This window comes from Microcaecilia unicolor, chromosome 9, assembly GCF_901765095.1.
Source record: "Microcaecilia unicolor chromosome 9, aMicUni1.1, whole genome shotgun sequence".
Classification (NCBI taxonomy): domain Eukaryota; kingdom Metazoa; phylum Chordata; class Amphibia; order Gymnophiona; family Siphonopidae; genus Microcaecilia; species Microcaecilia unicolor.
Window position 1 is genome coordinate 131,978,150 of NC_044039.1, and position 144,179 is coordinate 132,122,328.

At 43.7% G+C, this 144,179-nt stretch overlaps 1 protein-coding gene across 4 annotated transcripts; it reads left to right on the forward strand.

The window, feature by feature from the left end:
- The first annotated feature begins 9,152 nt into the window (after positions 1–9,152).
- LOC115477628 (cytochrome c oxidase assembly protein COX16 homolog, mitochondrial) lies at positions 9,153–118,759 on the forward strand. Of its 4 annotated transcripts, none has more exons than XM_030214635.1 (6): positions 9,153–9,211; positions 12,670–12,732; positions 16,282–16,371; positions 38,646–38,723; positions 74,142–74,204; positions 118,396–118,759. In XM_030214635.1, the coding sequence occupies exons 3-6, from the start codon at positions 16,306–16,308 to the stop codon at positions 118,486–118,488; spliced, it is 300 nt and encodes a 99-aa protein (XP_030070495.1). In that variant the 5' UTR covers positions 9,153–9,211; positions 12,670–12,732; positions 16,282–16,305; the 3' UTR covers positions 118,489–118,759. The 4 variants fall into 4 exon arrangements, with proteins under 4 accessions (XP_030070495.1, XP_030070494.1, XP_030070492.1 ...); XM_030214634.1 differs by having other exon boundaries at positions 9,154–9,211; positions 16,276–16,371; XM_030214632.1 differs by having other exon boundaries at positions 9,160–9,235; positions 16,276–16,371.
- The last annotated feature ends 25,420 nt before the right edge of the window (positions 118,760–144,179 follow it).

Consider the following 144,179-nt stretch of genomic DNA (forward strand, 5'->3'; position numbering starts at 1 on the left):
AGCCCTGCACATATAAAGCTCTCCGCTCCATGTCTATGATCAATCAAAGCACCAATCACAACACCAAGCTAGAAAGAGAAAGAAAACAGAAGGTGCTTTTCTAGAAGTAATGGATTTCCACAGACTAGGCATAAACAACAGACATTTTGCAAAAAGAAAACCAGCAGAGTTCTCCACAGAGAAGCCACCATGATGTTACAACTGCTCCTGACCTCCTGTAAAAATTTCCTCATTTCAGGTACGGGCTGCATTATATACATCACTCGTAAACAGTTGTGCATCAATCAGAATGCACATTTAAATACTAATTAGTTCATTTGAATATATATGCATGCGATTCCCGTTGTCTGCTACCATGAATGGTAAAAAGCTCACAGAGCCCCTCTGTGCATTTCTTGCTGAATACCGGCTCACTAAACTGGCTGAAACCAGTCCAAATTGCACGTTGCTAGCTCAGAAAGTTTTGTGCACCAGGCCTCAGTGGTGACATCGAGTGGTGAGATCATGTCAGCTGCAATGGCTGGGTGAAATTGGAAAGAGGATATAAAAACAGAAGATATGTCAAGGTAGTTGGAAATGAAGACGCGGTGGTTCTGTAGTCCAGTCAATGCTGGTTCAGAGCAAACTGAAAGCCCAGAGAAGCAGGAGGAGACTGCTGTGGCACATGAAAACTGAGACTGCCAAATGTTTACTTACAAAACACTTTGACTAGTAGTCTCCATTACTAGAAATGCAGCCTCTTACATAGTCACTTTCATGTATTCCCTTTATTTCATTGTCCTATTGTTTTAGTAAGGATTGTCTTATTCCTTTTCCTAGGTTTAGTTTACTCTGAAACACCCCTAGCTTTAGTTTCTGTGTGTAATCTGCCACTTTTAAACATTCAGTAGAGCCTGTTTAAAGGAGCACATGTTAAAATAATAGACATATTTAAAATATGTATTTCTCAGGCAAAATATTGTAAAGATAACCATCTAAAGAGGGAACTCACAAAAATATTTTTGAATACCTGTTTGCTGGTTTAGTCAAACATATCACAGTCTTGAAAGAGTCCAGAGCACTAATTGGCACTGATTAGAATTTAGGTGCATAACTTGCTAAGCATATTCTGTAACGAACTGCGCCGAATTTCTAACACGTAGAGGCAAAAAAGGGTGTGGTTATAGGCATTTCATGGGCGTTCCAAAATTTAGGCGCCTAGTTATAGAATATGGACCGTTGTGCCTAAATCTACGTGCTGAGATTTACACTATGTTTTCGTTGGTGTAAATGGATGCACACAGATATCGGCGCTGAAATATCAACTAAGCATATTCTATCATCTTTATAGAATACGCTTAGTCGGCACTGATTTCAGCGCCGATTTTTACCGATTTTTTTAAGCGCCATATATAGAATCTCATCCTAGATGTCCTAATGAAATATTTTTCACAGAAAGGGTGGTGAAAGTATGGAGCAACCTCCCAGGGAGAGTGGTGGCAACTCAAACAATAACAAAGTTTACAAGGTGGAGTAAGCACAGAGAGCAAAAATCAGGACTTAGTTGCTGAAACATATGCAGTATATTTTGAAGTTGCCAGAACACGTGGCAAAGAGTTTTCTCTTTTTTTTTTTTTATTTAGAAATTTCAAATGCATCAAATAAAAGACTTTGAGAAGGATTATGAAACACACAACTCACTAATAACATTGTTAACCCAAGAATTAGCCCAAATTCCATTGAATAGAGTCTACAATAAAGAAAACCCAGAAACCAAACAACAGAGGAAGCTAATTGATCAGGATAAAATAAACAGACGACCAAGACACGGTTTGTTATTAAGTGCCCAGATAGTATCATTAGGACCCATCACCAACAGTTTCTTTATTTAAAAAAAAAGATTTGAAGAAGGCTCATAAAAAAATACAGCAATGATTATCCAAGATAATTAAACATTTATAGGGATATGTCAATGGAAATTTAGCACCAATATTCAAGACTTGCCATCTTGATACATTTTGAAATACAATTTTCCTCTAAAAAAGCCATAGGGACCCTTTTTACTAAGCTGCCGTAAGCACTATTGCATTCGTACTGCAGGTTAAAAAGCACTACCGAGGGGTTACTCTCAGGCGTCCTGCAGTAGTTTTTGCATGGGCCACTGTTGGAAGCAGGATACTGGGCTTGATGGACCATTCATTGGTCTGACCCAGTATGGCTATTCTTATGTGTTGTTGCTAAATTAATACATCTGGGGAGTAATTTTACAACAGAGGACTAATTAAAAACACAAGTCAACGCACACATCTATTTTACAAGGACAAATTACATGCTTAACTACCTTTATTCAAAAAGCTCCTACAATAAACCCCAGGAATGCACAAATGCTCTCATATAAAGTTACACTTGAGTCAAGGAAAGTGCAACTAAGTACATGAACTCTAATACAGGTACATACCTTTTTTAAAAATAAAATACAATACACAGTTAATAGCTCCACCGAAATGCAGGCCTCAGGAACACACACATGCTAACTTCTTAAAGCTATATGTATACCCTAGAAGAAAGGAGAAACGGGGGTAATATGATGCAGACGTTCAAATATTTGAAAGGTATTAATCCGCAAACAAATCGTTTCTGGAGATGGCAAGGCGTTAGAACTAGAGGACATAAAATGAGGTTGAAGGGGGGCAGACTCAAGAAAAATGTCAGGAAGTATTTTTTCATGGAGAGAGTGGTAGATACTTAGAATGCCCTCCCACAGGAGGTGGTAGTGGAGATGAAAATGGTAACAGAATTCAAAAATGCATGGGATAAACGTAAAGGAACCCTGTTCAGAAGGAATGGATCCTCAGAAGCTTAGCGGAGATTGGGTGGCAGCACCAGTGGTTGGGAGGCGGGGCAAGTACTGGGCAGATGTCTACGGTCTATGCCCCGAAAATGGCAAGGGTAACTCAAGGTCAGGTATACATATAAAGTAGCACATATGAGTTTATCTTATTGGGCAGACTGGATGGACCGTACAGGTCTTTATCTGCCATCATCTACTATGTTACTATCAGGCATAGGCGTAGTTTGACTGTTTCATTTGAGGGGGCAAAGGAAGGGGCGGGGCATATTAGCATATTCATTTGCATATATGTATATGCAAATTATGCTAATATGGAGGAGGGAAGGAAGGGAGCAAGAGCTGGCTTTTTTGGGGGGAATAACCATAATGAATATGTATGAGATATCTCATACATATAGATTATGGTTATTCCCAAAAAAGCCAGCTCTTTCTCCCTTCCTTCCTTCTTTCCTCCTTACCCAGCACTCCCTCTTCCTCTCCAATAGTATTTCCCCACCCCCTTTCCCATACCACAGATGCACATTTCCAAAAGCTGACATATTCCAATTAATAAATTCTGAATAAAATACTTTTTTTCTACCTTTTGTTGTCTGATCATTTCGTTTTTCACCACTTCCACCTCATCAGAGGTCACACGGGAGTTGCTGTCACCAGTACTGGAGATGCAGGTCGACGTGCCATCCAGGACGATGCTGGAGAAGGAAACGTGGGGATAGTCTGGACAAAGCAATGATTTCAGCACTCCTATGATGTAGTGGTACACCACATCACACAGCACCACCACATGGCATGCTGGTTCAGGGTATAGCTTCCGAAAGGCAGCCAGCCACACAACTCTTCACATCTACAGATTTGCGCCCAAAGACGTACATGATGGGTAGCCTGGTGCAGGGGCTGAGACACGCCGGTCCATAATGTACCACAGCATCAGCTCCTACGTGTTTTTCTGCGGCCACCTCATCTAAGCAGCAGCTGCTGTAGGAGGTGTCGCCAAGAATGTACACTTTGGTACCAGAAGCTTTTTCCAGTTTTGTTGCAACAGTGACTGAATCCACCAGCAGCTCATCAGGGAATTGGAGTGCCACCTTGCTACACTGATGCTGTGCAATGAATGTAGTTGTTCTCTCAATTTCATAAACCTCATCAAGCTCCTCAGGAACAGTCAGACTGTTGCCCATTGGTGTGGCAATCAGGGGCTGCTGGATTGCGTCTGCACCATCACTGCCGAATTGCATTGCCATGGATACCTCAGCACCACGTTTGTAGATTCTCCACTAATGAAGTGTGAAATCCGCCGTGTAGAAGCTGGAAACGAACAGCAGTGACTTAGTGCACACAGAAACCGCCGACTCCCTGTCTCCACTGACCGCCATCGCCTCACTCGGTACAAAAAAACTCTATTCCCGCTCCACCTCACACTCCCTCACCGACCGTCAACAACACCGCACGCGCGGGAGTCCCAGGACACAGCGGGCGACGCATAAAAGCAGCAAGCAAGTAGCCAGGCTCAACTCCATCCTTCGCTTCCTGAATCCTGCCCTCTCTGCATCCCGCCTTCCTCTGATGTTATTTCCTTTCAGGCGGGCAGGACGCTGAGAGGGCAGGATTCAGGAGGCGAAGGAGACAAGCCTGGCTGCTTGCTTGCTGCTTTTACGCGTCGCCCGCCCGTTCGCCGCTGCGGGAAAGTAGATTAAGTCATCTTTGTCGTCTTCGTCGTCTGGGGGGGGCACGGCCCCCCCTCGCCCCCCCCAGTCTAAGCCCATGCTATCAGGCTTATTTTCGAAAGAGAAGGGCGCCCATCCTTCGACACAAATCGGGAGATGGGCGTCCTTCTCCCAGGGTCACCCAAATCGGCATAATCAAAAGCCGATTTTGGGCGTCCTCAACTGCTTGCTGTCACAGGATGACCAAAGTTCATGGGGCCTGTCGGAAGCATAGCAAAGGCGGGACTGGGGCGTGCCTAACACATGGGCATCCTCGACCGATAATGGAAAAAAGAAGGGCGTCCCTGACGAGCACTTGGGCGACTTTACTTGGTCCATTTTTTTTACAACCGAACCTCAAAAAGGTGCCTGAACTGACCAGATGACCATCGAAGAGAATCAGGGATGACCTACCCTTACTCCCCCAGTGGTCACCAACCCCCTCCCACCCTAAAAACTTTAAAAATATTTTTTCTAGCCTCTATGCCAACCTCAAATGTCATACCCAGCTCCATGACAGCAGTATGCAGGTCCTTAGAACAGTTTTAGTGGGTGCAGTGCATTTCAGGCAGGCGGACCCAGGCCAATCCCCCCCACCTGTTAAACTTGTGGTGGTTAATGTGAGCTCTTCAAAACCCACCAGAAACGCACTGTACCCACATCTAGGTGCCCCCTTCACCCCTTAGGGCTATGGTAGTTGTGTACAGTTGTGGGGAGTGGGTTTGGGGGCTCGGGGGGCTCAGCACACAAGGTAAGAGAGCTATGCACTTGGGAGCAATTTGTGAAGTCCACTGCAGTGCCCCCTAGGGTGCCCGGTTGGTGTCCTGGCATGTGAGGGGGACCAGTGCACTACGAATGCTGGCTCCTCCCATGATCAAATGGCTTGGATTTGGTCGTTTCTGAGCTGGGCATCCTTGGTTTCCATTATTGACGAAAATCGGGGACGACCATCTCTAAGGTCAACCTAAATTTCGCGATTTGGGTGTCTCCGATCATATTATCGAACGAAAGATGGACGCCCATCTTGTTTCGATAATATGGGTTTCTCCGCCCCTTCGCAGGGACATCATGCGAGGACGTCCTCAGGAAAACGTGGGCGCCCCTTTCGATTATGCCCCTCCACATATACATGCTCCTGTTGGCACTTGTACTTACACACACATATACATCCACATGTTTTTAAAATTGGTTAAAAGGAAAAATCATTTTTCAAAATTGTAATAACAGTAAATAAAAGTACAGAGAATAGAAAGGTCTTGTAATTACATATTCCAAAGCAGTCAGTGTGCAAATCCATGCATAAGCGCTTTGCAGGCTCCTAATGCCTTTTACTGGATACACGGAAGGTCTATGATAAACCACAAGACAGGATGGTAACTCCCTCCTTAGAGATTTCCAAGAATGGGTCCTGTGCCCTTGCTCCAGATAGCTCCCGAACAACGCCAACACATGAGGTCGAAGACAGGTCAAGTTAACAACGTCTCGCAGTAAGAAGCAAACCGGAAGAAGCAGATACTCAACAGCTCACACACAACTTCATCCCCATTTGGTATCTCTACCTTTTTATCAAACTCAAGGCCCTGGTCCAACGACTTAGAGGTCGCTCCCCTCTCTGATGTAATTTCCTGTTTCCCAGTACGGCGGAACAAGGAGGTTAAATTGAGAACAGGAGATGGTATGAGTCTATTTAGCCCATTATGGGGGAGATTCTATCTATGGTGCCTGGAAAATCTGCATGGAAATCATTTTTGCCTAAGTGTATTCTATAAGATTTAGGTGCAGTATATAGAATACGCTTAGTTGATATCCTAGTGCCGAAAACTTCGTGCATCCCTGTACACCAACAAAAATGTGGCATAAATCCTTGTGCATAGATTTACGTGCACTGGGCCATATTCTATAACAATGTGCCTAATTTTGGGAATGCCCATGAAATGCCCATTTCCCTGCCCATAGTCATACCCCTTTTGAAATGCGTGGTTTAGAATTTAGGTGCAGTTCATTACAACATTAGTGTGTTATGTGTGTAAACTCTAATTATTGCCAATTAGTGCTCATTATTGCTTATGTGCTGTTAACAGCACTGGTTGGCTTGTTAAGCCAGTTAAATTATGCACATTGTTATGGAATACACTTAGATTTAGGCACAGAACTCTAGGGGCCAGATGCACTAAACTTAACGAGCCAGCAATGTGGTTTTAAACTAGTTCTAGCCAGTTTAGTGCACAAGTAGTAAACCGGGACATGCACAAAAAGGTTCTCCTGTCAGGGTAGCAGCTAACAAAAACAGAATGCAAAGTTATTATAATGAACTAATTACTATTATAATGTGAATGCGATGCAATGCACTACCGTTTCCGACCCCATGCACAAAAGCAGTCCCTACCTTTACCGTGGAAATTTTAACGGGAGGGCTGGACCTGCCGGTTCTTCATTATCGCAAGTAGGAGAGGGGGAGAAACAAGAGGCAGGGAAGATGAAGCACAAAAAAAGTATACCAGCTTATACGCAGCTTCTTTGCGTGTACAAAAGCCGTGCCATATATTTCTTTTTCAAATGACATTTTACTGGCAAGAAATTGGGGGGGGGGGGCATTACTTTTAAAGCAAAAAAGTAATGGTGACTTACCAAAAATGCAAGGAGAAACAGCCTGTGGGAAACGGGCTTAGTTCCACCCCCAGCTGTTCCTTCTATTGGCCGGCTGATATCCTAGAACGCCCATCTCCTTGAAGATGGACTCTCATTGGTTGGCTGCTGTCCCAACTCCTCCTCCCTGCAAGGCTTCCCTGATGACATCACTTTAGAGCTGTGAACTGATTGGATCCGAACTTCCTGTTGTCCCCCTCCACAGAGAAGGGCTAAACCAATTGGACAGCATCAGCCTGGGATGCCCCGCCCACTCAGTACTGGAAGGGGACACCAGGAAGTTCGGATACAATCAGTTCACAGCTGTAAAGTGATGTCATTAGGGAAGCCCTGCATACACTGCAAAAGTAAACAACAACTTCTATGGAGTACATCCAAAACATAATTTTTATTTTCTTATTTCCATCTTCCAAAATTCTAGACAGCAGATGTACAGATCAGTAGGATGCAAAGCAGTCCAAAACACGTAAAGTCAGAAACAACACAGTTTATACCTAATTGTTCAACCACTGTTAGGATTCAACTTTGGGCTTAAAAAGTAAAACCATGTGCATGTAAGGATTGGATAAATGAATTAAAACAAAAAAAAAGTTTAAAGCAAATGCCCTTAATATATAATACTTGGTAGCAGTAATGAAACAGTGATGGAATATTCACATAGGAAGCAGCCTGAGCCAACAGATTTATTTTCTACTAAATATAATTAATTTTGTATGAACTTGGTGGCTAATAGTGTGCTGGGCAATATTGGCACATTTATTTATTTATTTGGATTTTGCTCACAGCTTTTTCAGTAGTAGCTCTGGACAGAACATCTGCATGAAGGAAGCCCTTCCCTCCTTATTCAACATCCCTCTGTGAAATAGTAGTAGTAAAAAAAAAAAAACGGCAAGTGCTAAAAAAAAAAAGGCAAGTGCATTTTTATAATATACCACTGCAATCCACAAAGGACGGAGCAAGTTCCCACATATCTTTTTCTTTTGATGTAGGCGCAGGAAAAAAGATGTTAAATGCTCCCAGGTTTCAACCAGTTTTTTTTAAATTGTACTTATGCATATTACTAAGCACCTGATTCTCATAACAAGATGTATGTTTTGGTGGCCCTTTACTAGATGAAAACATCTCTGCACAAATACAGGAAGTCCTTATATAGCCAACCCCTCCAACTGACACAATGTGAACTAATTACTGCTGTTAACAGCAGGGGCGTATCTGGAATCCGGCGGTAGGGGGGGCCAGAGCCAGAGAGGGGGGGCACATTTTTGCCTCCCTCCCCCTCCCCCCGCCGCCGCCGCCTCTCTCCACCCCCCTCTCTCCATCCCCTCCCCGCCGTCAACCCTCCCCCGTTGCTTACTTCTGCTGGCGGGGGGCCCCAACCCCCGCCAGCCGAGGTCCGACCCGCAATCTCCATATTTCGTCTTCCTCCGTGGCCATGTGCTATTGTGCTTCAAGGAAGTAACGCTGCAGTGCTGATTCGTTGAATCCAGTTCGGCGTCTGACGTCGCAGCGACTGGATTCAACGAATCAGCACTGCAGCGTTACTTCCTTGAAGCACATGGCCACGGAGGAAGACGAAATATGGAGATTGCGGGTCGGACCTCGGCTGGCGGGGGTTGGGGCTCCCCGCCAGCAAAAGTAAGCAGCGGGGGAGGGTTGAAGGCGGGGAGGGGGGCCAGGGCGAAATCTGTGGGGGCCCAGGCCCCTGTGGCCCCACGCAGATACGCCCCTTAACAGATGAAACCGATACTTCCTCTGTGCTGCACAAAACGACATGTTTGAAAATATAACTGCAATGCAATCAAATAAGAATGCTACGAAGTTTCGCTTGCTTTGTTTTGGGTGAATCGGGATGACGACTGCGCAGAGGAGAGGGAAAGGGAGATTACACTACTTGGCGTCAGCGTTTTGCCATTGATGTCTACTGTGCTTTTAACCTCCTTGGGGACTGGGCGGAACGCGGCAGAGAGGAAGTGAAATCGCGTCCGCAGAGAGGGCGGGATGTTGAAGAAGGAAACTGGCGGCGATTTCTCTGGTGAGGAGTTTGACGAACTTGAAGGTAGGAAAGGAGAAGGAGTTTAAAGGGGAGGGGAGACATGCAGAACCAGGGAGAGTGAAAGCGAGGCTTGGTATCCCCACAATCACATTCTTTTATTTAAAACACACATACGTTTTTTTGTCTAATCCATACCTGCAAGGTAGTATTTCCCCCCCTTATTTTATCTAATTGCTTTGATATGTGCACCAGCAAAGGTGGTATACCAAATACAAATAAACTAAGTTAAAGTTGCCCAAATAAGTAAACTAAAAAAGAAAAAAAGAAAAAAGGCTTTTTTATAGAAATTAAAGGTAACAAACAGAGGAGCCCTTTTACAAAGGTGCATAAGGCTCCATGTGTGTCTAGTGTGCGAAAATCAGTATTATTGCCTGGCAAAAGGTAAAAGACGGATATAGCGGGATCCTCCTCGATTCCATTTTTAAAAACCTTTAAAAGTTCATTTTTTTCTTTGCTCAGTTGTTTAGATACGGACGTTTTACATATATATCCCCCCCCCCCCCCCAATTTTTTTTTAAAAGAAGACTGTTGATGTAATTACGGCTGAGGATTATTCTCCCGGACCCTCGTATTTGCGAGGCCCCGTTACGTCACAGGGGGCGTGACTTAGCGGGATCTAGTGTTCTCGAGGTTTAAATAAAAGTTTAATGACAGACGGAGCGCTTCTTTGTTTTGACAGCCGCCGCTGCTTACAGTATGCAGCGATCACCAGCCGTAACCCAGCACTGCGGCTCTCTATTCTCCTCTTCCCGTGGAGAAGGACGGGTTTAATAGAATGGGGTGGAAGTGAGCCTATCTAGTCCACTGTAAGCATGGAAGCCATTTGGTAAATCTCAGTTTCCACTCCACCGCGCAGCCGTCATTGCCGTTCACTCAAAACACAGCAAGCAAACCAACCTATTTTATTTATTTATTTATTGCATTTGTATCCCACATTTTCCCACCTCTTTGCAGGCTCAATGTGGCTTACAATACATCATGAATAGTGGAAGTAAGAAGAGAATAGATATTTGGTTTACAGAAGGATTTTGGGTTGCATAGTAATAGAATACATGATAGTAATATAACAGAAGGCATTATTAAACATTTCTGGATATATGTGGGAGCTTCATATGTGTTGATCTCTGTGGTATATCTTGTCAAAGAGATGGGTCTTCAGTTGTTTTCGGAAGTTGGTCAGTTCATAGATCGCTTTTAGGTTGCGTGACAACGCGTTCCAGAAATGTGTGTACATATCAGCTGCTGCATTCATGTTGCCTTTATTGTTGGTCCATCTGTAACAAGGCTAAAGCTGTTTTTGTTGGATAGGCAGTGCCTTACAAGGTGGAGGACAAAAGACATAACTGAATATCTCTAAAACAACTTCAAAAATGATTGTAGCTAGTAGAGACAACAATTATAAATTCTGTAGCTTGTGCTAATTTTTCTTCACTGTGCTTCTATACAATTCAGATGGCCAGATTTCAGTGAGAATATCTTGTTTCCTGATAGGTTCATCTTAACTGTTGTTGTAATCTGCTTTGGGAAGCCTGGTGTTTTATAAAGACAATGGAATTTTTTTGAAATTAAATGGAAGTAGAATTAAACTCTCCTTTCATTGGGGCACATGGACTTACACCTTTATCTGTTTTGTTTACATTTTAGATATACAAATGGATTATTCTGTTTTGGACATGTTTCAGGGGAAAGTGGTTTTATAAGGCCAAATAAAAATAAATATTTTGTTTTATGCAGATCTCTTTTGTTTAAACATAACTACATGGGCTATAAGCCCCTAATGCAGTCCATTGGTTTTCTTATGTTTTCTTCATGTGATGACTTACACTGTGCCAAAACTGAAAACAGAGATAAGAGTTGAGGTTAAATGAGGGGACATGGGATGAGCTTATCTGGTCCACAGGAGACGGTATGACTGTAAAGTTGAAGCCGGTCCCCATGCAGCAGCCATCTCCGTTTGTCAAAAACAATAGCAAAATAGATTTGCATTCTCTCTTGTTAGGGGAGGGGGAAGAAGATCTAAGAGGAGTTGTGGGGGCTGGTGGAATTTCAAGGTCAGTACTCCAGAAGCTGCTTTGTTATTTCCAGTGCTGTATTGTGGTTTTCATCGGAGCACTAGATGCCTGCTTTTTTCTTCATGATGACAAATATAGTTCTCTATAAAAATACTTGCAAAAGTTTTAATGCCTAGGTGTGAGATTTTTTTTTAATTTGACAGATATGTCATTTATTTTAAAGCTTCCCCTATGAACATATAACAAAGTTTTAAATAACCAAAACAGCATTAAAAATTATTGTATCTGCTAGACACAGCAGAAACTCTCTTTGCATATATCTAAAACTTTTTCTGGAAGGGCTGCTTACACCTAGATCCAGCTGTATTCATTGTCTGAGGGGCAGCATACACCTCAATTCAGCTCTGTTTCTCATCATGAGGGCTGCATACACCAGGATCCTGGTGTATTATCAATCAGAAGGGCCGCATACACCAGGGCTGTATTATCAATCAGAAGGGCCGCATGCACCAGGATCCTGGTGTATTTTTTATCAGAAGGGACGAATACACCAGGATCCTGGCTTAGTCATCCCTCAGGTTTGCTTGCTGTGTATTGAGTGAACGGCAATGACGGCTGCGCGGTGGAGTGGAAACAGAGATTAATCAAATGGCTTCCATGCTTACAGTGGACTAGATAGGTTCACTTCCACTCCACTCTATTAAACCTCCTTCAAGATTCGCCACAGAAAGAGGGGAACAGAGAACCGCAGCGCTGGGTTATGGCTGGTGATTGCTGCATACTGTAAGCAGCAGCGGCCATCAAAACAAAGACGCGCTCCAGTCTTAAGGTAGAACTTAGATCTGGAAGATCCCGGGGATCCCGCAGATCTGACTTTTATACTGTCCCTTACTGCTTGGCTACTGTGAGCCCTGGACGGTAATTCTGAATTTGGTGTGCGTCAAAAACACCCAGTGATAAACGGCAGAGTACGCGTGCGTAATGCCTACTGCTCGGGTAGTGCGTGAGACCTTACCGCTAAGTTAATGGGTGGCGGTAAGGTCTCAGGCCAAAAATGGACATGCACTGGTTTTCTGGCCCTTAAAAAAAGGCCCTTTTTCCAGGATGCCGCAAAAACTGGCCCGGCGCATGCTGAAGAGACGCGCTTGCACTGCCGCAGGCCACGTTTTGCTGCGGCTAAGTAAAAGGGCCCCAGAGTGAAGCAAGATGTCCCTCTAAGAACTGGAAGGGCCGTTTTCACAGGTTGGTATGTGTGTGTGTGTGGGGTGGTTTTGAAAAAATGCCAGTGTTTAGGGCATTCAACAACCTAAAAATAAACACGTTTTTTTACCTTGGATTATGGTGAACATGCTACTACACATTTTTGACTAAATGTAAGCATCCAACAGTCTGTATGCATTTCCTTTCTTCTGTTTTTGATTTCAGTGGGAAGAATTATAATGTCCTAAGAGACACAGAATTGGGCAAACCACCTTCAGCAACCTTAAGGTGAGAAATCACACTAGCCTCCTATAATTCCTGGAGAAGTAAATATAATTGTGATGCAGTTGTTCAGTGTGAGTATGCCTACTCTGGGACTGGGTAGTTATCAGGAGAGAGGACCATATTATGGCTTTCCCTAAGGCTTCACTATAAACAGAAGCTTAAGAACAAGCTCTTATTCACAGGAATACCTTAACACGCCAGCTGGCGTGTTAAGGTATTCCTGTGAATAAGAGCTTGTTCTTAAGCTTCTGTTTATAGTGAAGCCTTAGGGAAGGCCATAATATGGTCCTCTCTCCTGATAACTACCCAGTCCCAGAGTAGGCCGTGATATTCTTCTCTCCTATCCTTCCACCTGTCCACTATAAACACTTCCTTGTATTTGGGTGGGCTGACTAGCAGAAGACTGTTAAGCACTCTGCTTTGATGCAAACAAGGGTGCCACCTGATTCAAGTTGACCCAGAAAGGATAATCTTGCCCTGGTTTTCTCCCACTGTGTCTGTGGGTTCTTCTGATTTCTTTAGGAGAGACAGATCTACAGGTCTATAAATGTAATGGGAAAAACCCCAAACTGGTCTAGCTTGTCATGGATCAGGTGCCAAATCTATACAGAGGAGAAATGGAAGTTTTATCAGTGATTAGATAACTGACAATTATTCCAGTAGTTACTGCTTTTAAATTTAGTTATTGTATGTTAGTGTTATTGTATGTTAGGAGTCCAATGAAATTCTGGTTGGTTAGCTCAGGACCTCTCAACCCTCTCCTCGAGGCACACCTAGCCACTTGTGTTTTGAGGATTGTAACAATAAATATGCATGAAAGATATTTGCAAATATTGGACACCCATTGAATGCAAACTTCTCTGCTGCGTGTTCATTGTGGTGATCCTCAAAAGCTGACTGGCTAGGTGTGTATCCAGGAAAAGGCTGAGAAGCACTGGGTTAGCTAACAATCTCCAGGTTTTCAGAATCAGGATGAGCCAGCCCTGATCTTGCCTTGTTGTATATGTGAACTTCTACCTTTTGCTCTTCATAGAGAATTTAGCCCTATAGATTCACAAATTGAAGTTGTAAAACCAGGCATGGGACTTCTGGTCGTTGATGACATGGACCTTGTTGGTAGTTCTAAATTAGAATTGCCATCAGATCGAAGTAACCTTGAAAGACTGTCCCAGTTCTGGATTTGCCATATTCCATCTACATATGTGCAATACTGGCTTTCCTTGAAAAATTGGAACTGTGCATCCAAATGAGACAAAACCAGTAGTGGAGTAGCCTCTGGGAGTTGACCTGGATTAGGTGACAACCCCAGTTAAAAAGTTACATAACCTATTCATTGCCAAGTCAGAGCTGCAGAAGATAATACTGAACCTGGAATTACATTATATATTAAGGTGCAAACAAATATTCTTGTCTTTCCTAACTTTTGTAAACATGATGCCATTATACAGTCTATGGTCCGGTTAGTTTGGTATACACAGTGAAATGGGTGGAGAAAGTTGACTTTAAGGCAGATCTGAACAGGGGCCTTTTGGTTCGTACAGTGAGCTATGTATAAAGATTCCTGTGAGCTTGAAACTTGCAGTATTATTAATTCTCATGTGACTGTTGGGAAACTGTCATACAGACTGGATCAGACTTCATCCCAGTATTGATTACAAAGGACCTGCAATTTAAAAGCATGTATCTGAGTATCAGTACCTGCTACCCAGATAAACGCCACTGAAATGAACATACAGTGCCACTGAATATCTTTACAGACTGCCTAGGCACTGTCCAGATAGTGGTGGGGAGGAACTGGGATGGAGTTTTTATTTATTTTTAGTATTTATATACCGCCTAGACCTAAGCTCTTTCTAGTTTTTTTTTTCAGGTACTGATACTGTCCCTAATGGGCTCACAATCTAATATTATATTGTACCTGGGGCTGTGGAGGGCCAAGTGACTTGCCCGGGATCATGCTGGAGCTGCAGAGGGAATTGAACCTGGTTCCCTAGGATCTCAACCCACTGCTGACCGTTAAGCAGCAGTGGGACTCGAACCCAGTTCCCCAGGTTTCAAACCCACTGCACTAACCATTAGGCCACTCCTCCACTCCACTAGATAGCATTTCTATCTAGATGTTATGACAGCAAAATGCTATTCTAAGGGCTATCCGGATCAGAAAAATGAGCAGCTCTCCAAATTTTGTACCTTTTGGACAGGACTGTCCTGAGCCAGAAATGCACCCTGTGCAACACACCCTCCTAGTATTCTCGCCCTGTCCACTGCATCACAGCCAAGCAGGGGAAGCCATGGTAGAGCACAATTTTGGTGCCGCACTGCCCACACATAAGGGGATCTTTTACAAAGGTACAGTAGTGATTTTTAGCTCTCGTTAAAATTTAGAGATGCCCATAGGAATATATGGGCGTCTCTAGCGTTTAGCGCACATGCATTTTTAGCATGCGCTAAAAACGCTAGTTCGCCTTTGTAAAAGGTCCCCATAGTTTGCAATGGCCCTGCCTTTGGAATTATTGATTCAGAGAATATAGTCAGGCCCCCTTTTCTCCTTTAGATTGTTAACTTACAATTGTTACAACAACACTGTGGAAGTCCTCCGTTTGTAGAACTACTAGGCAGACTTATAAGTTATTACAGGGAGGCTATAGCAGTGCACCAATAACGTATGTCCGCTTATGAATGGAAGAGAAAAGGCTGACATTTATTATAGCTGTATTTCACAGCAGTTTGACAAAGTCTCTATTGATCTCTCTCCACTGGCTTCCTTTACAAGCTGGTATTCTTGTTAAACTTGGGTGTATCGTATTAAAGATGTTTGGGTCTTCTCTGGAATGTTTTTTTAGACTGCTGTCTTTTCCATCCACCTGCAGAACCTCAAGAGCTAGAGACCCTTGTCCAATATTTCCTTCTTTTATGGGTGTTGGGTAAAAGAGATTCTTGGAGGACTGTTTCTGTTATCAGGCTATGCGCTTCTGGCTCTCTTTACCCTTAGATTTGCCAGCATCTCCATCTTACTATTTGTTTTCGTAAAAATCTGAAAACTTACCCATTTAAAACACTTTTGGTCTAACTGTTGAACTGTGTTCTTTTTTTATTCTTTTGTTACCCACTTTGAACCACTGTTTTGTGACAGCAGGATACAAGAATCACAAATAAAAGCTACTCCGGGTATGGTGAACTACCAATGAATGGCAGGCCTGCAGAAGGATTATTACATTACACTTCTATCGTCCTTCTGCTTCCTTTTTTTTTTTTTCTGCTGCAGATCTATCATTCGTTAATAGCTCACTATACCCTGAGTAGCTTGTATTTGCCTTGCACTGTCTATGGTAAAAACTTTCTTTTGTTCAAATTATACATTTTTACTAGGCACTTCCTAGCTTTCAAGCTGAAGTATTTCTCAAAAAGTGTTTTGTTTAATTTGTGTGAATGTTATAGATTACGAATGTGTGTGGAAGGGGGAGGGTGCTTAGGATAATTCAGCTTTTATATGCTGCCTATTATTTTTTTCATCTTATAATTGTAATGTATTTTATTGTTTGTGAGGAAAAGAAGCAGAAGTGGTCAGAGTTGATAATGGCAGGAGGCATTTGGCGGTCTTTCCAGAAGAGTAAAACTTTGCGGTATGGTGTGCCCATGCTGGTGAGTGTCTCAATATAGGAAATGGGAGGTAGAACGTTACTGGTTTACTACATATGAGGGAGCTATTTTTGAAATTCCACACAAGGCCAGTCAAATAATTCATATTGAATTAGATCCCCCTGAGAGTGGATTTTATTTATATATGTAGGCAGTGTAATAGTTCTTTTTAGTTCAATCCATTAAAAACCTCCATATATAGCTGTTCAGTAGTCGGGTTACAGTTAGAATGTTGTCTGTGATGGTTTTTTTAATTTTCTGCTGAAAAATCTCAGCAGATATCTGAAAATTAATGTAGTAAAACACTGAATTTTCAGTGGTACTATCCATAAAATGCCACTGAAAATTCATATTGAATATGTTTGTTTTATTTAAAACGTGATATATCGCCTTTACATAATAATAGGTCAAAGTGGTTAACAATATATAAATAAAAATTAACATAAGAATTCATTTAAAAGAAGACAAAAACTTTTCCAAATAAAAAGCTAGAACACTATTTCCAGAGATACTCTAACCACAGCTTAATAATAATGAAACAAGTACTCACAGCCAGCAGTTGTGCAGAGGTGCAATCAAGCTTGGTATGCAGTCATGCTTATATGTGCTACAAAAAGGTTGGGCTAGCAGGTGAGGATCCCTGCGTGCCCTCGTTCAGTGTGGGAAAGATCGGTCACATTGATGATAGTAATCCAGAGGTAGATATTTTTTCAGAGTTTAGCCCAAGGAGGTTATATTGAGAACAGGAGGCAACTTGATGTCAAACAGCTGAAGCTGTCTCTGCCCCCTTCCCCCCTCCCCATCTCCCCTGTACAACTGCCATGCAAACATCAGCTGCTGCATCTACATTGTCATTCTTTATTGTTGGAAGCATTTTTATTTGATCTTGCATATTTCAAACATGCTGGCTTGGGAATCATATGAATGTACACTGAGGAAGTATCAGTTTCATTGGTTAGAGTAGTAATTAGTTCTAAATCGTTATCATTGTGTCATTTGGAGGGGCAGGTTATAGGGACTCCTGTATTCGTGTAGAGATGTTTTCACCTAGTAAAGGGCCACGGAAACAGATGAAATGTTAAGAATCAGGTGCTCAACCTTTGGAGTTTCTATTTATAAGTAAAAATATTTCTTCACTCTACGTGTAATTAAACTCTGGAATTCGTTGCCAGAGAATGTAGTAAAAGCAGTTAGCTTAATGTAAACTTCTAGAAATGAGATGAAGTGAAGATGTGATTCCATGTGCCCTAATGAAAGGAGAGTTTAATTTTACTTCCATTTAATTTCAATATAGTCCATCATTTATTACACCAGGAGGGGCGTAATCGAACGCGAACGCCCATGTGTAAAAACGTCCCATCTCCGGAGACGGCTCCGCGAAGAGGCGGAGCGAACCGTAAAATCGAAACGAGATGGCCGTCCATCTTCGGTTTCGATTATACGGTTCGGCCCGCTGAAATCCCATCATTTGTGTCGACTCTAGAGATAGACGACACAAATGGTGAGATCGCTGGACCTAGAGATGGCCGTCCGCGGTTTTCAGCAATAATCGAAACCGCTGCCGGCCATCTCATAAACGGACCTAATCCAAGCCATTCGTAGTGCACTGGTCCCACTGAGATGCCTCTATGCCAGCCTCAAATATCATACCTAGCTCCATGACAGCAATATGCAGGTCCCCGGAGCAATTTTAGTTTAGTTGGTGCTGCGCGGGACCCATGCAGAGAGCAAAAATCGGAAGAAAAAAAAAAACATGCAAGTGCAGTCAGGGACGTCCAACATTAAAACAATAGTAATAGGGGGATTTGAACTAGCCACCTTCTGATTACAAGACTTCTGCTCTAACCACTGCACCACTTATTCAGTTGCTTAGACATTCCTTCCCTTTCCATTAAGTCCCTCCATGTTTCTGTCAGCCAATCACAGCTCGTTTAGCTGACACCGATGTCAGGTAAATGAGCTGTGATTGGCTGACAGAAACTTGGAGGGACTTAATGGAAAGGGAAGGAATGTCTAAGCAACTGAATAAGTGGTGCAGTGGTTAGAGCAGAAGTCTTGTAATCAGAAGGTGGCTAGTTCAAATCCCCCTATTACTATTGTTTTAATGTTGGACGTCCCTGACTGCACTTGCATGTTTTTTTTTTCTTCCGATTTTTGCTCTCTGCATGGGTCCCGCGCAGCACCAACTAAACTAAAATTGCTCGGGAGACCTGCATACTGCTGTCATGGAGCTAGGTATGGTATTTGAGGCTGACATAGAGGCTGGAAAAAATATTTAAACAGTTTGTTTTTTAGGGTGGGAGGTTAGTGACCACTGGGGGAGACAGGGGAGATCATCCCCGATTCCCTCCGGTGGTCATCTGGTCAGTTTTGGCACTTTTTGGAAGCTTGGTCGTGAAAAAACAGGACCAACTTTGTGTGGACTAAATGCTCGTCGGGGACGTCTTGCTTCTTTCCATTATCAGGAGCGGAGGTCCATCTGTTAACCACGCCCAGGAACGCCCCTGTCCCGCCTTCGCTACCGTTCGGCCACGCCCCTGAGAATTTTGCCCGTCCCCGTGACGGAAAGTAGTTGGGGCCGTCCAAATTCAGCTTTCGATTATACCTGTTTTTGAGACGGACGTCCATCTCCTGATTTGTGTCGGAAGATGGGCGTCCGTCTCTTTCGAAAATAAGCTGGCAGGCTTCCCAAGGTAGATTACAACAACAGTTAAGATAAACCCATCAGGAAACAGGATATCCTCATTTAAATTTGGCCATGTATTACTATATTATATAGAACAATGTAGAAAAATTAGTACAAAATACAGAGTTTATTGCTTCTGTTTCTACCAGCTACAATAATTTTTTATACTGTTTTAGCTTCATGATATATATCTTGATATGTGAAGCAGTCAAATAAGTAGCAAACAAAAAAAAAAAAGAAATCCTTTATTCTCCAAATTTTAGGGCATTGTCTGTCCAACTGGAACAGCTTTAGACTTTTTACAGATGGACCATGCGTAGGCAGTCTGCTATTTCTAATAATCTTTTTTTTTTTTTAATAACATCAAACACTACTGTTGTTTTCAGTAGTGTTTGTTGTTATTTTGAGTGAACTAAAATGCCGGTAACTCTGCTTATTTGGTTCACCCCACATAATGGACCAGATAGGCTCATTCCATCTCCTCAATCTAACCTCCTTGGTTTAGTCCACTACAGTGCTCCATATTATCCCTTTCTAGTGCAGAGGCTGTGGTACGATCCACCCAATGGAAAGGTTTCTAGTCAGGAAGGAGGGACTGAGCTGCAAGGGCTATGGGGGATGCCAAAGAAGTTGAAGAAAACAGGAGACGGGATGACGTCAAAAAGTTGAAGCTAGTTAAGTCTGTATCCCCTTCCCCGTGCAACCATCCTCTTGTACACTGAGAACAAAGCAAGCGAATCAATGTGCTGCTGCATCCTCGTTGCAGTGATAGTCCCTGCTTGGCCTCGCTCAGTGTGGGAAAGATCGGTCACATTGATGATAGTAATCCAGAGGTAGGTATTTAGGTAGTTTAGCCCAAGGAGGTTATATTCAGAACAGGAGGCAGCTTGATGTCAAAAAAGCTGAACCTGTCTCTTCCCTCCCCCTGTCTCCCCCGCACAGCCGCTATATTAACACACCCAAAAGAAAGCAAACATCAACTGTGGCATCCTCTTTGTCGTTCTTTATTGTTGGTAGCATTTTTATTTAATCTCACTTATATTTTCAAACATGCTGGCTTGTGCAGCGTAAGGATGTATACAGAGGAAGTATTGGTTTCATCAGTTAGAGTACTAATTTATTCTATATTTTAAATCATTGTATCATTTGGAGGGGCTGGCTCTAGGGATTCTCTGTATTTAAGCACAGATGTTTTCACCTAGTAAAGGACCACAAAACAGATATCATATATGAGAATCAGGTACTTAACAATCAGACCTACTATTTATAAGTACAATTTAAAAAAAATGTAATTAGGTGGAAACTGGGAGCATTTAAGATCTTTTTTTTTTTTTTTTTTCCTGTGCCTACATCAAAAGAAAAAGATGGCATGTGGGAACTTGCTCCTTTTTGTTTTGTGGAATGCAGTGGTATATTATAAAAAGTGCACTTGCTTTTTTATTATTATTATTACTATTATTTCACAGATATGTATTGAATAATGTAGGGGCTTCCTTCATGCAGAAGTTCTGTCCAGAGGCAGTCTAAATGTGTCAACTTTGCTTGTCCAGTTCAGCACTCTATTAACCGCCAAGTTCATACAAAGTTAATTATGTTCAATGGAAAATAAATCTGTTGGTTCAGGCTGCTTGCTATGTAAATATTCTATCACTGTTTCATTATTGATACCAAGTATTACATATTAAGGGCATTTGCTGTAAACTTTGTTTTTAATTTACATAGTTTTGCGTTTTAAACCCCAAAGGTGAATCTACAATTAGGTATAAACTGTGATGGTGGTGTGTTTTTACTTTTACTTGGACTCTTTTGGGTCCTGCCGATCTGTACATCTGCTGTCTGGAATTTTGGAAGATGGAAATGAGAAATTTAAAATGTGGATTTACTCTATAGAAGTTGTTGTTTACTTTTGCAATGTGTGTATGGATGCCTGTTTGGTGTATGCATGTGATAATATTTGAAGAATTGTCTATACTTATGGCTATGATTTCTGAACATTTGACATCCATTAAAGGATAGACTTTTAAATTCCCAGTTGGGTATATATGCTAATCTCATCTTAAAAATTTCAGACATATCCATCTACTTGCTCCCGTGATATAACTGAATTCTATTATTCTGTCTCACTGTATTTTCAAATGTAAGCCACATTGAACTCAAGTTTGCTTGAGATAATGTGGGACCAGATATATTTTAAAAAATTCCTTTATCCTCCACCTTTTAAGACACTACCTATCCAGCTGGATGGTGATGGCACAATGAAAGCAAGTTTGGTCCAGTGAAGACTAACTCAAAATAACCTTAGCTGGGCCCTAGTATTACCATATTGAAAATGTGACCATACCATGCTTCTGTGGTTATGTTCCACTAATAAGTTAATCAATTAATTGGATTTCTTGAAAGGATTATATAACCTTTGGATGTATTAGTGACACAAACATTATTCAATATCACAATTCCTCATGTACAGCCAGAAAACAACCTTTTAGTGTGGATAGTGTTCACAATGAGCTCCTTTTATTATCGACCAGATAGAGGAGATAAGAGTTTTCAGTTTTGGCACAGTGTAAGTCATCACAAGAACAAAATATAAGAAAACCAGTGGACTGCATTAGGGGCTTTTAGCCCATTTAGTTATGTTTAAACAAAAGAAATCTGCATGAATCAAAATATTTATTTTTATTTTGACTTAGAAAACCACTTATCCCTGAAACATACCTAAAAACAGAATAATCCGTTTGTGTATTTAATGTAAACTTCTACAAAGGAGATGAAGATGTGATTCCATGTGCCCAAATGAAAAGAGTTTAATTTTACTTTCATTTAATTTCAATATATTCCATCATCTTTATTACACCAGGCTTTCCAAGGCAGATTATAACAGTTAAGATGAACCTATCGGGAAATAGGGTATTCTCACTGAAATCTGGCCATCTGTATTTTCCAGTGTGGAAAAATGAGCACAAAGTACAGAGTTTATAACAGATTTTGCTGCCAGCTACAATAATTTTTAAGCTGTTTTAGTGATATTCAATTTTTTCCATAATATTTATATCTAGATATGGGAAGCTTTCAAATAAATTAAAAAGCTGTCAAATAAGTTAAAAATCTTTTGTCCTCCATCTTTTAAGGCACTGCCTATCCAACTGGAACAGGTTTACACTTTTTACTAGGACTAGGGGGCATGCGATGAAACTACAGTGTAGTAAATTTAAAACAAATCGGAGAAAATTTTCTTCACCCAACGCGTAATTAAACTGTGGAATTCGTTGCCGGAGAACGTGGTGAAGGCGGTTAGCTTAGCAGAGTTTAGAAAGGGGTTAGACGGTTTCCTAAAGGACAAGTCCATAAACCACTACTAAATGGACTTGGGAAAAATCCACAATTCCAGGAATTTATTTATTTCTTTATTTATTGCATTTGTATCCCACCTCTTTGCAGGCTCAATGTGGCTTACAATATATAGTGGAAAGTGGAAATGAGAGGAGAGTTAATATTAGTGTAACAGAAGTATATTGGGTAATGGAAAGTATGATGAAGATATAATATGGGGCACTGTTAACAATGCTTGCTAGATATATGTGGGGTTTTCATATGTTTTAGTCATTGTGGTATGTCTTGTCGAAAAGATGGGTCTTCAGCAGTTTTCGGAAGTTGGTCAGTTCATAGGTCGCCTTTAGGTTACGTGGCAATGCGTTCCAGAATTGCGTACTCATATAGGAAAAGGTTGATGCGTGCATTAGTTTATATTTTAGGCCTTTGCAATTTGGCAAGTGTAGATTAAGGAATGTGCGAGATGATCTTTTGGCATTCCTGGGTGGTAGGTCAATCAGGTCAGACATGTAAGCTGGGGCTTCGCCTTGGATGATTTTATGTACTAGGGTACATACTTTAAACGTGATGCGTTCTTTGAGTGGTAACCAGTGTAGTTTTTCTCGTAGGGGTTTTGCACTTTCGTATTTTGGTTTTCCAAATATGAGTCTGGCTGCTGTGTTCTGGGCTGTTTGGAGTTTTTTGAGTATGTGCTCTTTGCAGCCAGCGTATAGTGAGTTGCAGTAGTCTAGGTGACTGAGTACTAATGATTGTACCAGGTTCCGGAAAATGGTTCTTGGGAAGAATGGTTTTACTCTTTTTAACTTCCACATTGAATGGAACATCTTTTTGGTCGTGATTTTCGCGTGATTCTCAAGTGTTAGGTGCCGGTCAATGGTGACTCCAAGAATTTTCAGGGTTTCCGAAATTGGTAGAGTTAGTTTTGGGGTATCGATGGTGGTGAATTTGCTCGTGTTGTGTTGGGAGGTGAGTATTAGGCATTGGGTTTTTTCTGCATTGAGTTTTAACTTAAAGGCATCTACCCAGGAGTGCATGATATGTAGACTTTGGCTGATTTCAGAGGAATAACATGTATAGAATGTTCGTACGTTTGGGAAGCTTGCCAGGTGCCCTTGGCCTGGATTGGCCGCTGTCGTGGACAGGATGCTGGGCTCGATGAACCCTTGATCTTTTCCCAGTGTGGCATTAGTTATGTACTTATGACCATGTATAGGCAGTCCCTTATTCCTAATAATTTTTGGCTATTTTCAGTATCGTTTGTTTTGGGTGAACTAAAATGGCATCAAGCTCCGCCTACTGCTTGGATGCTCCGTCTACTGGCTTCAGCTCATATAATGGACTAGATAAGTTCACTTTGAGGAGCATAATCGAAAGGGGCGCCCAAGTTTTCCTGAGGACGTCCTCGCAGGACGTCCCGGCGAAGGGGCGGGGAAACCCGTATTATCAAAACAAGATGGGCGTGCATCTTTCGTTTCGATAGTACGGTCGGGGACGCCCAAATCGTGAAATTTAGGTCGACCTTAGAGATGGTCGTCCCCGATTTTCGGAGATAATGGAAACCGAGGATGCCCATCTTAGAAATGACCAAATCCAAGCCATTTGGTCATGGGAGGAGCCAGCATTCTTAGTGCACTGGTCCCCCTGACATGCCAAGACACCAGCCGGACACCCTAGGGGGCACTGCAGTGGACTTCAGAAATTGCTCCCAGGTGCATAGCTACCTTACTTTGTGTTCTGAGCCCCCCCCCCCCCCCCCCAAAAAAAAAAAAAACCCAACTCCCCACAACTGTACACCACTACCATAGCCCTAAGGGGTGAAGGCACCTACATGTGGGTACAGTGGGTTTCAGGTGGGTTTTGAAGTGCTCACATTTATCACCACAAGTGTAATGTAGGGGGAGAGATGGGCTGGGTCCACTTGCCTGAAGTGCACTGTACCCACTAAAAACTGCTCCAGGGACCTGCATACTGCTGTGATGGAGCTGGGTATGATATTTGAGGTTGGCATAGATGCTGGGAAAATATTTTTTAAAAGTTTTTTTTGAGTGTGGGAGGGGGTTAGTGACCACTGGGGGAGTAAGGGGAAGTCATCCCCAATTCCCTCCGGTGGTCATCTGGTCATTTAGGGCACATTTTTGTAGCTTGGTCGTAAGAAAAAAAAGTACCAGGTAAAGTCAACCCAAGTGTTCATCATGGACGCCCTTCTTTTTTCCATTATCGGTTGAGGACGCCCATGTGTTAGGCCCGCCTTTTCTATGCCTCTGACACGTCCCCATGAACTTTGGTCGTCCCCGTGACGGAAAGCAGTTTAGGACGCCCAAAATTGGCTTTTGATTATGCTGATTTGGCCGACCCTGTGAGAAGGACGCCCATCTTGCGATTTGTGTCGAAAGATGGGCGTCCTTCTCTTTCGAAAATAAACCTGTTTGTCTCCTGTTTGTTCAATCTCTTTGGGGGAAGCTGAGCTTTGCACAGGTTCTTTGGAGAGAGTCAGTAGATCCTAATGAGTGTTGTGGGGGGGGGGGGGGGGGGAGATTGTTGAAAACTATTAGAACTGAAGAATGGGGTAAGTATGAAAGGGCTGCTGTTGGCTGAGGAAAAGAATAGGCAGCAAATGCCAGAATATTTTATGATGGTGGGCAGACCTGGTGGGGGCACTGCCTGAATGAGCACATAAGCAGCAGGAGGACCACACTGGAAAAGAGAGCTGGAGAGTTCATGCACTTGCGTATGTTTCTTTGTCCCTGGTGAGGACATTCTCATGTAAGTAAAGCTTTCCTTTGAAAATCTGGGCTGGCATGGAGAAGTTCACTGGTTTTAAATGTACCTGTGCACATACTAAGTGAAGAGAAGTTTTCAACCCAGAGACCCTGTTAACGATTAAATTACTTGGACAAATTCCTTTGAACACTGTCCTAATACTGCCTCCATTCTGCCTATATCCTTTCAGAAGCTTAAAAAAGCACTAAATATTTTATTTGTGACGCTTTTTTTCATACATAAAACTTTGTAAATTAATCTTGCATACATGATCCTTAAATCTCTCACTCTTTCAGGCAGTTTACCCTTGGAATCTCTAGTTTGTACCAGAGGCAATGGAGAGTAAAAATGACTTGCTCAGCTTCCCTGGTTCTTAGCTCACTGTTGCAGAGCTGCCAAATTACCCAGTTCCAGGAGGGAGACTTTTTTTTTTTGACCAGTCCTGTTTTTCAACTTGTATCCCAATTCAGTGTTCTATTTGTAGTTCCTAGTTCTACCAGTTGAAATCAGCAGTTCAGGTCCCATAATGCACCAAGATAGGGTAGCACAAATCCAGGACTGGCTCAGAATTTCCCTCCTGGAACAGGGTAGCTTTCCAGCTGTAACCATTAAGCCTCTTCATTCAAAGCATGTGCTTGCATGGTCCCCATGCTCACTCACAAGCTACTATGCTATCATACCTACAGCTAGGCTGTGCACTTTCCCTGCTACTTCTGGAGAGGTGAAATGATGGTAGAGGATCCACAAATATATGGTACCTAAAACTCAATGTAGTGTTAATCCAGCCCTGCCTGGTTAAGTTCTGCTGAATATCCTGGTTTGCCCTAGTTAGCATGATTTAATGGGTAGGAGCCTCTGCTGCCTGATTAAATTATTTTAAATATTGGGCCCTAAATGTTTAGTTCAGTCACTATTTCCTGTTCTCTTCATTCTACTGCTCTCTAATGTCCTCCATTTCTACTTCTTTCACATTTGTAAAGTCTGACCTAAGCGTAATTCTTTTTTTTTTTTAAATAATTTTATTTGCATTTCTGTGTTACTAGTAAAAAAGGCCCGTTTCTGGAACGAATGAAACGGGCGCTAGCAAGGTTTTCCTGGGAGTGTGTATGTTTGAGAGAGAGAGAGAGCCAGAGTGAATGTGCGGGTGTGTGACAGAGTGGGACTGTCTGTGTGACAGTGTGTGTGTGAGAATGAGAGTGTGTGACAGGGCCCCCTCCCCTGTTCCTAATGCCCCTCACCCCGTTCCCTCCCCTCCTTTTCCTCCTCCTTCCCACACTTTGGGTTCCTTAAGGCTTTCAAAAGTCTATGTACCCCCGTGGCCCTAACGCCCAGTATCCGGATACCCCACCGCTTTCCTCCTCACCCCTCCCCCAAGATGTAATACTTTCACGTCCTTCATTTTTTTAAAAAAAAGTGTCCTGTCCTACCCTGTGTACAAATGCCCGGCATTCAGATTGTGTTCCTCTCGTAAATTTTCATTTCTTTCATTCATTCAGAACTTGCCCCCCCACCACCCCCCCCGAACACTTTTGGTTCCTTCAGTCTTTTAAAACTCTCCTATGTACCCTGTGTGCTAATGGCCAGCATTGAGATTGTTTTCCTGTCCCAAATTTGCATGTCTTTCAGTCATTCACAACTCCCCCCCCCCCCCCCCCCACCCCCCCCCCCCCCCCCCCCCCCCCCCCCCCCCCCCACTTCTCCAGTTTAACACTTTCATTTCCTTCAGTCTTTTAAAACTCTCCTATCTACCCTGTGTCCTAATGGCCAGCATTCAGATTGTTTTCCTTTCCCAAATGTTCATGTCTTTCAGTCGTTCAGAACTCCCCCCTCCCCCCATTTAACACTTTCGGTTCCTTCAGTCTTTTAAAACTCTCCTATCAACCCTGTGTCCTAATGGCCAGCACTCAGATTGTTTTGCTTTGCCAAATTGTCTGTCACTGATGTCACTGAGGTCAGTGCGTGCCTGCCTAGCAGACCACTTCCGGCAGGCACGGTCCCAGGCACATCCTGTTGGAGGTGAGAATTATTATATAGGATAACTGCTGTGTTTTCAGTCAGAATTCCATACTAAAGGGAATACAACTACAATCAGCCAAGGTACAGTCTAGTGATTTCCAAACAGTGATACAAGAAATTTTAAGATGTCAAAACCAAGGACACCCCAGGGGGGGGAGGTGTTTCTTATATTGAAAGCTCATAATCCGCTGAGTGATTTTATATTTAATTCAACACACTCACACTTGCACACCCCATACATACCCCCTCCCCCATTCTTGGCTGGCGTGGTTCAGTTCACTCAACAAATATCCATAAACCCTGGTAGACAAGATACTCATCAAAGTGGAAGCATAGTTTGTTCCATAATGCTGGATAAGTCCTAACCCATGGCTTAGAATTATACTTATAATAAGTACACAGTTCAAAATAGCCATTTTTGCCCATCCATTGCACCCAGATTTGGAAATCTGGGGCTTTATCTGTTAACCAGTCATTTAGGATCTGTTTCTTGATCATAAGCAAAGCATAAAGAATAAACGTTTTTTTGAGATGTGGAAACAATCCTTTCAGTATAAGTTTCCTCATCTGTTTTTTAGTCCCCAACATGAGCAATGTATATGTAGTAGAGAGGGTGCTTACCCAAGTATAATACCTGGCACCAGAGACCTCCTAATATGGGACATTCCAGAAAGGAATGGAGTAATGTGCCCCAATTTATTTTACATTTTAAACATCTATCATCTTCCCCAAGTTTCATCTGGAACCCTTTATACCTTGTAATATATATTCTATGACAGGTCTTCAAAATAATTTCTTAGAGCGGAACTGAGGGAATTAGCTTATAACCTTCCTCTCAATATTTACATAAATTTTCTTTATTAACATCTATTCCTAAATCCTCTATCCATACTCTAGTTAAGACCTCTATATGAGGAGCCTTACAGGCAGCAAGAGTGTCTTTATACCACATTGATAAGGTATTAAACTTAACTGGTAAGGAGCGAAAGTCCTCATTGACCTTGTTCCATTGTATACTTTGTTCAGCTTTCTTTTTAAGCCCCTCCTGATGCATCCTTACCTGTGTGTTTTGCCTTTCATTGGTTTTCCTGTGGAGAGTTCACCTTCTGTGGGTGTTTGCATCCTTACCTGATGCATCTTCCCAGTCATTCATGCTGTCAGCAATTCATCTCCGAAACAAAATACACGTCCTTGCACCGTTTCCCCCACTTTAGAGATGCAGGGTCCAGCCATCTCGCTAACATCACTTACTGACCGGTAGATCTCCAGCCTTCCTAACCCTACCTCGCACCTCAATAAAAAAAAAAAAGCCATGGTGGCCCAGTGTACTGTGAACACAAGCCCCCACAAGCTGGTGGTCTAGCGGCCACCTTCCCAGCTCCCCCGTACCGAGTTGCGAAGGAGGGAGTAGTACACTCTGTTCTCTTCCAGCGCCGCCTTGAAAAAGTCAGTGTCCAGCCACGCCCAGTGCATCCTGGGATGCGCTGGGTGGGGCTTCACCACCATATAAGGGAAAACCCCACCTAGTACATCCCAGGATGCACTGGGCAGGGCTGGGTGTCGCCATTTTCAAGGTAGCACTGGAAGAGGGGGGAGTGTACTATTCCCTCCTCCGCCATTTAGGTACAGGGTGAAGGGGCAGCTAGACCCCCAGCTTGGGGGACTTGTTTTTGTGGGGGGGGGGGTTTTTTGGGGGGGGGGTTAGGGGGCCTGGAAATTCACCAGATCTCCAGCCCACCCCCCATGAACTTGTGTCCAGGGGAGGTCACTGGACCTCCAGTCCCTCCTGTTGCTTGTTTGGGGTGGGGGTGCAGGGGTTCGGGGTGGGCACTAGGCCACCAGGGCCTTGCATTGCTGGGGGGTCTGGAGCTCCCATGAACCTCCAGCCCCTGTGTTTGATAGGTTTGGGCTTTTGACAGCCCGGACCTGTCAAGTGCGGGAGGATTCAGGCACAATCCTCCTGCATTTTTACCCTATGATCAGAGTTAGTGTACATAAGTACATAAGTACATAAGTAGTGCCATACTGGGAAAGACCAAAGGTCCATCTAGCCCAGCATCCTGTCACCGACAGTGGCCAATCCAGGTCAAGGGCACCTGGCACGCTCCCCAAACGTAAAAACATTCCAGACAAGTTATACCTAAAAATGCGGAATTTTTCCAAGTCCATTTAATAGCGGTCTATGGACTTGTCCTTTAGGAATCTATCTAACCCCTTTTTAAACTCCGTCAAGCTAACCGCCCATACCACGTTCTCCGGCAACGAATTCCAGAGTCTAATTACCCGTTGGGTGAAGAAAAATTTTCTCCGATTCGTTTTAAATTTACCACACTGTAGCTTCAACTCATGCCCTCTAGTCCTAGTATTTTTGGATATTTGATATTTTGGATATTTTTGAACAGTCGCTTCACATCCACCCGATCCATTCCACTCATTATTTTATACACTTCTATCATATCTCCCCTCAGCCGTCTCTTCTCCAAGCTGAAAAGCCCTAGCCTTCTCAGCCTCTCTTCATAGGAAAGTCGTCCCATCCCCACTATCATTTTCGTCGCCCTTCGCTGTACCTTTTCCAATTCTACTATATCTTTTTTGAGATACGGAGACCAGTACTGAACACAATACTCCAGGTGCGGTCGCACCATGGAGCGATACAATGGCATTATAACATCCGCACACCTGGACTCCATACCCTTCCTAATAACACCCAACATTCTATTCGCTTTCCTAGCCGCAGCAGCACACTGAGCAGAAGGTTTCAGCGTATCATCGACGACGACACCCAGATCCCTTTCTTGATCCGTAACTCCTAACGCGGAACCTTGCAAGACGTAGCTATAATTCGGGTTCCTCTTACCCACACGCATCACTTTGCACTTGTCAACATTGAACTTCATCTGCCACTTGCACGCCCATTCTCCCAGTCTCGCAAGGTCCTCCTGTAATCGTTCACATTCCTCCTGCGACTTGACGACCCTGAATAATTTTGTGTCATCGGCGAATTTGATTACCTCACTAGTTATTCCCATCTCTAGGTCATTTATAAATACATTAAAAAGCAACGGACCCAGCACAGACCCCTGCGGGACCCCACTAACTACCCTCCTCCACTGAGAATACTGGCCACGCAATCCTACTCTCTGCTTCCTATCTTTCAACCAGTTCTTAATCCATAATAATACCCTACCTCCGATTCCATGGCTCTGCAATTTCTTCAGGAGTCTTTCGTGCGGCACTTTGTCAAACACCTTCTGAAAATCTAGATATACAATATCAACCGGCTCCCCATTGTCCACATGTTTGCTTACCCCCTCAAAAAAATGCATTAGATTGGTGAGGCAAGACTTCCTTTCACTAAATCCGTGCTGACTTTGTCTCATCAGTCCATGTTTTTGTATATGCTCTGCAATTTTATTCTTAATAATAGCCTCCACCATCTTGCCCGGCACCGACGTCAGACTCACCGGTCTATAATTTCCCGGATCTCCTCTGGAACCCTTCTTAAAAATCGGAGTAACATTGGCTACCCTCCAGTCTTCCGGTACTACACTCGATTTTAGGGACAGATTGCATATTTCTAACAGTAGCTCCGCAAGTTCATTTTTTAGTTCTATTAATACTCTGGGATGAATACCATCAGGTCCCGGTGATTTACTACTCTTCAGCTTGCTGAACTGACCCATTACATCCTCCAAGGTTACAGAGAATTTGTTTAGTTTCTCCGACTCCCCCGCTTCAAATATTCTTTCCGGCACCGGTGTCCCGCCCAAATCCTCCTCGGTGAAGACCGAAGCAAAGAATTCATTTAATTTCTCCGCTACGGCTTTGTCCTCCTTGATCGCCCCTTTAACACCATTTTCGTCCAGCGGCCCAACCGACTCTTTGGCCGGTTTCCTGCTTTTAATGTATCTAAAAAAATTTTTACTATGTATTTTTGCTTCTTAAATTTGCATGCTATTATCTCTGATCATAGGGGTAGTAAAGCCCCGTGCTACTCCAGCATTATTTTTAAAGCACTGTTTGGAAGCGTGGGGCTTTTGATCATCTTCACCTCAGTGTGTTAGAAATGTTCCCTTTCTTGTGGCAATGTAGTTCTGAATGACTTTTCTGGAAGAAAAAAAAAAACCTTTGGCTCAGAGAATTTGATATGTAGAATTAAAAGTTAAAAATAAGTTGTAAATGATAAACCTTTTCTATATACTCATTTAATACATTTGAGATTAGCTATACACAATCAGTTTCTAAAGAAGTTGTCTTGGAGAATTGAAAGCAACAGATGGCCTTTTGTGAGTCACTCAAAAAAAAAATCATTCCTCTATGAATCATTCCATTTTCTTTCCTTAATGTTAATCTTTGAGGTGTACAAAATTACAATTACATTTATAGTCTCCAATTACCAAAATAGTTCAATGCGGATTACAATAAGAGTAGCTAAAAGATCTGGGAATATAGAGAAATATCAATTCTAACAGTTTAAACAGTAAAGCTAACCAGCCAAAAGATCTGGGAATAAACAAAAATTAAAACCAGTTCTAATAGTGTGCGAGGGCATAATCGAACTGGGCGCCCATCTTTAAGGGCGTCCCGGCGAAGGGGTGGGCCATCCCGTATTATCGAAACAAGATGGGCATCCATCTTTCGTTTCAATAATATGGTCGGGAACGCCCAAATCTCAACATTTAGGTCAACCTTAGAGATGGGCGACCTCAGTTTTCGGCGATAATGGAAACCGAGGATGCCCATCTCAAAAATGACCAACTACAAGGCATTTGGTCATGGGAGGAGCCAGCATTCATAGTGCACTGGTCCCCCTCACATGTCAGGACACCAACCGGGCACTCTAGGGGGCACTGCAGTGGACATCACAAATTGTTTCCAGCTGCATAGCTCCCTTACCTTGTGTGCTGAGCCCCCCCAAAACCTACTACCCACAACTCTACACCACTACCATAGCCCTTAGGGATGAAGGGGGGGCACTTACATGTGCATACAGTGGGTTTCAGGTGGGTTTTGGAGGGCTCCCATTTACCACCACGTGTAACAGGTAGGGGGGATGGGCCTGGGTCCACCTGTCTGAAGTGCACTGTATCCACTAAAAAGTGCTCCAGGGACCTGCATACTGCTGTCATGGAGCTGGGTATGACATTTGAGGCTGGCATAGAGGCTGGCCAAAAATGTGTTGTAATTTGTTTTCTTTTTTTTTTGGGTGGGAGGGGGTTGGTGACCACTGGGGAAATAAGGGGCGGTCATCCCCGATTCTTTCCGGTGGTCATCTGGTCAGTTCGGGCACCTTTTCGAGTCTTGGTTGTGAAAAAAAAGGGACCAAGTAAAGTCGGCCAAATGCTCATCAGGGACGCCCTTCTTTTTTCCATTATCGGCCGAGGACGCCTATCTCTTAATCACACCCCTGACCCGCCTTCGGTACACTGCCGACACGCCCCCTTGAACTTTGGTCGTCCCTGCGACGGAAAGCAGTTGAGGACACCCAAAATTGGCTTTCGATTATGCCGATTTGGGCGAACTTAGGAGAAGGACACCCATCTCCCGATTTGTATCGGAAGATGGCCCCCTTCTCCTTCTAAAATAAGCAGGCTAGTCACCTAAATACTGTGCAAACAATTAGTACTACTACTACTACTACTTATCATTTCTATAGCGCTACTAGACGTACGCAGCGCTATACACTTGAACATGAAGAGACAGTCCCTGCTCGACAGAGCTTACAATTAGAAAATTATATTGTTATCCATGACACACATGCATAACCTTTCTCTCCTGTACATATTTATTCTCTTATGAGGGTAATTCTGTAAAGGCTTTTCAGTAGAAAAGGCCTTTTATAAAATAGTGCAGCAGTATACCCACGTTTAAGCATGTTTAATGACTAGATGGTGGTCACTTCTGTCTTGCCTCTGCAACAGAAGTAACCTTCTGAAAGAGTAAATCTTTACTTTCCCAGGCAGAATTCCAGGCAAGAAAACTCTGGCTACTAAATAAGTATTAGACATAATAAATGTTTATTTAAATTGTCAAAGAAGCCAATCAGTAATTATTGAAATATTAACAAATAAACTCCCAATACAGTATAATAAGTAGCAAATTAAAAACAGAGTTTTCCCTGGGAGCTGTTTAATATGTCCACCTGCTAGTGTAGGCACATTGAGGCTCGCCATCCTCAGTTCTGTTTCCTCTTAAATTACTACTTCTACTACTTATCATTTCTAAAGCGCTACTAGACGTACGCAGCGCTGTACACTTGAACATGAAGAGACAGTCCCTGCTCAACAGAGCTTACAATCTAATTAGGACAGACAAACAGGACAAACAAGAGATAAGGGAATATTAAGGTGAGGATGCTAAAATAAGGGTTCTGAACAAGTGAATAAGGGTTAGCAGTTAAAAGCAGCATCAAAAAGGTGGGCTTTTAGCTTAGATTTGAAGACGGCCAGAGATGGAGCTTGACATACCGGGTCAGGAAGTCTATTCCAAGCATATGGTGCAGCAAGATAAGAAGTCAATAAGATTTGTTTGGCAGGATTTTCCTTCAGTAAAGCCATGTTACCTTGGTTCCTGTAACCGATTAGCTTCTAGATAGTTAACTATCCTGTCTTTCAGCAGCGACTCCATTATTTTTTTCTTCCTTTCTTCATTATCTTAATTGTAATTACCCTTCCTACCTAATGAACATGCATCTTTCCAGAATATTCTGTTTCCTGTTATGAATCAAATTCTATCATTTATTCTCTTATTATATTGGCAGTTAGGGCCTCTCATGCATTTAAGCATAAGTTTTCATTAGATAATGGGTATGTTATCAAGTTACCACCCCCACCCTCGTGCTAGGGCTATAGTTTTGCTCACACCCACTTACTTCTTCTGATTGTTTATCTGAATAGTGAAGGTGTCCTTAGTCATAGGAGTCTCTGGCTCAGTTGCTGACCAGCAACTTATCACAAGTCAGCACAGGCCAAAATGTCAAACCACAAATTTCTACACCCTTAGAAAGGTATTTTTCAGAAAAAAGCACATTTATAATTCCCTTTCAACTCTTAAGTCTGCTCCCATCTCAAGGAGAGCAAAACAACTTATAATAAAAACTAGAAACATGTATGGTTGGCACCTTTTCATGGCCTTTATGATATACAGTGGCTGCTGTAAACGTTGGTAAACAAAAAAATTTTGCCATGGATTCCCATCCCTGTGTCATTCTCTACTGTAGAGTCATGAGTGGTGTAGAACGAGTAGAAGTGAATCGATGTTTTACTCTTTCAAAAAGTACAAAGACTAGGGGGACACTAAATGACGTTACATGGAAATACTTTTAAAACAAATGGGAGGAAATATTTTTTCACTCAACAAATAGTTAAGTTCTGGAACTTGTTGCTGGAGGATGTGGTAACAGTGGTTAGCATATCTAGGTTTAAAAAAAAGTTTGGACAAGTTCCTGGAGGAATAGTCCATAGTCTGTTATTGAAGCAGACATGGGGAGGCCACTGCTTGTCCTGGGATTGGTAGCATGTAATGTTGTTACTAATTGGGTTTCTGCCAGGTACTTATGACCTAGATTGGCCACTGTTAAACAGGATACTGGACTAGATGGACCAGTTTGGCTATTCTTATGTTCTTATTGCTGCGTCCCTGGATCCTCTGGCAACCGCATTGCCGCTGGATCTTGCTGCTGTGTCCTTGGATCCTTTGCTGCATTGGCCAGGCTCTGGGGCCCAGGAATCTTGGGATTTTTGGGGGGTAGGGTGTGCAGCAAAGAATACGGGGATGTGACCAGCAGCAGGATCTGGGGACTCGGCTGACTGAGTAGAGGCTGGATCCTTCGGATTGTCTAGATATTACTTATACCAAACACTCCTTGCTCTTTCACACCTACCCATAGCTTTCCATTTCTCTCCACCCAGCCCATCCATCCCTATCACTAATCTCTCCTTTCTCAGCCTTCAGTAAACCTACCCTTTTCTCTCCACCCCATATCCAGCATTTATGTCCTATATGCCTCTGTGTTCCTCCTCCATATCCCTCCCTGTCTCCTTATCCAGCATAGTTCCTCTCCCCCAGGCCCACCTCCTAGTCCCCAGAAGTCTCCCAGTTCCCCCTACCTTCCAGTCATAGTATAGGGCCACAATCTCTGAAGGGCTGGCTTGTTCTGGTGTCGTGTAGTGGGGGGGGGGGGGGGGGCAGGAAATGTACACACACACATTTACACCCCACGACTTGCAGATACTTTTGAGCTACGAAAATGTGTGCATGTTTAATCAGAAAAAAGTACGTGGGTAGTTCAAACCTCACCCCAATCCTGCTCGGGAATGTCTTGTGCTACAGTAGGTGAAAGCAGGTGCTAAACAGCACACTTAATATAGCATGAGCAATTTTGCAAAAGCCAGTTTCTGTGGGCAATCTACCATTTTATCTATGAAAATTGCTTTGAAAATTGTCCTCCATAATGAGTTTCCCAGTAAGTAGATATCTATATCAAGTTAAATAATGGCATCAACAAAAGGAGACTGATAATTAGAGCTTCTGGTTTTAGTTTTTAACGAATAAACAATGATTCAGATATCGCTGATGAAATATTTTAAAATAAGCGTTCATTGAATAACCATTGGAAAAATGCCACTCCCCTTAGTATTCTTTCAACCTCCCCTGGTTCATCTTGTACCCTACACTCAGTTTTTATTTATTTAAACATTTTTATATACCACACAATCCAAATGTTCTCAGCGGTTCACAAGATATACATACATAAACTCAAAATACATTTCTTCACACCACCGTAACATTAAAACTAAGTAAAATGTAAACACAAATCACAAGATATACATACATAAAATCAAAATACATTTCTTCAAACAACATGACATTAAAACTAACTAAAATATAATCACAAACAACATAAAATCTTAGCTTCAGTCTCATTACTCAACCTGATCTCTTCTAGCTTCTCAATCAGTCGACCTATATGCTTGTATAAAGAGAGATATCTTCAATTCTCTTTTGAACGGTTTAATCTCTTGTATTTTCCTAAGTCTTAATGGTAAACTGTTCCACAAAATAGGACCTGCACGGATGACTCCTAAGTGACACAAATGCACATATTTGATTCCACTAGGAAAAGTTCTAGTGGCGCAAAAACACCAATAAACGCCTATATTTTCAAAGAACCTCCTAATCAGCTTGAAAATAAAGGCCTAAATTGATAATTTATAAACACCTAAGAATAGAAGCTGTAACAGTACCATACAACTACATAGCAAGTTAAGGGGGCTGAAAACTTTTTTTTTATTTTATTGTATTTGATATACCACCAATTGCCAAATGGCAGCTAGGCAGTTAACAATAAAAGCTCAGAGGAGCAGGGGAGGAGAGAGAAAAAGTATAGATAGTATAGATGGCATGTCCAGAAGGAAAAGCTTGATTAAAAAGCCACGATTTGATACGTTTCTTAGAAACAAGATATGAGGGTTCGGATTTGATATGGGAAGGCAAGAGTTCTAGAGCTTCGGGCAAAAGGCAGTGGCTCGAGTACTATTGAGACGTATGACGGAGGGAGGGGGAAGGTACAAGAAGGGACTGCTGGGATGATCGCAAGGGTCTGGGAGCGGCGTATAGAATAAGCAACTTGGAGATGTAGTCAGGGCTGACTGTAGGAGACGTTTGTTTACCAACAGAAGCAGTTTTGTAAGTAGGAGACGGGTAATCAATGTTCTGTTTGAAAAGGGGTGTGACAGGGTCAAATTTACACGCATTATATAAAACTTTGACAGCTGTGGATTGTACCAGATGGGAAAAGTTTTGCTAACGTATAATCTGGTACCATTGTTTGAGTTTCCTGTTTATCACTGTTCTAGTAACTCTGATCTCTCTTCTCTTGACATCATTCTTCCTCCACATTCTCGTTTTTTATTATACGCACCCAGTTTCTCTTTCTTCTTCATCTTACATTCCTCCCTTGGCCAAATTTATGCATGTTAAGTAAATACCTGTATCCTGTCTCTATTATGTCCCTCTGCTTCCCTTGGCATCATCTTTTCTATATGATATTTCTGAATCTAGTGCCATTCATGATCTAATGCTCATTTCACTGATATCTGCTGGAGTGTGAGCACCACAGGAAGACTGAATTTCAGCACGTGCAACTAAGGATTCAAAAAGACATGTACACTGTTAGCAAAAAAGAATCTTTATAGCAAGTGAAACGGACCTTGCAATTCTGTGATGTCATGGCCTATCTTTTCTCTATTTAGAGCTTTCTTTTGGCATTTCTCCATCCTCCTCTTTCTGTCATTATTCTGTCTTCACCTACTTCCCTTTCCTTTTCCTTCTTCTTGCTTTGCACTGCTCCCTCCGTTGCTTTTGCTGCTGGCCATGCAGATAAGGGTGATAATTTTGTGCTACCTCCAGTTGTATAGCAAGAATAACTTGGGCGCTAGCCAGCAGCAAGTAGATGGAAAGATTTGCTGCATGAGTGTACATGCTCTAGTGTCTCCATGGAGACACTAATCATATTTCAAGCAGGTGACAGATTGTAGTCATCTTGCTATCCCATGGTCACACAAATTCTTTGTCTGTTTGCCATCCTCTTCTACAGCAGCAAACAATGAAATGACAGAGTTGTTGGAACTTGGGCATAAATGTTGTAATGCAGAAACCTTACAATCTGCTTTTCTAGTTTGAGATTAGAAAGTGGACAGAATTCCCTCTATGCTGTGCAAGAGACTTTGGCCCATGTTGCGCTATGGAAGCAGTTTTGTGGTTTCAGTTGTCTAGAGCAGGCCAGATCCCTTGGAGTTCCCGTACAATTGAAATCATGGGCTTGATTCCTGCATCACCCTTGACGGTAAGAATATGGACAGCGGACTCCCGAGCACCTTAGAGGGAATACAAAAACATAGAAAATGATAGCAGATGATAAGACCTATCCATTCTGCCCATCTGTACCACTTACTGATTTTTGCTATTTCTTCCTCTCCCTTAGAGAAGCAATGGGTTATGTGTTCTCTGTGATTCAAGTCAAAACATGGGAGACAGGAATTTCTACATGCTTGTTCACTCTGAAGATCTTAGTATGCATCTATTTCAGTCTCTGTCACTTGAAAATGCATAAAGAGAAGTATCGTGCTGGCCACATCTGATCAGCCAACATGTTCGCTACCACTTGATATGTGGGTGGACTGTCTTGTAAAATTGACAACATAAGCATAGATCTTTGAGGAAATGTTGCTAAATACCTGGATGTATTTCAATTTGTCCCTCTGAGTGGTATTGATCAGCATTACCTCAGAAAAGCATTTTTATGTCTGATAAGCTCATCAGGATTGGTAGAAGGTGATTATGAGGGCTCCCTGGGTTTATTTGCCTTCAAGTAGCTCCCTGGGTCCGGTGCATTTCAACTGAAAAGTGAAATATTTTTCTTTCCATTGCTACACAGACTTATAATTTTATTTTCTGAAGTGTTATTTTTCTAATGTTTGTTTAGTTGCTTATCATTGGTGGCTCTTTTGGGCTCCGTGAATTCGCCCAAATTCGATATGATGCCCAGAAGCTCCACAGAAAGGTAAGTGGTTTTGCCTTGAACTTTGATGTCCATTGTAAAATGCAGTGTTTAGGTCATTGGAGACAAAGGGGCCCTTTTACTAAGATGCGCTGAAAAATGGCCTGCGCTGGTGTAGGCGCTTATATTGGACATACGCAGGTCCATTTTTCAGAGTGCCTGCAATAAAGGCCATTTTGGGGGGGGGGGGGGGCAAAAATGGATGTATGGCAAAATAAAAATCAGCATGTGCCCGTTTTGTGCCCGAGACCTTACTGCCACCCATTGACTTAGCAGTAAGGTCTCATGTGTTAACCGGGCAGTAATCGTCGGGCGATTACCACCCAGTTAGCTCCACGCAATAGAAAATAGAAATTATTTTCTGCTGCGCGTTTTGGACGTGTGTCAAAATTTAGAATTACTGCCTGGGGCACGCAGTAGCCGGGTGGTAGTTCTAATTTGATGCACGTTGTATGCGCCTTAGTAAAAGGGCCCCTATGGATTTTGTTGTGTTAGATTTGCACATAATTACAGTTCTGGTAAGAATGCTTTCCTTGCTTGTAGCTCAAGAATTTGTTGACTCGTGCACACAGTAGACAACATAAAATTTTGCTGGGATGAAAACTTCTGTAGTTTGTAACCACGGGCCACTGAAGTGTACTCATGCCTTGAAACCCCAGGCCCAAAAGACTAGTTAGCTGACACTGATGCGTGATTTAGAGGAAGTGTAAATGCTGACAGGGTAATTCTTGAAATATATGTATATTCCCTTTGTAAAACGAAAAAGCATATTTATGTTTTAACATGTATGGCACACTGCACCCAGAGCATGCCCTGTTGAAATCTTTGAACCTGATTTTTTTTTGAAAGGATTTATGCTCCTAACTTTCAGAGTTATGCTCCATAATTGGCCTCTCTCAAAATTCACCAGGGCTGAGGGCATAACTTTAGATTTTCACTAAACTAAATTTAGGAGCATAAAAAGTGGGTGGTAACAGATGTATATTTAGGGCAGGAAAAAGTTAGAAATTTAGCACTTCAGCACTAGGGTCACAAATTAGGCTCATAAATCTTAGTAAGTGGATGGCAGGCCTAAATTTTGAAAGATAAATGATAAAGATAACAATATTGACCAGTCTTGATTAAAGTGCGTAATGCTCTTTGGTAAAGTATAATACTATTGAGTTGAATTGCTGAGGTCATACGAAAAACAGTTGAAAGAGTCTGAGACTTTTTTTGAAACTATAATATAGTAGAAAGCACAGGGGGGAGTAACTTGCACAGAGCCACAGTTAACAGTTGTAACTAACTTAGTAGACAGATTAGATGGGCCATACCAATCTTTTATCTACATTTGGATATTTGTGTGGTGCATGTGAACGTTTACACATTAGAGTGGCAGTTCCCAAACTGCGCTGCAGCACCCTGGTGCACTACAGTGAACTGTTAGGGGTGCCGCGGAAAATCCTGACCTCCTTCCCACAATCCAGCATTGCTCCCTACTTTCCCCTCCCGCAGGTCCGGAATCTGCCGCTTCCTCCTCCTTCCCCCCGCTGCTCCTGCAGCACTTTCAGCTTATGTATTCGTGCCGCCCACGATTCACACAGGCATCAGAGAGGCCTGGACACTGCAGCGGGAAGGCCCCGGAGTGCCTGTGTGAATCACGGATAGCCTGAAAAAAATGTAAGCTGGGAGCAATGCAGCGGCGGCAGGAGAAGGAAGCTGCAGCGATCCTGGACCTGTGGGATTGAAGGTAGCGAGTGATGCTGGATTTGGGGAAGGCAGAGGTGTGCTGGACTTATGGGAGGAAAGGGAGAGAGGTGCTGGATTATCTGGGAGGAGAGGGGCTGCAGGGAATGGTTTCCTGGACTTTCTGGGAAGAGGGAGCTTGCAGGTAATGGAGAGGTGTGCTGGACTTATGGGAGGAGAGAGGCTGCAGGGAACGGTGTGCTGGACTTTCTTGGAGGAGGGGGGTCTGCAGAGAATGGAGAGGTGTGCTGGGCTATCTGGGAGGAGAGGGGCTGCAGGGAAGGGAGAGGTGCACTGAACTTTTAGGGAGGAGATGTGTGCTGGAGTGAGAGGAGGGGGCTGCAGGGAAAGGGAGACCTATGTGGTGGGGGGGAGGGGTGGAGACCTATGTAGCCAAGATGGGAATGTGCCGTGAAAAATTGCTCAGAAACTAAGGGTGCCACTGCATTAAAGCATGTTTGCTTTATTTCATTTTATTAGAGTAAGGATCACCTGTGATGTGAAATGCCCTTCAGTCTTATGCTGTTCTAAATGGCTTGATGTTTTGGAGTCATGGTATCTATTATTATAACGATTGAGTGAAAACACTGATGGTCACCCTTACTTCACACATATTTTGTTTCATGACGTATCCTGAATTTTAGAATCGTTTGTATGAAGTTTTACCTTTTATTCCTCCAAGAATTTGGGTTTTTCCCCCCCAGAGGGTTTCTATCTACCATCATGTACTATCTATAACTGCTCTGTGAGGAAAAGTTTTAAAACATGGAGGGGGTGGGATCCTAAAAGGTTAATGGCTAAGAGGAAAAAAAAAAAAAGAAAACAACTGGGAATTAAACCAGCAGAGGGCAGAAGAGATCCACAAAATAGTCGAAATGTACTGAGGGATGTATGTAGTACTGTTTTACTCGAACACTGGATTGTCTCTGTGACCACTGTAATTTTAGACTTCTTAAGCCTAAAAGTGTAACTGTGGGTATAAGTAAGTGTGCATGCATGCTTTCTAAATAAATAATATGTGCTTCATCTTTCTCTGTGGCTTCTTTTGTTCCCACATTTACCATAGACTCTTAAGGGACCCTGATTGTACACAGGCATCACAAAATGTTTAATTCAGGGTTTTGAGGCAAGAGAAGACTAAACATGAGATTTTAACATTGTACATTGTCAGAAATAAGACATGTGGTTACATCAGAGACATACAGAGCTAACACTGGGGGACAACATAGTTACTGTATCAAAGTTAATCCAGAAAATTTAACACGTAGAGATGTCTCTCTACTGGTATTTAAATCTATAATATAGGGCTTTACATCAGCAGGAGTAAATATATTCAACATTTGATGTATGCCGCAGAAGCTGAGATTTAAGTGTAGTTCTAAACCCTCTGTGTAATTACTTTCAGTTAACCACAATGGCTGCTCAAATTAAAATAATAGAAATAAAATAAAACATAGAAAAGAAAATAAGATAACTTTTTTATTGGACTAACAATACATTTTTTGATTAGCTTTCAAAGATAACCCTTCTTCTTCAGATCAGTATTTTATGAAAGGCTTACTGAACAAGATGATTTTGTAATATACATATATAGAGAAATACATATATAGATTGTAGCACATCCATCAGGAACAGCCATTTTACAGAGGAACACATTCCAAAAAGAGGGGTGTTTCTCAGGGTTTCAATGTGCAGGTTCTGGATTTTATAAACTGGATGTCCAGGCTGAACCAAAATCTCTACTTTTTGGATTTTTGAGATGAACTTATTCCTCGGTCACTCTTGCAAACCCCAGGTCCAAATGAACAGCTGACACGGCTGCCTCAGAGCAGGTTTTAATGCATATAAACTATGGCCCTGCCTATACCATGCCTGCAACATCCCCCCTTTGAAACTGCATGTGTTGCAGATGTACTCGCATAAATAGCAGGTTTCTAAAATTGTTATCTCCACACAGTGGGCATTTACACATGTAATGCAATAAAAGCACTTCCTTATACTAACATAGTAAATGATTGCCGATAAAGACCTGTATGGTCCATCCAGTCTGCCCAACAAGACAGCCAGAGTTGTACATGCTTCTCTGTGCAGATTACATTCTTTTATACCCTGTTTGAAGTGTGATGGTCATTTAATTTTGCTTTGATTCAATGCTGTTTCTGTATAGGGATCTGTATTTATCCCACACACTTTTGAATTCAGTCACTGGTTTTTGTCTACCACAGAGGGTATTTCAGGCATCCACCACCCCAAAAAAGTACTGCTTGATGTTACTTAATTCATGCCTTCAAGTTCTACCACTTCCCCATCTCCGAAGACAGTTCTATTTTGTATAAATACCTTTCAAGTATTTAAATATCTGTACATTCAATCTCTTATGTCTTTTGGTGTAAATCTTGTACCACTTTTGCCACCTTCCTCTGAACTGCTTTGAGTGTTTGTATGTCCTTAGTGAGATACAGCTTCCAAATATGTATAGTATTTGGGAGCTAACACTTTCTTCCTCAGGTCATAACAGAATGAGCAAAAGATGACATTACTGGAAAATATAAGTGAATCATAAAAAATGTTCCATTGCTAAGTCTGAAGGGGAAAGATGGTGTGGTGGAGCTTGATAGGTTATTAGATGATGACAGGCAGTAAAGGTTTATAACTCACGAGTTTCTAAAAAAGCTCTGATCTTTCTTAACGCCTTTCTTGTAATTTCCAAAGCGTTTGATATTTAAGTTTCATAAATCTTTCAGCATTTTAAACTTTCATTAAATACACTGATCATAAGAGTAATTGATATAGTGGTCTGGCCAAGAAAAGTGCTCCCCCATGAAGGCATCATCTTGGTTTTCTGTGTCTGTGAAAGTTGATTCTTGTCATCAGCATTTAGCCTATCTCTCCAGAATAGCATCCTTGACATTTTCTGCAATGTATGTAGAGAAAGATCAGATATTAGACACAAGAATCACCTCGGACATAAAATCACATGCCACAGGGAAAACCAAGATCACATCTCCATGGGCTGGGGGGACGGGGACGTTTTTTAGGGTCAGATCAATGCATTAATGACTTTATTAGACACTTAAAGGAGATTTTAAAATAATCTAACAATATGGAAAGAGCAAGAAAGGACTCAACAAATTACTGGGTTTTAACATACACTCACTCACTCACACACTCTATTCTTTGCTCATTCTGTTCTGCCATGAAGAAGGAAGTGTAAACTCCTCAAAGCTAATGAAAATGTGTTAGTGCAATAAAAAGGCATCACCTTATATTCTGTGTTTGTTACTCTTATTTCTTTGCATTCAAGTGTGGGCTAACATGGCAGCCAAATTACTTTCTCTAATGAGTCATCATGTACCTAATCACAGCCTCTCCACTTCACACTACTTTAATGAGTCCCATTAACTTCTGCTTAATGAGTGATACCTAGATTGTGGACATGTAGCAGCAAGAGGAGACAAAGGGAGAAAATGTGTGTAGGAAACTGTCTATCTTTGATAGTGATGTGATCTCTAAGGGTCCGGTGCAGTAAAACGAGTGTGTCTTTAACGTATACTTTTGTGAGCACATAGATGCAGAAAAGAGGTTTTGTACAGAATCTAACCCTCTACAAAGCCTTGTGTTAGACACCAGTGCACAGCAAGTTAACATCAATGGTAATGAGGCTATTACTTATTCTGTGTAAGTGTATGGAAGTGCGCAGAAGACTTAAAAGATGAGCATAATGCTTAGATGCCAAGTCTTGTTCTTATGCAGTAGTATCTGTGAGGATTCAGTGCCTGTTTCTTCTTTTTGCTGTGAGCATAATAGTTCTTGCTGTATTTTAGTGGCCCCAATGAAGAGCATGGTAAAAGAGACTTGGGGAGGTATGTTAGGAATACTGGGCAGTTTAGAACACACACATTTTTATTTTTAATGCTAAGGTCAACTAGAGATGTTTACAAGTTTGAACAGAAAAAAGTCTAATGCTACACCACAGAAATATCAGCATTGCAAAAATGTTATGTGCAGAATTGCGTTCCACAGAGGTTTCCTTCCCCCAGCATTGCCCAAAAAACCCCGGTAGTTTAGTGGACCCCCCCCCCCCCCAACTACCACTCCCTAAATCTCCCCTAACACTCCAAAAATATCCTTAGTAGTCTAGTGGACCCGAACCCCCTTGACTCCACTAAACATATCCCTGATAATCTAGTGGACCCCACCCCCTGTGACACCCCCCCCAACCTTCCTGTTGCTGCGATAGTGTCAGCATAAAAAAAAAGCCACCCACTCAAGCATGCTGCAAGTCTGCTGTGTCACGCCTCCTCTGATGCACACTTCTTGTTGCCATTCAGTATTACACTGCATGCAGAGTGTGTATTCGTGGATTTTTGTTGAATTTTGTCTTCATATTTCCATTTTCACTTTTTGGTCACTTATTCTATATTCGGTGAGGGCCGTGTGATTGATGCCAAGTATTGTGCTTGCATGAATTTTGTGTGGTGAGCATGCACTTGGGAAGTATTAAAAACATGTGCCAACAAGTGTCCACAATTAGAAGGAAGGGATGCCGTGTTCCTTCCTTCTAGTTAGCAAGTGCATGCTCATTGGCAATTTTGTTTGGTCAGTGTATTCTGTGAACACTACTTGTGACCCCTGAGGCAGGTGTTTTGTCATTCCGAAACACGGACCATGTCGGGTCCTTTATTCAAGCAACCAGTAAAGCGCCTTTCAAGCACTATCTCCTGAGTTGGACTTAAGTCTTTTGGTCAGCCTCTATTCTTGTTGATTTGGTTTGGTCATCGTGGAGGTTCTTCCTGCTTGCTGTTCTTGAACAATGTGTAACATCATATTTATATGAACCGGTAGTTAATAGCTGTATTTTGGTTAATCTAGAGTTGATGCAACAATGTTTTGAGGTAACCCATTATAAAGTACATTACAATAAGAGGTCAAACACCAATATAAACAATGCTGATGTCTGAAGAAAGGGCCTAATAGACCTAAGTACTTGAAAACAGGACCTGGCTACAGATGAAATCTGAGCTTGAAAGGAAAATTGATTATCAAAAGTAAACCCAAGAATCCTAAGTGAAGTAACTAAAGGTACTGTGACCAAGAAACATAGAAGAGCAGGCCGACATTGAGGGTCTCCCCATAATCCACATTGCAAAGAGACTGATGTGGGGAGATAAGATTGAGGTCTACAAAATCCTGAGTGGTGTAGAACAAGTAGAAGTAAATCGATTTTTTTACCCATTCCAAAAGTGCAAAGACTAGGGGGACACTCAAGGAAGTTACTTGGAAATACTTTTAAAACAAATAGGAGGAAATATTTTTTCACTCAAATAATAGTTAAGCTCTGGAACTCTTTGCTGGAGGATGTGGTAACAGCGCCTATTGAATCTGGGTTTAAAAAAGGTTTGGACAAGTTCCTGGAAGAAAAGTACATAACAACTGCTTACCCTGGGATTTGTAGCATGGAATATTGCTACGATTTGAGTTTCTGCCAGCTACTTATGACCCGGCTTGGCCATTGTTGGAAACAGGATACTGGGCTAGATGGACCATTGATCTGACCCAGTATGCCTACTCTTATGTTCTTATGTAACCATGAGCCTCTTTCCAAGAGGAAACTTCAAGTGAACATTAAGTAATGAAAGATCAGGCTGAGCTAAGTCCATGAAAAATACCAACTGAATATCATCTGTGAAAAATAATTACTAATGCCCTTTGATTGCATCAGAAAGGTGAGAGGGCTTAAATACAAATTAAATAGAACAGGAGACTGATCGACTCCCCGGGGGGGGGGGGGGGGGGGGGGGGGGGGGGAGTCCACATGCCAAAGGACAGCATCCTGAGACTGAAGAATTGAAAGAAACAGTATATGCCCTGTTTGTCAAGAAAGAAGCAAACTATTGTAGGACAGTATATTCTAAACCACATTCTGACAGGCAGGAAAGTGATTGAGACGGTTGATAAGATTGAAACAATCAGTACAGCCTTACCCCTCCATATAACTATGGACTTTACTACTAGACTTGTTTCAGAATGGTGTGACTCATGAACCCCTGATTGGCATGGATGAAGTAGATTCCTTTTCTTACCAAAAAGTTTCAGTTGTTGAAAGACTCTTTTCTATCTATTTAGCCAAAAATAGAATATTAGAAACTGTCTATAATTAAATAACAATGTATCTAATACATCTTTTTTCAGGATTGGTTTAATTACAATTTTTTTCAAACCCCAGTGAAGGCAAGTATTGATTATAAATAAAATGAAAGGAATAAAGAAAATGAAGCGAAGTCTTGCACAGAAATGACAGTATAGGATCATCAACCCGGGACAAACAGAAAATATTTTAGACAAAGCAACCGTAGTTACAGAGTTGAAACTTTTCCAAGAGACAGAATGAATCATTGTGGAAGTAATAGAACTTACGGAATCTACCGTATTTTTCGGACTATAAGACGCACCGGACCATAAGACGCACCTAGGTTTTAGAGGAGGGAAATAGGAAAAAAAAATTTTCCTTTTTCCCTCCTCTAAAACCTAGGTGCTCCGGTGCGTCTTGTCCGAGTTCGGGATCGCCCTCCCCTACCCACGTCACACGATGTTCTCTGGTGGTCTAGTGACGTCGGGACCTTCAGGCAGCATACAGGAGGACGGAGAGCAGCGCGCTGGGCAGGAAAGAGGGGGCTCTTTCCTGCCCCGACGTCACTAGACCACCAGGGAACATCGCGTGACGTGAGTAGGGGAGGGCGATCCCGAACTCGGGGGGAGGGCGATCCCGAAATCGGACCTCGCTACCTTCGGACTATAAGACGCACCCCCCATTTTCCTCCCAAATTTGGGGGGAAAAAAGTGCGTCTTATAGTCCGAAAAATACGGTAACTGAAAAAAGTCCAGTACAAGAACAGAAAGGTTGTTTTCATGGAGGTCCACAGTTCAGGGGGCCAAGATAAGCTAGAAATCTCACGTTGAATGGACAAAATTTGTGTAGTAGAATCAGATTTAAAGGCTGGCATAAAGTAACAATTTTCTCAGTAAAGATCTCTGCCAATGAAGTTGCAGAGGGCAGGGACTCTGAGTCCAATTTAGGACACCTTTCCTTCCCTACCAACTTTTGAACCACATGGGACTAGGGAAGAGGGTGGAGTTGCTTGGTTATTTGATCATTCTCTCTCTGTGAAAGAGCAACCTGGAATCCACCTATGAGGAGGCTCTTTTATATCAGTTTGTTTGCCACCATTTATTTTACTGTTTAATTGTCTGAATAGGAGGGAAGAGATTAGTAAGCTCGACTCAGGAGAGAGACTTTGGGGTGTTGGTGTCGGAGGATATGAAGGTGAAGAAACAATGTGACAAGGCGGCAGCCGTGGCCAGAAGGATGCTAGGCTGCATAGAGAGGGTTATAACCAGCAGAAGAAAGAGGTGTTGATGCCCCTCTACAAGTCATTGGTGAGGCCCCACTTGGAGTATTGTGTTCAGTTTTGTAGGCCGTATCTTGCTAAAGATGTAAAAAGACTGGAAGCGGTGCAAAGAAAAGCTACAAAAATGGTATGGGATTTGCGTTGCAAACCGTACGAGGAGAGACTTCCCGACCTGAACATGTATACCTTGGAGGAAAGGAGAAACAGGGGTGACATGATACAGACGTTCAAATATTTGAAAGGTGTTATTCCGCAAACGAACCTTTTCCGGAGACAGGAAAGTGGTAGAACTAGAGGACGTGAATTGAGGTTGAAGGGGGCCAGACTCAGGAGTAATGTCAGGAAGTATTTTTTTCACGGAGAGGGTGGTAGATATGTGGAATGTCCTCCCGTGGGAGGTGGTGGAGATGAAAACGGTAATGGAATTCAAATATGCGTGGGATAAACACAAAGGAATCCTGTTTAGAAGGAATAGATCTATGGCATCATAGTGGAGATTGGTTGGCGACGCCGGTATTTGGAGAATAAAACCGGTGCAGGGTGGACTTCTGCGGTCTGTGCCCTGATCGTGACTGGTTGGATGTGGAGGGGATAGAGTGGGGCTTTTGAGGGGCTTCGACGTTGGCTTCAGGGCTTTTGGTGCAGGAACAGTGCTGGGCAGACTTTTGCTGTCTGTGCCCTGAGAGGGGCAGGGATGGATCAAGTTCGGGTATGCATGTAGAGTATTACATACCATGTAGAATGAGTTTATCTTGTTGGGCAGACTGGATGGACTGTTCAGGAAACAGAATGCTGGGCTTGATGGACCTTTGGTCTTTCCCAGTATGGCAAAACTTACGTACTTATGTCTTTATCTGCCGTCATTTACTATGTTACTATCCAGCTTATTTTCGAAGGAGAAGGGCGGCCATCTTCCGACACAAATCGAGAGATGGGCGGCCTTCTCCTAAGGGTGCCCAAATCGGCATAATCAAAAGCCGATTTTGGGCGGCTTCAACTGCTTTCCGTTGCGGGGACGGCCAGAGTTCAAGGGGGCGTGTTGGCAGTGTACCGAAGGTGGGACGGGGGCGTGGTTAAGAGATGGCTGTCCTTGGCTGATAATGGAAAAAAGAAGGGTGGCTCTGACGAGCATTTGGCTGACTTTACTTGGTCCCTTTTTGTTCACGACTAAGCCTTGAAAAGGTGCCCGAACTGACCAGATGACAACCGGAGGGAATCGGGGATCACCTCCCCTTACTCCACCAGTGGTCACCAACCCCCTCCCACCCAAAAAAACAAAAAACATTTTTTTGCCAGCCTCAAATGTCATACCCAGCTCCATCACAGCACTATGCAGGTCCCTGGAGCAGTTTTTAGTGGGTACTGCAGTGCACTTCAGGCAGGCAGAACCAGGCCCATCCCCCCTCCCACCTGTTACATTTGTGGAGGAAACAGCGAGCCCTCCAAAACCCACCTGAAACCCACTGTACCCACATCTAGGTGCCCCTCGTTACCCTTTAAGGGCTATGGTAGTGTTGTACAGTTGTGGGGCGTGGGTTTTAGGGGGCTCAGCACACAAGGTAAGGGAGCTATGCACCTGGGAGCAATTTGTGAAGTCCACTGCAGTGCCCCCTAGGGTGCCCGGTTGGTGTCCTGGCATGTGAGGGGGGACCAGTGCACTACAAATGCTGGCTCCTCCCACGCCCATATGGCTTGCATTTGGCTGGTTTTGAGATGGCCGCCCTTAGTTTCCATTATTGGCGAAAACCAATGTCGCCCATCTCTAAGGGCGGTGATCTCTAAGGCCATCCCAAATGTTGAGATTTGGCCGTCCCCGACCTTATTATTGAAATGAAAGATGTCCGCCCATCTTGTTTGGATAATACTGTCGGGTACGCTTCTTTATGGGGCCACCCTTATAGATGGGCGCCCCCGTTCGATTGTGCCCCTCCACGTTGCTCGACAGCAGATATAAATATTAGTGTGTATTATGAACGTATTTTGTAAAATACATGTGTAAATTGTGACTCTGCTCATGCTCCACTATAGCTCTCCTTTGAGCCTGCCAACTGTAAAGTATGTGCTGTCTTGCACTGTGCATACTTTTAGGTGTAAGCTAATCTTTAAAAAGTTTATTTTTTATGTTACTACTAGTAAAACAGGCCCGTTTGTGACACAAATGAAATGGGCGCTAACAAGGTTTTTCTCGGAGTGTGTATGTTTGAGAGAGTGTGAGAGCGACTGTGTGTGAGAGAGAGAGAGAGTAAATGTGCGAGTGTGTGTGTGTGTGACAGAGAGTGAGACCGCTGGGTGCGAGTGTGTCTCCTCTGTCCCCTGCCCCCCCCTCTAGCCACCCAGCGAGTCTCCTCTGTCCCCTGCTCCCCCTCCAGCCACCCAGTGATTCTCCTGTCTCCCCTGCCCCCCCCTTCCAGGCACCCAGCGATTGTCCTCGTTCCCCTGTTTACCTCAGTCGAAGAGGCCGCGTCTTTGAAAGCCCTGCCCATCTGTAGCCTTCCCTTCGACTTTGTTCCCTCTGAGTCCCACCTGCTGACGTCATTTCCCCTTTCTGCGAGGGCAGGACTGTGAGGGAACGAACTCGAAGGGAAGGCTATAGATGTTGAGGTTGTGCCTCGTGCTGTTATCCTGTGGTTGGTCAGTGCTGTTTGTGACGAACCCGGAAGTACGTGACGTCAATTCAGGAGATGGATACAGCATTAGAGGCAGCACGAACCCTTCAAACTTTCACTGCCACGGAGTCAGCTTCAGAACGTTGGAGATGCTTTTTATTATATAGGATTGGGCTCATTTTCAACATAAATCGGAAGATGGACGTCCTCCCAGGGTCGTCCAGATCGAAAGCCGATTTTGGACGTCCCCAACTGCTTTCCATCGCAGGGACGGCCAAAGTTCAAAGGGGCATATCGGAGGCGTAGCAAAGGTGGGACTTGGGCGTGCCTAACACGTGGACGTCCTCGACCCATAATTGAAAGAAACAAGGACGTCCCTGATGAACACTTGGACGACTTTACCTGGTCCTGTTTTTCTGATGACCAAGGCACAAAAAGGTGCCCAAACTGACCAGATGACCACCAGAGAGAATTGGGGATGACCTCCCCTTACTCCCCCAGTGGTCATTAACCTCCTCCAACCCTCAAAAAATATCTTTCAAAATATTGATTGCCAGCCTGTATGCCAGCCTCAGATGTCATACTCAGCTCCATCACAGCAGTATGCAGGTCCCTGGAGCAGTTTTAGTGGGTGCAGTGCACTTCAGACAGGCAGAACCAGCCCCCCCCCCCACCTGTTACGTTTGTGTAGGAAACAGTGAGCCCTCCAGAACCCACCAGAAACCCACTGTACCCACATCTAGGTGCCCCCTTCACCCTTAAGGGCTATGGTAGTGGTGTACAGTTGGGGGTAGTGGGTTGTGGGTTTTTTTTTTTTTTGGGGGGGGGGGCTCAGCACAGAAGGTAAAGGAGCTATGTACCTGGGAGCAATTTATGAAGTCCACTGCACTGCCCCCTAGGGTGCCCGGTTAGTGTCCTGGCATGTGAGGGGGAGCAGTGCACTACAAATGCTGGCTCCTCCCATGACCAAATGGCTTGCATTTGGTCGTTTCTGAGATGGACGTCCTTGGTTTCGATTATTGCCGAAAATCAGAAATGACCAAGTTTAGGGGGCGACCAAATTTCAGGATTTGGACGTCCCTGACCATATTATCGGAACGAAAGATGGACGTCCATCTTGTTTCAAAAATATGGGTTTCCCCGCCCCTGGATCAGGATGTTTTGCGAGGATGTTCCCAACAAAACTTGGACGTCCCTTTCGAAAATGCCCCTCTATGTAATTTTGTAACTCTAAATTTTTTGAAAATATGCCTATATATGTAATTTTTTGTGCTTATCTCTGTTTTATTTTTGATTGCAAACTGTTTTGATATTTTTACTGATTGGGCAATATATAAAGTCCTATATAAGCATAAACTCTCGACTCCTCTTGTACTAGAATACAAGATTTCATCACAACAGAGTAGTTATCCACACACATCCTAAGTTCTTTTCCAAGGTCCTGTTGGAATTCCACATTAATCAGTCAACAGTTCTGTCAACATTCTTCCCAAAACCCCATGTCCATCCTAGTGAAAGCACACTGCACATCTTGGACTGACTGAGAACCTTACCTTTCTATTTGGAGCACACTTTAGCCCATAGACAATCCATGCAACTTTTTTTTTTCTTTTGACTCAAACAGGATGGGGGCAGCCATTGAGAAACACACTCTGTCCAGTTGGCTAGCAGATTGCATCTCCAAACTGGGTAGACTCTGATAATCTGCAAGGCTGCAGTGTGGTCTGTCCACACATTCAAATCTCAATACTATATTGAACAACATTCCTGATGCAACAGCTGGTTTGGTCGATCAGACCTTTGGAATTTGGGGTGTAGAATCCAGCTTCACCCTCCTTGGCCCATTTGTTTCTGGCTGTACCAACACCTCCCGCCCCCACGAAAGAAAGAGAGAGAGAAAAGGAAAGAAAAGAAAGCTACGGATTTCCACATGTGGAAAAATAGTATTCTGCTTGTCCTGAGAGAAAGTGAAGTTACTCAGCTCAGCTTCTAAAAGCTCCTATTATTACACCTGCTATGAGTGAGTAACTCCATTTTCATTTTGTACAGTGAGAATTAACATATACAGGAAGCATTTTATAGCAGTGTGGGGGTAATTTTATAAAGGTGTTTTTTTTTACATGCACATAAAAGGCCCTTTATAAAATTCTTCCACCCCTCCCCCCATGTACACTATGATAAGTCAGTGCATACTTGTCTGTGACCTGGGTGTAGGTGTGTTTGGTGGCATAGAGGGGCATTTTCGAAAGAAACATCCAAGTTGCGATTTGGACGTCTTCGCAAAACGTCGAAATCCAGGGGCGGGGTTTCGAAAAAAAATGGACGTCCATCTTTCGTTTCGAAAATAATGTCAAGAGACGTCCAAATCCTTAAATTTGGACGTCCTTGGATTTGGACGTTTCTGACTTTAGGTGATTTTTGAAACCAAAGACGTCCATGTCAAAAACGTCCAAATGCAAGCCATATGGGCGTGGGAGGAGCCAGCATTTGTAGTGCACTGGTCCCCCTGACATGCCAGGACACCAACCGGGCAACTTAGGGGGCACTGCAGTGGACTTCGTAAATTGCTCCCAGGAATATAGCTCCCTTACCTTGTGTGCTGTGCCCCCCAAACCTACTACCCCCAACTGTACACCACTACCATAGCCCTTATGGGTGAAGGGGGCACCTATATATGGGTACAGTGGGTTTGTGGTGTGGTGGGTTTTGGAGAGCTTGCTTTTTCTTCAACAAATGTAACAGGTAGGGTTGTTATGGGCCTGGGTCCGCCTGTCTGAAGTGCCTTGCAGTACCCACTAAAACTGCTCCAGGGACCTTCATTCGCTGTGATGGACCTGAGTATGACATCTGAGGCTGGCACAAAATATTTTTAAAGATGTTTTTTGACTATGGGAGGGGGTTAGTGACTACTGGGGGAGTAACGGGAGGTCATCCCCGATTCCCTCCAGTGGTCATCTGGTCATTTCGGGCACCTTTTTGTGCCTTATTCGTAAAAATAACAAGTCCGGGTGAAAACGTCCAAGTGTTCGTCAGGGACGTCCTTTTTTCGATTATGGGTCAAAGACGTCCAAGTGTTAGGCACGCCCAAGTCCCACCTTCGCTACGCTTCCGACACGCCCCCTTGAAATTTGGACATCCTTGCGACGGACTTCAGTTGGAGACATCCAAAATTGGGTTTCGATTATACCGATTTGGACGTCTCTGGGAGATGGACATCCATGTTCCGATTTATGTCAAAAGATGGACGTCCTCTTTTGAAAATGAGCCTGATAGTCTTTATGGAGTGCAGGTGGAATCACAAAGTATGTGTAGGTTATGAAATATACACTTGTGTGTACTCCAGCTGCTTAGATTAGACCTGCTCCCAAGCTGGTGTAAATATTCATGGCCAGAGTATAGCCACAATTTTACCCAATTTAGTGCTACACACAGGGTTCTGTATGTCCTCTTTTTCTTTTTTTAAATAGCCTCCTTACAATAGATGCTACTTGGCATTCAGAGCTAGGCAACCTATTATCTAATTATCCTCCATATGAGCGGAAATGCAACTAGAAGGAAAAATGTTTTAAAACAAGATGGTATGGAGATATTTCTTCAATGAAAGGATGATGTATGCATGGAAAAGCCTTCCAGCTAGAAACAAAAGCAGTGACTGAGTTCAAGAAAGCTTGGGGATAAGCACAGAGGATTCCTGGTAGTGAAAGTGGAGGAGAGAGCCAAAAAACCTGGGGTCTAAGACTGTACCAGGAATGGGCAGAGTAGATAGACCTTAATACCCTTATTTGTTGTCATATATTATATCCCCTGTGAGAATTTATTTTCCACTTCAGTGAGATCTTCTTAGAATTCAACAGTACTTCACTATCTATGCCAGTTTGTCCTTCAGGAGCACTTAAATAATTTAATTAGCATGTGCTTTTCTGCATATATATGTATGTTACCAAATTGCAGACTGGTGAATAGAATATGGATTGCTGATGTAATTGGTTTTCTCTTTGTCACTCATTTGGCCAGTGATGTCATAGCTTATTATCTATAGCAATACAGCCTTTCATAATTTACTATCAGACCAGTACAGACCAATGGGTTGTATCCATCTACCAGCAGATGGAAACATGAAAATAGTTTTCAAGTGATTTGCACTTTAAGGGTATTGTGCTGCATAGAATGTTCAGTATTTCTCTGTCTCTCATGGATGATGGGCTAACAGCCCTGCTCCTGACCTTGTTTCTAACTAGTTTCAGCTGAGATTTAATTGCCCTTTAGGGGTTTTGTGCTCCTGAGGCAGTTTTTTTTTTTTTTTTTTTGCTGAGTCTCAGTTGACTTGGAGTGCCTGTTTGGCTTGTTTCCTGAACCATCTTCTCAGTTGTATTTCAGTTGGGTAGGGGTGCCTATTTGGCTTGTTCTCCTAAACCAGCTTCTCAACTGTGCTTAAGTTGAGTTGGGGGTGCCCTCCTAGGCTTGTTCTCCTAACCTAGTTTAACATCTGGGTTTCAGTTGAGTGGAGGTGCCTTCTTTGGCATAAGCACCTGTTAAAAATAGGAAACTGTTCTATAGAGCTAAGGTATATATCACAGAGGTCTCTGAGATCCCTACTAACCCCCCTCCCCCCAGGCCATCAATGTCTCCTTTGAAAGTCAGCCTACATTTGGTGAGCCTGTTCTGATTTATTTCAGTGCACTAGAGTTGTCTCTGTTTCTATTCATTTTTAAACAGACACACACAGGTATCTGGATTTTTCATTCCTCACAGCAAGGACTTTTTCCTGTTCCACCTGTATGAGTTACTGACGGAAAGCCTTGTCTTCCGGTTTCTTTAAACAGTTACTATTTATCTGTGACTGTCTATGAGGAGGACTAGATTTTTGTTTACAGGTGCTGCTCTAAATTTTGTTAGTCTTTTCCTGCCAGAATTGTTTTCTAATTATGCTGCCTGATTATCCTAGCTGTATGACTCTCATTAGGCAAATCTGGACATTTATTAGCTCTTCTCTCCTTAGATTAAAGCAGCTCACATTAAATGCCTCTCCCTTTTATTCTTTCTTGGGTGTGGATCTTGAGCAGATAATTGCTAATCTTGAGAGTTGTATTTGTGAATATGCTGTAATATAACTGTTTGCTGTTTATTTGTATGTCGGTTTTCATTTCAGCTGTATGTTGTGCCTCGTGTAGTTTTATTCTTTGCAGCTTAAGATTTCCTGTCTATGTGTCTGTGCAGGAGATTAGACTTTATCTTGGCTGTATTTCCTGCAAGAATCTATTCTCTGTTTTCTAATGATCTGAAGTTATCTATAGGTTTACCCAGTGGCGATCCATGGTCGGCTGCCACCCGGGCGGATTGCCGCTGCGCACCCCCCCCCCCCCCACCACCAGGTGCAGCATGACCCCCCCCCCCACCCCCGGGTGCATTCTTACCTGCCCCAGCAGCCGCATGGATGTCAGTTCCGCTGGTTCCCTGCTCCCTCTTTCCCGGAACAGGAAGTAACCTGTTCCAGGCCAGAGGGAGCAGGAAACCAGCAGAGCCGACAGCCGTGCGGCTGCTTTCTGCACCCCTCCAGCAGCGTGCACCTGGGGCAGACCGCCCCCACCGTCCCACCCTCGGTACGCCACTGGGTTTACCCGAGAAAATAAGTTGTTTCAGCAAGGGAAAAGGGATCCCTTTTTTCCTTTATTTTCTGTTCTAGAAAATAAAAAAAATCTTCTGAACTGAGTTGTTTATCTAGACATAGATCTATTCCAGTTGGCTTTTTTTTTTTTTTTTTAAAGATAAAGGCATCTGTTTTCTCATTCTGTTTACATTTTCTATCTGGTCAAAGCTATACAATCCAGCTATTGATAGAGGAGAAAATCCGAAAGAAGTGCACACATTCTGTGATTTTTAGACCAAACTCCTTTGTCAAACGTGTGTAGCAGTATTCAGCGCACATCTTTATAGCGATAGAATTTAAAGAAACTGCATACATTTATAATATCTCATTCTCCGAGGACAAGCAGGCTGCTTGTTCTCACGACTGGGTGACGTCCGCGGCAGCCCCCACCAACCGGAAAGAAGCTTCGCGGGACGGTCGGCACGCAGGGCACGCCCACCGCGCATGCGCGGCCGTCTTCCCGCCCGTGCGCGACCGCTCCCGCCAGTTCCTTTTTTTCCGCGTCTGGAGAGAGTTGTGCTTTGCCGCTCTCTCTGTTTCAGCCGCCGGAATTTCGATCGCGTTTACGCGGATCGTCGCTTTTCTTTTTCTCTCTTGTTTTTGGGTTATCGCCGGTTTCCTTTACAAAAAAAAAAAAAAAAAAAAACCTGAGCGTGTGGAGCACGCGCTCCCCTTTTCCCTCGCTTCCAGCGGGGACGCCACGTTGCGGCCTAGTGGCCGCTCGGTCGTTTCTTTTTTCGAGGTGTGATTCCAGCCACCATTGACGACTTTGACTTCGCCGACGCGATTTTTCCGTCGATGTCCTCGAAGGTCCCGAGTGGATTTAAAAGTGTGGTCGCTGCGGCCGGCCGATCTCGCAGACCGACACCCACGCTTGGTGCCTCCAGTGCCTCGGGCCGGAGCACAATATCAAGTCGTGTTCCCTGTGTCTCGGTCTCCGGAAACGGACTCAGGTTGCGAGGCAAGTTCTGCGGGACCGTCTTTTTGGAACTTGCGCCGGCCCCTCGACGTCGACCTCGACGGCATCGGTACCGACGCCCGGTCCTTCGGTACCGGTATTGATGCCCGAGACATCGGCACCGATGACATCGACCCCAGGAGAACAGGTCCCGTCGGCCCGCCGGTCCTCCGGTGAGAGTGGAGGTGAGAGGCCGCGTGGGCAGTCGGCCCCAGTCACTCCCTCAGCTCGTGGGCCATAGGACCGAACCCTGTCTGACCCGGTACCTCGAGACCGAGGGGGATCGACCGCCTCCTCCTCCATGCCTTCCGGCGCCGGTGACGGGCATCGCAAGAAGGATAAGAAGCGTCGTCACCGGTCGCCCTCGGTGCATCCGGATATCGGAGAGGAGGCGACGCCGAAGCGTACTCGTCGAGAGGAGAGGTCCCCGTCGGTTGTGGAGGTACCGACGCGTCGGGGTTCCGGCACCTCGGTGCCGTCTCCTGGCCCCCATCAGCTTCTGACGCCGACACCCCTACCGGCCCCACCGCCTTTCCCGGCAGCGGGCCTGGACGAGTGCCTCAGAGCCATCCTTCCGGGGATCCTGGAAGGGCTGATGCGCCAGGCTGTGCCGGCGCCGGGGGTGCTTGCGCCCTCGGCGCCAATGTCTGTGGCGCCGGCGAGCTCTAGCCCGGCGCCGGGGCCGTCGACACCGCCGCCGACCGCCACGCAGGTGGAGTCCCCGTCGACGTCGATGGAGGGAGCTCCGTCCCTGCCGGCGCGGGAGTCCACCGCTCGACGACACCGAGACCCTGGTGCCTCGACGTCGAGCCGGGCCCGGTTCAGGACTCAGCTACATGAGCTTATGTCCGATACCGAGGATGAGGACTCGTGGGGGGAAGAGGAGGACCCTAGATATTTCTCCTCAGAGGAGTCTACGGGCCTTCCCTCGGACCCCACGCCTTCACCGGAGAGGAAGCTCTCACCTCCCGAGAGTCTCTCCTTTGCCTCCTTTGTGCGGGATATGTCTATTAGCATTCCCTTCCCCGTGGTCTCTGTGGAAGAGCCGAGGGCCGAGATGCTCGAGGTCCTCGACTATCCATCACCACCTAGAGAGTCCTCCACGGTGCCGCTGCACAATGTCCTCAAAGAGACACTGCTTCGGAACTGGGTGCGACCGTTAACTAACCCCACCATTCCCAAGAAAGCAGAGTCCCAATACAGGATCCACTCCGACCCAGAGTTAATGCGGCCCCAATTGCCCCATGACTCGGCGGTCGTGGATTCTGCTCTCAAGAGGGCACGGAGTTCGAGGGATACCGCCTCGGCGCCCCCGAGGTGGGAGTCTCGCACTCTGGACTCGTTTGGGAGGAAGGCCTACCAATCCTCCATGCTCGTGACCCGCATCCAGTCATACCTGCTCTATTTGAGCATTCACATGCGGACCTATGTGCAACAACTGGCGGACCTGGTCGAGAAGCTCCCGCCGGAGCAGTCCAGGCCTTATCAGGAGGTGGTCAGGCAGCTGAAGGCGTGCAGAAAGTTCCTGTCCAGGGGTATCTATGACACCTGTGACGTGGCATCTCGTGCTGCGGCCCAAGGTATAGTGATGCGCAGGCTCTCATGGCTGCGTGCCTCTGACCTGGACAACCGCACCCAGCAGAGACTGGCCGACGTCCCTTGCCGGGGGGATAACATTTTCGGTGAGAAGGTCGAGCAGATGGTGGACCAACTGCACCAGCGGGAAACCGCCCTCGACAAACTCTCCCACCGGGCGCCTTCAGCATCCACCTCCACAGGTGGACGTTTTTCCCGGGCCCGGCAGGCTGCACCCTATTCTTTTGCAAAGCGTAGGTACAACCAGCCGGCCCGAAGGCCTCGTCAGGCACAGGGACAGCCCCAGCGCGCTCGTTCCCGTCAACAGCGTGCGCCTAAGCAGCCCCCTGCGCCTCCACAGCAAAAGCCAGGGACGGGCTTTTGACTGGATCCACGGGAACATAGCCGCCCTCAAAGTGTCCGTACCGGACGATCTGCCGGTCGGGGGGGAGGTTAAAATTTTTTCACCAAAGGTGGCCTCTCATAACCTCCGACCAGTGGGTTCTCCAAATAGTGCGGTGCGGATACGCCCTGAATTTGGCCTCCATGCCTCCAAATTGTCCTCCGGGAGCTCAATCCTTCAGCTCCCATCACAAGCAGGTACTTGCAGAGGAACTCTCCGCCCTTCTCAGCGCCAATGCGGTCGAGCCCGTACCACCCGGGCAGGAAGGGCAGGGATTCTATTCCAGGTACTTCCTTGTGGAAAAGAAAACAGGGGGGATGCGTCCCATCCTAGACCTGAGAGGCCTGAACAAATTCCTGGTCAAAGAAAAGTTCAGGATGCTCTCCTTGGGCACCCTTCTGCCAATGATTCAGAAAAACGATTGGCTATGTTCCCTGGATTTAAAGGATGCATATACTCACATCCCGATACTGCCAGCTCACAGACAGTATCTCAGATTCCGCCTGGGCGCACGGCACTTTCAGTATTGTGTGCTGCCCTTTGGGCTCGCCTCCGCCCCACGAGTGTTTACAAAGTGCCTCGTGGTGGTGGCGGCGTACCTACGCAGGCTGGGAGTGCACGTGTTCCCATATCTCGACGATTGGCTGGTCAAGAACACCTCGGAGGCGGGAGCCCTCCGGTCCATGCAGTGCACTATTCAACTCCTGGAGCTGCTGGGGTTTGTGATAAATTACCCAAAGTCCCATCTCCAGCCAACCCAGTCTCTGGAATTCATAGGAGCTCTGCTGAATGCCCAGACAGCTCAGGCCTTCCTTCCCGAAGCGAGGGCCAACAACCTCCTGTCTCTCGCTTCGCAGGCCAGAGCGTCTCAGCAGGTCACAGCTCGGCAGATGTTGAGACTTCTGGGTCATATGGCCTCCACAGTTCATGTGACTCCCATGGCTCGTCTTCACATGAGATCTGCTCAATGGACCCTAGCTTCCCAGTGGTTCCAAGCCACCGGGAATCTAGAAGATGTCATCCGCCTCTCCACCAGTTGCCGCACTTCACTGCTCTGGTGGACCATCCGGACCAATTTGACTCTGGGACGTCCATTCCAAATTCCGCAGCCCACGAAGGTGCTGACGACGGATGCATCTCGCCTGGGTTGGGGAGCTCATGTCGATGGGCTTCACACTAGAGAGTTGCACGGGGACAGAAATCTTACCCATCCCCGCCCGTCCCTGCTGGAATCTTACCCGTCCCCACCCATCCCCACTGGAATCTTACCCATCCCCACCCATCCCCGCAAAAATTTAAACCATCCCAACCCGTCCCCACCCATCCCCGCAAGAATTTAACCCATCCCCACTCATCCCCGTAAGAATTTAATAGTACATAAAAGAAAGTTCCAGTCAGCTCCCTCAGTCTCTTTCTGGATTTGAGCCACAGCACTGTAGGCAAGGAAGGAACGGAAGTTGGAACTTGGAACCCTGGTGCGCACATGTAAGATTTGTCTCTGATTCACTGGCAGTGTGTGCTGAGAGGCCGCCACATGCACGCGCCAGTAGGTCAGGTGACATCTGATTCTCATGCCTGTGTCAGAGCTGAGGTCTGTGCACCAGCCTGGGAGCAAAGAGGATTAATAGTAACATAGTAAGTGACAGCAAATAGACCTGAACGGTCCATCCACTCTGCCCAATAGTCACACTCAGGATCAATTCATCATTAAATCAACGAGTGTGATATTATATACTTGATTATGGTTTTTCTTTCGTGTTTCTGGAACAAAGACCACAGAAGTCTATCTGGCCCCATCCTTATGTTCCAACTGCTGGAGTTGCCATCAAAGCCCACTCCAGCCTATTCATGTTCTCATTTGTGGGACACAGACCGTAAAAATCTGTCCAGCACTGTCCTCATGTTCCAGCCACTGAAGTTGCTGTCTAAGCCCTTTGCAGCCCATCCTACACCAGATTGCCATGTATGAGACACAGAACATACAAGTCTGCCAGGTATCAGCTCTAGTTCATCACAGCCAGAGTCGCCATCTAAGCATCACTTGACACATCCACACACATGCAGCCATTTAAGGTTAGCTTTTATATAACTTCCATTTTCTAATTAGAGATCCTCTGTGTTCATCCCACGCCTTTTTGAATTCCGTCATCATTTGTGACTCTACCACCTCCTTAATGAAAGACTTTCCACATTTATGCTGTTAAAGCAAGGAAGAAGAGGAGGAGGAGACAGCACTCAAATAAATTGGTATTCGGTAGATGAGAGGCTGGTGCAGGTGCAGCTTACACTTTCACGGGAAGCCCACAGAACTGGTTCCATCCCCGCGGGAACCCCGCAGGAACTGCCTCCGTCCCCGCGGGAACCCCGCAGAACTGGTTCCATCCCCGTGGGAACCCCGCAGGAACTGCCTCCGTCCCCGCGGGAATCCCGCGGGTTCCACGGGATTCCCGCGGGGACGGAAACCGTGCAGCTCTCTACTTCACACCCAGGGTCTGTGGTCCCTCCAGGAAAAGGATCTGCAGATCAACCTCCTGGAGCTCCGAGCGATCTGGAACGCGCTGAAGGCTTTCAGAGATCGGCTGTCCTGCCAAATTATCCAAATTCGGACAGACAATCAGGTTGCAATGTATTACGTCAACAAGCAGGGGGGCACCGGATCTCGCCCCCTGTGTCAGGAAGCCGTCGGGATGTGGCGTTGGGCGTGCCGGTTCGGCATGCTTCTCCAAGCCACGTACCTGGCAGGCGTAAACAACAGTCTGGCCGACAGACTGAGCAGAGTCATGCAACCGCACGAGTGGTCGCTCCATTCCAGAGTGGTACGCAAGATCTTCCGAGAGTGGGGCACCCCCTCGGTGGACCTTTTCGCCTCTCGGACCAACCACAAGCTGCCTCTGTTCTGTTCCAGACTTCAGACACATGGCAGGCTAGCGTCAGATGCCTTTCTCCTTCATTGGGGGACCGGCCTCCTGTATGCTTATCCTCCCATACCTTTGGTGGGGAAGACCTTACTGAAGCTCAAGCAAGACCGCGGCACCATGATTCTGATCGCGCCCTTTTGGCCTCGTCAGATCTGGTTTCCTCTTCTTCTGGAGTTGTCCTCCGAAGAACCGTGGAGATTGGAGTGTTTTCCGACTCTCATCTCGCAGAACGACGGAGCGTTGCTGCACCCCAACCTTCAATCCCTGGCTCTCACGGCCTGGATGTTGAGGGCGTAGACTTCGCTGCGTTGGGTCTGTCTGAGGGTGTCTCCCGTGTCTTGCTTGCCTCTAGGAAGGATTCCACTAAAAAGAGTTACTTTTTTAAGTGGAGGAGGTTTGTCGTTTGGTGTGAGAGCAAGGCCCTAGAACCTCGTTCTTGTCCTGCACAGAACCTGCTTGAATACCTTCTGCACTTATCAGAGTCTGGTCTCAAGACCAACTCAGTAAGGAATCACCTTAGTGCGATTAGTGCTTACCATTATCGTGTGGAAGGTAAAGCCATCTCTGGAGAGCCCTTAGTAGTTCGATTCATGAGAGGCTTGCTCTTGTCAAAGCCCCCTATCAAGCCTCCCACAGTGTCATGGGATCTCAACGTCGTCCTCACCCAGCTGATGAAACCTCCTTTTGAGCCACTGAATACCTGCCATCTGAAGTACTTGACCTGGAAGGTCATTTTCTTGGTGGCAGTTACTTCAGCTCGTAGGGTCAGTGAGCTTCAAGCCCTAGTAGCTCACGCTCCATATACCAAATTTCATCATAACAGAGTAGTGCTCCGCACCCACCCAAAGTTCCTGCCGAAGGTGGTGTCGGAGTTCCATCTTAACCAGTCAATTGTCTTGCCAACATTCTTCCCCAGGCCGCATACCCGCCCTGCTGAACGTCAGTTGCACACATTGGACTGCAAGAGAGCATTGGCCTTCTACTTGGAGCGGACACAGCCCCACAGACAGTCCGCCCAATTGTTTATTTCTTTTGACCCTAATAGGCTAGGGGTCGCTGTCGGGAGACGCACCATCTCCAATTGGCTAGCAGATTGCATTTCCTTCACTTACGCCCAGGCTGGGCTGGCTCTTGAGGGTCATGTCACGGCTCATAGTGTTAGAGCCATGGCAGCGTCGGTGGCCCACTTGAAGTCAGCCACTATTGAAGAGATTTGCAAGGCTGCGACATGGTCATCTGTCCACACATTCACATCACATTACTGCCTCCAGCAGGATACCCGACGCGACAGTCGGTTCGGGCAGTCGGTGCTGCAGAATCTGTTTGGGGTGTAAATCCAACTCCACCCTCCAGGACCCGAATTTATTCTGGTCAGGCTGCACTCTCAGTTAGTTGTTCTTCGTAGGTCAATTTTCTGTTATACCCTCGCGAGGTTCAATTGACCTGGGTTCTTGTTTTGAGTGAGCCTGAGAGCTAGGGATACCCCAGTCGTGAGAACAAGCAGCCTGCTTGTCCTCGGAGAAAGTGAATGATACATACCTGTAGCAGGTGTTCTCCGAGGACAGCAGGCTGATTGTTCTCACCTACCCTCCCTCCTCCCCTTTGGAGTTGTGTGTTTCATCTTTTGCTAGTCATTCAACTGGCGGGAGCGGTCGCGCACGGGCGGGAAGATGGCCGCGCATGCGCGGTGGGCGTGCCCTGCGTGCCGACCGTCCCGCGAAGCTTCTTTCCGGTTGGTGGGGGCTGCCGCGGACGTCACCCAGTCGTGAGAACAATCAGCCTGCTGTCCTCGGAGAACACCTGCTACAGGTATGTATCATTCACTTTATCTGTGTGCTCACTTCTAGCTTTACAGTCGTTAAATGTCTGCATTAAATACTGGTACTGGCCCTTTTACTAAAGCTTAGTGTGCACTAAATGCTAAGAAGCCCACTATATGCCTATGGGCTTCTTAGAATTTAGCACACGTCCATTCTGTTAGTAATCATGTCTGTTTTATTATTCCCACTTTAAGTAATTCCCTTATTCCTTGTCCTGTTTGTATGTCTTGATTAGATTGTAAGCTCTGTTGAGCAAGGACGGTCCCTTACATGTTCATTGTACAGTGCTGTGTATGTCTAGTAGCACTATAGAAATGATAAGTAGTAGTAGCAGAATACCTGAAGAGGAGCTAATGGCATGGGTAGGCATAGGAGAGTTAGAAGGGCAGTGGTTTAAGCTGAAAGCTATTATATATATGGCATCAGATCTTTATACAAGGAAAGTAAACAAAAACAAGAGAAACAAGAAGGGCCAAATTGTTATATATTGCACATGAAAAATTGGCACTAATCAGCGCTAATTGACAATAATTAAGATTTAGACGCATATCCGATTCTATAACAGATTGCGCCTAAATCTTATCGTGTGTAACAATTTGGGGTGTGGTTGGGGCATTCCTGGGGTGTTCCCAGATTTAATGCGTGTTGATACAGAATCACGCCTAAGTTTGCCTAACTTTAGGCACCAGTATTTAGGCCTGCTTATAGTAGGCCTAATACAGCTGCCTACAGTTAGGTGCACCTTAGTGCTAAGCACGAATCTATAAATGAAGCATACTTGTTATAGAATTGCACTAAGCACATCACATTATCGATGCCAGTTTTTAGGTGCTACTTATAGAAGTTACCTTAAAGCATATATGAGTCTCCAAAGAAGTGGCTAAAAAAATAAGGGCAAAAGAGGCTGCATTCAAGAAATACAGAAGAATGCAACAAGGGAATCATTGAAAAGATTACTGGATTAAACTCAAAGAAGCGAAGAGGGAAGTAGCGAAAGCACAGGCGGAAGTAAAATTGCTAAAGGTGTAAAAAGAGGTGACAGGACCTTTTTCAGATATATTGGGGAATGGGGAAAAGCTAGGAATGGAACTGAAAGATGCTGAAAACAGCTATATGGAGAATGATGAGGATAAAGCAAATGTGCTAAACAAAATACTTCTTTTCATTGTTCATGGAAGAAAATCCTGGAGAAGGACCATGGTTGACTTCTGGGGGTATATGTGGGAGTAGAGTGGATATTGTACCATTCACAGAAGAAAGTGTTTACAAATAACTTGAAAATCTGAAAGTGGCCAGATAAGATACATCCCAGGATACTGAGGGGAGCTCGGAGATATACTGGGAGGACGTCTTAGATCTTTAGAGACAGGAGAGGTTCCACAGGAATGGAGGTGAGTGGATGTGTTCCCTCTTCACAAAAGCAGGGACAGGAAAGAAGTGGGAAACTACAGGCCAGTAACCCTCTTGTCAGTGGTAGGAAAAATAATGGAGTCGCTGCTGAAGGCACTTTCTAGAATCTAGTGGGTTTCAGGATCCAAGGTAACATGGCTTTACCAAAGGAAATTGTTGCCAAACGAATCTGATTTGATTTCTTTGACTAGGTGACCAAAGAACTGGATAAAGGACATGCACTAGATGTAATAATGTACTTTGATTTTAGCAAAGCCTTTGATACAGTTCTCCACAGAAGACTCCTGAATAAGCTGAGAGGGCTTAACTTAGGACCCAAAGTTGTGAACTGGATTGGAAACTGGTTGATCGACAGGTGACAAAGGCTGGCGATAAATGGAATTCACTTGGAGGAAAGGGTGGTGAGTAGTGGAGTGCCTCAGGTGTCAGTACTGGAGCTGATTCTGTTTAATATATTTGTGAGACATTGTTGTGAAGGGTTAGAAGGAAAGTTTGCCTCTTTGTTGATGACACAAAGATAGCCGATAGAGTAGATACCCTGGAGGGAATGGAGACCATGAGAAGAGATCTCCAAAAATTAGAAGAATGGTCAAAGACGTGCAGAGTGATGAACTTGGAGTGAAGAAATCCAAAGGAGATGTACGAGATAGGAGGAGAGAGATTGAGCACAGCTCAGGAGAGTGATCTTGGGGTGATGGTATCTGAGGATCTGAATGTGACAAAACAGTGTGACAAGATGATGGCTATGACCAGAAGGGTGCTAGGCTGCAAAGAAAGGGTTATAACTAGCAGAAGAAAGGAGGTGTTGATACATACAAGTCATTGGTGAGGCCCCACTTTAAGTATTGTGTTCAGGTTTGGAGGCTGTATCTTGCTAAGGTTGTAAAAAGATTTGAAGCGGTTCAGAGAAAATGATGACAATGGTATGGGGTTTGCGCCACAAGACGTGTGAGGAGAGACTTGATGATATGAAGATGTATACCTTGGAGGCAAGGGGAGACAGGGATGATGTGGTAAAGGCATTCAAGTATTTGAAAGGTATTAATACATAAACAAACCTTTTCAAGAGATAGGAAGGTGGTAGAACTAGGGGACATGAATTTAGAATGCAGGGGGCCAACTCAGGATCGGGAAGTACTTTTTCATGGAGAGAGTGGTAGATGCCTGGAATGCCCTCCCACAGGAGGTGGTAGAGATAAAAACAGTAATGGAATTCCAAAATGCATGGGATAAACACAAAGGAATCCTGTACGGAAGGCATGGAACCAGACAGATTTTAGCAGTGATTGGATGGTGATTCTGAGACAGGGCCAGTGCAGGACAGATCTCTACTGTCTGTGCCCTGATCATGACTGGGCAGATTCATCTTCAGTGGTTGGAGAACAAGGCTAGTGCAGGGCAGACTTCTACAATCTGTGTCATAATCATGGCTAGACAGATTTGAATGGATTGGAGTGGAGCTTAAACAAGGCCAGTGCTGGGCAGACTGTGGTCTGTGCTCTGAAAATGTCAAGGACAAATCAAGATCAAGTATGCATATATAGGATTACATCATACCTTATGCTATGAGTTTATCTTGTTCGGCAGACTGGATGGACTGTACAGGTCTTTATTTGCCATCAGCTACTATGTTACAATTTGGCTCATTTTCAAAGCACAAAGCTCCACTATGGAACTTTGTAAGTCTAAGTGCTTTGAAAATGAGCCTCTATATATACAGGTGGTTTGCATATCATGTACAGGTACTTTGTCTCATGGTTCCCTTGGTCTTGTCTTAGATAAGGATATCTATCTTACAATTATGTTTGATGGTTGGCTGCTGGGATATATCCTTGGCAGTGCAGACAGGAATAACTGGGTAGACTAGATGGACCAGCAGCTCTTTCTTCTGCCATCTACCTGGTTCCTAGGTAACATGAGTGAATGAAAGGTTTTTGGTTTCTAAGCAAGCGCTGCAATTCCGTTCACTTTTTCCTAGTGTTTTTTTCTTACCATAGTGGGGTTTTTTCCCCATCTTTTGGATCACTGAATTTCTCTGAAGTGAAGCATTCACCAAGTCATATACTGTAACATTACCACAACTCAGCATTGAATATATTGAAAGTGGCAAGAAACTTTTGCAGCTCTTGCGCATTAGTTCCAATTTTAATTTATTTCTTGGCATACCACTGTTCAAGTATAATACAGTAATTTACAATGAAAAATATAATAAAAAATGGTGATTAATACCATTCAAATGACTACCAAATCATAATCACCTACACTTCAGTCACAGCTCCCCCTTTGGCTGCAGCCCTATGATTCTTCTCAGTTGTATTTTATCCATCAAGACAGATGGATGCGATTGTAATCATCTTCTGTAGTCCTGGAGTGCTTCAGAAGATTTCCTTAGTTAGGATTTTTGGCAATTTTGAAGGGTCTTTTTTTTTTTTAATTTTAATTTTGTTGACCTGGTTCATGATTTTTTTTTTGTCCACTGCAGCAGTGCCAGCAGGCTGCCTGGTGAATTTTTCATCGCTTTGAATAGTCAGCCTTCTTTAGCTGGAAAATGTCATTGTTTGATGTCGTTTCATTTGTTTTTCTCACAGGGTGCAGCTTTCAAACAATGTGCATATCTGTAAAGTCTGTGAGTACATTTTACCTGCAGATTTACTTCAGTTTTCAAAGGGTGAACATTTTTCTTTGAAAACTGAGTTGGGAAAAGTAGACACACAGATCTACCCCTGCTAGTTTTATTGTTACTTTTCTCATGTTATCTTAAGCATGTATTTTTGGAAATTCAAAAATATGCTTATAAGTCTATTCACTGCCCCAACCATATATCCAGGAACATCTAAACTGAAATATACACATTTTAGCTTTAGTTCACACTTTTTTAGCAGTAGCTCAAGGTGAATTACATTCAAGTACACGTGGAGGGGCATAATCGAAAGGGATGCCCAAGTTTTGCTGAGGATGTCCTCACAAAATGTCCTGATGGAGGGGCGGGGAAACCCGTATTATTGAAACAAGATGGACATCCATCTTTCGTTTCGATAATATGGTCGGGGACGCCCAAATTTTGAAATTTAGGTCGTCCTTAGAGATGGTCGTCCCTAGACTTGGTCGTTTCTGATTTTCGGCGATAATGGAAACCAAGGACGCCCATCTCAGAAACGACCAAATGCAAGCCCTTTGGTCATGGGAGGAGCCAGCATTCGTAGTGCACTGGTCCCACTGACATGCCAGGACACCAACTGGGCACCCTAGGGGGGCACTGCAGTGGACTTCATAAATTGCTCCCAGGTATATAGCTCCCTTACCTTGTGTGCTGCGCCCCCCCCAACCCCCACTACCCATAACTGTACACCACTACCATAGCCCTTACGGGTGAAGGGGGGGCCCCTAGATGTGGGTACAGTGGGTTCCTAGTGGGTTTTGGAGGACTCACATTTACCACCACAAGTGTAATAGGTGGGGGGGGGGGATGGGCCTGGGTCCGCCTCCCTGAAGTGCACTGCACCCACTAAAACTGCTCCAGGGACCTGCATACTGCTGTGATGGACCTGAGTATGACATTTGAGGCTGGCACAAAATATTTTTAAAGATTTTTTTTTGAGGGTGGGGAGGGGGCTAGTGACCACTGGGGGAGTAAGGAGAGGTAATCCCCGATTCTCTCCGGTGGTCATCTGGTCAGTTCGGGCACCTTTTTGTGCTTTGGTCATAAGAAAAACAGGACCAGGTAAAGTCGTCCAAGTGCTTGTCAGGGATGCCCTTTTTTTTCCATTATGGGTCGAGGGCGTCCATGTGTTAGGCACGCCCAAGTTCCGCCTTCGCTACACCTCCGACATGCCCCCATGAACTTTGGTCACCCCTGTGATGGAAAGCAGTTGGGGACGCCCAAAATCGGCTTTCGATTATACCGATTTGGGCAACCCTGTGAGAAGGACGCCCATCTTTCAATTTGTGTCAAAAGATGGGCATCCTTCTCTTTCAAAAATGAGCCTGTAAGTATTTCCCTGTCCCCAGTGGGTTTACAAATCAACTCAAGCTTAGTATGCACTGAATGATTCACATCGTATTTTATGCCTATGGGCCATGTGGCATTTGACAGACACTAATATCCATTAGCGCATGCACTAAGCGTTAGTAAAGGGACTCCTAAGTTTGTACCCGAGGTAGTGGAGGGTTAAGTGACTTCCCCAAGATCACAAGGAGCAGCAGTAGAATTTTAACCTGACTTTCCTTATCAGCCTGGTGCTCTAACTGCTAAGTTATTCTTCCACTCTTAAATTTTGAGGGCCTATTTTCCCAATATTAGGCACCCAGTGCTGGATGTCAAGGCTGAGCTTCTGTCTTCACTCCCCCAATCTGGTTCTTACCTTGCCTCATTTTTAGCTACCTGAATTTAGTTAACTGGATAAGTGCTTTTGGGTATCCTTATGAATTGTGGTACCTAAATTTAGGTACTGAGTAGCTCTAAGTGCTTAATTAGGTGCCTAGATATTTGTGAATATTGGGTTCATAGCAAATGTCAACTAGGCGGGTTATACCATTCATGAAGTTATTTGTGACATTCTTGATAGTGTGGAGGGGCATAATCGAATGGTGCCGGCCAAATAGATGGCCGACCATCTATTTGGCAGGCGCCACAAAAAGCAGGCCCGAACCGTATTATCGAAAAAGATGGCGGCCATCTTTCGTTTCCATAATACCATTGGGGCCGGCCAAATGTCAAAGATGGCTGGGTTTGAGATGGCCGGCATCGGTTTTCGCCCATAATGGAAACTAATGCCGGCGATCTCAAACCCGACCAAATCCAAGGCATTTGGTCGTGGGAGGAGCCAGCATTTGTAGTGCACTGGTCCCCCTGAAATGCCAGGACACCAACCGGGCACCCTAGGGGGCACTTCTAAAAATTAAAAAAAACAAAATAGCTCCCAGGTGCATAGCACTGCTGTCAGGGAGCTGGGTATGACATTTCAGGCTGGCATAGAGGCTGGCAAAAAAGTTTTTGTTGTTTTTATTTTGGGTGGGAGGGGGGTTGGTGACCACTGGGGGGAGTAAGGGGATGTGATCCCCGATTCCCTCCGGTGGTCATCTGGTCAATTGGGGCACTTTTTTGGGACTTGGTCCTAAAATAAAATGGACCTAGTGAAGCTGGCGAAATGCTCCTCAGAGCCGGCCTTCTTTTTTCCATTATCAGCTGAGGCCGGCCATATCTTAACAACGCCCTCGTCCCGCCTCCCATACCCTTCCGAAACGCCCCCTTTAACTTTGGCTGGCTCTGCGATGGAAAGCAGTTGGAGCCAGCCAAAATCGGCTTTCCATTATACCGATTTGGCCAGCTTCAGGAGATCGCCGGCCATCTCCCAATTTGTGTCGGAAGATGGCCAGCGATCTCTTTTGAAAATAAGCTGGATAGTTGCCCTAAAGGGAAGTAAGGAACTTCAGAGGCACCACCTGACAAATTTCAAAAATAACGCTTGAATTGGTATTAGTTATGAATTTACTGTTGAGGACTATCAGTTGCCATGAATTCTTATGCAATTATGCAGAGAGCACAGATGGTATGATACTTTTTAAAAGTTGCCTGGAAAACAACTGTACATCATGCATAAATTTTCATGCTTTTCTTTCAACAGTAATTCTTAGTTATAAATCATTTTTGTCACTTTTCCCCAATCACTGTCTTCCTTGTGTGCGTATCTGTCTCAGTTACTCTCAGGGAATGTTAATGTCTCTGAGAGAGACCAGTTATTTAGGATAGTGTTTCTTAAGCCCAAGGTTTACCCACAAGAACAAAAATAATGTGTGGTACCCCACTCTCCATGGAGAAGACTCCAAAAGAGGAACCAGGGAAACAATGAAAACCCGCCACCCTACTAGTCTGTCTTCCAAATTTTACAATAAAGGGGAAAGGGAAATGGGACTTGATATAGGTTTTCTGAGGTTTTTGCAACTACATTCAAAGCGGTTTACATATATTCAGGTACTTATTTTGTACCAGGGGCAATGGAGGGTTAAGTGACTTGCCCAGTCACAAGGAGCTGCAGTGGGAATCGAACTCAGGTTCCCAGGATCAAAGTCCACTGTACTAACCACTAGGCTACTCCTTCTCCTGTCCCAATGTGGCAGCATCCAAATTAGTTGAAATTAACCAAAGTTCTAGTGTCACTGTGGAAGGCTCTGGCTACTAGCCCCACACCACCAGCTTTATATAGCGTGGTTGTTTATGTATATATATGCATATAGAGAGAAAGATAGACATGCATGAACACAGCATGCAAATAATGGACGCTGGTTCTGTTCCTCTACTCATTACCCATGAATTTCCTCTTCTGTCTCTGTGACTTCTCTGGCACTGGAGGAAGAAATCCAAATTGCTTTCAACACTTATTTCAGTAAGTTTCTTGCACCAGACGAAAGCTTTTTGATTCTATACTGCTACACCATACATTGCATGTCTTTCAGGTATTTGCGTCTTTTTAAAGACGATTATCCTGACCCTTAAAATTTTACCAGTGATTTCATATTAAGACCCCTGATGCAGGCACTTTGCTGAAACACAGTACTGTGTTGGGTTTTTGAAGAATAAATACTTTGATATTTAAATCTTTTGTCTCCTCGTTCTCTATGGAAGAGCCCTGCTACCTTCACTACTCCTTTCGTTTGGTGCTTCCCTCCATGTAGTGACATACGGTCCTCTGCTCCTGTGGGTGTCCTGTCAGTAAGTTTCTTGGACATCAGCTAGAACCTGGCCCTATTGTTGTGTACAGAAGAGTCTAACTTGCCCCCCCCCCTTCTTTCTTTCTTCTTCTGTTGTGTGCTTTACTCTTTCCACTTTGAGATGCCCTTTAACGTTGGTAAATTATGCATTTGGCACAGTCCCAGCTCCTCTCCCTGTGGTTGTTCCTGTTTTTTCCACACCTGCCTTTGAACTCCTGGTCCTTTTTTGCAATGAGTATCTTAAGTGGGGCCACACACACACATTCATATATTTGAAACATAGTCTTATATAAACAAACCTTTTCTAGAGATGGGAAGGTGGTAGAATTAGAGGACATGAATTTGGATTGCAGGGGGGCAGACTAAGGAATAATGTTGGGAAGTACTTTTTCATTGAGAGGATGGTAGATGCCTGGAATGCCCTCCCATGGGAGGTGGTGGAGATGAAAACAGTAACGGAGTTCAAAAATGCATGGGAATGCAAAGGAATCCTGTATGGAAGGCATGGAACCAGACAACCTTAGCAGTGATTGAGAGGCAGGACCAGTGCTAGACACACTTCTACGGTCTGTGCCCTGATCATGACTGGACAGGTTTGGATGGGCTGGAGTGGGGCTTTGATGACAGCTTCAGTAGTTGGAGAAGAAGGCCAGTGCAGGGCAAACTTCTTTGGTCTGTGTCCTGAAAATGGCAAGGACAAATCAAGATCAAATATGTATATGTAATATCACGTCATACTATGAGTTTATCTTGTTGAGCAGACTGGATGGACCATAAGGGTCTTCATCTGCTATCATCTACTATGCTGATATGTTTCTAACTTATGTCTTAAGTTCCTGTATCTGGCTTGGTTAGTTACCTTGGCCTCCACATGCGGCTGCCAGAACTATCCCATTGCTTGTGCTCCCAATGCCAGAGTGAGTCGCATCTGGTGCTGATTGAATGCTCTCCCCATGGGGAGAAGACATGGACTGGAAGAAGCTCAGGAAGAGAAGAGGAGGTGTTGCTGTATAAACTGTGTGACCAGCACAGTGTGGGGCCCTGTTATGGCTGCCTTGCATCTGTATTTTGATTCCCATCCTCTGGAGCTCACACTGTATTTTGGAAGGCATATGCACTGAAAAAGGGTGGCTTTTGTGGGATGCAGGGCCATGTACAGAGATTTACTGTGGGGCCTCATTTACATAAGTCAGCAAGCATTGATAAGTGGGGCCATATGCAAAAAATAGAGTGCTGATTGTTAGGTTCATAGGATCCAGCTCTGTGGGTTCCAGTGTGTGCTGAGCACCCCCAATATTGGGTAGTCTCTTTCATTGTGTCCAGGGAGGGCTAATTGGCGCACTCAATGATTTTGAAATGTTAGCACCAATAGGTAGGGCCAGCCCTGCCTATGATGATGATGAATGCAGTTTTCAAAGTTACATACACTGTCTGAAAATAGTCAACTCACAATATGGCTAAAAATCACACGTAGTTATTCCATAGTGCACAAACTTTAAACTGTATCGAGAAAGAAGTGTAAATAAAATCCTACTTGGAAAAAAAAAAACAAAAACAAGAGACTGTACTTTCTACCTCTGACAGTTTTCCAAGTGAAAGTTTTTCATAATTTAATTTTGAAAACTGATGCAAAGACTGCGCTTGTAATGAGTGTATGCAGACTTTGTACGTAGGCAGTCAGTATGAAAAATGCTCGCAAAGTGACCTGCAGCGAGGGAACAGGGTTTGAACTCATCCAGAGTTCCTGAGTCATAGTTTTATTGCTCTAACTTCTAGAACAGTTGTTCTAAACCTGTCCTGCAGGACCCCCAGCCAGTCAAGTTCTCAGGATATCCACAGTGAATATACATGAGAACTTTGCATGCAGTTGAGTTGGTGCATGAAAATCTATCTCCTGCATATTCATCGTGGATATTCTGGAAACTTGGTTGGGAATCTCCCAGGACAGGTTTTGGAGCCACCATGTTAGAACACACCTCCTTCCTCTTAATAATGTTTTATGCAGGGCCACTCTGAAATCTGAACTGCATGTGAGATATGTGGCTTTAGTACACACATCTGAGAAGGAGCTCCATCCAGAAGTGGACTGAGATAAATGATATTGGAGTTTTTAATTGGCCAGAAATGCATGAGGAGTTTAGTTTGAAAAATATGAAACTAGCCCAGTGGTTTTGCAAAAGGGTAATTTTGAGATTTCGAGCATTGCTAATTTTAGTTTTCTCCCCTCTTTTGGCTGCAGATTGATCCAGCGTTAGAAGAAAAATTAAAAAAGAGCAAGGTTTCCTTAGAATCAGAATATGAGGTACAGTATAGCATTTTATTTATTTTGTTACTAGAATGTCATCAGTTTTCTGCCCACATTGGGCAGTGGTTGGGTATGTCTGTCTCTTACCTAAAATTAGACAAAACCCACCATTTTGGTTCACTGCCCTTCAGCTACTAAATCATGTGTTGTACAAAGGTTTGAATGCATGGAGTTTTTCTAAAAACAGAAACAGCTTTGATATTTGGGAAGCATGAGACCACAAACATTCAGAGATGCTAACATTTAAATGCTATAAAGAAGGGTCTTTGCATGTCTGGATGACAGGGGCACGCTGTAACCTTATTTTCCTCCTTTGAGATGGTTAGTTAGATAAACATCTTAGAGGGACAGTGTACAGAAGGTGCTAGATAGCAAATAAGTGTTTGAATCTTTTAAAACCAAATTTAATAAAGCTGAGATTCCCTTCATAATTACTAAGGTCAGTGGTGTGCTGGTAAATTTTTAACAACAGGCTCTCTCTCCAGTCCACCTCGGTGCCCCCCCCCCCCAGCACTGCGCCCCCCCCCCCCATCCACCTCTGCGCCCCCCCAAAATTGCAGAGCTGGCTATAGCCGGGGGGGGGGGGGGGGGGGGGCAATGCATTACTCTCTCCAGGAAAAAAAAATTAAATTATCCCAGGTTCCAATCTAATTCATGTTTAATGTGGGATAAAATGCCATAAATAAGTAAATACATAAATAAGTAAATAAATAAATATAAACTTTTAATGTTGAGCACCTGATTCTCAAAGTGAACATATTCCAAACGCTATAATGAAAATAAAATGATTTTTTTTCTACCTTTGTTGTCTGGTGACTGTTTTTCTGTTCATGCTGGCCCAGTATCCGATTCTGCTGCTATCTGTCCTCTTAACTCCGTTTCCAGGGCTTCCTTTCCATTTATTTCTTTCCTCCTTTCTTCTTCATTTCTGGTCCTCAGCTTCTGCCTATTTTCTTCCTCCATGTGCAGTTTTTCTCTCTTCCTTTTCCCTCATCTAATCTCCTTCCTCACTCTTCTCTTCCCTCCATCCATGTCCAGTATTTCTTCTCTCTCCCCTCCTCTCCCCTGCCCTGCATGCACCCAAACCCAACGACCCTCCTCTGCCCTGCCTTGCATGCACCTAGATGTCCAGCACTGACCCTCCTCTCCCCTGCATGCACCCATGTCCAGCAGTGTACCCTCCTTTCCCCTGCCCTGCATGCACCCATGTCCAGCAGTGTACCCTCCTCTCCCCTGCCCTGCATGCACCCATACCCAGTGACCCCCTCCACCCATGCCCAGCAGGGACTCCCTTTTCCCCCCTGCCACCCTCTCCCGAGTTGTATCGCAAATTCTTCTCCCTCACTCCCTCCCGATCCGGTCCCTCACCGCCCGCTTGTTTTTTTAATTCTTCGGGGCAGGCAGTCTTGCCTGCCCGCTTCCAGCGCTGACTGTTCTCCCTTGCCGATTCGTGCTTCAAAATGGCCGCCGAGACTTCAGCTGAAGTCTCGCGAGGCTGCCTCTGGAAGTCTCGGCGACCATTTTTAAAGCGCGAATCGGCAAGGGAGGACAGTCAGCGCTGGAAGCGGGCAGGCAAGACTGCCTGCCCCGAAGAATTGAAAAAACAAGCGGGCGGTGAGGCGGATCCGGAGGGAGGGAGGAGGGAGGGAGGAGAGCCAGAGCCGGCTCGCTATTTTCAACAACCGGCTCGCAAGCCGGAAGAAAATTTAACAACCGGCTCTTGTGAGCCGGTGCGAGCCGGCTCCAGCACACCACTGACTAAGGTATTTAAATATAGCTGATTCAGAAGTCTCCACAGTTAAAATGCTTCCTGGAATTTTGTAACAGGGCATCTACTATAGATAATTATGATTATGGTGCCTATTTTGAGCCTATTCTATAAAGAAATGTAGGTGCCTATCGTAGCGTATTAGCACAAACAGTTACGAATGTGTGTGGTTAGTTACACCAGCCCTATAGCTGGTATAAATGTCTATGTCTAGATGTTAACCCAGTGTCTCCAAACTTTCATGCTACATAGAAATAATGATTCTCTCAGTGGTGACTCGTTTCACACGGGCGAAAAGCTCTTGGCTCGCCTTGCCTCCTCACTGGTCTGTATAGACTTCTAATACTTTTAAGCTTTTAATATTCAAACTTGATCTCATGTTGAAAACTTTTATAAATTTTCACATTTTTCATAAAAGCCTTAAAACTAAGGACTTAATCAGTTGAGGGACCATCAACCGGCATGCTGCATGTTTCGCATCAGCTGCATCAGGGACTGGTCCTCAAGCTTAGCACGCCATAAATCTATCATTTATTAGCTATTTGCTTAAGTTTATTACCCCCATCCACTGAAATCCACTGAAATAATTGGCTTATTTATTAGATTTATCGTATTGCATGCCTAGATGTTAGCATATACTTGTGTAAATGATAGAATTCTATGATTTACTCGTGTACCTATGCACTTGGCCCATGCAGACACACAGCATCAAATCATGGCATGTACTTGCCCGCTAGTCTGTGTTCTATAACAAGTCAATTACACTCACAAGTGGCCTCTTAAAGTTCTTGGATGATAGGATATCACTATTTACATTGAATCCTGCTGCTAGGTGGTGCCTTATAGAATTACCCCTGTATGGTGCAGTTCTATAAACTAGGCACTAACATTTAGGGGTAGATTCTACAAATGGTATCAAAAATGTGGGTGCTAAGCACCAATTCTATAATGGAAATGGCATGCAAAATTGCCGTTGCAGAATAGGCGTAAGTTGGCATGTGCGTACCTAACTTTAGGTGTGACCACCTATTCCATGTCAAAGGCTAGTGTACATACTGGTGCCTAAAGTTGGTAGTTGCACATGTAAGTCTTCTGTAACTTATGTGTGCAACTGCAAGTCATGCCCGTGGGCACGCCCCTTGTGTGGTTGCATGCTACAGTATTTAGGTGCTACGGACTAGATTCTATATATGACGCTTAAAATTCAGCACTGAAATGAAACTCACCTAAGCGCATTCTGTAAAGAGCACCTTAATTTAGATGTACTTCATAGAATAAGCCTAAATTTCCTTGTGGTGTATAGAATACGCTGAGTGTCCGTATGCGCGACTAAATTTAGTTGTGGACAAGTAAAACCTGGTGTAAATGCTGACGCCTAAATTAGGTGCAGACCAGCTGTATTCTATAACAATGCACATAGATTTTAGAAATGCCCACGACCCACCCATTCCATGCCCCCTTTTCAACTATGTGACTTAGAATTTACATGCAGCATGTTAGAATACGCTTAGATAGTCCTGCATGTAAATTCTAATTAATGCCAGTTAGTGGCAACAATTGCTTGTTAATTGGCAATTATCAGCGCTGAATGGCTTGTTAACCAATTAGGTTGTGCGCATTGTTATAGAATACGCTTCAATTTCCGCGTGGAAATCTCAGTGCGATATATAGAATCGGGGGGTATGTTACTAGAACAGCATCTAAGTGCAGTTACGCATAATTACAAATTAGTGCCAGTGAGCACCAATTAACTCTACTTAAGGGCTATTATTGCTACTTAATGCCAGTTGCCACCTAGTTTAACAATTAAGTTAGACACGCAGCTGGCACTATTCTATAACGTGTGTGCTCAAATTTGCAAGCTAGTTGTAAATTTGGGCGCCCGAATCTGGGGGTTAGTGTGTAAATGTTCAAATTCTAGCTGTATGTATTAGCAGCCACCTAAATTTGTTTCGTTGTAACCCCCTAGGAAATGCGGGCTTACCGCTCACTAAACCAGAAGTACCGCCAGGCTACCACAACAGCCTGGCAATAGTTCCCACCCCTAGCACGCACCATTTCTGGCGCTACAAAAATATTTATTTTTGTAGCGCCGGTGTTTACCTGGGGGTAATCAAGCAGTGCCGCACACTGCCCGGTTCTCACCGGGTTAGCGTTGGAGCCCTTGCCGTCACCTCAATGGGTGGTGGTAAGAACACCCCCCCCCCCCCCCCCCCCCCGAAATGACAGTGCGGCATTTCTTTAAAAAAAAAGCCTTTTACCCGCTTTGCTAAAAGGGGGCCTCAGCAGCACGGCTCCCTTTTGCCGCAGCTTAGTAAAAGGACTCCATAATGCATATTTGCAAAAGGGGGGCATACACAATACCATAATACATACACAAAAGGGAGGCTCTGCGGCACTTAGTCTCTAACAAACCAGCCCTATAGCTGGCACCCTAAATCTTAAGCGCATATATACCCGGATGTGCTACTATGTTACAGTACGAAGGAAAGTAGGTGCAGGTAAATGACAATTTTCCGGCTATGTGCTATTCTGTAAGTATGCACCATGTACTTTTGCAGCTGGTCATTCACATGGGTGGAGTATAGGCAGTGTGGGCGGTGTGCACATATTATAGTATGCAGTGGCGTAGGAAGGGGGGGGGGCGGTGGGGCGGTCCGCCCCGGGTGCACGCCGCTGGGGGGTGTCGGCTCCTCGCTGGTTCTCTGCTCTTTCTGCCCCAGACCTGTTCCGGGGCAGAGAGAGCAGGGAACCAGCGAGGCGCCGACACCCCCCAGCGGCGTGCACTCGGCGGATTGGCTTTCCCGCCCGCCCCTCACCGCCTTCCAGGTATGTTCTTCTCGGGGGGGGGGGGGGGGGGGTTGCGCTCCGGAGGGGGGAGGGTGCACCGCGCTGCACCCGGGGGGGGGGGGGGGTTGCGCAGCGGCGACCCGCCCCGGGTGTCAGCTGCCCTCGCGACGCCACTGATAGTATGTTATGATTTATGCATGTATTCCATCACACTGTAAGTGTTTACCCTAGCTCTATGGCTGGCATAAGTGCATGCATATAAACACATACGAGTCTAAAATAGGTATCCTCTTATAGAATCACTCTCTGAGGGTCTGACGTATATATAGCCTATTCCAAAAATTCGATTAGAATACATTGGCAGTTTCAGTGGAAGTGCCAAGCAGTTGGAGCCCAACGATGAACATATTGGTATTTGGGAAGTGTTGTGTTTTGCTTAATATATGATGATTGCATTTGTTTGCATGTATCTCTACTTGGAAGGGATATTTTGAACAAGTATAAAGAGCTTAGCAGTCCAAGGGGTGCTAAAATTCATCCCCTTGAACTGTTTCAGTCATACTGTGCTAAAGTTGCCTTGTGAAAATAAGATGCTTGGCTTCCTTGTAGGTCTCTGTATTAGTTTCCATTTACTGCTCAGTACGAATGGCTTGTTTAGCTAGCTCCTGTTCTCTCTCATCACAGCGTAAGACAATAAAGCTCTAGACTGAAACTGTCAGTATAAGTAACACAATGGCCATCACATAAACATAAGATGATTTACTGCTGATCTGTATGTCCAAAATTCAGTCTTCCTAAATTTAAATGGATAATTTAACTCCCCCACCCCCAGCAGATAAATTTATTGGGCTAGCGGCTGAATATTCTCTGCCACCGGAATGCCCATGTCTCCCCCTAAAATTGACTGGCTAGGTTTTTTTTTTAAAAAGAACTTACACTGTTTGTGCCTGAAGTAAGTACAGAAATGTTTTAATCTCATTTGGTTGCATCAAGCCAGTATCTAAATACTACATACTTACAACATACAGGGACCCTTTTACTAAAGTTTAATGTGTGCTAATAGATATTAGCATGTGCTAAGAAGCCCATTATATACCTATGGGCTTCTTAGAATTTAGCGCACACTAAGCTTTAGTAAAAGGGCCCCATAGTAGGGTAATAGTGAGGCATATTTTCAAAGCACTTAGACTTACAAACTTCCTTAGTAACCTTTGAAACATTGTAAGTCCAAGTGCTTTGAAAATGAGCCCCTTTGTATTCTTTAATTTCTGGAATGGGATCTTTGTTGTTCAGTTTGATATACATCATAAGCAAGGCCACTAGTGTCCTGAAACAAGGGTTAGAGTACGCTACAATAAACTTTAGCAGGCATGTTAATGCCTTATGGTAATACTAATATTAACAAGCTATACAGGAGGACCTTACCATGCATGCTAATGGGATCCAAAAAGATGCCAACATGAACATATAAACATTTGCATGTCCTGTTCATGCAAATGAAAGAATGTTCTACACAGATTGCAAAGATCACTGCATTATATGTATATTCAGTGCCGCAAAACATACATATTTTTTAATTGAAGCATCAGGTGTTTAAAAACATAAGCTAGCCACTGTGGCTGAAACATTGATCCATTTGTTTCAAGTAGTTAAGCTTTGGCGTATATATTCTTCTTTTTTTTTTCTTTTTTTTTTCCAGTTTAGTACTTTACTATTTCAGGTATATACTTGTTAAGCTTTATTGAAATGCAATTAAAAAAGAAAACAATTTGAGGAAGGGCTTATGCTTAGGAAAGTATGGTAATGTGAACAAGGACAGGCCCTAGAGCCAAGATAAACTGGAACCACATAGCGAGTTTAAACAAAATATTTTATTGAAGGTGTCAGGTAGGGGTCCTTTTCAAGTGAACACAAAAACTAGACCTTTCACACAACAGTGTCCTTCTATGGCCTGCTCCTGTAGGACCATAGCATGCAGCATAAGCTGCTGGGCTTTGGTCTGGCTCCTCAGAGTTACCAGTACAATCTTTAGCAGATCAGTGAGGCCAGCCTGTGACCGGCCATGTCAAAAGTACCAAATAGCAAGGTTCCAAGTCAAGCTTGGCTTACCTGACCATAGCGGTTGCAGTTTATACATAGGTGGTGGAGGCGCATGCAACGAAGCATTGCTGAGTCCTTCTGGGCTTCCTGTGTCCCAGATTTTTATACTTCCTGAACCGTGCCCTCTTGGTTGCACTCCTCCTATGTCACTTCCTCCTTGGGTGGGACTATGGGTTTTAAGGTAGCTTTGACACTGTGAGGGAGTATCCTTAAGGGAAAGTCTCAGCATATCCTTAAGGGAAGTGGAGGAGTAGCCTAGTGGTTAGTACAGTGGGCTTTGATCCTGATTAACTATGTTCGATTCCCACTGTAGCTCCTTGTGACTCTGGGCAAGTCACTTAACCCTCCATCGCTGCTTTGATTGTAACCAAAGAAAGCAGTATATCAAGTTCCATCCCTTAAGAATAAAATTGCAGAGCATATACAAAAACATGGACTGATGAGACAAAGTCAGCACGGATTTAGTGAAGGGAAGTCTTGCCTCACCAATCTAATGCATTTTTTTGAGGGGGTAAGCAAACATGTGGACAATGGGGAGCCGGTTGATATTGTATATCTGGATTTTCAGAAGGCGTTTGACAAAGTGCCGCACGAAAGACTCCTGAAGAAATTGCAGAGTCATGGAATCGGAGGTAGGGTATTATTATGGATTAAGAACTGGTTGAAAGATAGGAAGCAGAGAGTAGGATTGCGTGGCCAGTATTCTCAGTGGAGGAGGGTAGTTAGTGGGGTCCCGCAGGGGTCTGTGCTGGGTCCGTTGCTTTTTAATGTATTTATAAATGACCTAGAGATGGGAATAACTAGTGAGGTAATTAAATTCGCCGATGACACAAAATTATTCAGGGTCGTCAAGTCGCAGGAGGAATGTGAACGATTACAGGAGGACCTTGCGAGACTGGGAGAATGGGCGTGCAAGTGGCAGATGAAGTTCAATGTTGACAAGTGCAAAGTGATGCATGTGGGTAAGAGGAACCCGAATTATAGCTACGTCTTGCAAGGTTCCGCGTTAGGAGTTACGGATCAAGAAAGGGATCTGGGTGTCGTCGTCGATGATACGCTGAAACCTTCTGCTCAGTGTGCTGCTGCGGCTAGGAAAGCAAATAGAATGTTGGGTGTTATTAGGAAGGGTATGGAGTCCAGGTGTGCGGATGTTATAATGCCGTTGTATCGCTCCATGGTGCGACCGCACCTGGAGTATTGTGTTCAGTACTGGTCTCCGTATCTCAAAAAAGATATAGTAGAATTGGAAAAGGTACAGCGAAGGGCGACGAAAATGATAATGGGGATGGGACGACTTTCCTATGAAGAGAGGCTGAGAAGGCTAGGGCTTTTCAGCTTGGAGAAGAGACGGCTGAGGGGAGATATGATAGAAGTGTATAAAATAATGAGTGGAATGGATCGGGTGGATGTGAAGCGACTGTTCACGCTATCCAAAAATAATAGGACTAGAGGGCATGAGTTGAAGCTACAGTGTGGTAAATTTAAAACGAATCGGAGAAAATTTTTCTTCACCCAACGTGTAATTAGACTCTGGAATTCGTTGCCGGAGAACGTGGTACGGGCGGTTAGCTTGACGGAGTTTAAAAAGGGGTTAGATAGATTCCTAAAGGACAAGTCCATAGACCGCTATTAAATGGACTTGGAAAAATTCCGCATTTTTAGGTATAACTTGTCTGGAATGTTTTTACGTTTGGGGAGCGTGCCAGGTGCCCTTGACCTGGATTGGCCACTGTCGGTGACAGGATGCTGGGCTAGATGGACCTTTGGTCTTTCCCAGTATGGCACTACTTATGTACTTATGTACTTATGTACTTATCCCCCCTATAGATTTCCTCACAGAGAGCATGATGTGGGAGCTCAGCAGAGGCAGGAGGAAGAACAAAAGTCGAAACAATCTTATAGGAAAGCAGAAATGAAAAAGGCGTTACAATCTCCAAATAGAATAGAAAAGAGACAAGCTGCTGTCACACTCTTAAGTCCTCCCAGACCTGCCATCTCTTGCTGCAGCTGCGTCAAAAAGTTTCAAAATCATCTCTGGATAGAAACACTTTTAAGGCTGTTCCTAAAAGCCTGGTAAGATGACTCCATCTTCAGAAAATGTGGCAGATTATTCCAGTGATGGGGGGTGGGAAAAATCCAGTTACCCAGAGGTGTTTTGGGAGAGAGTCTAGTGACCTGAAGACACAGTTGTCTGTTACAGTGACTAGCACCAGCACTAGACCCATAATTTCCTGCAACTCCAAGGGGAATGGAAAATTCTGTGGCAGAAAACAAATTTTGCAGCTGTTGCCATGGAATCGCAGAACACCAAGAGCTTGGATCATGACCATCTCCGGAGTTTAACCTCCTCCACCCCCTTCTCCCTAAATACGTCTGGTTTAGGATTTTCTACAGTTGCATATGCAAGAACGTTCCTGTGAGTCACAAACCATATTAAAATAATAAATGTGTCATGTTCATTAACTCTGGCAAACCACTGTTCATTTAAGCACTAGTTCAGTGTTATCCACATACACAGGTAATTGATGGACAGTATTTTGAGAACCATAATTATATTGACTCTTCCAAGAAAATTAATTCAAATAAATACAGTAGATGGCATCTGCTGACTTTGTGGTACAAAATAATGACGACTAAGTCAAATAGTATTTGCCATACATTATTGATTGGAAATACCTGAAGCATGCTTAACTTGAGGTGATATTCTGTCAGACTGTGAAAACTCCTTTTACCACCATTGCTTGCAGTGGTACTGTTTAAACAGCGTTCCATGATTTGCATGTGCAACATGAGAAAAATATATATTGCATACATCACTTAAAGAACATTTGGAGGGGCATTTTCGATATGACGTTTAAGTTGGACTTTGGATGTTTTCTGCTAAACTAGCCGTTAAGCCCGTAAAAACGGGTGAGATTTCCAGCTACCCTCCTCGCCGCCGCTCCCTCCCCCCTCTCCATGAGATCTTACAGGATGTTCTCGTGCGGAATTGGGAGTCCTGTCTGTCCTGGTACTTCCCCAAAAAATTAACCCCATGTACCGGATTTATAGTACCCCTGGGTTTGATAAGCCTTAGCTGCCTCATCATTCCCAAATGGTTGAATCCGCCCTCAAAAGGGCCAAGAGTTCTAGAGACTATGCGCCCCCGGACAGGTAAGCTAGAACTTTGACTTTTCTGGGCGTAAGATGTTTAAGGCTTCTATGCTCTTGTCCCGTATTCAATCTTACAAACTCTTTACGAGCGTGTATTTGTTGGACTCTGTGCACAAACTGCTAGATTTGGCAGACACCCCCCCCCCCCCCCCCCCCCCCCAGAGCAGGCTGAATCGCTTTGCCAGTTGGCCAAGCAGCAGAAGGCATATTGTAAGTTCTTGGCCAGGGGTACATAAGTATTGCCATACTGGGAAAGACCAAAGGTCCATCGAGCCCAGCATCCTGTTTCCAACAGTGGCCAATCCAGGTCACAGATACCCAACACTTTTTTTATGTGGCTTCCAGGATCTCTGTCCAAAGTATAGCGATGCACAGACTCTCATTTCTGTGTGTCTGTCACGTCTTCAAAGCTGGAACTATGTTTGTGAGCCCTTGGACCACTGCCGAGGAGCGGCAGGGCAGGCAAAACCACCCTCAAACCAGGGACAGGGCAGAACAGGACTGGAACCCCGGACTGGGGTTGCAGCAGAGGCAAACCCAGCTGGAACAGACAGAGCAGGAACCCTAGTCTTCACCTGCGCTTAGCCGCTTTTCCCCAGGAGTTGAGCCCCTGGGTGCAGGCGGCCAACAGGGCTTTGCAGGATGGGACAGGATACCAACAGGCAACACACAACAGAGAAGGACTAAAAGCTGCCAGCGCAGCCACTAAACAAGAAATACAAACAGATAAGAAATAGGACTGAAAGCTACCAGGCAGCCACTAAACAAGAAACACAGAGAGCCCAGAACTAGACACAGAAATACAAACAAGAGTCAAGACTAGGACAGTACAAGCTAAGCTACACAAAGACTAAACTAGAATCAGGCAGGGAACTAGAGCAAGAAACTAAACTAGGCAGAAGTGCACAAGCACTAACATACCAGGGCCTTAGACGATGCAAAGGCAAAGCAGAAAGATTTCAGAATGGCTAATAAGCCCAACAGCAGCTGAGGCTCAGCTGCAGCAATCACCAGGCAACTACGGGAGCTGTGCAGGTTCAAACAACAAGAGCAAGTCTGGCAGTCTAGAAGATCCGGACCGGACTGGGCTGAAATCTGGAACGAGTGACAGTAACCAGACAATCCAATGCAGCCAGCACACAGAGACAGAACTAACTCACAAAGAACAGACAGAAGCCAGCTCAGAAGCTGACCACAGGAACTAAGGTGAGTCAGAGAGGGGTCATGGCCACAGACGTGACAGTATCTCTGACTTGGAACTGGTGGTTCAACAGAGATTGGCGGATGCTCAATGCCGGGGAGATAGCTTTTTTGGAGAGAAGGTAGAGGAGGTCACTGACCAAATCAAGAAATGTATCAATACCATCCAATCTTTCTCCCTCCGGGTGCCTTCTGCATCTGCCTCCTCCTCTAGGAAGTTTTTTGGCAAGTTGAGGAGGGATGCCTACTACTCGCAGAGACATAGGTAACCACATCCTCTCACCCTTCCTCAACCCTAGCGTGCTCGTTCATGTCAACAGTGTGTGCCTAAAGCCCCAGCAGCTCCCCAATCAAAGCAAAGGGGGAGCTTTTGACTGGCTTCAGCAGAGCATTTCCGTTGTAAAACTGACCATCCTGGACAACTTGCCGGTTGGGGGGGGGGGGGGGGAGGCTGAAGTTTCACCAACAAAGGTGACCCCTTGTAACTTCCAATCGGTGGGTTCTTCAAATAGTTCATCTCGGTTACAATATGCATTGGCATCAGACACAACCGTATTGCCCACCGAGAGCTCATTATTTCAGCTTGAGCAGGTATTTGCAGAGGAATTCTTAGCCCTTCTGAAGGCCCATGTGGTCAAGCCCATTCCACTAGGGGAGGAAGGGCAAAGATTAGTTACTTCCTTGTGCAAAAGAAGACGGGGAATGTGTCCCGTCCTAGATCTCCTGGTCAAAGGAAAGTTCAGGATGGTTTCCCTGGGCCCATGATTCCTGAAAACAGTGGCTATGCTCTCTGGACTTGAAGGATGCTTAAACACACATCGCGATAGTTCCAGCTCACAGGAAGCATCTGAAATTTTGGCTGGGAACACAGCACTTCCAGTACCACGTGTTGCCCTTTGGCTTTGCATCACCCCTCAGGTTCTGTACCAAATGTCTAGCAGTATTCGCAGCATTGCTATGCAGACTGGGTGTCCATGTGTTCCTTTATCCGGACAATTAGCTAGTGAAGAGCATGTCAGAGGCCAGTGCTCGGGAGTCCATGCGGAGGACTATTCGGGTGCTCGAGCTATTAGGGTGTCAGACTTGTGAGTTCTTGTACCAAGTAGAGTGCAGCTGAGCCCGGTACTCGGACCAGGTTCTGCTTGGCGGCCGGACAATCCCGGGTTTCACCTGCGCTGACCGCCGTTCCCCAGAGGTTGAGCCCCTAGGTGCGGGCGGCCTGCAGGACTTACGAGACAGTTGGAAACGGGGTGGTGAATGTATCGGCCAGGCAGGCAGCAGGCAAGAGAGTGATCCAGGTATAGGCAAAGTCAGTAGGCAGGCAGCAAGCAGGGGAGTAATCCAGGAACAGGCAATGTCAATAGGCAAACAACAGACAAGAGAGTAATCCAGGCACAGGCAAAGTCAGTAGGCAGGCAGCAGGTCAAGAGAGTAATCCAGGTACAGCCAAAGTCAGCAACAAGGGAAAAAGTAGAGAAGAAGCAAACTACTGAGCAAGTAACACCTACTAAAGTAGAAACCAAAGCATAGAGTCCAGGAAGAGCTCAGCTGATAAAGTGCTGGCATCTGACATCAGCAGAGACCAGCAGGGAGAAGGAGCACAGCCAATAGGACAAGAGCAGGGGAAGGAGAAACCGGAAGACCAATAGGAGAGAAGCAAGGGAAGCCAGGCAGAGAGAGAGAGCAGACAGGTGCATGGAAGCAAAGCAATCAAGGAGCCTGGAAGCCAGGCAGAGCGAGAGAGCAGACCCAGGTGCATGGAAGCAAAGCAATCAAGGAGCCTGCAGCCATAGAAGAACTACACACACATGGCTCAGGGCTATGCCAGTCAAGTGTGTGTGCCAACAGGACCCCGCGCAGCCTGAGGACGCCGCTTGCGTTGAGGTAGGGGACATGACATAGGGTTCGTTTTAAACTACCCTGAGTTCCATCTCCACCCTGTCCAGCAATTGGAATTCATTGGAGCCCTGCTCGATACACAGAAGGTTCTACCTTTCCTCCCAGGGCTGAGAGTAGACACTCTGGTCACACTGGCTTCTTGGGGTTGAATCTCACAGATCACGGCTCGGCAGATGTTGAGTTTTTGGGATACATGGAGAGGCATAATCGAAAGAGATGCCCAAGTTTTGCTGAGGACGTCCTCGCAAAACGTCCCGGTGGAGGGGCGGGGAAACCCGTATTATCGAAACAAGATGGACATCCATCTTTTGTTTCGATAATACAGTCTGGGACGCCCAAATCTTGACATTTAGGTCGTCCTTAGAGATGGTCGTCCCTAGACTTGGTCATTTCTGATTTTCGGTGATAATGGAAACCAAGGACGCCCATCTCAGAAACAACCAAATGCAGCCATTACTGGACTTACTACAATGGCAGGCATTGATGACAGAGCAACTGTTGGAGAGAGGTCCTGCCAGGGTTGTGGAGCTGAATGGCAGAGAAGCTATGCGAGAGGGACCAACTGGACTTGGGGCACATGACTCCCAGCAAAATGAGTGAGCATGATGATCCAGACTCTTATTACCACTTTTGAACAGGTTGCCAAAAGATCAGTGGCTGTTCCCATTTAGCCACCTTCGCTAACAGGTCCTGCTCTGAACTATGACGCCTTAAAGACAAATTGGGCCTCACCAAGGAATACCATAAGCTGGAGTTTAGACAAGCCCAGCTGCATCCCCAGGAGAGGCCCAAAGCCTTAGTTAAATGGTTGCAAGACTTAGCCTGAAAATGGTTGGAACTGAACAGCAAGACAGTGGCTCAGTTAATAGAGGAAATAGTGTTAGAACAATTTGTAAGGGCAATACCAAGAGATATGAGGGACTGGTTAGTCAGACAATGTGTGAAAACTATAGAAATGGCCATCCATGTCACAGAATATTATTTAGAAGCTCAAAGCGCTGCCTCTAACCTTTTTCAGAATGGGAGACCTGATGCTAGAGTAGGACAGGCTATGCAGGAACAGGCCCGCCCCCCTGGAAAACGGTTTTGTCCTCAGGGGAGTCCAGGAAAACCCTTATGGGGCAAGGAGAGAGGCGGGATGGGGCAAGGAAAGGGGCAGGGGCTCAAAGGTGCTTCCGGTGCGGAAAGAAGGGGCATTTTTCATGAGACTGCGTTCAGAAGATGGGGTTGGCAGGGAACGGTGAAGTGTCAGAAGGTACGTTCTCTCCATATATGGTGGAAGTGGAAGGTAAGCCAGTGTTAGACTTACTAGATTCAGGGACCAACCAAAAAATGATGGCTAGGACCTTATGGAAGAAGTTAGGAGGCCCAGGGGAAGGTGGTGGCGACAGGTACATCGGGCAGGTTAACATGAAATGTATTCTTGGGGCCTCCACGCCTTATCCCTTACATTGGGTGCATCTAAAATATGAGGGACAGAGCCATCGGGTCCCCGTAGCCGTATTGCCCTGGGCCCCATATCAACTTATCCTAGGTAGAGATTGGATTTATTTTTCTCACTGCTGGCGGCGCCATCAAAACCCTCCTCTAGGGCTGGTTTCCACCCAAGAGCAGAGTCAGCATTCGGGGGAGGGGTTCTAACGGGGACATGGAACTCTTAGGGCAAATATTCCCCTTTGAGGATGGAGTAGTGAGTCCACCAGGGCACTCCTGAAAAAGCCTGGAGGAGTGGAAGGCAGTAAGACAAGAAAGAGCCCACAGCTATGCTAAACTTTATGGAGGAGGTGAAATGCCATGGATCCCTGAGGAGATTTTTAAAAAGTTCCTATCCTTGGCCTAGAAATAGAAGGAACAGAGAACTGACCATTCCCTGGGCCAGATATTTGAACAGATAAACCATCAGCACCCTGGTCTTCCACGGCTCGAGATACTCAAGGGGCTATTGTATAGGATTCCCTTGGAGCAGGAAGGGCAGGAATGGAGAGAGCAACTAATGGTGCAATGGGCTTTCTGGAGTACTGGAGTCTGCCTAGCTCATGATTACCCTTTTGCTGGGTATAAGGGCACAAATAACACCCTAGATTAAATTTTAAGTAGGTTGTATTGGCTGAGGATATATGGGGAGGTCAGGCGGTATTGTGAGATCTGACCCCAGTGCCAACAAATGTGTCTTAAACTATCTCCTAGAGCCCCTTTTGATGCCTTTGCTCATAACTGAAGAACTTATAGCCAGGCTAGGGATGGATATAGTGCGATCCTTTGAATTAACTCGTAGAGGGCTCGAGAATATATCCTGGTGATAGTGGACCATGCCACAAGGTGTCCGTGGGCCATTCTTTTAAGGAGGGCATCTGCTAAAGCCATATGCTGGGAGCTTGTGAAGCTGTTTTGTGAATTGGGTTTCCCCGGGAAAATTTAGATCATCCACCCTCAGCCAGTTATGGGACACCTTTGGAATTCATTATATTAATAACTCTGCCTACCATCATCAGATGAATGGGCTAGTAGAACTATATAATCTGATATTAAAGACAATACTTAGGAAGGATATTAATGGGAACTGTGCCAGTTGGGACTAGTTGCTGCCGTTCACAGTGTATGCTTACAGTGAAAGCACACAGGCAGCCCTAGACATGTCCCCCCTTGAATTGGTATACGGGTGGGCTCCAAGAGGGTTGCTGGATTTGGGAACAGTGGGAAGGAGTAGGAGCTATGGACCCGGTGGCATATCTAGAGAATTTGAAAACCTGGATACAGCAGCTAATGGAGGTTTTGTATGCCAAGCTGCAGAAATGCCATGGACACCAGAAACCCCGATATGACCAAGAAAGGCATGCCTGTGAATTAAAGTGGGGGGAAAAGTATTAATACAGATCCCCTCGACATCACATAAATGTACAGCTCACTGGTTCGGTCCGGGAGTAGTAGAGCACCAGTTGAGGCCTGTTAATTATGAAGTGTGGCATGGCTCTGGCAGAAAGCAGATGTATCATGCGGAGACCCTGGAAGGAGAGGGGGAAATGGGGATGGCCGAGGTGGGGAAACTACAAGAAGAAGACTTAGGACCCCAGGTGAGCGACTTGAGAGAAGGGCAACCTAAGATAAATGATGAGCTCTCTCCAGAACAGGCAGCCCAAGTACAGGAACTCTTAGCCCAATTCAAGGATGTGTTGTCCCCCCTGCCAGAGAAGACTAGTTTAATTTCCCATAGAATTCTCATTACTCCCAGAAAGATAGGCAACCCCCGTATCATTAACCAGAAAGTAAGAGGAGTGAAATTATGAAACAGGTGCAAGAAATGGAATAGTTTGGAATTATTGAGGAATCCCTAAGCCCATGGAACAGTCCAGTGGTGATAATGCCTAAACCAAATGGGACCCAGAGGTTTTGCATTGATTTTAGGCAATTCAATGCCATTTCCCAGTTTGACGCCTACCTCATGCCCTGGGTTGAAGAGCTGCTAGAGAGTATAGGAACTACTCAGTTCCTATTGACCCTATATCTTATGACCTGGCTTGGCCACTGTTGGAAATAGGATGCTGGGCTAGCTGGACCATTGGTCTGACCCAGTATGGCTACTCTTATGTTCGGGGTTTGTACCGTTTTAAGAGGATGCCTTTCTAGTTAAATGCCAGCACCTTGCCCATATCCTCTTAAGGCGGCACTCGGACTATGCTAGAGCTTACATGGATGAAGATATAGTAATTTTTAGCTCCAACTGGGATATGCATCTTCTCAAGGTGGCAGTGGTCTTATAAACATTGAAAGTGGCTGGGTGAACCCCTAAAAGTGTAGTTTTGCGCAATGGCAAGTATTTGGGTCATCTGGTAGGGTATGGAGAGATAAGTCCGCTAATAGATAAAGCAAGGAGCATACAATCTTTCCTTTACCCCACACTAAGGAGCAACTGCGTGGCTTTCTAGGCCTTGTAGAATATTACTATAGGTTTATCCCCCAGTTTGCCATTTTAGCCGACCCTTGATGGAAATGTTAAGGGAGTCGCAATGTGCGTCGGATGAGCTGCAAGCATTTAAATGGTTATAGCAGGCCCTATGTCTGAAGTCAGTACTAAAGGGGATAGATTTTAACCCCTATCCCTTGCTAGACCCCAGCTCTTCAGGGCCTTACTACACTTTCATCTCATCTTCTACATTGTAATGGATTGGGATTTGAGGCTATGTTTAGGACGATGTTCTGAAGTAATTAGCATGTAACTGCTACATGAGTTTTCTATGGTGTCAAGATGTTGATGTATGTTTTTAACAGTCTACATATCACTACATTCTTTGAAATAGAGTGTACTCTATGGAGCTGCATAATTCACATTGAAGGTCTGATGTGAAAATTGATTTGACCCTGAAAAGTTGCTATTGGTTTAGTAGCCCTCGGTTTTTTAGATTGACGTTTGACTGCTGTGATGAAAGCATTTGTTATACTTTCACACATAGCAGGGAAGCTATGGGCAGGTTGTAATCACCTTTTCCTTTGGAGAGAAGGTGGTACTACTCCCTGACACTGGAAAAACACACCAAGGGATCATGAAATGTGTATAATGACTGTTAGATTGGCTATGTCAAAATTACAGTATAAATTGATGAATCAGTTCCATTGTTACATGGATTTTTTACTCTGTTTTTTTTAATTTACGGTGTTCAGTAGAAGTAGTATTTTCTGTTTTGTTTAACAAATCTTCCTAGTCTAATAGTTTTCATTCTTTCTAATACAGTGGAAGATGACAATACAAAAATGGTGTAGAATGTCAGGGGGCAAAATAACTCTCCTAAAATTTAATGGAATTGGATGAAACTTAATGTGTGGGGAGAAAAAAAAGCAGTAAAAAGAAGTTGGGTTTGAAAATGGGCCGAATTGGAATGGAGATTCCAGAGAAATAAATTCCATCAGTGCCAACCCCCCCTCCCCCCACCGCAATGGTCAAGTGCATTTGTATGGAGAAGGAGTCCAAGCTTTGGTAACATAGAAACTTAACTACAATGAAACATAGCAGTTAGGGAATTTGTCCATTTATACTGCCGCCTATTCTTTTCTACTCACTCTCTCCCCCACCCCCACCCCCTGAATGCTGCCTCTCACTTTGTTTCAAATGGGATACACCAAATGCTGTTAATGTAAATAAACTTCTTGCGGCAAATACTCTCTCATTCCCCAGACTGCCCTACCCCACAAAACTACTCCCTCTACAATTCAAAAGTAGCCCGTTGCAACTGTACCACCATCTATAAACTGCCTCCCTGCAAACTACCTTGCCCCCAATAACAAATGCCTTACTATTGCTTCACCACCCCACAAATTGTCACACCCCCAAAAAACTAACACCCTACAGCCTGTCGCTTCACAAATTCTCCATCATCCCTCAAACTATCCAGTCCCCAATTTTACTCCTGCAGCTGTTCTACCATCCTGAAAACTGCTCCAAAAACTAACCTGTGCAGCTGCTCCACCCCCTAAATCTATCCCACATCTTCCCCATCCTTCAAACTGCCTCCACCCTTCAACTGCCCTACCACACCACTACATATCCCAAAAAATACCACTACCAAACAGCCCCACCCACAGGTAAAATATGGATAGTGATTGTGAGCAACACTGCTTTGACCTTGTGCACAACAAAAGTTTAGGGAAGAGGACAGAGCAGAACTGTTAGAAGCTTAGTTGTGTTTTTTTTTCCATTTTAATCTCACCTGATCCAGTTTCAGATAGTGTCGGAGAAATCAAAATCCTAAGTACTTTTCCTGCGTCTCTGCCATTATTTATGTTGTTTGTCTGGTGACATTTACTGCAGCCTGACATTCAGACATGGAGACTGCATGAAAATGTAATAAGGTGATAGAGCACAAAATATGGCATCCAAGAGCAAGATGAAGTTCATTAGTCAGAATAAGTGACAATTTTTGCATTACTTTACTTTTATAACTAGCAGAATTACCAGACTAAAGGTCCCCATTGGCCAGAGGAGCACCCCTTTTTTTTAATCCCTCATTCTACCTTGGACTTTTGTATGTAGCCTATCAGACAGTGATGATATTGTGAGGGGAGCAGAAGAAAGCAGTTCTCTCTCCTGCTGTACTAGCTGACCTGACATGTTGAGTGGAAGACATGGATGGGGAGAGGGGGGAGGGTAGCACAGCTTTTGAAGATGAAAACAAGACCTAGCAAAGAAATATAACTACACTTCAGTAAAGTGTTTTTGCATTGCTGACAAATTAATGTAAATCATATTCCAATTTGTTTTAACCCTTAATATTAATGAGCTGGTGAACATCAAATGAATAAACTGAACATGCATTTTTATTGAGTGCAACACATTAATATTTTTAATGTGTAAGTCTGTGTTAATTCTTCACCGAAATGAATTAACTCTCAAGGAATTTTGTACAACTGTGTAATGCAGAATGTGCGCAGAATTCCCCACTTGCCTTGTAGAATTCTGTGCAGGGAACAGGAGGCAGAACAAAAGCATCTCTCTGATCCACTCTCTGTCTTGCCTCAACTCCCCCATATCTGCCCTGAGCACACATCCATAGCTTTCTCTGGTCTTTTACACTCCCTCCCCCCCCCCACTTAACTTTTCATCCTCTGCTGCCCCCCCCCCCCCCCCCCCATCACTTGATAAGAAGAGGAAGGAAGCAGCTGCACATTGGGCCATACATCGTTTGATTTTTTTTTCTTTTCATTGTCCCTTTTTATCTTTAAATGTGTTTCTCTCTATACACAAAAACACACTTCAACAGTGACAAAAGCTAATTATCTTTAGTAGCAATATTTTTGTTCCTTGAAACACTGCATTGAGTTCAGCTGTTAAATATTTGTATTTGCAGGAATGCTTTCTTAGTGAAACGCCACTGTCAGAGGGACCCTCGTCTTACTGCCGTACTTATCTAAATGTCAAAAGTCTGCCAAAGTGCTTATTCTGTGTCTGGACTTCTAAACTTAAGTAGAGTGTAGATGCAAGGAGTCATTCAGGGGTAGGAATCCCATCTATGTGCAGAACTTACACAGGCAGCTTCCTCATTTAGGCACTCACACATTTAACTGCAGAGACCTGAATGTTAGGGATGCCAGTGTTGGGTTACACTAATATTTTATAATGGGGAGCTAGGTGCCAGGTTCTATTTTAGAATAGGCTGCCACAGTATGGCCTCCGAGTGTCTTAATGGAGGCACCCACTTACAATATAAGCACAAATGTTGTGCACTTCTTCTCTTTTCCTGAACCAAAAGCTTCAGTGGATCCACTTGCATGGGTTCCTCGGTATTCCTAGAAGGGGAAGACTGTACGGAGGATGGTGTAGGTCTACATATGAATGTAGGGGCGAACTAAATGGTTCTGCAGCTGGCCTGACACTCCAGGGTTCGTTTACGGAAGCAAATATATACTCAGGTGTGTATGAGAATCAAGTCATCAATATTCATGGGGAGTTCACGCCTGGCGAGTTCATCTTTAATCAGGAGGACACCCCTTGCCAAAACACAGTGGCTAGGCTGTCATCGTTCCATTTGAGTTACACCGAGTTCTGTAGCAGGAGTTAGGAACAGGGCTTGGCTGTATCAGGAACCAGGAGCGAGGCTTTCAGGAATAAGTTGTTGCGAAAGCACTTGAAGCAGGAACTGAGTCTCCTTAAGAACGCTTAGCCCTGATGATGCCCAGGCATGCTCCTCCAACATACTGCTCTGCTCCAATCCAGGAAGTGCGACGTGCATGCTCCCCAGGGACAGGATGTGCATGAATGTGTAAGAACGCCGCCACTGAGTCCGCAGGGCCAAGGTCAGCACCCCGTCACGGCCCCAGAGAGAAGTATGCCGGACCAGAAGCAGTCACAGTAGAGCTATGACATAACGGAAGGTTAAAGTGATTTGCTTTAGATCACAAGGAGTTGCAGTGGGATTTGAACTGGGTTTCCCTGGTTCTCAGCTTGCTGCTCTAACCAGTAGGCTGTTCCTTTGCTACACTGCAAAATCAAGCCTATCTGTGCAGTTCACGTTCTAAAAACAAAAATTGCGAACAAAGCATGGTGGTCTGCATTCTAAAAACATACACAAACCTGCAAAGAAAGCATTATTTTAACAGCAAACTATGTCATCATGACAAGTAGAGAATAAGCAGAAACCTAATCAGTCTTTTCTCATCCTTGGGACTACCAAAAAATCCATTGAGAAAAAAAAATATTGAGTCCATTCTTAAATTTCTGCAGTGATGACTCTAAATGCAAGTATAATAGTGGTGTGCTCCAACAATAAAGAACTAGAACTGCAAAGGCTGATTGATGTGTAGTATTAAGTCTACCTCTGATTAAGGAAGGAATATAAAGGTGCACAGCCTGAGAAGAACCCAGAGAGTGGGTAGGAGCATTAGGCATAAGACAATCTGCCAGATAGTAAAGCTGATCTGTGTGTAACAGAGAGTGAGTTCCTATTTCCCCAGACCCTGTGCCAGATTAAAGACATCATGTACCTACCTGAATGTGAGTGTTCTAAAATCATATGTCAAGTTACTTAACATCCTGCAGAGTGTAAGCCGAGTTTTGCTTATGTCCCTGTTGTGTGCTCAGATAAGTAAACCCTTTCTGGCACTCTGAATTCAAATGTGGCTATTATCTACAGAAGCTTCCCAACCTGACAATCTCTTGCAAAAATATAACGTCAAGACAAAACAGCCTACATTTTACTTTTGCAAATGAAAGAGAGAAACGTTTTCCAGATGACTATCTAGTTTGCTAGTGCCTGGTTCTTGTTTTAAAAATTTCCTTCTCAATAAATAGAGTATAAGCTTGTGTCTAAATTGTCAAAATAGCTTTTCTAAATGTCTTGCTCATCTCAGGCAGGGTTGTTGCTTGAGGATCGAATTAGCGCTTATTCAACCACAGCCATATGGGTAGCAAGAACAGTCAGCTTCAGGTCACCTCTCACCTACTGAGTTATGCAAGACTTCCACATGGAATTTGCTACAAGTAGATTGTATAAAGCGCCATTGTGTCAGCATTTTATGCCGAAAGGATTTAGAAATTCAGTATCTGTAGCATGACTACTGCTTAAACTCTCAATTCTATCCTGTTTTTTAAATTTATGTCTGCTCTTTTATGTTTTTGTACTTACATAGTATATGCTTTTCTGTATATTATTTGTTGGAAATCACTCTTTTTGTAGAAAATACCTGCTAGAAAAAAGGAGGAAGAGGAGGGAAGAAATCAGTTCTGATCATTGTCCTGCAGTACTGGGGACGTCCATACAACTCGGTCCAACAGGGTTGGCAAAGTTCAAGAATGGTAACAGAATAAAGATGGTTGCCATTACTGTAGTATTCCCTGGCAGCCAAAGAGTGACGCTTAGGGATTGTCCCTAGCACAGTAAACGTGTCAATGTTGCCTGTATATTAGAGGCCAAGCAAAACTGCTTTTTTCAGTTTTGGCTGAAATTGTCTGGAAGCTTTTGGCCAAAATTGAAACTACAACCAAAACTCATCACCTGGTTTCGGCTGAAGCTGAAACTTGAACACTCAAGTTATATATTATTTATTTGTTTACTTAGATTTTGCTCATACCTTTTTTAGTAGTAGCTCAAGGTGAGTTGCATTCAGGTACACTGGGCATTTCTCTGTCCCTGGAGGGCTCACAATCTAATTTTGTACCTGAGGCAATGGAGGGTTAAGTGACTTGCCCAAGATCACAAGGAGCAGCAGTGGCATTTGAACTGGGCACCTCTGGATGTCAAGACCGGTTCTCTAACCACTAGGCTAACCACAGTGAGGGCCGCTGGGGATTGTCAGAGCTTGCAGTCTGCATTCCTCTGCTAAACCCACAGTATCCAAGGCAGAATATAATTTTAAATAATGAGACCGTATTTTACCTCCAAGCAAAATAGCCTCCACATACATGGACTGCAGCTAATGAAAACTGAAACTAAAAACTGTGGTGCTTTTAAAGTGGCTGACTTCGTGCCATACTTGCAGTGATAGCTGACGACATAACTTCACAGAGAGGCTAATTCCTAAGGAGCTTAATTCAAATTAAGACGTATATTCCTGCTAAAATTTTGTATCAAAATCATTTATTTAGAGCATTCTATTTACCATATAAACTATAGTGCAAGATCAAAACTGCATTACTTGGAATGGCCAAAAATGAAAATAACCTTTTGACTGGGCAGAAAAAGGATCAACACCAAAACTGAAATTTGGTCGGCCTCTACTGGGCAGGTTGACGAGGACTGGAGTATTTTAAACAAAAGAGATTTGGAGGGAGGACGCAGGACTTCATAGACTAGGTATTTCTGTAATGTATAATGCAATCAGTAGGCAAGCCCCTATGCAACTGGCTGCTAAGAAAAAAGGTACATGTTTTTTGAAGAACAACTCAGCAAAGCCAACTTAGTTTTCTTCTGTGAAAGATTAATAGACTTTAAAGAGGGATGTATTAAATGTGATTGTATTTTGATTTTATCAACTAAAAGTCTGGTTTAGGCCATAGTACTGTTACATATGTACACCAGCTGAATGAAAAGAGAGTGATTTTCATAGGGGGTTCTTAGGGCAGTGCTTATCAGTCTTCCTCTGGCCATCACCCAATTCGCACATGTACAACTTGGGAAGGTAGGAGGGCACTCGCACATGTGAGGTGTGGGCCTGCCAAAGGCCACACTAGGGCTCTGTCAGGGGATGTCACCCACTTGTGAGAATATTTGGCCTGCTTGTCCTCGGAGAACACCTGCTACAGATAAGTAACTTCACTTTTTCAGGTGCTTATTTTAAGTCAGATTTATAAAGACAAGCATCATAGGCGCCTGGTATAGGAGGCTTGGGGAGGCTAAGCCTCCCCAGCCAAAGCGACGGTGGTGTGCTGGAGCAGGCTCGCACCGAGCTGGCTCTCCTCCCTCCCCCCTTCCCTCCGGATCCGGTCACCAACCTGACTCGTTGAATTCTTCGAGGCAGGCAGTGACAGTCTTGCCTGCCCGCTCCGCTGCCAGCTGCTGACTCCCCCCGCTGGCGCTGCCGGCGTTCGCACTTTAAAAATGGCCGCCGAGACTTCTGTAAGTCTCAGCGGCCATTTTGATGTGCGAACGCCGGCAGCGCCAGCGGGGGAGAGTCAGCGCTCGCAGCGGGCAGGCAAAACTGCCTGCCCCGGAGAATTCGAAGAGTCAGGATCCGGAGGGAGGGAGGAGAATTATCGGAACAACTTGGGAGGGGGTGGCAGGGGAGAGAAGGGAGTCGCTGGGCATGGGTGGATGGAGGGGAGAGAACCAAGGGTCACGCTGGGTATAGGTGCATGCAGGGCAGGGGAGAGGAGGGTCACTGCTGGACGGGTGGATGGAGGGCAGAGGAGAGGAGGGTCACGCTGGGTATGGGTGCATGCAGGGCAGGGGAGAGGAGGGTCACTGCTGGACATGGGTGGATGGAGGGCAGGGGAGAGGAGGGTCACTGGGCATGGGTACATGCAGGGCAGGGGAGAGGAGGGTCACTGTTGGACATGGGTGCATGCAGGGCAGGGGAGAGGAGGGTCACTGCTGGACATGGGTGGATGGAGGACGGGAAAGGAGGGTCACTGCTGGACATGGGTGCGTGAAGGGCAGGGGAGAGGAGGGTCACTGCTGGACATGGGTGCATGGAGGGCAGGGGAGAGGAGGGTCACTGGACATGGGTGCATGCAGGGCAGGGGGAGAGGAAGGGAGAGAGAAGAAATGCTGGACATGGATGGAGGGGAGGGAAAAGTGAGGAAGGAGATGAGATGAGGGAAAAGGAAGAGAGGAGAAAAACTGCACATGGATGAAGAAAATAGGCAGAAGCTGAGGACCAAAAATGAAGAAGAAAGGAGGAAAGGAAAGAAATAAATGGAAAGGAAGCCCTGGAAACGGAGTTAAGGGGACAGATAGCAGCAGTATCGGATACTGGGCCAGCATGAATAGAAAAACAAAGTCACCAGACAACAAAGTTAGAAAAGATAATTTTATTTTCATGATAGTGTTTGGAATATGTCCACTTTGAGAATCAGGTGCTCAACATTAAATGTTTATATTTATTTACTTATTTATGGCATTTTATCCCACATTAAACATGAATTAGGGTGTTTTGTGGCTCTACATGAGAATTGTGATATGATCCCTTGTTTCATATTGTTGACAGTCTGCATTTTCCGTATGGGTGGTATATTGGTGTATTAGGTCTGCCCAGTGTAATATTTATGGTACAGTAAGGTTCTGAGTGTGTTTTTGCACAAAGTTGTGCATAGTGTTTTGCAGTTGAGTGATTGTGGTTTGTATGTGCTTTGAGCAACCACTTTATTCTTTGACATATGATACATAGCTAATATCTAAATTTAATAAAAGGTATTAATTGTGACTTTTATTTTTATTTATTTTTTCTGTGTGTTATCAGACATTTATGGATTTAAGCTCCACCCCTGGCCCACCCCTAACCCCGCCCCTTTAGCCTCCCCAAACAGTTGGGCCACCGACCGCCTATGACAAGCATCTACTTGTCTTTATAAAATATAAGGGTAACGCTGCACAATAAAGACTTCTTGCAAATAAAAATAAAATAAAATAGAAGGGTAAGTGGTAGAAATTGTGCTACATTGCAGATGTAGATAGCATATTTAATGATCTACACATATATACGCACACTCCACCCCTTCACATGCTTCCTGGCAAAGAAAACTCTTGTCATGTCAAAGTGTGCACTTTTACACCTGTTGGAATTTTTATAAAAGGTCGTTTTACACATGTGGTTATACGTGTGCAGAAATGACTTTATAAAATTACCTCTGAAGAGTATCAAGTCATATTGTTAACCGGGGAAGAAATATCTCGTGAGATTTGGATTTCGATGATTGAATTAAGAGTACTATAAATTCTGACCTGTTACACTAGTATTCTGTAAAGGAAAGTAGGTGCCTAGAAGAATAGCTGCCACATAAGTGGCCTGTTCTAGAATTACTCTTCACATTCTTAGCTCCTATAAAGAAAATTAATGTAGACTGTATGAACCATGTGCCATTGGTCACATGGCGCCTGAAAGATGAAAACAGTATTATGCAAGGCTGAAAGACGTTGGCATAAGTTGTGAACTACTAAGGCTTCAGCAGATTATTTGATTGATTGAAAATAGATTAAGATCTGACAAATTGTGAGAAGTTATTTTTCACAAAGAAAATTCAGTTGGTCAGAAGTCAACCTCATGTGCTATTTGCTTTCTCAGTTTGATAAATGCATAGAAAATCAAGCTTCAATGTCAGACATTTACTAAACTTTAGAAAAGAACGAGTTTGTGTTTTCCAGCTAGTCAGGATCCTACAGCACTGTTGATTCATTTTGCATATGATAGGATCATTTTTCTCTCATCTCTGCTGAACAGATTGTGAAATTCTTGCAGCAACGAATAAGTCTTCAAGTCTAGTGAATCTCTGCAGTACATCGACTCTAAAGTTTTTATGTAACAATATTAATGATTTAATATCTATGGTTGTTTAGGGGTCATTAACTGGAAGATATTTGCCTTCTCAATGCAAGCAAGTGTCCATTTGTCATAACAACATAAGAATAGCCATGCTGGGTCAGACCAGTGGTCCATCTAGCCCAGTATCCTATTTCCAACAGTGGCCATTCCAAGTCACAAGTACCTGGCGGAAATCCAAATAGTAGTAACATTCCATGCTACCAATCCCAGGGCAAGCAGTGGCTTCCCCCATGTCCAGCTCAATAACAGACTAAGGACTTTTCCTCCAGGAACTTGTCCAAACCTTTTTAAAAACCAGATACGCTAACTGGTGTTACCATATCCTCCGGTAGTGAGTTCCAGAGCTTAACTATTCTTTGAGTGAAAAAATATTTTCTCTTATGTGTTTCAAAAGTGTATTTATTGTGTTTTTTTTTTTTTTTGTAAACTTGATTTCCCGTCATTTCTGAGTGAAGGTCATAGCAGCTAACAATTAAAACAATGCCAAATTTATATATAAAATAGAAAAGAATGCCAAAATAACATAGGAAAGCAAAAGTCCAGTGAAGAAGAAACATTCATAAGTACTCTATAGGGATCAAGGAGGCCTAGGCGCATGTATTGAGCTATTGAAACAGACCACCGTGAAACCCTAAAACATCATGGCGAAGGCATGAAAGCCCTTTCAAAAAAAAAAAAAAAAAAAATTTTTAAGAAAACTTTAAATTTAATAAATGACAGTTCTGATGAGATGTAGGGGGGAAGTGAGTTCCAAAAGTGAAGATGCAAGAAAATAAAAAGCATAAGAACGGGTGGATTCATAGTGTGCAATTCTGGGAGAAGGGAGAACTAACCGGTGAGAATCTGGTGAGCGAAGGGCACGAGAGGGGATATAGGGTTTTACTACAGAAGCAAAGGAGGTAGTTGAATCCTCCAGCTGTAAGTCTTTAAGAACAGATCTGGCTGGGATGATATAGGTAAATCCTGCTTGGGGGCAGACAGATGGATTAAAGGACTTCACGATGTTCTTTCCAGCCCTAGATTTTTGTAATCCCTTAGTGTAATGTGTCTGTCATGTTGCATCTGTAACTGTGTGCCTCAGTAATGCAAAAGCCCCTAAGGTTCTGCAGTGGCATAATGACAGTAGAGAAGCTAGGCTTTCAAAAATCTATTCACACTGGCTGGTGGACCAGGGCATCAGGCAGTGGCATCCTTATCCTTTATTGTGGGGGAAATAGGGGCTTAATTAGAACCATAAATGTGGGGGGGGGGGGGGGGGGAATGAGGAAGGGGGCAGGTCCCACCTCCATTAGGGCCTGGGGCCTGTGAAAGAGAGAACTGCCAAGCTGGGAGACAGGGGAGAGGAGTTTGAAGGTTTTTTTTTTTTTTTTTACAAAGGCACGCTAACATTTTAGTGCATGCTAAATGCTAGAGACACCCATATATTCCTGTTGGTGTCTCTAGCGTTTAACATGTGCTTATTTCTAGCACACGCTAAAAACACTAGTGTGCCTTTGTAAAGAGCAGTGTGACAGGGGAATGGAGCACTGCACCTGAGTGGGTGAGAGGAAGGATGGGGCTTGGCACAGAGGAGTGTTTGTGTATTTGGTTTTTTTTTTTACTATTTCCCATATTAAATGAAACCCCTTAATTCTCTTTTGTCTTGCTTGTCTTGAATAAATTGAAAACTACACAGAGAAGTGCCTGTCTCCTACGTATGTATGTGTGTACAGTGCTGTGTACTTCTAGACGTGGTATGGAAATAAGTAGCAGTGGTGGCTGCTGTGGAGCAGGGTTATGTTTGCCAAGGAAGAAATGCATTTACTGGGGGTAATTTTATAAAAGAACATCTAAATAAAAAGTTGAAAAAAAAAAGCCCCTATTATTTAAGGCAATATAGGCGCCTGTGTGGCTTTATAAAATAAGCTCCCAAGGTCAGTCCTGATTGCACACAAATTTCCTCCTGCTCCTGTAGTGTATGTGTGTACTCTGTCTATACGTGCCTTTGCAACTTTGCTTCTGATTTGCCCAAACCCAGACCCCTGGGATGTCTGCACACAGAGTGAGCACACATTTTCCATGCTCCTACTTTTACGCTCATATGCAGTCATGCAATTTTATAAAATGTGTCCTTTGCGGAAAAAGCTTTATAAAATTATCTCCATTATGTATACCTGCTGCCATTCCCCACCCCTCCAACAAAAAAATGGGAGCAGGGGGAAGTAAAGGGTACAGGTAAGAGGACAGAGCAAATATGTTTTGGCTGCAGCACATAAATCCTGGAAGAATTATAAAAACCATCAAAAAGACAACTTACCCATTCTGGCTGAATGCAGAATTATCAGTGCAAAGTAGGAGCCAAGTCAGATTTTTAAAAATGAGCTGAATCTTAATTTTTGGACAGCAGACACTCAAGTTTTCATGTATCTGGTGCTGTACAGCAGAATCGCTGCCAACTTCGTGTCGACAGTAATTGAGCACAGGCTTGCAGCAGCACTTTGACCATTTCTCTCTCTTTCCAGAAGCTGTGCACACACATTTAAATGAGCAGAGAGCGCCACTGAGCCAAAAATATTTTTGGCAAAGATGGGCTGCAGTTTTAACTACCCCTTAATATGCTGCTGAGTTTAGTACAATAATGTACAGTGGTAAAATAAATGATCTTTGCTACCACAGTAATTTTTGGCATATGTCCATGTACAGTCAGTAACAGTTTAATTAGTTGAAGGCTGCCTGTCACCATATGTTACAGTATGCACAGGAAATATAATAATGTTGCTACCATGTTGACAGTGATAAGAATGCCTTAAAAGCCAAGCATGTTTGCAGAACAGCATTCAAGGGGTCAATATTTAAAGGTATTTATCCAGTTAACTTGGAAGTTAAATAAACAAATGCTGCTCCCTAAGAAAAATTCCCCTTCTTCTAACTATAGACCAGTTAACGTTTGGCTAGACAGAGGGAAGGAAAAGAATTTTAAAATAAAGGAGCGAGGAAGTAAAAGAGGAAAGAAGAGGAGGAGGAGTGAGAATACCATGAAACACACCCCTAACTTCTTCACTTAATGGTGAAGTCTTAGCCGCTAACCTCAAACAACCTGACAACCTCATAAGACACTCATACACACTGCCCCATATCTGCAGTGGTGTGCTGGTAAATTTTTAACAACAGGCTCTCTCCCCGGTCCACCTCGGCGCCCCCCCCGTCCACCTCTGCGCCCCCCCCCATCCACCTCTGCGCCCCCCGTCCACCCCTGCGCCCCCCCCCCAAAAAAAAATTGCAGAGCTGGCTATACCCGGGGGGGGGGGGGGGGGGGGGGCAGCGGCCAACACATTACTCTCTCCAGGAAAAAAAAATTAAATGATCCCAGGTTCCAATCTAATTCATGTTTAATATGGGATAAAATGCCATAAATAAGTAAATAAACATAAACTTTTAATGTTCAGCACCTGATTCTCAAAGTGGACATATTCCAAACACTATAATGAAAATAAAATTATTTTTTTTCTACCTTTGTTGTCTGGTGACTTTGTTTCTCTGATCATGCTGGTCCAGTATCTGATTCTGCTGCTCTCTATCTGTTCCCTTGACTCCGTTTCCAGGGCTTCCTTTCCATTTATTTCTTTTCTTTCCTCCTTTCTTCTTCATTTCTGGTCCTCCGCATACTTGACTGTACAGTGGATCCAGCTTTTGCCTATTTTCTCCATCCATGTGCAGTTTCTCTCCTCACTTCCTTTTCCCTCATCTAATCTCCTTCCTCTATCTTCCCTCCATGTCCAGCATTTCTTCTCTCTCCCTTCCCTCTCCTCCATCCATGTCCAGAATTTCTCTTGCTCTCCCCGCCATCCATGTCCTGAAACTCTCCTCTCTCCCCTGCCCCTCTCTATCCATCCATACCCAGCAATTCTCTTCTCTCCCCTGCCCCCTCTGCCCAGCAATTCTCTCCTCTGCCCATCCATGCCCAGCAATTCTCTCCCCTGCCTCCCTCTGCCCATCCATGCCCAGCAATTCTCTGCCCTGCCCATCCATGGCCAGCAAATCTCTCCCCTGCCTCCCTCTGCCCATCCATGGCCAGCAATTCTCTCCCCTGCCTCCCTCTGTCCATCCATGCCCAGCAGATCTCTCCCCTGCCCCCCTCTGCTCATCCATGCCCAGCAGTTCTCTCCCCTGCCCCCCTCTGTCCACCCATGCCCAGCAAGTCTCTCCCCTGCCCCCCTCTACCCACCCATGCCCAGCAGGTCTCTCCCCTGCCCCCCTCTACCCACCCATGCCCAGCAGTTTTCTCCCCTGCCCCCCTCTGCCCATCCATGCCCAGTAGGTCTCTCCCCTGCCCCCCTCTGCCCACCCATGCCCAGCAAGTCTCTCCCCTGCCCCCCTCTACCCACCCATGCCCAGCAGGTCTCTTCCCTGCCCCCCTCTACCCACCCATGCCCAGCAGTTTTCTCCCCTGCCCCCCTCTGCCCATCCATGCCCAGCAGGTCTCTTCCCTGCCCCCCTCTACCCACCCATGCCCAGCAGTTTTCTCCCCTGCCCCCCTCTGCCCATCCATGCCCAGCAGGTCTCTTCCCTGCCCCCCTCTAACCATCCAGCGATTCTCCTCCCTCCCCTGCCGCTCTGAAGCATGTCCAAAGATGTCCTTCGCTCCCACCCTCCCCTCCCGCTCCCCTCCGTCTTTTTTGAATTACCTCCGTCGAAGCGCCGCCATTTAAAGCCCTGCTGCGTGCTGGCTGGCCGTCTCTAGGCTTCCCCTGCTTGATTTGGATGATGTTCGTGCCTTAGTCCCGCCTTCATTCTGACGTCATTTCCTTTTTCGCGAAGGCAGGACTAAGGCACGAACATCATCCGAATCAAGCAGGGGAAGCCTGGAGACGGCCAGCCAGCACGCAGCAGGGCTTTAAATGGCGGCGCTTTGATGGAGGTAATTCAAAAAAGACGGAGGGGGGCGAAGGACATGGTTGTGCATGCTTCGGAGCGGCAGGGGAGGTAAGCATGGCCAGTGATGGCGCCCTCCTGCCATGCTTACCTCCCGCAATGGAGCCGGCTCGCCCCCAACAACAACCGGCTCGCAAGAGCTGTCAAAATTTAACAAGCGGCTCTTGCGAGCCGGTGCGAGCCGGCTCCAGCACACCACTGCATACATGCTACTTTATACCTCATCTACCCCTCACCTACCATTGGACACAATCTCCTCAACATCTCCCATGTAGTTTCTATGGTGATGTCTTGCAGGCATGTGCCAGTCCACATTTCTGTAAACCACTTTCACAGAAACAAACCTAATTATACAGACAACATAATACCACTCACAAGCATACCCAGTTTGTCTTTTTACCGTTGTTTTCTTTGTAATTTTGGGCAATTTTTTTTGCCCTCTTTCCTTTGTTCTCCCCTTCCCTTTTTTTCTGACCATTTATTTCTCTTTATTCTTATTGTATTTATTTATTGGTTTTGAAAAGTAGATCTGATTTTTTAAAGAAGGACTTTGAAGTTTTTTAGCTTTAATTTTTTAAAAGTTGACCCCAATTAGCTGTCAATCACCTCTGTGCTAGGGAAAATTCTGACTTTGATAGCAGAAGTGCTTTTGCTTCTTCAAAAGGTATGAACCTTGAAGGAGTGCTGCTTTTTTTTTTTTTTTTTTTTTTTTAACTTTTCTGCTCTGCTGTGTTTTGTTTTGTCTCTTTTTTGAGCTATGCTGTTTTCATAAGTACATAAGTATTGCCATACTGGGACAGACTGAAGGTCCATCAAGCCCAGCATCCTGTTTCTAACAGTGGCCAATCCAGGTCACAAGTACCTGGCAAGATCCCTAAAAAGTACAATACATTTTATGCCGCTTATCCTAGAAATAAACAGTGGTTTTTCCACAAACCCATTTTAACAATGGTCTATGGTCTTTTCCTTTAGGAAACCATCCAAGCCCTTTTTTTATCCCCCCTCTAAGCTATCTGCTTTTACTACATTCCCTGGCAACAAATTCCAGAGATTAATTACACATTGAGTGGAGAAAACTGTGCTCCGATTTGTTTTAAATTTATTACTTTGTAGCTTCATCACATGCCCCCTAGTCCTAGTATCTTTGGAAAGAGTAAACAAGTGATTCACGTCTACTTGTTCCACTCCACTCAGTATTTTAAAGACCTCTATCATATCTCCCTTCAGCTGTTCTTTCTCCAATCTGAAGAGCCCTAGCTGCTTCAGCCTTTGCTCATAGGGAAATCTTCCCATCCCCTTTATCATTTCCGTTGTCCTTCGCTGTACCTTTTCTAATTCCACTATATCTTTTTTGAGATGTGGCGACCAGAATTGAACACAATGTTCAAGGTGCGGTCGCACCATGGAGCTATACAAAGGCATTATAACATCATTTTTATTTTCCATTCCTTTTCTAATAATACCTAACATTCTATTTGCTTTCTTAGCCGCCGCCGCACACTGAGCAGAGGGTTTCAACGTATCATCAATGATGACGCCTAGATCCCTTTCCTGGTCGGTGACTCCTAACGTGGAATCTTGCATTACATAGCTATAATTCAGGTTCCTCTTTCCCATATGCTCACATTAAATGTTATCTGCCATTTAGATGCCCAGTCTCCCAGTCTCGTAAGGTCCTCTTGTAATTTTTCACAATCCTCTTGTGATTTAACAACTTTGAATAACTTTGTGTTGTCAGCAAATGTAATTACCTCACTATTACTCCCATCTCCAGATCATTTAGAAATACATTAAAAAGCAGTGGTCCCAGCACAGGTCCCTGGGGAACCCCACTATCTACCCTTCTCCATCGAGATTACTGACCATTTAACCCTACTCTCTGTTTTCTAAATTTTAACCTGTTTTTAATCCACAATAGGACACTACCTCCTATCCCATGGCTTTCCAGTTTCCTCAGGAGTCTTTCTTGAGGTACTTTGTCAAACGCCTTTTGAAAATCCAGATACACAGTATTGTCTAGCTCGCCTTTATCCATGTTTGTTCACCCCTTCAAAGAAATGTAATAGATTGGTGAGGCAAAATTTCCCTTCACTAAATCCATGTTGGCTTTGTCTCATTAATCCGTGCTTTTGAATATGCTCTATAATTTTGTTCTTTATAATAGTGTCTACCATTTTACCCTGCACCAATGTCAGGCTTACCGGTCTATAATTTCCTGGATCTCCTCTGGAACCTTTTTTAAAAATTGGCATTACATTCGCCACCCTCCAATCTTCCAGTACCATGCTCAATTTTAAAGATAAATTACATATTACTAACAATAATTCCGCAAGTTCATTTTTCAATTCTGTCAGTACTCTGGGATGAATACCATCTGGTCCAGGAGATTTGCTACTCTTCAGTTTGTCAAATTACCCCATTACATCCTCTATGTTTATAGAGATTTCATTCAGTTTCTCAGACTCGTCCTGTTTGAATACCATTTCTGGTACCAGTATCTCTCCCAGATCTTCCTCGGTGAAGACTGAAGCAAAGAATTCATTTAATCTCTCCACTATGGCTTTGTCTTCCCTGATTGCCCCTTTTACCCCTTGGTCATCTAGCTGTCCAACCGATTCTTTTGCTGGCTTCTTTTAATATACCTAAAATAAAATGTTACTATGTGTTTTTCCTCCAACGCAATCTTTTTTTCAAAGTCCCTCTTTGCCTTCCTTATCAGCGCTTTGCATTTGACTTGACATTCCTTATGCTGTTTCTTATTATTTCTAGTCGGTTCCTTCTTCCATTTTCTGAAGGATTTTCTTTTAGCTCTAATAGCTTCCCTCACCTCACTTTTTAATCATGCCGGCTGTCATAGGAGCTGACTCTGTGGGTGCTGTGGGTGCTTGAGCACCCCCAATACTGAGAAAATTCCTTATATGGGTCCAGGGAGGGGTTATTTCCATTGGGCTTAGCACCCCCAATAATTTTGAAAAGTTGGCTCCTGGCTGTCATTTGGTCTCTTTTCCTCCTTTTTTAATACGCTGAAAATATATTGGGCCTGGGCTTCCAGGATGGTATTTTTGAACAGCATCCACGCCTGATGTAAATTTTTTACCTTAGCAGCTGCTCTTCTAAGTTTTTTTTACACCTTTCTTCTCATTTTATCATAGTTTCGTTTTTGAAGGTTAAACGCTAACGTATTGGATTTCCCTTGTGTACTTACTCCAAAGCCAATATCAAATCTGGTCATGTTATGATCATGGTTATCAAGCAGCCCCATCACCATTGCCTCCCACACCAGATCATGCGCTCCACTAAGGACTAGGTCTAGAATTTTTACTTCTCTTGTCAGCTGCTGTACCAGATGCTCCATAAAGCAACTCTTGATTTCGTCAAGGAATTTTACCTCCCTAACATGCCCTGATGTTACATTTACCTAGTCAGTATCGGGATAATTGAAATCACCATTATTGTGTTGCCTAGTTTGTTAGCCTCCCTAATTTCTGATAACAGTTCTACATCTGTCTGTTCATCCTGCCAGGTGGACAGTAGTACACTCCTATCACTATCTTTTCCACCTTAACACATGGAATTTCAATCCTCAGGGATTCCAAAATGTGTTTTGTTTCCTGCAGAATTTTCAATCTATTTGATTCAAGGCTCTCCTAAACATACAATGCTACCCCTCCACCAATTTGATCCACCCTATCAGTGCGATATAATTTGTACCCCGGTATGACAGTGTCCCACTGGTTATCCTCCTCCTACCAGGTCTCAGAGATGCCTATTATATCTAATTTTTCATTTAGTGCAATATATTCCAACTCTCCCATCTTATTTCTTAGGCTTCTGGCATTTGCATATAGACATTTCAAACTGTGTTTCTTGTTCCTATTTACATTTTGCTCAGTAGTTGACAGTGTTAATTTGCAGTGTTTTGTCTGATTTTTATTTAAAGACACCTGATCTACTATGATCTCTTTTGCAACCTCACTATCGGGATGCCCTATCTTCCCTGTTTTGGTGATATCTTTGAAAGATACCTTATTCCGAACCATGCGTTTTTGAATGACTGTCAGCCTTCCCCAAGGTTCTAGTTTAAAAGCTGCTCTATCTCCTTTTTAAATGCCAATGCCAGCAGCCTGGTTTCACCCTGGTTAAGGTGGAACCCATCCTTTCTGAATAAGCTCCCTCTTCTCAAGAATATTGCCAAGTTCCTTAGAAATCTAAAACACTCCTCCTTGCACCGTTGTCTCATCCACGCATTGAGACTCTGGAGCTCTCTGCCTGTCTCTTGGGTCCTGCGCGTTGAACGGGTAGCACTTCAGAAAATGGTACCCTAGAGGTTCTGGATTTGAGCTCTCTACCTAAGAGACTAAATTTGGCTTCCAGAACCTCTCTCCCTCATTTTCCTTTGTCATGGGTACCCATATGTACCAAGACAGCTAGCTCCTCCCCAGCACTATCTAAAAGCCTATCTAGGTGACACGTGAGGTCCGCCACCTTCACACCAGGCAGGCAAGTGACCAGGCGATCCTTATGTCCACCAGCCACCCAGCTATCTACATGCCTAATAATCGAATCACCAACTTCGACAGCCGTCCTAACCCTTCCCACCAGGGCAGAAGCTCCTGGAGACACATCCTCAGTGTGAGAGGACATTGCATCCCTTAGTATGCTGGTTCTGACTACAGGGTTACTTCCAGCTGCACCAGCGTGATGCTCTCCTTGTAGAAGGCCTCCCTCCTCCAAGGCAACACAAGAGTTGCCAGATTGGAGGTGGGACTTCTCTACAACGTCCCTGTAAGCCTCCTCTATGTCTCTCTGATCTCTCTGTCTACCTCAACTCCTCCAAGTCTGCTACTCTGTCCTCAAGAGAATGGACTCGTTCTCTGAGAGCTAGGCGCTCTTTGCATCGAGTACAAACATATGACATCTCACCAACTGGGAGATAATCACACATGTGACACTCAATGCAAAAGACTGGATAGCACCCCTCTCGCTGCTGAACTACTGTCTGCATCTTAGTATTATAGAGTTATTTGACAGGTCCAGGCTATCAAAAAAAAAAGCCCAGACCTGTCAGAGTAATACAAAGGGCTGGAGGTCCAGTGGACCTACAGACCCTCCCCTCCCCACCCCACACACACAAAGAGCTGGAGATCCAGTGAACCTCCACCCCCTCTCACCCAAGGGGCTGGGGGTCAGTTGAACCTCAAGACCCCAGCCCCCCCATACAAAACAGTTTCCCTGGTGGCCCAGTGGGCACCTCCCTACCCAAATGCATGCTGGACAGGGCTCCCCATTCCTCCCCAATGCTCTGCAAACCCTAACGCCAGCTCAGAATTGGCGTAGGGTTTACCACGGGAGCAGCACCTATGTTTGGCACGCTGCCCACTGAGCATTGGGGAGGAATACCTAATGCCCTGTTTAGCATGCATTTGCATGCTACTTGTCCTCAGAAGCTGGCAAGCTGTTTGTTACATGCAGTCGCCGACTTTGATCATAGGGCGAAGTAAAACATGGGCAGTAGTCCGGAGCTAATGGCCTCTAGTGCCTACGTTTGCCTTTGATCATTGGCCCATAATAGTGTTATGTATCCTGCCCAGGGTCCTCTGTTAATTGCATGATGGCCATTTATATATTCCATCACTGTCTCATGCTCGATTGGAATCCACTTGGCAACAAGCTTTCTACTTGTGGTATCTTCCCTCTGGAACACACTCTTGGGACCTTCTCATGGAGACCTCATTCCTCAAATTTAGGGCTGCTCTGAAAACTGCAATCAAATTTACAAGCCCAAATCCAAGAATTTCTTCACAGCTTAATTATAAAATAAGCAATTTGGTCTTAAGATACAAACTAATAAAATCCTGGGATTCTGACATGCACTATGGTATGAATAGTCATGCTTGGGCTAAATGAAAATTAAACACTGCCAATGATAATAGAGGAACAGAGATCTTGAATTATAATCAGAAAATCTGAGATGGAAAAGATGTCTGTCAGGGAAGTATCACAGCTGTACTGCTGGTAATGAAGTATGAAAATCAGGAATCAGGATAATCAGATGAGGGCTGATATGCTGGATGCAGCTGAGGTACATGATGGTGTTTCTCATATGAAGGAGTAGATTGTCAGTGGTGGATGAGGATCCCTGTTTATTTCAAGAAGAACATAGGTTTAGCTGTTAAATGCAAAGAAAAAGTATTGTATCTTTTGCAATAAATTATTTGGTTTTGAAAAGAAAGATTTCACAAACTGAAAGCATAACAGTGAGTGAGTCAGTATTTAAATTCTGCAGTCATTTCTTTTACTCTCCATTTTCATTTAAAAGGATTCCTAGATAATCAGCTCTTCCTCTATCCATATATCAGTACCACAGTTATCTGGATAATAGTGATATTCAATGTCACTATCCAGAAAACCTAAGGGTATGTTTACTAAGGCACGCTATAGACGCTTTAGCTTTTTTAACACGTGTTAATGGTTGACGTGTGTTAAATGCTAATGTGCCCATAGAGGTGCATTAACGTTTAATGCACCTTGACTTTAAAGGCGCATTAAAAACACTAAAGCACCTTAGTAAACATACCCCCAAGTGTGATAGACTGTGAGAATAGGGCAGTAGTCTTTAAACATAATCAGGCCATGAGTTTTAAGGTGAGCAAAAATCTTTGTTTTCAAATCATTTAATGGGTGCATCTCTCCAAGACAAGAATAGAAAACGAGATCATATCTAAAAGGAAAGAAGGCATATATCAAATCTAAAGCAAGAGTTACATATGTGTTATCCAAAGTAGAAAGGAATTCCAGCCCTCGTGAATTTTGCCTTATAACTTTCCATTTTAGGTATTAATTTTTCCATCTTGTATATCCTAGCCGTTCTGTGATAGATGGTGGGGAAGAACATCTTCATGTCCTGACTATAACAGATCTAACAGCTAACAAAAGTCCATTTATCATATGTCTGTATATAGAATGGAAAGTAGTTTCAATATTAATGTACAGTAGCCTAAGGTTCAAATTAAATGGCACAGGGATTCCTGTAATTTGTTGTAAGAAGAACCGAATTTGCTTCCCAAAAGTTTGAGTAGAAGGACATTCATACCAAAGATGTAAAAAAGATCCAGCTTGCCAACAGTTCCTCCAGTAAAGGTCAGAATCTTCTAAGTCCCAACGATTAAGACGTTTAGGGTGATATAATCCCCAAATAAAAAGTCGTGCAAAGAAACTAGACAGAAATCTAGTGGTAGATGACCAAATGTTCAGAATAAAAGGGGAGACACTGTTGCTAGTTGATTTCAGCTTACTGAGTATGAACTGGAGTAACCTATCTGCAGAATCTGAAATAAGTAGGAGGATTTTGGATGGTTTCCAAGAAGCTCTACTCCAAGAAAAAAAAAAAGAGGCAATTCTATTAACATTTACGCATCCATTGAATGTATAAGTGCATTGAACTCCTAAGAAGACTAACGTGGCTATGTAACACATTCTCATGTAACTACTAGCAGGACACCTAAACCGCTATTTTGCAAATACCTATTTACATAGTACACAGTTTGAGGGAGGTATACTCAGGGGCAGAACAAGGCGGGGATCCCACTTATGTACATAATTTATAGTTATGTGCATCTCTGACACATTTAGGTACTCACACTTATACCAACTAGCATAGCCCGCACTTATACTGGGTTATGCTAGTATTCTGTAATGGACCCTAGGTGCCTAGGTTCTGTTATAGAATGAGCTCCTACCACATGGCCTCAGGGCACCCCAAAATAGAGGCACCCAATTATAGAATTGCCTCTAGTATGTCTAGTGTCATGTACCACATGGTAAAGGGGTGACTAATACCTACATGTACCCTCCGCATCAGTGCTAAAAGATCCTTTCTTGGTAACCATGGGATGGCCCAGAGTGGAAGGGCCCCCACCCAAGCCCATTCCTAGTGGAGCCATTTTTTTAAGTACCTGGGATCTAATCCACTAGGACCCGTAATTGGGCTACCTGATAGCACCATATTAGGAACACCCATTCTCATCAGCTGAAAAAGCATATGCCTCCCTTCCCACAGCGGACGCTTCTGCCAAATATATGTGAACATCTTGCGACTAAGTGGCATTAAAAAATGATGGGGACTTGGGAGAGGAAGGGCAATAAATAGATATAAGAGTTTTGGCAGAATAATCATCTTTATTGCCTGAATATGACCCATCCAGGATATTGTGAGACCCTCCCATCTATCCAATTCCTCAAACAAATCACAAAGCTTAGATGGAAAATTAGCTGAATATAAGATAGCAGTAATGTGGATGTGCAGCCTGATTTTCATGTGCCCTGGCTCTCTGGGGTACAGGTTAAAATCTATAACCTCAAGATTGATGTTAGGGATTAGCCTGAGGAACCTTTGCTCTAATTGAGCCAGAGGGCAGCCCTTTTCCAGAACTCAGACCTATGGATCTAGAAATTCGGTGGCAGTGCAGGCCCCATGGGACCACTGCCCAAGGGGGTTGGTAAGTAGGGATTGATAGCTTTATTATGTGTGTTATCCTCCCTTCCCAATTCCCCTCCTTGCCTCTTTCCTCCTTTCCCCTTGTCTTTCCCAGTAGCTTGGCTTCTGCCTGAGTAAAGTTTGTTAAAAAAAGAAAAGATGCTGTCAGAGCCATAGGCTGAACCCATGTGGCTGCAGGGAGATCCCTGGAAACATCCTGTTTGTTTGTCCTTAGATTGTAAGCTCTGTCAAGCAGGGACTGTCTCTTCATGTCCAGTGTACAGCGCTGTGTACATCTAGTAGCACTATAGAAACGGTAAGTAGTAGTAGTTGCTGGGGTCATACACAGATGCAGAGTATGGCGGCATGCCACATAGGAACAGGAGGTATGGAGCTGTCAGCAGCATGGCTGGCTCTTTCTGCCCTACCTGTGGTAAGGACACAGTGGGCTAGGGCACAGATAATAATTTTGAATCTCTGGACTGCACAGACAGCAATGGGGTATGGCTCCTAAGATACCCTAACATCTGTAACCAGCAGAAGCTGACCATTTTGTCAGTGGGATCTCTGTCACCCATGCAGTTCAGCCTGGAGAAAGATCCCAAGATGGGACAAGAAACTCTCTAAGATGATCCTTCCTATCCTTTAAAGAATTTTGATTCAAGAGACTTTTTTCTCAAAAATCTATTCTCTTGCCAAGCCACCAAATTCTGGAATGCCCTACCGACACCAATGCTCAACATCAACTGCTACGCTTAATTACGTAAAGCCTTAAAATCCATTACATTCAAGAAATACGTCTTACCAAATGCCTCGTAAATCTGGTTCCCCAACATGACATTTTTAATATGTCTAATGTCAAACTGAAGTCCCTTTCTGTGCATCTATGCATTAGACTGACTTTTCTACCTGCTAATTCGCTTTGTAATCTGCTATGAAACTTGTCTTCCCAATATAATCTTACTGATTTTCTTTACTCAGTAATCCACTCCGAATCTCTGGAGGTGTGAGTGTAATATAAGCACCTGGCAAAGTAAAGGAAAGTAAAATGGTGGTGCCCTCTGGCTGGTCAAGATCAGCGTGCAGATGCAATTGGACCCTAATTCCTGGTCATTCCTCCATACTAAAGGGTTTTTTTACAAAGGCGCGCTAGCACTAAACACTAGAGACACCCATATATTAGAAGAATGTTAAAATTAACATTAGAAGAATGTTAAAAATTAATGCAAAGACATGCAGAGTGATTCCCTTGTTGTGCAGAAACCCAAAAGAGAGATACCGGATAGGAGGGGAGAGATTAGTAAGCTCAACTCAGGAGAGAGACTTTGGAGTGATGGTGTCCAGGGATCTGAAGGTGAAGAAACAATGCGACAAGGTGGCAGCCATGGCCAGAAGGATGCTAGGCTCCATAGAGAGTGGTATAACCATCAAAAGAAAGAAGGTGTTGATGCCCCTCTACAAGTTGTTGGTGAGGCCCCACTTGGAGTATTGTGTTCAGTTTTGGAGGTCGTATCTTGCAAAAGATGTAAAAAGATTGGAAGCGGTGCAAAGAAAAGCTACAAAAATGGTATGCAATTTGCATTGCAAACCGTACGAAGAGAAACTTGCTGACCTGAACACGTATACCTTGGAGGAAAGGAGAAACAGTAGTGACATGATACAGACATTCAAATATTTGAAAGGTATTAATCCGCAAAAAAACCTTTTCCGAAGATGGGAAGGTGGTAGAACTAGAGGACATGAATTGAGGTTGAAGGGTCGCAGACTCAGGAGTAATGTCGGGAAGTATGTTTTCACGGAGAGGGTGGTGGATACATGGAATTCCCTCCCACGGGAGGTGGTGGAGATGAAAACAGTAATGGAATTCAAACGTGTGGGATAAACACGAAGGAATGGATCCATGGAATCTTAGTGGAGATTGGGTGGCAACACCGGTAATTAGGCAGCAAAACCAGTGCTGGGCAGAGTTCTACAGTCTGTACCCTGATTATGACTGAATTCAGAAATTTTAGTAAAATAACAGTACTGGGCAAACTTCTACGGTCTGTGCCCTGAAAATGGCAAGGGCAAATCAAACTCAGGTATACATATAAAGTATTACATACCATGTAAAATGAGTTTATCTTGTTGGGCAGACTGGATCATACAGTTCTTTATCTGTCATCATTTACTATGTTACTTTGTTATCACACAAAGATTTAGAGAAACTGTTTCACTTTTCCAATTTAGATGCCCTTGTGATGGCAGTGACCAGGAAGACCACCATACCAATGGAGGGAGACTTAGCCCTGAAGGATTCACAGGGCAGAGAAGTAGAGATAACCTGAAAAAAAATGTGGTCCTTTCAAATACAAGAACTGTATTGCCACAGTAAAATATAAAATACAGTAGTCTAAAATAATATTTTTTGCATATTACGACGGCCTTTAAACTAACAAGGTCTTACCCACCCCCTCCCCCCAGGAATGCCTCCTCTCGGTTTGCTGCTCATGATAATAAAGAATTCATAAGAATGGATGCAAACACTTTCTTCAACTATTTAAGATCAGAAGTGAAGTCTTTCCTTTCTTCAAAATGTTGTTTGAAACCTTTTGTACTGTATTTAAGAATTGAAAAGGCAGGTCTGAAGTACTTTTGAATTTTTAGAAAGGATTTTTTTCCATAGATTCCAATAGAATATACCCCATGCTGAGTAAGGTTGTTTGCGAGAGATAAGAAATAGTGAGAGGGAAGAACTGCATATTGTCAACGCTTCTGATGTGCTAAGTTTCTGTTGAGTCAATTTCTAAAAGTGGCAGGGAGCCTATTTTTTTTAAACACTGGCTGTGGCATTTTTAAAAAAATGTATATTCAGCGCCACTATATGGATAGACAGCAGCACTGAACATACATATAAGGTGGTCATCGTGTTAATGAGGCTGATTCTGGTTCCTCTTTCATAAAAGCTTATATGTACCTATATTGCCTTTATAAATTAGGTGCCTTTTTGAACTTTATATAGACATTCTGTTATGAAATCAGTGTTCCCGGCATGCGGATTCTGAAAAATTGTAGGAAGACCTTAGGAAGTTGGAAGATGGGACTTTCAAATGGCAGATAAGATTTAATGTGGACTATGTCATGAGCCCCTCATAACAAAGGGCCCACTCCATATAATTTTCTCTCTTGAGATTATGTTTGGGATTGTATGTACATCTCAGACAGTCAAAACTATGGTGAGTTCTATCGGTTCACCACATGAAGGTGCACTTGTAATACCTTCTCTGTTTATTGCAGATTAGTGGGAGAGCTCCTGAAGTAAGTTCTATGAAAGCCTCAGTTAATCTGAGACTTCTACCCTTCAAGCAAAGCCTCCAAACTCACTCTGGATGTTCATAAAAGCTTTACTTCTATGAAATGTGGGCATCCAGATGTTGTTACAAAATTTGTGCTCAGCGCCCTGCATCTTAATGCTTAACTTTTGGTGCCCTTTGTAGAATTGCCCCCAGTATGTATTGGAGTAAAATCATAAAACTCTGTAGTGAGGATTTCCCATTATTGTTTTGTGCTTGAACTACTTGGTTTTTGCTTTGCTGTTGCCCACACTCAGGAGTCCTTTTACTAAGTTGTGGGAAAAAAGGCCCCTGCAGTAGTGGCGGGGGCCATTTCTATGTACCAGGGCCCTTTTTACCGCAGCAGGTAAAAGGCCCCTAAAAAAATGGCCATGCGGTAAGAGTACTCTTATCGTGTGGCCATGTGGGGGAAGCACTTACCGCCACCCATTGAGGTGGTGGTAAGGGCTCCTGTGGTAATGCGGTGGTAACCGGGCAGCGTGCGGTGATGCCCGATTATTGCTGGGTTAGCGCTGCGCTATTAAACTTTGAAATATTTTCTGGCACACCAGAACTGCTGCTGGTTGGGCATGTGTTAAACCTGCATTGGGCTTACCGAGGTTTTGTAAAAGGGCCCCTCGGTGTCTTCAAAACTCTCGTGTAGAAATGTTTGCTATTCCAATTGACACTGCAGTAGAAATGACGTAGGGGGCAATGATTAATGTGCCCATGGGGCTTGCAGGTCAGCAGGTATATTATACCTGTGAATCTGTAAGCTGACTTTCAAAGAGAAATGTCCCATCAGGCAGCCAGCTATGAGCAGTGCAGATATTTTTACTCACAGTGAGGGAAAGGGACAACTTTCAAACCTCCACTTCCATGAGTAAAAGCTGTTTTGCCTTCAGAAATGACTTTAAGTATTGCTCTTTTAATCTTTGACTTGTATGCAGAGTTTGATCCACTTCATGTAATGTTTCACATGATATTCTATAATATACAGTATTTGTGCTCTTCAGATGTGTGTGTATTGAGCCTCGATTTAAGGGCTTTGTACAAAACACCCTTGAACACATGAGATTCATGCTTATGCACTTTTCTTGTATTTTATTTTGCTTACAGAAGATTAAAGATGCAAGCCTGGATGACTGGAAGAATATCCGAGGACCCCGACCATGGGAAGACTCCAAATCCCTGCAAGACAAGCAGCAATAGATGGAGTTGAGAGCAGTCTTTGTGGAATATGTTTAACGGGAGGTGTTTTATATCATAGCCATTCAAGCAGTGGCTGCAATTTCTTGCTTCCGTGAAAGGCTGAAAAATACTCTTAACATGACAATGTAAAAGCAAAGCCTGAAACACAGGAAGCCTCTGGACGTATTGGAACAAGAATGCAAAACCATAAAGATTGCTCTTGATCAATAGAATCATTGAAATCACTTTAAATGGCTAATTATGTTAAAATAAACCTGTATTATTTGATTCACTTTTTGTGGTGTTCTTGTAATTGGTCAATCTTAATATGTCCACAATAGCTGAAGTCAAGGAGAGCTTCCTGCTGGGCACAGGCATAACCATAAACATAAAGCTGAGAAGACAAATTGTTTAGAATGTTTTTAAGCGATGGAGAGAGAATTCATGGCCTGGATAAAACTTCCTGTTACTACTCTGTATGAATGTGATGATAGCACCACAAGCGTTTTCCTAGGTAAGTCAACTGTGTTTAGCAGTTCAAGCCCTAAGATACAACAGTCTTCATCCAGCTGTACATTGATTTTTACAGTTACATTGTGTTATTTCTATGTATGAATAACTGTAACTTCATTGTTTGGTAGCACTTCCAGCCTTATAGTAAGTGGTATTAGAGGAGCAATACTAGAAAAACCTTTTCAGAATAATTAAGTTGCAGTTTAAAGCAAGAAATTATTAAAATTCCCCTTTATATGCTGATTTTGTGTTGAAATGCCCTGTTATGTTCTTACTACTTAAGAATTTAAGGAAATTTTATTTTAAAATTTATATCTCGCCTTTAACAAGGCAGGTTACACGTAAACATGCATAAACAATATACAAAGACAAAATAGTTTATGGTTTATTAATGTTTACTATACCGCTTAAACTGACCAAGCAGGACAAAGCGGTGTACATACTAAACACATATAAAAAAGGAAAAGAACTCCTTTAATTAATAGGGAAGAGCAATCCATTCACACAAGAACAATGATAACAATAAACCAAGGATAGAGGGATAAGGGGAAGGGAAACAATATATAACAAGATAGCGTCACCTTCCTTTCAAATCTACCTTTTTAAAACTATATGAATAAATATCACCAAAACTCTACAATTGAACACAAAAGCTACCACTATCTTTTCCTCTTCAAATCTATCTCTTCAAAAACTCTGTGAATAACCACACGAACTATAGATGCCCTCTCCACATTGCACAACAGTATTTTAACTCCACCAAAATGTAAATTGTAAGCCATTTTGAACTTAAGCTTATTTTTGGATAACAGTGGGATACAAGAATGCATGCATGCATAAATAAATAAATAAATAGATGTCAGTGTGTCAAGAGACAGAGAACAAAAGGAAAGGGAGGTCAGCAAACCTTATGTATCCGGTACGCCAAACGCCTGTATAAAAAGTCAAGTCTTGAGCTGTTTAAATTAGAATGGGACTTGATATACCACCTTTCTCTGTTTTTTGGGGTTTTTTTGCATCTACATTCAAAGCAGTTTACATATTATATACAGGTACTTATTTGTACCTGGGGCAATGGAGGGTTAAGTGATTTGCCCAGAGGTACAAGGAGCTGTAGTGGGAATTGAACCCAGTTCCCAAGGATCAAAGTCTGCTGCACTAACCACTAGACTACTCGTGTTACCATGAAAGGAGAGCAGAAGATTGTTCCAGATATATGGAGAAAGAAGGAAAAGGCACAATGTCTAGTTGATTCTAAATATGCAAGTCTGGGATTGGGAAAAACTAAATGACGATCGTTGATAGACATAATAACTCTAGGTGGAGAGTTTGGTATTGGTAATCAGGTAAACCTACATGGAAAGCTTTGAATGTTAATATGGCAACCTCATAAATAGCTGATGTACCGGCAACCAGTGAAATTGCTTTAGTAAAGGAGAAGTATGGTCATGGTGGTGAGCATGACATATCAAACGAATGGCAGTGTTTTGAAGGCTTTGCAGGTTGTTTTTTATTGATAATTTAGGCAGACCAGCATATATGATATTGCAACAATCTAGATGAGAGTTTAAAAAAGAACAAGGGTATGAAGCAGATTGGTATCAAAATAATGGCATTTGGACCGTAATTACCGAAACTTTTAAAAACTAACCCTAGAAAGCTGAGAAATTTGTGGCAAGAATGATAATGATGAATCAAAGATGATACCTAAGTAACAGAAAGAAGGCACCGGGGGTATTAGGAGTTTAAAACAGTTGGATAGAAAAAGCCAGGGTGTTAATGCACTGGAAAACCAACAGGCTACTGTTTTTTCTGTATTAAGTACTAAACTGTGTTCTTTTAACCATAATGCATCCGAATTGAGACAGGATTGTGGAGGAGAGAGTGATGGGGATAGAGGGGAGGTGGAAGAAAAGTAGAATGTCCAGCATAAATATGTACTGAGATGTCAAAGGATTGAATCAAGGTAGCAAGAGGACTAAGAAAAAGATTGAAAAGTAGAGTTGAAAGAATAGACCTTTGGGGGACACACCGCAGTGCAACTCTTGTTTTGCTGATAGAGTGTCTGAGACGTAGACCTGAAATGATCATTTGGTCAAATATTAGGTAAACCACGAAAGCACAGGGCCGGAGAGACCTAGTGCAGTCAGATATGACAGAAATAAAGAATGTTCAATGAGGTCAAAAGCTGCTGATAGATCCAGAGAGATTGCAAGTACAATTTTATGGCATTCAAAATGTCAATGTAGCTCGCTAAGGAGAGCAGTCATGATGGTTTCAGTATTGAAATGTTTTCTAAAGCTGGATTGTCTTAGGTGAAGGGCTAGTGATTCCTCTACAAAAGAAGTTAATTGATCAACAACATTTTTTTCTGGATTCTTTTACTTGTAGCAAATATTTGAAACAGGACAGTAATGACTACTAACTGAAGGGTCCAGTTGTTTTTTTAGGAGTAGGGCAGACCATTGCGAGACTCAAATTACTAATAGATAAAAGAGTAGGGAGAAGTTCTAAATTTACAAACTTTAGCCATGATGAAGGGATAGGGTCTCCATAACTTTTTGTAGTTTTCATAACTGCCATGGTTTTCTGTAATGACAAGAGAGACTGTACTTGAAATGTGGACCAGAGGGGTTTGGGCTTAGGGTAGAAAGTGTGTTTGTGACGAAAACCTTTTTTTCCTCCTTTAGATGGTATTTATTGGAATGATATAATTAACGGCATTTCTGCTGATCTATTAAGGATCCTAATTTTTTATGCCATAGTCGTTTAGCTCTGTGATATTGTCGTTTCAGTAGTCGAAGACCAGGAGTATACCAAACATGTCGTGTAGAGGTACGAAGAGTAGAAAATCTTAGGAGCAACTACATCAAGACCTTGACTCAGAATGCAATGCCAGACATTGGTCTGCTCATCTAACAATTTGGTAGAAAAATCAGATGGAACCGAGAAAAGAGAGGGAGAAAGAAAATTAGGATCAACCTTAGTAAGTGCCCTTGTCCATCTACCATGAGTGGTAGATGGGTTTCTGAACATCAGAAGTAAGTAAGAACTTGAATTGGATTAAGGAGTGATCTGTCCAAGAGAGATTTGTGTAAGAAAAAGAGTAAGGCAACACTTTTGAATCCTGTAGAGTAAGAACTAGGTTGAGAGTGTGTCCAGCATTATGGGTTGGGAATGACGTCCACTGTTGTAAAGAGAGATCCGAGATAGTCACAGAAGAGCCTTGATTTATAATTACTGGGATCGTCAACATAAATGCTGAAGTCACTCATAATCAGTAAATTAGGGTAAAGAATGGTGGCATCCAGGAATGCTTGCCGATAGGACTATCATCCTTCTGTTGTCAATGCAGGAGAGCAATAGAATAAAAGAATGTAGAGAAGTTATTGCATACCTACTTTTAATACTAACATTTTGGGATAGAAAAAGGGGGAAACGATCTCTGTAACATTCAATTCTGTAGCATGGATAATGGCTAAGCCTCCACCAATCTGTGACTTCCAAGATGATGAAAAGACTTCAAAGTCTGGTGGTAGACAGGCGAAAGTTTCTTCTCCTGACAGTAGCCAGGTTTCAGTAAGACATAAGAGAAGGAAGGTGTTATGAGTTAAAATATCTTTAATTAGAACAGATTTAAAATTTAGAGAACCAAAGTTTAAAAGATCAACAAAGAGCACTGTAGAGCAATGTTTTCTTTTGAGTGGTGGACCTATGGTAGTGGTATGGATGGGGAACGGAACCACAAAGAGAGGAAAATGTCTATACCATGGTGGGGCTGGGGGGGGGGGGGGTGATTTCCCCACAACACAGGAATGAGGAAGCTGGAAAAGAAGGTGTCAAGAGAGCGATGCCATACAAGAAAAGAAGTACCAAGATATTAATAAGATACTCACCATCAAGGTTTCATGCGCGGAGGAGGATGGAAACCTGTTGGAGTACTTAAGCTGAAAAGTGTTTCTTATGGAGGAGGGGGGCTTACGTTACGGTGAAATGGGGTGACGTCAGCAGGGACTGCTTGCAATGAGGGAGACGGCGTCCCCTGAGGACCAGTGGGTTTTGCGGAGGGGTGCTTACATGACGGTGAAACGGGTTGATGTCAGCAGGGACTGCTCGCAAAGAGGGAGACAGCGTCCTGAGGACTAGCGGGTTTTGCCCACAAAAAAACAACACAGGCTTAGCACACACAGCAAGCAAAGCATTAAGCAATAAATCTAAAAACATTCTAATTGTACCCTAAAACCCCATCTGCCTAGAGAGATAAATGCAGTACAGTAAAGCAATACATAATTAATCTGCTAAAATAGCTTTAACAAAATAATGCATTTTCAGTAATCTGGGTATTACTCAGTTGACCCTCCAGCAGCCATCAGATGGTACTGTCTAAAGTCTTGAATATAATGGAAGCAACTAAAGAGTGGACTTGGACAGTTTTACATGTAAAGAAAGTGGCCTTAATTAAAGGTGCAAAAAATAGGCATTGGTTTAAAAAAAAAAAAGGACATTGGAATCAATAGTAATAATAATAATACAAATAATAAAAAAGATGATTTATGAAAAACAGCAAGGTGGTCTTGTACTAAAGCTTAGCTCGAGTTACCTGCATCAGGGCCCATAGGAATAAAATGGGCCCTATTGAAGATAACGCCAGCTAACCTTTGGTAAAAGACCTCCCCCCCCCCAGAAGAGGAATCCAGCCAAGAAACAAGCTAGTTGATATTTTGAAACTACTGCAGCTTTAAGCAAAAGGATGGTTGATGTCCTTAGCTATATATCATATATCGTTGCAATCACCTCGCTCTGTAACTGTCATCAAACCTTTTCTGACTTTCTGTATGTTAGCTCAGGCAGCTACTATTCTGATATGTCACAATAATAGAAAATGGTCTTCTCTGAAAATGTTTTGACAATTTATGCAGCCCAGCCCAAGGGTAATTTTAAAAGTTGTCCTTGTGGGTAAACAGTCTTGAATTATGTCACATAAATGATTCTGATATTCATTCATAACAGCACGAGTGCTAAAGAACCATGAATGAGCTAACCTTTTTTCAGAGTTAATTGATGCATAATGTACGTACTGAAGATTTGCCCTTATCCGTATTTTCTACAAGATAGGTTAAAAATTGAGAGGGAGTATGTAGAATGTTCCAGTCCCTTATTTTACAAAAGTAATCATCATTACACACAACTAAAAAAAACATAACAACATAAACCACCTAACTTAGCAATAATTAAGAATAAAAACAGAGAAATAAAAATATTTTCATCTCCATCTAAAACTGAATATAAGCTGACAATACATTGTTAGGAGGGGAATGAAAAAAAGCCTCACATTTTATCTTGCGAAGGTCAGCAAGTTTGTTTCCTGACTCAATTCAGTCAGTAGACTTCTTCAACTCTGGAGCAGCTCCTGAAAAGGCTGGAGACATCCATTATACTTTGTGAATCAACATTCTAGGGGGAACCACCATCTGACATGTTTGGCAAGATCTTAATGCTCTAGGGGCTCCTTTTATTAAGTGGCGGTAAGCCCAACGCAGGCATACCGCTCGCTATACAGGAAGTACCACTGGGCTACCGCAGCAGCCCGTCAGCACTTCCCACCCCTAGCGCACCTTCATTTCCGGCACTACAAAAATTTAGCTTTGTAGCACCAGACTGTACCCAGCAGTAATTGGGCAGTGCCATGTGCTGCCTGGTTACCACCGGGTTAATGCTGGAGCCCTTATCGCCACCTCAATGGGTGGTGGTAAGGGCTGCCCCCCACCCCCCCAAAATGGCCACACAGCAAGTGATTTACTTGCCACCCAGCTATTTCCTGTAGGAAAGCGAGACTTCCCTTTTACCAGCTGTGGTAAAAGGGGGCCTTGACACATGTATATAACACATGTCGATGCCAGCGCCGACCCCTTTTTGCCACAACTTGGTAAGAGGGGCCCAGATGCCTTATACCACATTAAGGGCCCCATTTACCAATCTGCGGTAAAAGAGGGCTTGCGGTGGCATCAGCGCATGGGTTTGCCACATGCTGAGGCCCCCTTTTATGACAGCGGGTAAAAGCCCCCCCCCCCCCCAAAAAAAAAATCACCCTGCACTAATCACAGGGTATGCAGCTATTTCCAGGGGGGAACCCTTACCACCACCTATTCAGGTGGTGGTAAGGGCACCTACCCTAACCCAGTGGTATCCATGCAGCGCTGATTATCACTGGGTAAGCCCTGGCACTCCAAAAATAAAAAAATGTTTTTTTGTGATGCTGGAAATGGCGTGTGCTGGGGGTGGGTGCCTTCCTACCAAGGACTGGCCAGGGAGCAGGGCTATGTGTGCCTGCAGGAGGGTGAGTTCAAATACCGATGCTACTCATCGGTGGTCCTTAATAAGGGTGTTTTCTTGTTGACATGAAGGTCATGTTGATCTGTAAAGATTTGGGAGGGAGGGCAGGAGATTAAATATGTTTTGGACATATTTTGAACCTATGATTAAGTGACAGCTGGTTCAATACAATTGACCCTCATAAAGAGAGAAGTATTTTATATTAATGTGGATTTTTAAATTAAATTACTTATATAAACCCTGTATATATTTTGCTTGTTTTAGTTATCAGGATTTATTAACCACTTGTACGAAGAGATTTACCCTAGGTGGAGTTTGTTGATTATTTTTATTAGGATTTATTTACTGCCTTTTTGAAGGAATTCACTCAAGGCGGTGTACAGTAAGAATAGATCAAGCATGAGCAATAGACAATTACAGCAGTAAAAATATTCAAAAACAATACAAAGTGTATGGCATGGTATACTATTTACAATGTCAACACAATACGTAATAGAACATTAAAGGTGATAGCGAAGGGTAAAGCAAAGATGTAACATATAGAAGGGTTAGAAAGTAAGGTGATTGATTTATAGAAAGTTGCACATGAGGTCAGATAAATGGTTAAATGTTATCTCAGCTAGAGTAGGAGTGGATAAACATGTCCTGCTGCAGTATATGCAGCCCGAGTCAATCCTTGTGTGTGTGAGTGAGACTAACAAGTTAGTTACTTCTTCCAGTAAAGGCCTGGTTGAATAGCCAAGCTTTCACCTGCTTCCTGAAGTAGGGATAGTCTTGTGTTAAGCGCAGCCTTTCAGGTAGTGCATTCCAGAGTGTGGGGGCTACTCCAGAGAAGGCTCGCTTGCGGGTATCACATTGTGTAATGTCTTTTGGAGAGGGTGTGGTTAGTGGAAGTCCTTGGGGATGACCTTAGTGTCCTTGGCGGTGTGTGGAGGATCATTCTATTTTTCAGGTAATCAGGGCCATTTTGTTTCAGGGCCTTGAAGATCAGTTTTAAATCTAGCCCTGTATTGTACTGGTAGCCAATGAAGTTTTTGCAAAAATGGTGTGATATGGTCACGTCGCTTGCAACCTTCTATGAGTCTTGCTGCTGCATTCTGAGTCAGCTGGAGCTGGTGCAGGCCCTTTGTAGTCAGACCATTGTATAGTGCATTGCAGTAATCCAGTCTTGATGTTATCATGGCATGTACAACTGGGATAAGATTTACCTTCTCGATGTAAGGAGAGAGGCAGCGTAGCTGTCGCAAATGGTAGAAGCAGCTCTTGAAGGTTGCTTGGATTTGGGGAATCAGCATAAGTGTTGAATCTAACTGTATTCCAAGGTTTCTGACTTGTGATTTGAAGTAGAGTTCATACTTCCTAAAAGGGATTTTGATGTCAGGTATGTATCCACCTGTGTTAGGGACCCAGAGAAGCTCGGTTTTACTTGGGTTCAGGCAAAGTTTGTTGTGTTTAGCCCATTCTTGAATTGATGTTAGACAGGTAATCAGTTTATTCAAGGCTATAGGTAAGTCAGGTTCAATGGGTATGAGTAGCTGCACATCATCCGCACAGATGTTGAACTGAGTGTCCATTGACCGAATCAGCTCAGCTAGTGGTTTGAGGTAGATATTGAACAGAATAGGTGACAGTATTGATCCTTGTGGTAGTCACTGTCCATGGTGGTGATGAGTTGCTGCCAAACATTATGGATTGTTGCCTGTCTGATAGGTAGGATCTGAACCAAGCAAGTACTGTTCCATTGATACATGTTTCTGTCAGTCGTGCTAGCATGATATCATGATCCACGGTGTCAGAAGCTGCAGAGAAATCAAGCAATACTATCATCGAGGCGAACCCTTTTCTCGGTTTCTGTGAAGATCATCTAGTAGGGATACAAGGACCGTTTCTGTACCATAACCAGGTCTGAATCCAGATTGACATGGATCTAGCCAGTTTCTCTTTTCTAACCAGTAATTAAGTTGAACACATACTGTTTGTTCTATGAATTTCCCTAGAAACGGGATGTTGGATACTGGCCTGTAATTTTCAGGTTTGTCCTGATCAAGTTTGTTTTTCTTCAGCAGAGGGTGGACCACTGCCCTTTTTAATGCTGTTGGTAGCTGCCCATTAGAAAGAGAGGTGTTCACAATTTTTGTGGTGCCTACTATGAGGCCCATACTTGCCTGCTTCACTATCTTTGATGGGCAGGGATGAGGGAGCAGGTAGTAGGTCAAAGGTCTCTTAGGATTGTGTCAAGGCTCTCCTCTGTCATTGGGTTAAAAGTGTCCCATCTGTCTCTGTCAGGAGGGGGTGAGTTTGTGCACCCCTGGTTGACTGGTTGGGGACTGGGTGAGATTGCCAGTGAATCCTGGCGGAGACTTTTAATTTTGTTGGCAAAGTATGCAGCAAAATCATTGAAATTGAGTTTAGACTGGGCAGGCTGGTTCTGTTGTGGGGGTTGCAGTAGGCTGTTTACTATACTGAACCAACTGCTTGGTTGAATTGGCAGCCTGTGCAATGCATTGCGAGAAATACTGTTTTTTTGGTTGCTGTTAATGCTTGGCGGTACTTTGCCATGTGCTTCCTACAGTTTAGTTGATGAGGGATGTTTGTCCTCTCTATATCAGAATTCATCCTTAGCAGTAGGGAAAAACAGACAAAGGTGGAGGTCAAGTATCGTTGAGTATTACTCAAGTATGTAATAAAAATGAGTAAACTGCAGTTTCTGTGTTTCTAAGCAACTCATGTATCCACTGTAATCTAAAGGGTCAGTTTACCTTTTCTAACTAAAGGTAATTGTCCTTATTTTTTTAAACCAAAGTTTCTTGAGTAGAAACTGTCCACTGGGTACAAATTATGCTGTGAATCTGCAGTAATTTTTGAGATGTGGACTATTATCTACTGGCAGTTGTACTGACAAGTCCAATTTACATTAAACCTCCTTTCCAATCTAGATATACCAATAAATCTGTTGAATCCCTAACAAAAGGGCATCATGAGGACTGCTGTCTGCAAATAAAAGTCCAGGAATTGACATAAAGGCTCAAATAAAGAACCCCTGCCAGATACAGTTGGCTGTCCCGGGGGCTTCTCTAAAGAATTTTTGGTTAAAAAATATATATTTATTTAGAAGGAATCTTGGGATATTCATTATATAAGTATTTAAATTTTTTGAGATATAATCTCTGTTGTCACTGCTTCCTTCAACATACCTTCAACAATAGATTGAAAACTACTAGGTAGATCATGTGGTAATTCCTGATAAAACTCCTTGATTAGTTAATTGAGACAACACTTCAACAATATAATCAGTTGTATCCTGAATCACCCCACCCCTCCCTTGTCAGTCCTGAGGATGATAAGCGACATATCTTGCTGTCGATTACAGACGGAGTATTTGGATCATCATACGGAGGTCTGAGTGGAGACTGACTTTGTAAAACTTCTGAGACCAAGGCACCATCGTGGATTATTTTTGGGGGGGGGATTTATTTGACTTATAGAACATACATTCTTTTTGATCTAGGAGAATGCATTATGAGAACACTACATGATATTGTCCAAGTTAAGTATTTAGTGCTGTCTTATTTGTGATATATGACTAAAGTTATTTAGATTGTGGTTTTGTATTGGGTATGTGATTAGGTTGTGCATGTCCCAGAGAGAGGAATGGGTAGGTATAATGGATTTTGTGTGAATAAAGAAAAGATTTTGTAATACTTGTTAAATGAAGATTTTTTTTTTTTTACATTTCTATTCAACAATTGTATATGTAGCCAATGAATTATGCATGAGAGTGATCTGCATGCACTGTCATATTAGTATGCAGATTTCTGTCTTGCATATTCATTGTGGATATCCTAAAATCCCGACTGGCTAGGTGTACCCTAAGAATTGGGTTGAGAAGCACTGATGGTAGAGTGTGTATGTTCAGAGAAGGAGCATGGGTGTAGCATGGGTAGAGTCGTGCTTTATGCATGTATTTTATGTGCTCATATTTATGCTACCTTCTGAGCAGGTGTAACTGTCTGTGTCTTCAACGTAGGTGCAGTTTTTGCAGTATTTTATGCTTGTATTTTGGCAGCCAGTTGTCCATAGCATTGCAGATAAGTGCGCTATTATCTATGAGAGCAAGTTTTGTCAATAAGCTATATATATTTTTGGAAGCAATAGTAAAATATTTTGTAGAAAGCAATAAGACTGATGAAGAAGTATGATGATTGGCTGACTTGGACTGAGTAGGGACAATGCAACCATGTCTGATATTCTTTAAAAACATTTCTGAAAAATATTATTAAAAAATAAAGGAAAATATATATGATATAGTAGGGGGTGAAACTGAAATCTTTGGAAACATTAAAGGTGTGGGGATTCTTATGATTTGTCCACTGTGAATACCCTTTCACCTGAATATTTTGCACTCATCTAATATTGCTTTGTGTATTTTATAAAGACACATAGGCCCCTGTTTACAAAGCCATGCTAGCAGTTGGTGGTACGATACTGCCGACACATCCCAATCACTTTGGGCTGTGTCGGCAATGTTGCATGGCTTTGTAAACAGGGTGGATAGGTCATAGGCAGCGAAATGGGGGTGGGCCATGGGCTCCACCAATATTTTTCCAACAGAGAGTATCAACAACTAGAAAGCTTAAGGATGAGGCCAGAGATTGATTTGTTTGGCCCTTTCAACCAAAATGGTGTTCCACTGCCCCGACAGGTGCCTATATAAAATAGGCACCTTCCTACCAAATTAGTTTAGATGCCTTTTTATAAAATGTCGATACCTGTGGTTCTCAAACCTGTCGTGGGGGAACCCTAGCCTTTCAGGTTATCATACCTTCATAGTATGCAAATCTAACTCATGAATATTCATTTTGAGTATCCTGAAAGCCTGATTAGCTGGGGTTCCCTCAAGACAGATTTAGGAACCACTGCTCTATCTTTATAGGGCTGCCAAAAATTCCCTCTAAAGGGGATGATTTTGTAACTATATACCTATAATTTATCACCCACAGAATGGCTGGTGGAGGGCTATTTTTATAAAGGAAGGTAGACGTCTACTTTCCTTTCTAGAATATTAATGGAATCGGGTATATATGCACTTTGGCACAAGCCCTTTCACCAGCCTAGCAGTGGAAGATATTTCCATAACTTGTAGCAGGCTATAAGTTACGTGTGTAACTCCAGACCCTATCTAGAGCCTGCCCACATGAATTCTCATCTGCAGACTACACACTGTCAAAGATATGTGCATAGTTGCAGAATAGTACATAAATGCCTATTCAGCACGTCCACATGTCTATGCGCACATCTACTATAATAAAACTCACCCTCAACGTTCTGAAGATAACGTTCTGAAGTCACTCAGTCACTCCCTGAAGGGTTCATGGATTCATGTGGTGAAGCCACAACACTGACCATGTCTCTCTGCCCCGCCCTCGCATGACGGACCAATCAGAAAAGACACCCTCAACATTCTGAAACACAAAGGACCATCACAACACCGTTCCCAGGCAACACTAGGCAATGTAAGACGGACCAATCAGAGAAAACTATGTGACAATAAGGGAGGAGCATTCCCCAGCAGAACGGCTCATTATCTGTGCAGCACGGAGAGCACAGAACCACCGCTGGAACGAGAGAAGAATATTCCTGCTCTGGGTATGTGCAAAAATAGACCCGGGGGGGGGGGGGGAGAAACACTCACTCACTCACTCACACACACACACACAAACACACAAAAAAAATAACTCTGTGACACACACACACAAAAAAAGCCACATGCTAGCGCCCGTTTCATTGGTTTCAGAAACGGGCCTTTTTTACTAGTGTATACATAATTAACCAAAACTGTTAATAGCTACTTTATGGAATTCCCCCCTCAATGCCCTTATACCATTTGGATAATGCCAGGGCAGCACGAGGACATTCTGTCTAACTAAATGGATGGTAATGATATTCCACTGTTATTTGTATAATTAAGCAGTAAAAGTATTCCCTTCAGGTAAAAGTGAATGCAAAATTCCAATACACTTTTACGTTTAGTCACGCACACTGACAATTTTATGATAATTGTATTCCAAGTGGGAAAACTTCTTGAGCATACCTAGCCATCTGTTAGCTAAAATCTTCACTATTATTTTAAGCGGGCTGTATATTTTTTTAAAAATAAAATACAGTGACTGCATGTCCTGAGTCTTATATGGATATGGGGAGTAATTAGTACTCTTTTGGTGGAGAAAGTCATAGTTGCCATGCAATGGTGACACCTAGTGGTTAGATTTAGGGTTCCCAAGTACAGAGTTCCATAATGACCCCTTGGAGGTAAATATTCAGACGGTGGCAGTGAGCATTTTTCTGACCGCTGCTGGTATTATTCCTGGATATTCAATGCTGGACCATGTCCAGTTTTTGTGGAGCTGGCTAATGTATAGCCAGATAAGTTGATATTTAGCTAAGTGGCTATGAGGTACCACATAAAGGGCCTCTTCTATCAAGCTGCGCTAGCAGTTCCCAGTGTGGCAATGCTGATAAAGGCATTCACTTTGGGCTTATCAGCACTGCCACACAAGAATCGCTAGTGTGGCGTGATAAAACAGGCCCAAAGATAATGATGACTGTTAGAACCTAGGAGATTCCTTGCCCTTACCTCGGCTCATAGATTTCAGATCCTAAGGTGTGTTCAAGAAATTAAACACAACACAGGTTACAGTAAATCTAGCAGCCTTGTAAGATAAGTTTCTGGGTCTTCTTTTTGCTGAGCTACTTTTATTATCAAATTTCAGAATACAGATTCCTTCTATGGCATGATAACATAATTTGCAAGCAACCTTTTTTCTTTTCTCAGGCTCTGTCTTAATACATCAATAGGTACATCATATCTTTTTTTTTGGCCCACGTACTACTTCTTCCTTTATCTACACTACTGACAATTTTATTATTTTCTTTTATATCTAGGTTTCAAAGCCTATTGCTAAGACATTTGGTTCAACAAATAGTTATTCTTAGCCAAACATTCACAAGCTGTACCCTTGAAGTTCTGCTTCAGAGGAACTAAACAATCCTTCCTCATCATATGACTGTCACAACAGGCTTTCCATTTCTCCCTTACATCCTACTGGGCCTCCCATATATCCAGTTCTCCCAGGCCCTCTTCTTCCGGGGTCTCCTTGAGGGTCCCTACAACAATAGACTGACTTTTATGTGTTCCATGTGGTTAACCTGGCCAATTAACTGCTGAGTATCAGCACTTGACCGGTCAAGTATTGACTCTACCCCGGACCAACCCCAAAATAGCCGGTTTTCATGTGGATGCTAATAGCTAATTTTTAGCAGTGATAGCCAGTTAAGTGCCACTGAAAATTAGCAGATAGCCACGAACAAGCAATTTAACCAGTCAGCAGCCATTTCTGGCTTGTTAAGTTGCTTTAAATATCAATCTGTTGGTGTCTAACACCTGGAAGGGAGAGTGCAGTGAGTAGTGGGTGACACAAAAACCAATGATGCAATTCAGAAAGTTCTGGGATATATACAAAGGATCTCTAAATGGCAAGAGGATGAAAACCAACCGTACAGTAGCTGAAAGGTGCTCTAGGACGTAGCTCGGAGTGCCGAAGAGCAGAACTAAGAAGCATCACGTGGATTGAATTCCGTTGTGGTGAATAACCCGCCAGTTTTGACAGACTCTTTAGATGATTCCAGCAGTTGAGCAAGTGGTATGAGTAGGGAGATGATAACTGCAAGTCTGGAGTGAGCAATCCTGGAGTTGAATTTTGTTCCTCGGTCTTCTGGTACTTAAATACCGAAAGGGAAAGTCTCTGCCCCGATGATTAAACCCCCAGTAGTTACACATGATTCCATCTGGTCAGCCTTAATGTGGCTAGATAATTCTGGCTAAAACTTCTGAATTATTTGCTAGAATATAAAAAAAAATGGATAAGGCACATCAAGAAGAAAAAGTTAGTTTATCTGGGAGAGTTGAAAAGTGAAGTAAGTTTTGGAACATCAAGGTACTATGATCCATAAATTTGTGCAGGATAGATTGTCTTCACTTCGGAGACTGGAAATGATAGAGAATACTTAAGTTCTTTGAATCTGAAATTTGTGAACTTTCCCAAGGTGCCTTTTGAACTGCCTACAGACACCTTGAAGAAGTATTTTACAGATATATATCTCCTGTTATGAATTGTTATTTTTTTCCCAGTTAAATCAGGGCAAAGAGTTCATGAGAGATCTAACATTTGCAATGATAGTCTTGATGTGTCAGCCATCCTAGAAAAAAAATCAGTGGACGAAGATACGAATAGGGCTACATTATTAGTAGCCAGTGGGGCTCATTTTCGAAAGAGAAAAATGTCCAAAAAGTTGTCATAAAGCACCATATGGACGGATTTCTTCTCAAAATGTCCAAATCGGTATTTGCAGACATCTATCTATGCATTTCGTCTGTAGTGCGTCCAAATCACAAGGGGACATGTTGGAGGCATTTTGAAGGTAGGGTTAGGGTGGGCTTAGGGCATTTGTAGCACTTGAACATTTTACAGCTATAATGAAACAAAATCAAAACATCTAGGGCAAAAACTTCAACATTTTGGTCTACACCTGTTTTTCGAATGAATAGGACACATAAAGAGGCCCTAAATGACCACTGGAGGGATTCAGGGATAACCCCCTCTTACTCTCCCAGTGGTCACTGACCCCCTCCCAACCCCCGCCCCAAAAAAAAAAAACTGTGAATAAAAATAGTACTTACCAGCCTCTTTGACAGCCTCAGATGTTTTAGCCAGGTCCATTAGAGCAGCATGCAGGTCCCTGGAGTAGCCTAGAGGGTGCAGTGCACTGTAAACTGTGGGACCCAGGCCCATACATCCCCTACTTGTTACACTTGTGGTAGAAACTGTGAGCCCTCCAAAACTCACCAGAAATCTACTGCACCTACATATAGGTGCCCCCTTTACCCATAAGAGCTATTGTAGTGGTGTACAGTTGAGGGTAGTGGATTCTGGAGGGCTAAGCAGACAAGATAAGAGAGCAACGGTGAGTTGTGTACCTGGGAGCATTTATACGATATCCACAGTAGTGCCCTCTAGGGTGCTCCTCTAGGATGTCTGGGGGACCGGTCTGCTAAAAATGCTTGCTCATCCTACATCCCAATGGCCTGATGTTCTATGTTTTATACTTGTGTGTTTTTTTTTCCAAAAGTGGCCTGAAAAGATAAACACACAGAGCACAAAACCTTGTTACAAATGGTATTTTCAAAAAAATTAAAAAAGACGTTTTGCTTCTTTTAATATGGTTACATTTGCTATTCGGATTTGGACATTTAGTGCAAAACATCCAAAGTCTGGCTTAGATGTCATATCAAAAATGCCCCTCTTTGTATTCGAGCAAAATAAAGAGAGAATATTTACTGTGTATTGTCCTTATCATATGGCTTTAGCTCTTGGACAGAAGTTGTGGGCAGGGCCGCTGAGAGACTGGGCCGGGCCCGGGGCAAGGCTGCCCAAGGGGCCCCCCCGAGGCCATCGTCACCGCCCCCTCCACCCGCTACCCTCCGTCCACCACCGGGCTTGGCCCCCCTGAATTCAAATCATAGTGCCTCACCTCGACCTCGCTCTGTGTGAAAGAAGCGCAGCAGTGGCAGTCTGCAGATCGCCTCCCTTTGGGCCTTCCCTCCCTGTGTCCCGCCCTCGTCAATAGTTTCCAGTCATTAGGGCAGGGTGGTTTTGTAAGCCAGTTTTTTTGTGCGCTGCACAGAATTGCTAATGAGCACATTTTAATATTAGCAAGCTCATTAGCATAAGACTTTTGATCACTGCTTCCATGCATGGTAAAGCAGTGGTCAAAAGCATTAGCTACAAAATAACATTTCATTTACACTGGCTAAAACCAGTCTAAATGAAACGTTACAAGGTGGTTTGCTTTGAGCATCTCCTCCCCTGAGTGAAGTGGAACGGGTAGGCGTGAATCGCTTGTTTACTCTTTCCAAAAATACTAGGACTAGGGGGCACTCAGTGAAACTAGTAAGTAGTAAATTTAAAACAAACAGGAGAAAATATTTCATTAAACTCTGGAATTCATTGCAAGAAAATGTGGTAAAAGAAGTTAGCTTAGCAGGGTTTAAAAAAGGTTTGGATAATTTCCTAAAAGAAAAGTCTATAAGCCATTATTAAGATGGGCTTGTGAAAATCCACTGCTTATGTCTGTGATAACCAGGATAAAATCTATTTTACTGTTTTGAGATCTTGCCAGGTATTTGTGACCTGGCTTGGCCACTGTTGGAAACTGGATACTAGGCTTGATGAACCTTCAGTCTGTCCCAGTATGGCAATCCTTATGTTACGTTATGAGTTAATTATGTTTGGGTTGATTTTCTGATTGTTAGAATATTGTTTGGATAGCTATTGCTATTCAAATTGTTTGATTTGATGTAATATTGAAAATATTCAATTAAAACAAAAAAACATGGGAAGCCAGCCAGTTTTTGGATAATAGAAAATTTCCCTGGTAATGAAACAAAACAAAACAATGATTATTTTTTTTTTGGGCTAATGGAAAATTATGGATAATAAAACATCAGATATAAGAAAGATGCTCTGCTCTGTTCTGTCAGCACCTTGTATTGAAGCAAAAGTAGCATCACCAATGACAGCTTTTGTTGTTTTTGTTTAGTAAATGGCTATTCTGATGCAGCTTCTAATTAATTATTCTATTATAATGTTGTTCCATGGCTAGCTTTATTCTTAATGTCATCTTTTTTCTGATAGTGGTGAATATATCGAGTTGAATAATTCTACATGACTGTAGTGCTAGGGGATTATGATCAGAAGCCTCCCCCTGCCTTTTGCAAACAAAGACATGCCAGCTGGGCCTCTGTACCTGTGTAACCTAGTAATTGAGGGTATTAATTCTTATGTAGCACTGTTAGTATACAGTGCACAGTACAAGATAAATGCTGTAGTGGGAGGATATCTGCTGTGAATGAGAACAAGAAGATTGTTTTCATTGCTGTTTCAGTCCTACAGAAAGGTGGAGTCTTATTTGTAGTAACTTTAAAGGACCAGTAGTACGGAAGGTTTCATTTCATGTATTAAAATTTCAATTCTATCATATCCATATGGAGTTCTAGAACGATTATGTGGAGGAGTGGCCTAGTGGTTAGGGTGGTGGACTTTGGTCGTGGGGAACTGAGGAGCTGAGTTCGATTCCCGGCACAGGCAGCTCCTTGTGACTCTGGGCAAGTCACTTAACCCTCCATTGCCCGCCGCATTGAGCTGGCCATGAGTGGGAAAGCGCGGGGTACAAATGTAGCAAAAAAATTATGGGGCCCTTTTACTAAGCCGCGTAAACTCCTACGTGCACCCAACGCATGCCAATTCCGAGTTACTGCTCGGCTACCACATGGCCCTTGCAGTAATTTCATTTCTGGTGCGTGTCCGCTATGCACGTCCGAAAAATATTTTTTATTTCCTGGCATGCATCAGCTACGCGCGTAGGTCATTACCGCCTGGTTACTGCGTGAGACTTTACCGCTAGGTCAATGGCTGGCGGTAAGGTCTGAAACCCAAAATGGACGTACGGCAAATAATTTTTCCGCATGGCCATTTTCAGCAAGAATTTGAAAAAGGCATTTTTTTAGAGGTGCGCAAAAAAAATGATTCTGCGTGCGCCCAAAACATGCGTCTACAGTACCGCAGGCCATTTTTCAGCGTACCTTACTAAAAGGACACCTATGTCTTTATAAACATAGGGCTAGCTTTAAGAAATTGTGCTACCATATTAACATGCATTATTATTATTTAGGTCCTATTGCATAAACTTTGACCTGTAATAAATCATATTAATGTGCATTAGCACACACTAATGCAGTAGCGTGTATTAGTAAATCTAGCCATAGTCAAAAACAATCCAGCAATGAGTACATTGCAGTAATTACAGTCAATCACTGTGCATAACGCACAAAAAAATTTAAATACACATTTACTGTTTTCACACATACATATAACTTAGATTCCTGGGCCACACTTGCCTTTTTGGACTATTGACATGATATTGTGTTCCAAGATTGCATCATATATAACTACATACAGTGGTGGAAATAAGTATTTGATCCCTTGCTGATTTTGTAAGTTTGCCCACTGACAAAGACATGAGCAGCCCATAATTGAAGGGTAGGTTATTGGTAACAGTGAGAGATAGCACATCACAAATTAAATCCGGAAAATCACATTGTGGAAAGTATATGAATTTATTTGCATTCTGCAGAGGGAAATAAGTATTTGATCCCCCACCAACCAGTAAGAGATCTGGCCCCTACAGACCAGGTAGATGCTCCAAATCAACTCGTTACCTGCATGACAGACAGCTGTCGGCAATGGTCACCTGTATGAAAGACACCTGTCCACAGACTCAGTGAATCAGTCAGACTCTAACCTCTACAAAATGGCCAAGAGCAAGGAGCTGTCTAAGGATGTCAGGGACAAGATCATACACCTGCACAAGGCTGGAATGGGCTACAAAACCATCAGTAAGACGCTGGGCGAGAAGGAGACAACTGTTGGTGCCATAGTAAGAAAATGGAAGAAGTACAAAATGACTGTCAATCGACAAAGATCTGGGGCTCCATGCAAAATCTCACCTCGTGGGGTATCCTTGATCATGAGGAAGGTTAGAAATCAGCCTACAACTACAAGGGGGGAACTTGTCAATGATCTCAAGGCAGCTGGGACCACTGTCACCACGAAAACCATTGGTAACACATTACGACATAACGGATTGCAATCCTGCAGTGCCCGCAAGGTCCCCCTGCTCCGGAAGGCACATGTGACGGCCCGTCTGAAGTTTGCCAGTGAACACCTGGATGATGCCGAGAGTGATTGGGAGAAGGTGCTGTGGTCAGATGAGACAAAAATTGAGCTCTTTGGCATGAACTCAACTTGCCGTGTTTGGAGGAAGAGAAATGCTGCCTATGACCCAAAAAACACCGTCCCCATTGTCAAGCATGGAGGTGGAAATGTTATGTTTTGGGGGTGTTTCTCTGCTAAGGGCACAGGACTACTTCACCGCATCAATGGGAGAATGGATGGGGCCATGTACCGTACAATTCTGAGTGACAACCTCCTTCCCTCCGCCAGGGCCTTAAAAATGGGTCGTGGCTGGGTCTTCCAGCACGACAATGACCCAAAACATACAGCCAAGGCAACAAAGGAGTGGCTCAGGAAGAAGCACATTAGGGTCATGGAGTGGCCTAGCCAGTCACCAGACCTTAATCCCATTGAAAACTTATGGAGGGAGCTGAAGCTGCGAGTTGCCAAGCGACAGCCCAGAACTCTTAATGATTTAGAGATGATCTGCAAAGAGGAGTGGACCAAAATTCCTCCTGACATGTGTGCAAACCTCATCATCAACTACAGAAGACGTCTGACCGCTGTGCTTGCCAACAAGGGTTTTGCCACCAAGTATTAGGTCTTGTTTGCCAGAGGGATCAAATACTTATTTCCCTCTGCAGAATGCAAATAAATTCATATACTTTCCACAATGTGATTTTCCGGATTTAATTTGTGATGTGCTATCTCTCACTGTTACCAATAACCTACCCTTCAATTATGGGCTGCTCATGTCTTTGTCAGTGGGCAAACTTACAAAATCAGCAAGGGATCAAATACTTATTTCCACCACTGTATATGGAGTGGGCATGGTGGTAAATTGCCCAGTGACTGTCCTGTTTGTGATGCCAGCATGAAACCCGCACAGAGTGCCAGACACAACTTTGGCCATCTTGTTGGGCAGACTGGATGGCTCATGCAAGCCTTTATCTGCCAACATTTACTAGGTTACTACATGCTTTTTTAAGTCTCAAAAGCTCATGTACAACATCTTGTTGGTTGGTTCATTAAAAAACGGTAACACAACCTAAAAAAGACTGCAGATTAAAGACCTACTTATTATGCAGAGCTTAATTTGTAGACTAAAAGGAAGTGGGACTGTGGAACCAGGAGAGGGGGGTAAGCTGGGCAGGAGCAACAGAAGATGAGATGGAGGACTGTTCTCTGCTCTGTCCGAGCCTGAAAAGATAGTACAACTGTATTCTAGGCCATTGCTCTAAAAATTAAGTCCTGTTACTAAGCTGCACTTCATTGAGAACAGCACACATGTTACTAGGCAGTTTTCATGCAGCCACTACATCAGATCCTGATGTTTGATGTACTAAACTAGTTATCTACAGAACAGTGTTACCATGGCTGCATTAAATGGCAGTGTGCTTGTGGTAAATGCTACCATATTCTGCATCAGATGCTTCTTTGCATTAAAGGCCCAAAATGAAAGTGCCAGTTAATGGCTTATTGAAGGCCCCACCCCCTGCCCTGCCTAGAATTTCCTATGCAGAAAAAAGGCTCCTGGCTCTGCCTCTCTCCTCTTTCCGGTTCAAAAAGAGGACTCTAGGCCTAATGTGACTGCAGAAAGGAATGTTTTCCTCCTACCTATTCAGCACAAAATGTAAAATGGTGGTCACTGGCTGCTGAGTAGGTGGTGTACTCTGACAGTGCAAGCTTGTTTGGTGCTATTTTGAATTTGTTAGGAGGAAAACAAAACTCCTGCTATCACCTCCACGAAAGAAGTAAGTAACAGACCTGGGGACTGAGAAAGGAGGATAGAAAGGCTCTGAGGCCTTTTTTGTGTGCACGGGGTTAAGGAGTGGGGGAAACAATGCATAGAGTCCTTATTTGTACTGGAAGAGAAGGCAGGACCCATAGACTATTAACTTTTGGCAGAGAGTTTGAAATTGGACTGAACATTAATATGGCCCACTTCCAACAAATTTAACTGTACCTCTTGAGGCTTAATTAACTTGGATGGGTTAAGTGGGCTGTCTTCACACTCAATAGATGTTAATGCTGAATAGAACATCCAGTATTAACATCTAATGAGCTGATTTAATTTTTTCTAATTTTCATGTGCATTAGCATTACTGTCAGGGAAACAGTGGTAATCCTAAAATGCATGCAAAGGGCACACATTAATAAAACTTTGTACATGGAGCCAAATTAATGGCACATTAACACATTTAACCTGGGCATCACTGCTAATGGCCATTAGACTTTTCATCCCTGAGTGACCTATTGGAAGTCAAAGAATGAGTTTTGCGAGGATATTAGATCGGGATCTGTCATATGCAGCTTCACTCACAGCTTGTTATTATTTAATGTGCTTGGTGATAAAAAAAAATCTCATGTTAAGCTGCATTATTGCTAGTTAATGTGCTTTAATTGGCAAATAATGTGAGATTGTCATAATGTAGATGAGTCAATACATTACCAGCCCTATAGATTTTAAAAGGACAAAATTTCAATGCCATTTGTGTGCACAAATTGGCAGTCTGAAAATCGTTCTTGCTCAGTGTGACTAAAGGTAATGGAGGCAACTCAGTAGGAGCCTATATTCCATTATAGAATTAGCATAACCCAGTATCGGTGTCTAACATTTACATGCTTGCAATTGCACCAGCCATAGATTTAGAAACATTGAAAAAATGCAGGCAGATAAAGACCATATGGCCTATCCAGTCTGCCCATCCATGCCATCTTCTCTCCCTTCACGCCCTTAGAGATCCTATGTACTTATCCCAAATTCTCTTGAATTCAGATACTGTTTTAGACTCCACCACTTTGATTGGGAGGCAGTTCCATGAATTCACCACCTTTTCTGTGAAGAAGTATGTCCTCAGGTTGCTTCTGAGTCTGGAACAAGAACCCCTTTCACCTTCATCCTATGTCCCCTTGTTCCAGATACACAATATCAACCAGATATGCATCTATGCCGCGTAGGTATTTAAATATCTCTATCATGTCTCCCCTCTCCCATCTTTCTTCCAAAGAATACTTATTGAGATCTTTAAGTCTGTCGCCATACACTTTATGATGAAGACCACTGACCATTTTAGTAGCCGCCATCTGGACCGAGTCCATCCTGTTTATATCTTTTTTTTTTTTGTTTTTTTTGTTTCAACAGTTTTATTAATGAAGCTCAAAAATGGTGTTTACAGAATATAAATGTCTTTACAATCAAGCAACACACACCAAGTACTGAAATTGTACGATATTGCTCGTCTCCATTAATCTTTTAACTTTATCCCCCCCCCCTTGTACTTTTAACTAACATGTAATCAACAAGATCTATTAACCACAATTTCCCAACAACCCTTCCCCCCCATCTTTCCATTCAACCAATTGACACCATATGTTCAAATGCTTGCCCCCCAAAGATATAACCACCTTCAGGTATCAGCTGTACATTCACAAAGCCTTGAATTAAGATCAAACCATAATGTGTTAATTTACTCCTCTCCGTAAGAGAGCCAGGGGGCCTGTGGTCTGATGGCCCTCCTACCCCTCTCCGGAAGACGTCCATATCCTGCTGGGGAAGGGCTAATATAACTCCAAATAGGTTCCCCCCCTTATTACCCCCCCTCCTAAGCCCCCCCTCCCCCCCCCCCCCCCCCCACCGTGGTCTGCTCTACTGTCTTTCCAATTCCTAAATGGTGGTAGAAAGAGGACTATAATCCCAATTAATTTCCATTAGTTGCCGAGGGAAGTTTGGACAATGCACCAAGTTTATTAATAATATGACTCCTCACCCTATGGGACAAAGTGTTAATATATCCTTCCCAGGTAAGGAAAAAATTGCTTTGTGTCCGAGGGTTAAGCAGAGAGTCCTGGAGCTCCATCGTAAGTAAATCATGTAGGCGATTCCTCCATTGCCAAAAGGAGGGGTTCAGTTCTTGTGTCCAGTTAACAAGTATGCACTTCATACCCACCAAAAAAGCCTTATGGGCCATTATATTCTGGTATCTCGTACCCCCCTCCACTGGAGCATGGCAACCCAAAAGAATACTCGTAGGCTGCTGATTGACCGTTTTCCCTCCTATTCTTTCTAAATATCTAACTATCCTGGTCCAGAAGGCTGTTATAGCTGAGCACTTCCAAAAGGCATGGTAGAAATTATTGTCCGGCGCCCCACAGCGTCTACATTGGGCAGATTCTATGTATCCCATCTGATTCAGTCGAGACTGAGAGGTATATGCCCTGTATATCACTCTGACCTGGCATTCTCGGAGGTTTGCGTTTTGCGTCCATTTCAGAACTCCCCTCCAACCCTTTAACAAATCTCCCGGGGTGATCCCTCTTTGTGTGTCTGCTGACCATTTTGCTGCCACTCGTGTGAGGTCTCCCTGTGGTCTTGCCAGTAGCAGCCTTTTATGTAATATGGATATCGAAATAGGATCCTCTGATATCATCTCAAATAATTCCCCCATCTTAGTGGTCAGATCAACACCAAGTGCATCTCGGGGAAGTGAAGCTATATAATGTCTAAGCTGTTCGTATGCAAAACATACCCCCCAATCCGCTTCGTCTAGGTTTAATTCGGCCATTGTTTTAAGATTACCACTAGGCTCCAACCAATAATGTAGAAGTACTTTATCTCCTTCCCCCCAGGATCTCACTATAGGATTTTCAGCCCCTGGGCGGAACGCCTCATTCCCTAGAAGGGGTAGTAATCTACTACATCTAGGATCAAAGGACCACAGCCTAGCCAAGTCCTTCCATATGGCCTTTAAGGGCCACACTAATACACTAGTCCTCAACCTTGTGGGTAGGTCCTTCAATGTCCCATGTAAGACATACATCAGGTTTAAGGGGCTACACCTTGCTATTTCTATCCCCAATGGGGTATAATCCTCCCTCTGCAGATACCAGTCCCCTAGGTGGCGCAATAAACATGCTACATTATAGCGTTTAATGTCCGGCATTCCCATCCCCCCGTTCCTCCAAGGCCTCACCAGTTGTGAAAATCGTATCTGGGGTCGTTTCCCAGCCCACAAAAATTTTGAAAGCAGTTTTTGTAAAGATCTCACTTCCTGGTGCTTGAGATATAATGGGATTGTCTGTAAAAAGTAAAGCCATTTAGGGAAAAGCACCATATTAAACAAGGAGATGCGGCCTATTAACGATATCGGTAGCCCTGCCCATCTTCCCAGTGTCCTCTTGGTGTCTTCTAGCAAGTATTCTACATTAGCACTATATAGCAGCTTGGGGTCCTTGGTGAGTTGGATCCCTAGGTATTTAAACGCCTCCCCCACTCTCTTAAGTGGACAACATAGACTTTCCCACTGCTCCTCCCTCATGTGAAGTGTCATAACCTCAGATTTGTCTAGATTGAGCCGAAAACCAGAGTAATCCCCAAATTCAGCAAAAATGTCCAATAGTGACGGTAAGGACACCTGGGGGTCCTGTATTATAGTCAAAAGGTCATCTGCGAAGGCCGAAATCTTAAAGGAAGTTTGCTGTATCTGTACCCCTCTCACCTCCCTCATATTCTGGATTTCTCTTATAAGAGGGTCAAGCACCAACACAAAAAGAAGGGGCGAGAGGGGACATCCCTGTCGGGTACCCCTGGCAATCCCGAACGTCGCAGATGCCTGCCCGTTTACCCATACCTCCGCAACAGGCCCCTGGTACAGCGTTTCTATGGCATGTAGGAAAAACCCTTCCATCCCAAATGCCTTCAGGGAGGCAAACATGAAGTCCCAGTTAACCCGATCAAATGCCTTTTCGGCATCAAAACTAATTATTAAGGCCGGGGTTGATGATTCATGTAGGCTTTCCAATGCTCCCAGAATCTGTCTCATATTTCGAGCTACTGATCTTTCTCGTACAAAGCCCACCTGAGACTCCTCCACTATCTCCGGCAGGATCCGTGCCAGTCTGTTTGCCAGAATCTTTGCCAGTAATTTTGTTTCAAAAGGAAGCAAAGAGATAGGTCTATATGAACTGGCTAAGAGTGGGTCACGGCCTGGTTTTAACAGGACTATGATTTGTGCCTTC

Bases quoted from the DNA above. Each gene is read 5' to 3' on its own strand.
- LOC115477628 (XM_030214635.1), top strand. From the start codon at position 16,306: ATGGCAGGAGGCATTTGGCGGTCTTTCCAGAAGAGTAAAACTTTGCGG. The intron at 38,724-74,141 runs GTAAGTGGTTTT...TTTTGGCTGCAG, and splicing joins CCCAGAAGCTCCACAGAAAG to ATTGATCCAGCGTTAGAAGA. The intron at 74,205-118,395 runs GTACAGTATAGC...TTTTGCTTACAG, and splicing joins CCTTAGAATCAGAATATGAG to AAGATTAAAGATGCAAGCCT.